The sequence below is a fragment of the Rissa tridactyla genome, chromosome 2 (assembly GCF_028500815.1).
Source record: "Rissa tridactyla isolate bRisTri1 chromosome 2, bRisTri1.patW.cur.20221130, whole genome shotgun sequence".
In the NCBI taxonomy this organism is placed as follows: domain Eukaryota; kingdom Metazoa; phylum Chordata; class Aves; order Charadriiformes; family Laridae; genus Rissa; species Rissa tridactyla.
Window position 1 is genome coordinate 64,667,610 of NC_071467.1, and position 144,179 is coordinate 64,811,788.

The 144,179-nt window shown below is 43.3% G+C and overlaps 1 protein-coding gene across 3 annotated transcripts; it reads right to left on the minus strand.

The window, feature by feature from the left end:
* Positions 1 to 19,578: 19,578 nt before the first annotated feature.
* On the minus strand, positions 19,579 to 102,897 carry ZNF516 (zinc finger protein 516). Of its 3 annotated transcripts, XM_054190648.1 has the most exons (7): positions 102,391 to 102,897; positions 83,691 to 83,861; positions 77,774 to 79,804; positions 34,695 to 36,173; positions 29,603 to 29,707; positions 28,628 to 28,695; positions 21,803 to 22,006 (listed from the first exon to the last, which is right to left on the minus strand). In XM_054190648.1, exons 3-7 carry the CDS (start codon positions 79,677 to 79,679, stop codon positions 21,947 to 21,949), a joined length of 3,618 nt encoding a protein of 1,205 aa, XP_054046623.1. In that variant the 5' UTR covers positions 79,680 to 79,804; positions 83,691 to 83,861; positions 102,391 to 102,897; the 3' UTR covers positions 21,803 to 21,946. The 3 variants fall into 3 exon arrangements, with proteins under 3 accessions (XP_054046622.1, XP_054046623.1, XP_054046624.1); XM_054190647.1 differs by lacking the exon at positions 28,628 to 28,695 and having other exon boundaries at positions 19,579 to 22,006; XM_054190649.1 differs by lacking the exons at positions 21,803 to 22,006; positions 28,628 to 28,695 and adding an exon at positions 28,704 to 29,219.
* Positions 102,898 to 144,179: the final 41,282 nt, after the last annotated feature.

The following is a 144,179-nucleotide window of genomic DNA, read 5'->3' on the forward strand; positions in this document are numbered from 1 at the left end:
CCCTTTTGCTTTCCCGTTATTATACCCATCACGGTCTGGAGGACGGGGAGGTGGGGATAGGAGAAGGGAGAGCAGCAGATGTTTCCAAACCTCCCGGCCAAGCTGTCTGGAAGAGGTTTCACATCTGGGAGGGAAACCATTCACATATGAACTGCAGTAGTTACTTAATCCCTATACGCACAGAAAAATTGGAGAAAACCTTAAAGGTTGGGGCAGTTCTATTTGTTCCTATTGAAAGCCCCTGTTTTGGCAACCCAACACCGAGCCTAGGCTGAGATGGACCCTTTCCTTCTTACCTTGCCCCTCTCTCCACTCCCTCACACCCCCAATTTAAACTGGAAACCAGTCAAATGTTTTTCTTAGGCCTGCAAGTCTAATTCTTTGTAGGTTTGGGTTAGTGTTTTTTTCAACTGAAAATGCCTAGTTATGTATAACATATGGATTTTATAAAGGTAGCTATGTATTAAAGGTAAAACAGAAAAAGAAAGAAGTTTATTATTTTACACAGTGGAGTGGACACCCTATATGGCTAATTCTTGAGCTAAATGAGTTTTCCAAGAAAATGTTTAGTCTTTCGTTGAACAATTATTTTAAATACTTTGCCACCAAGCAAGTAAGGCGGTGTAAGTTTTATGAACATATTTTTTTTTTCCTTTCACGGAAACATTTGCTTGACTGATCCCTTATAGTTCCAGAAACAAATACGAGAGTGCATTTGCTTAAAATAACAAAACCACACACAATACTTAACTCATTAGGATGATTTAGCGGTGGTTCAGTATTTCTTTTGGCTGAGTGCTCTGGATGAAATCCCATGTATACAGCCTTGTATTTTACACCAATACTTTTACTTCAGGTTATACAGTAATCTCTGTCAGACGCCGTGCCCCATGTACAGTATAAAAAGATATCTGCTTGCGGAATGTCTCTGTCTAAAGGACATGTGCAAAATAGATTTTTAAAATTAAACTTGTTTAATGCATTACGCTTTATGGGTGCTAGAGCAGAGAATTAACTGAGATAGTAAACCCATACTCCCCACCGCTTAAAAGATAAACACAGTCGCTGAGCAAAGGATATATTCGCAACTATGAGGAAAAAACTCTCCTCAGTTCTAGAAAAACTATCTTAGACTGTCCTCTTTCCTCTTCGTGTCTAACACGCGTAGAAATAAAATCTGTTAAACTGTAAATTTAATTAAAAGAAACCTCATAAAATATATTAGCGCAATCTCTATGAGTACTCCTCTGTACCAAACTTTTATTGGCTTCCCTTTTTATGTGCCAAAATAATCCTTTGTGAAATTTCTCCTTAAATATCTTTAATTTATATCTCTCTGGCTGGTGACACTCACTCTTAACATCCCTGCGGTACGGAGGCAGTTGACAGCAGCCTAAGTGTTGTGTATCCAGTGTTGTGGCACAAGGTTTTCCAGCTCAGACTCGCCAAATGCCACGCTGTGACCCCATACTGCCTGCTACCTGCGACCATTTAGGTACCAAAATGTTACTTTGCCTGAGGAAGGGTGACAGAATCCCACCCTAAAGAGGTGCGTGTATTTACAGGTCCCATTCTGCCATCCTTCTGCAGACACGTTTCCTACTGGTTTAATTAGAGCTGCAGGCGAGCTTCTAATTTTTACGGTCATACTTTATCATCCTCTGATTACTAGCCATTAGTCTTCATCTTTCTCTAGGTTTTGGGTGGGGTTTTTTTTTGCTATTTTAAAAAATAAAAATTAAAAAGCGGCCAGGAATGAGATATATGTTGAAAATCAATTTATCCTTTCGTCAAAGTAATCGCTAGCTGGGGATGATAATTTCTTTCTTCGGAGCAGAGACAGAACTATTGTCTTGGCCTTCTAAATTGGTACGCCATACCCCATGCTGCCTGCGAGTATCAGTATGGAGCCATGCACAGTAGATGCTGAATATACTATATAACGGAGGTGTCCCTGTCTAACAAAAACTAACTCCTTTTCTTTTCTTTTTTTTTTTTTTTTAATGGAAGAGAAATAATGAGACAACCGCACAGCATTTTAGTCCACATTTCTCTATTTCCTTCCCATAAAAGGTCTCAAAGAAATGCAAAGCACCATTGAAGAGTTCAAAGACATACCTCAGAATGTGACTGCACATTCAAGGCACACTGACATATTCAAGACTGGATAGCTCTATTGGAGGGGGGAAAAAAAAAGAAAGAAAGAGAGACAGAGAGAGAGAGAAAAGAAAGAAAAAGGCTCAGCATACAAAATACAATACACAATATCTAGTTCTACTGTGTGAAACTCACTGCATTCATTTTGCTCACTGAGCAAACTAGGTCCCAAAGTAGAACACATACAATAAATCTAGCCATTTTTTCCATAGGAGCTGATTTCTAGAGAAGCTAAAAATTACTTGGTGTAAATGATGCAGAGGCTGATGCAGCTGAATTTATAAATCGGGTTGAAAAGTTTGACATGCTGAATTAGATTATACCGTATAATGCATCACTAAGTAATTGATATGTACATTACGTGCAAAGAAAGCCCCGCTAACTCAAGTGTAACTTTTTTTTTTTTTTCATTATTGTGCAACTTGGCCATCAGCTCATTGTCATTTGAACAAATTTTCAAAAGGAGATTTAGTCCTTTATAAACTGAATAAAAATACAATTTTGTTACATTCTTGTATTCTAAAAATAAAATTCAGGATAAAGATATTTTAAAAGTAGAAAAGTAGAAATGCATCAGAGCATTTAAAGCCCTTTTGGGGGGCTTTTTTTTCATTTTTAGGGAAGTTTTCCCTACGTTTGTTCAAGAAATGTAACAAGTCCAGATGAAAGATGTGCAATACCAGCACCAACTGGAGAGGTGATGGGCGGGGCTGGGGGGGGAATGGAAGGAAATGGGGAATATACGATTTTCTCAGTTAAAAGCAAACAATGTAACACAGCATTCACAGGGAGGCTCTGGGAGCACAATAGAAATTAAAAAAATATCTTACCAGAAAGAAATCTGAGTTTTATGCTAGCTGTTCAGTGTCTTTCCAGTCTTCTACTGATGATCTGCATTTATTTCAAAGAGATGAGAGCATTTCCCTCTGCAATTACGAGCATATCTGCCCTGATCCAATGCTGATTACAGCACAGGGTCTTAAATCTCTGTAATCTGTCTGAAATGTTATTAAATATTAGATTTCAGTGTGATTTGTTTTCTTATCATTTTACTTGTAACTTTACTGCCATTCACCGCCAAGAGACCTTGAACTGGAGGCTGCGGCTTTAATCTCAATTTGTTATACTAAAATGCAAAATTAAAGAAAAATGAAGAAAGTTGAATATTACCGAGGAATGTGATTGATAACATTGTGTCATTTTTGAGTTTTAATATTATAAACTGAATTTTATGATACTGTACCCTAATAGTGACATATTTAACATTTTAAGACTGGATATAATAATTTTATGGGACAAAATGGGTATTGTTAGAAGATTATACAGTAGTACTTTGTCAAATCCTTGTATATTAAATACCAAAACACTATGATAAAGTAATGGTAAGAAAGAGTCTCACTTCTTCTCAGAGAAGAAAGTCCATCCTTACGTCTCATCTCTGGTTGGAGACACCTCCTGGAGGTCCCTGGTCGGTGAGAAGCGCAGCGTGCAGCACGTGCCACCGCACCTCTCTGCTTGGGGTCATGGACAGCCGGCATTTATAACGTACTGGCAGTTTTAATTTGCAAACGTGAAATAGGGACATTTTTATATCCCGACAACTTCTGCTTTGCTTCCAGGCAATTCCAGTTCGGTAGATGCCCGAAGGACGTATACCAAAGGGAACAGGCACGAGCATGCTTTCAAACAGCACAGGAGCAGCCAGGAATGGATCACTTTTTGTTTTTCCCACTATGACTGACCACCTCCCAAAAAAGAGATCCCCTCTTCCACATCACCAGCCAGGCTCAGACTTCCTTACATCCACGTCCCTCTAAAGTGTTTCTGGCGCACTGCTGATACTGATGCTCGTTGATTTGCATCACGTTTTCCCCCCAGTATTCTCTTTCCCTCTCTTCCATCTATCTCCCGGCCCATCCTTATACTGCGGAGAACTCAGGATACAAAGGAATAAAACACATGCGGAAATACAAATCTGTGTTCAGAGCGAGCTACCTCACTGGAGCGTGGTAGGACACCATCAACGATTATAGCGTTGGTACACATCTGTCGTGGTAAAGGATGGTGACCTCCTCGACTGAGAAGGGGGATTCATTCCCTGCTGTCAGGAGTCTGAAACTCAGACAATGTTCAAACCCAAAATAAAACCAAAGAAAAACAATATATTCATAGCAATATTAGTCATTATGGCTGCAGTGTGCACTATACCAATGGCAGTAACTCAGGAGATGAGATATAATTGTATGTGCAGGGTACAGATGTACGAAGAGGGAGGACAGCACAGGACTGGCAGCCATGGAAATCTGCAGATCGGGATATGAACTGAGCAATTCCATTGTGCTTTGTCTGCCTGTGTTGCTATTCACCATCACCCAAGCAATGTTCCTCCTTAACAGTCTATCCTTAAAGTGCATATAATAAAATGAGGCCACTGAGACTTGTACAGGGCTGGCTCTCTCCGCTGATTTTAATTCACTAAGTAGAAATGCTGCACAAGGTCAGTTTATGTGGAAAAATACATATGAGCACTCGTTGACCCTCCTTTCAGGAGGAAATGATGTGATTTTAAATTGGGTTTTCTGTATAGGTGAGTAGGGTCCCACAATGAGAAAGATGTCTATAGAAAAGAATGGCGACTGAGATTTTTATACGTACATATATAAAGGGTTTGAATAGCGATGTCACGTTTTTGTTATTTATATAGGTCTCTTTGGGGATCTATAAAGATTGTGGATTCACAAAAATTAAACATTTCAGAGCTGTCAAATGACAAGTGTCAAATAAACGAGGTCTGGGGGAGTTTTCAAGTCCATTCTACCTGGGGAGGAAAGAAAGAAAGAAAGACAAAAAAAAAGGCTTATACTTGGAATATCCCTAAATATGAAAAGACAATCCAGCTACATTTGATGCTGGCGAAGGGCTTAATGTTAGAGTTGACTGCTCTAGAAAGTTCTGTCCAACAAGCGCTGGTGCCCCTGATGTAGCACCCCAAGCATGATACGTTATTGCTTAAATTTGTCATCTCTTACGGGTGAGATTTAGGGACAGAGGTCTTTCCCTAAATCCTCCCCACCAGATGCAGGTCAACAAAGGTCTTACTAGCTGGTGTATTTTCCTGGCTTCCTTTCACATTCACATCCCAGATGAGTATCCCAACACCTCTGCTGTCTTTCTCCCGCTCCCTCCCTGTTTTTTGTGCACGTACACACAAAGTGAAACACTCTTCGTTTTGGTCTGTTAGAGATATGGATATTTTTTTAATTGGATTTTTTAATTCTAGATTATCCCAGGATGGGAAAACTTTAAAGTAAAATTTAGGGAAACTAAGGGATGCCTATCTATAGCAAGAGAAATAAACTAGAGATTATTTCCTCTATTGTATTCAGTTTAAACCTACTAGAAACCTTTGCAGATACTAAGGACAAACTTCATCCCAAACAGATTCCAAACAGATTCTCCCTCCATCCATGGACAGTCTGGGAAAGAAAGGTCACAATTGCCTTCCAAGGGGAAGACGATCACAAAATAAATTCTGAGATGTTAGTTTCAAAGAAACATCAATTGCCGGGCCCGCAACATTTTCCCAGGGCACAGTACCGAATAGAAACATTTATTTAAACATGCCAGCTTTGTTCAAAGTGAAAGAGAATTCCCTTAAAAATACTTTCAAAACAGAAATGAACAGCAATTCCCCTCAAAAAAAAAAAACCCCAAACAAAACCAAAATCAAAACCAGCTCACATCTGTAGAATGAGAAATACAACCTGTTTGATCACACTGAAAAAGTATGCGCACGTTTCGCAGCACAAAGCAAGGAAGTGAAGCTGGCTAATTTTCTCCAAGTTCTGCCTTTTTTCTTCTCGGAAAACAAAGACAAAAATAAAAACTAAAAAAAAAACCAAATTAAAAAAACCCCAAACAAACCAACCCAAAAATAGGGTGTGAAAACGTGAAGGGAAAAGGCAACACTAGCTTGGGAGAAAACCCTCCCTAATTCCACTTTCGAAGATGTCAGCAAACATGAAAAGCTGCGGCAGCAGCGGGACGAAACGTTACCAGTATTGGGAGCCACACACTTTACAGCAGGCTGGGGTCCCCGGGGAGCCGTGACGCCTAACGAGGAGCAGCCGGCGCCACCACGGAGGTTTTACTGCCCAGGGTGCGGGGGTGGGGGGGGCAGAGCGGGCGCTGGAAGGGGCCGGGGGTGGCAGCGGGCTGGATTTTGCCCATCTCGGCGTAAGGGCGCTGGAGCGAAAGGAAGAGGACTCCGTGTACTTGCACACGGTGGGGTGCTGTTCTAAAAATGATTCTTCCCGACACATGATGGCTGTGACTTGGCTCGCTGCTCTATCAGAATTAAAAAAAAAAACAAAACCAAAAAACAAACCCCATCCATCCAAAACCGGTCTTCTAGAAAAATTCTGGTTACATTTCAACCTGGAGGCACAGAAGCCCAGACACCCAAGAGGTCCATCCCAGAGCTGTGGCACCCCCAGCAATAATCAACGGGAACATTTTTATATCATGGCACAATAGAGTCCTGGTGTTTGGACTTGTCAAAACAAACAAACCGTATTCAGTGAAATCCGTGGCACAAAAGAGCTAAACAAATTACGGGGTAGAGGCAAACGTGGCCACACCATCAGCATTCAAGACCTGAAGAAAAGAGTGGAAACTTTCAGGGTCTGAATGCAGGAGTGGAAAAGCTAATTGAGCACAAATGAAAGGATCCATTACGGCTGAAAGAATAAGTGAGAGTACAGGCAGGACAATACTCTCATTTATGATTCAAATATCCACGGATAGTGGAGTACAGCTCTAAATACAATTTACAGCCTTGATTACAAATGACTATGTGCATCAACTTGGAAGGAATGCGAAGACTGTGAGCGAGAGAAAGAGCCTGCCTTGTCGGAAAGGAAGGAGAAGGGGATAAGTGAAGGCAGAGCTGGGCTGGACACTCAGAAGCAATGGGAATGTGCAGAATTATGAAATAGCGCTTTTAAAAACCTGAAGATGAACTGATCAGTGAGCAAGAAGGCTCACATTTAAAATAACCGAATTGCCCAGTGATAAGATTATAAAGGGAGATTTATGCTAGATAATCAGGGCGAGATCGGGGGGGAGGGAGTATCATTCTGTCCCTGTGTCTTCCAAAAGCAAAATGTAAAAATATGAATGTGGTAAAAATAATAAGTACTGAAAATGAAGAGCAAGGACAGGCTCCTAATTTTATGGAAAGCAGCAGCAGCTTTTTTCCTCAGCTTACAGGAGACCCAAAAGTGGTCTGAAACCAGCCGAGTTATAAACTACTTTCCACCCAGAAGCTAACTGCGTCCTCACTGCTCTTTTTTTTTTATTTTTTATTTTTAAGCAGTGTTATGTTTTATGGCCCGAACGTTTCTTCCGTTAAATTGACGATTAAATTTTCCAAGAGTTTGAAAATTCTAAAAATCTTAGGAAAACTGTAACACAATTCGGGCTGTGTAGCAAGAAAATTAGCACCAGCCTCTCATGGCTGGAGCCTGGCACCTAAGACAGTGCACCCACCCTGAGGTTGCCCGGGCTGTACGTTCTCGTGTTTTCTATTCCACATCTATTCCTAGCTCCGGAGGACATTGTGTACCACAGCAGCTAGCAATAGTCAGGAAAAAACCATCAACCCTCCACAGGTCACAATTTCCTAATTTTCCCAGAGCCTGCCTGAAACCAGAAACTCACCAAAAAGCAACTGGTGGGAGCTACACCTCAGCAACAAGGGGATGGCCACAACCAGAAGCAAACAGATGGGTGAAGCTGTGACCTTCACACCTGCGGGACATCAGTACCTGAGAACTCAGCCCTGCTACGCTCCTTACTGGTCTTGGCTACACAGTGAGGGTAAGGATGCTTTTACCTCTTTCCCTAGGTGGCCCCAAGACGTTGTTTCTTCCAAGTGGAAATCGCTGACTCAAAGTGATCTGTGCATCCATGACTGTCAGGCTTAATCACTGGCAGGGCACCATATGCTCGGGAGTGAAACTCAAATTTAAAAAGCCTCCATGGCTAGTGCAGCATGCAGCAGTCCCTTGACTGAATAAAATCAAGGAGCTGTACATACATCCCTGCAATATCCCAACCGGCTCCCACCAAACTCTCTTCAGAATGGGTTTCCAAAATTTGCAGGTAGCGAGAACGATCAGACATCGGGAATTACCTCTCCTCTCGTAACCCAGAGCTGCAGTCTTCATTATTATGTGCATGGGCATCTGTAACTGTGTAACGAGGAGGTAGAAAATGAGAGGCTTCTAATTCAAGGCGATGGAGCCCACATCTATAAGCCCAAAAAGTAACTACACAAAGGACAAAAGCGAAGTCACCTCTGTTTTCCTCATCATAACCATTCATTGCAGAGCGCAATAATGCTGGGGCAAGTGTGTGTATTTTTACTTCTTTTGTAAGGGTTCAGCTGGCACCTCTTTTAAGCAAGGCAGTTAGCGTGAGTAGCCAAACATAGTACCATTTCCCTACAATTATTCATTTTTTAAGGACATTGTTTTTGAAACGAAAAGAGAATGAAACTATACGGCATGTGCTCCCAGCCTCAGATTGGGTGTGGAAGAAAATAATGGCCACACACTGCTATACAATTAGGTCTGTCTTGGAAAGGAATTATACTGATGTTTTTCTAAGCAATGCCAGGTGGTTTATTCACCAAATAATGAGACACTAAATGGATCTAAAGATTCTTGGCAACTGGTAAATGCTTACCTTGGACTCCCTATTCCTCTCTTCAAGAAATGGTTTGCTTTTCCCAAGAGTTTTCTTAAGCAGCTCCTCAGCTGTGATTAAAAGCAAATAACAGTGGACTGAAGGTTGGTTAACTTACTTACACTTGTTTAATGATACAGCTCAGGGAACTGTGAGTGCACATCAGATGTCTCTCATTGATTAAGTAAACAGCATCAGCCATTGGAAGACCTTGTTTTTAAAGTCCATAATTCTCTTTAAAAAAACCCAAACCAAACCTGTTGTAGTTAACTTTTCCCTACTTGATCTCTGCCCAAAACCCTATTTAAAAAAAAAAAAAATAATAATTTTAGCTACGCTGTAAGGAAGAGCCACAAAAACATGCAATCATTTTAAACTGTGCTGCAGGAGGAGGGCAGACAACCTCAGCAGCGGAGCAGTTCTGGGAGCAGGAGGTGGCCATGCGTGCGCCTGCGGGCAGCGCTGCAGTGAGGACTGGTGGTGGCCATAGACCAGCACAGAGCACTGAGGGAGCTGGGCTCCTACCTGCCTCCAAAGCTGAGCAAGAAAGGGAAAGGCCATAACTCAACAGGCTTACGGCAGCCTCCCTGCTCCATGTCGACTGTGAAGTGAATCTGCTCCATGTGGGTAAGAAGGACTTGAGTGGACCCAGCTCCAACGTCTGCCCAAGCCCAAGCACCACTCGTGGTGGGGCAGCCAAAGGCCTTGAAGCCGACGTTGCAGAAACTCTCAGCGTTATCCCGTGCCCCTGAGTTCAGAGAAGCACCAGCTGAATCATCCCATTGATCACCGGGAAACACGATGTTTCAACGGCAGCTCTGTCCCCCCACACATCCATCCACCCCGTCTTCAAGGACTGGAAAGCAAGCGCTGTAGCTCCAAACAAAACTGACATGGGGATGATGCACCTCCTGTCTATATGCAAAGCAACATATTGAATAAACCTGTGGCTGCTGAGGTCAGGCTTAAGTGTGGGCTTCTCTGTTTCTCCCACCGCTGTGGATGAGTACCCTGCACAGGCAGGGGTGGACGAGGCCTCATGGGCTGGGGTGGACACCAATGTCAGGAGAAGCACCAGCACCTGGCAGGTAACGGTGGCTGGACATCACTCAGGGGAAAGACTTTGCAGAAATGCACCACTTCATAACTACCAGCAGATAGAAAAATTGATTAGCTGGCAGATTTTGCTTCCCCTTCTCTTTGTCAATTCAGGAAGCAAAGCACATTATAAAAAAATTAAGAATTTTTTAAAAATTCTGTGAATAATTCTTTGCTTATTTTTTCTCCTGGAAATATTTGGTATTTACAATCAGTATGGCTTTGGCCATGTCCGTCCAAAGATTACTTCCATTTCAAGAGACGACTACTCACAGCCAGCAATTCAAAATCTCATTTATGTGAATACAAATTGATATATCTATGTAAAATCCTACATCTCGAGTACATCTACTTAAGAGTCATTTTCTAGAATATTCCACAAAACTCTAAACATACTGAACATTGCAAGGCTTCTCAAGAAGAACTAATTACAATGCCCAAATTAATATTCAAAGGAAAACTTGAAGCAATAGCTCTGCTCTCATTTAAATATGTGACTACTGTCTTTGTAATGTGCAAAGCATTATAACCATTTATATATGTTCCAAGTGATATATTACCGAGTTGAACCTAGTTTCCCCTTCTTTTGTTCTGGGTTCGTAACCTTGCTGTATTATCTTCCATAACTCTATAGCTCACTAATGCATAATTCAAGCCTCTCTTATTGACAAAAGGCGGCAGAAAGAAAGAATATTTCAATGCCACTTTCCCACGTAGATAGTATTGCTTTCACTTCAACTGGTATCATTTCCATACTAAAGCCAAATCTTTTAAAGTATATTAAGTATCATTTTCATTGCTTCCTCGCAATTGATTCACTGGAACAACTACACCTGTTTACCTCCATCTTCTGAGAATACTTTATTGCAAGTTTTTTGTTGTTTTTTTTTTCTTTTTTTGAAAAAGATGTGCTTCTTGCCAAAAGAAGAAACTTCAGTTAAAGCATTACGAGCTAATGTATGACATCAGCTTCACACTAATCTCTTGATTTAACTAGAGCTTGGCTTTAGGACTGGTGTCACAGTTGCCCCAAATGGGTGTAGGGAGCAGGACCATTTTGCGATCATCCTGTAATCCCTGTTCTAACCCCTTCCCTCCATAACATAACTAAGCAAATAATAGGCATGTATCAAGTTTCTGTGCATCAATGACTGGAGGTCAAATTTGTCGTCACAGTCAGCCATGCAACTATGCAAAAACCCCACTGATGTTTAGCATAGAATCATAGAATCTTCATGGTTGGAAAGGACCTTTGAGATCATCGAGTCCAACCATACACACACAAAAAACCCCCTACAATCTCTGTCACTAGAGCATGCCCTGAAGTGCCACATCTAGACGTTTCTTAAACACCTCTAGGGATGGTGACGCAACCACCTCCCTGGGCAGGCTGTTCCAGTGCCTGACCACTCTTTCAGGAAAGTTATTCTTCCTAATATCTAATCTAGACATCCCCTGCTGCAGCTTCAGACCATTTCCTCTGGTCCTGTCATTATTCACAGAATCATGGAATCTTCAGAGTTGGAAGGGACCTCTAGAGATCATCTAGTCCAACTCCCCTGCTAGAGCAGGATTGCCTAGAGCACATCCCTCAGGGCTGCATCCAGGCGGGTCTTGAAAATCTCCAGAGTGGGGGACTCCACAGCCTCCCTGGGCAGCCTGTTCCAGTGCTCTGTCACCCTCACCGTAAAGAAGTTTTTCCGTGTATTTGAACGGAACTTCCTATGTTCTAGCTTGTGCCCATTGCCCCTTGTCCTGTCACTGGGAACCATTGAAAAGAGCCTGGCTCCGTCCTCCTTAAACCCACCCTTTAGATACTTGTAAACATTAATCAGGTCCCCCCTCAACCTTCTCTTCTCCAGGCTAAAGAGTCCCAGCTCTTTCAGCCTTTCCTCATAAGGGAGGTGCTCCAGTCCCATAATCATCTTGGTTGCCCTATGCTGGACTCGCTCCAGTAGTTCCCTGTCCCTCTTGAACTGGGGAGCCCAAAACTGGACACAGTACTCCAGTTGTGGCCTCACCAGTGCAGAGTAGAGGGGGAGAATGACCTCCCTCGACCTACTGGCCACAGTCTTCCCTATGCAGCCCAGGATGCCGTTGGCCTTCTTGGCGACAAGGGCACACTGCTGGCTCATGGATAATTTGCTGTCTACTACGACCCCCAGGTCCTTCTCCTCAGAGCTGCTTCCCAGCATGTCCGCCCCTAACCTATACTGGTGTTTGGCATTCTTCCTTCCCAGGTGCAGGACCCTACACTTGCTTTTGTTGAACCTCATTTGGTTCTTCTCTGCCCAGCTCTCCAGCCTGTCCAGGTCACGCTGGATGGCAGCACGGCCCTCTGGAGTGTCGGCCACCCCTCCCAGCTTGGTGTCATCAGCAAACTTGCTGAGGATACACTCTTTCCCCTCATCTAGGTCATTTCACCTGGGAGAAGAGGCCAACACCCACCTCTCTACAACCTCCTTTCAGGTAGTTGTAGAGGGCAATGAGGTGTCCCCTCAGCCTCCTCTTCTCCAAGCTAAACGTGCCCAGCGCCCTCAGCCTCTCCTCGTATGACCTGGTCTCCAGACCCCTCACCAGCCTGGTAGCTCTCCTCTGGACATGGTCCAACTGCTTCAAATACATGCAGGTGGGGAGGAGAAGATAGCTTGCCCTTTTTCCATGTTGGCGAAGGATGGAGAGAACTCCAAAGGCCTTCAGTCTCTTCTCAGAAACAGCTTGCATCCTTCCAACGGTACAAAAGTGACACCGACTCAGGGACAGACAGAATAGTTAACAACAATTAAGGGCTCTATAGAAACAGTGAAGTATCAAACTTTCCACATCATTACCTGAGCAGGTTAAGACTGTCAAGTTCTTGTGCCTCCACAGACCCTCGCAGCTCAACGCCCTCCTGTTAGAGCATCTTTTGGAAGCATAAAAAAGGACACAACATCTTTCTTTACAGATGGCTGTAGGGCAGTGAGGAGCTACTCTTCCTTTGTACCAGCCCAGTGGAGAGATTGTCACCACGTCCTTCACGCGGTCCCTGCTGTCTGTGGCTCAGCACGCCATACCATGCAAGGAGCTGTGCAGGCTGAAGCTCCTCCATAGCCGTCCTACATGCCTGTGCATTTACCTGAGCTGTGAAATCCTGCTCTCTCGCATCTGACTTGCCCCGGTAGGCAGCCTGGGCTCAGTCTGAAGCCAGACTGCCTACACATCCCACCTGCCCTTGTGGCAAGCAATGTCCACCACCCAGCCAGCATTATTTGCTTCGTATCTTCGTTGCAGTAAGAGCAGAAGTTCAGGGCGGATTGACCGAAACCAAGAGTGCCAGGGCCCACCCCCATGGCAGGTAATGCCTTTAGAGCACTGCCCGTGTCCCCTGGGGACTGCACCTCGCTTCTCAAAGCAGCAACTGGTTTGCCTCACAGGCAGCTTAAAGGCATTCAAGCAGGTAAGTGAGGTGGGCAGAGGGTGAATTTGCCTGGCAGCCCAGCTCAGGGTCACTTCTGCATGGCAACCCTCGTGCAGCTTCCGCATCAGGAAATGTCTCTTGCCATACGGTGCCCAGCACAGACAGACACCTACCTAAGAGGCCCTTTATATAATAAAGGAAACTGTAATCTTACAAAGAAAAATATTCTGCCACAGGCAGTATGACAAATGATCAGAGGAGGCCCTACAAGGCACCTGTGCTCCCCGGAGTCACATTTACCAAACCAGCCTCAGTAATAACGTGGCCAAGTCAACATCTAGCTAGGTTTACAGCTCTGGTGCTCCTTCCCATGCCACCTCAGCGCTCACTTGTTTCTTGCAAGTTCAAATTCCTGAAGCACCGTAATTCTGGCTACAGTCAAAATAATTTCTCTAAACTTAGGAGCTCGTTTTTCTTTTTCTAAAAACTCTCAAAGACTCATTTGCTGCAAAAAAACCTCAGAAAATACAACTTGAGAAGCGAAATTCAGGTGGGTTTAATGGTGCCTCCAGCTGTGCCTCATTTTAAAGTCACTGTTTATTTAACAGAACCAATGCAAAGGAGAACTAACTCAGTTATCAAACAATTTAATGTAATGCTCTGAAAAAGTAGCAGCTTAGGACAGCAACACTGCTGCTGCTTGGACTATTCCCCTTCTACTTGCCTCACCTTAAAAACCATGTCATTCCTCACATCGTGTGCTGTCGGAGGAGGCAAAATGAAAATAACTTCAGTAACTTTGTGGGGAATTCCTTAGATGTTTCCGACCCTGAAAGCGCTAAAACTTCCAGGGGCAGTGTAGGAAATGGAGCAGCCCGTAAACAGTGCGCTGTGAAGTAATCATCAGCCTCTCCAGCAGCAACTGAAAAGCCTATGTCATTTTTGACACTTGCTCACTACCTCTCCTTCCCCCTACCCTCAACACTGTAAATGGCAAATTGCTTTCTCAAACACCACGTACAACACTGAGCAAAGAACCAGATCTACAAAATCATCCACCAGATTACCTTCAGCAATAACGAACGGTGGATTCACTGGCATTTTGCTTGGATTTAACCCTAGCGCTGTGCTCAACCTAGCTCAGGAAGTTCCCACAGGCTTCTCGCAGGTCACTTCTGCCCATAAACGACCCCTGGCCAAATGCTAGGGAGCCCTTACTTGCCAAGGGTGAGCACAGAGTTGCGGCGAGCCTTTCCAGAAGCGACCACTTGGAGTCTCAGTTGCTCATCACACACAGGGTCCTCCAGTGTGGCCTGGAACATCTCCCCAGCTAAAAAAGCTCAGGGATGCTGGCTTCTGGACTGCTCCCACCGCATGGTTGGTGCAAAACAAAAACCTCAAAATACAGCTGTGCCAAAACAGAGACACCCTCCTCGATGGCAGGGCTCAGACCAGTCGTGATTTCCATCATAGCTCTCTCCTGGTGGATGTGGCTCATGAGACATGAGCGAGCAGAGCTTCCCCCTGCTCCCAGGTTGTGAGCTGGGGAAGCGAGCGGCTTGGGGAGGGGAGCCCAAGGAAGAGCCATGCACATGTGTCACTGCCAGGGACACGTCCCCCCTCACCACCCCAAGGCCAGTGACAGTTGTCAGCCTTGCCTTCTCAAGGCAGGGATGGTCGGCAACCAGAGACCGAGCACTTGAGCAAATTTCTACACAATTCCACCTTCTAGTTGACAAATGTCCACAAATCCACTAGTGCAACGAGCCCCTAGAGCCTGCCAGTAGACCTAACTTTCCTACAGATATAAAATGTGCTTAATATTGCATCTGCACGAGGCTTCCTCCAGACTCTCTCTCTAACATTCCAGTCCAGGGATGCTCTCTACTCTGTCAATATTTGAAAAGAAAAACTAGGGAAAAAACAATCGTTCCCATATACACAGCTGGCTTTTGTGTGTTACTGGGAGCACAGTCACACAACAACTGATTTGTCATTTGACAGGATAGATGGGAGGAAACCCCAGCAGAAGGGACAGGACTATCTGCAAGCCCCTGACGTGGACTTATAGCTGACAGAAACTCTTCCCAGCTGCCTGTTCCCACCACTGCTCTGGAGATGTCACTTCCTCCATGGTGCGAGTAACCCCCTGCATCTGTGCTTTCTGAGGGAGAAGGAGAGGAACACATAAAGACGAAAAGTTTGGTAAAGCAGTAGCCAGCAAACCGGTTACCATTTAAGTCCATGGTCCTCCGTGGGTGAGCTGACCACAGTGACCTCCCACCACTGGCTCCCATCTGGAAGAACAGACCCAGTGTCCCTGCAGCATCAGCATGACTTCAGTGAAAACAAGAAATTGTTCAGTTCGTGACCTGCCTTCGCCAAGGGAGATCCCTAGCAGAAGCGTGTTTATTGAAGCACCACTCCAGCGCTCTGCATCAAGCTGTAGGTCTCAGAAACCACTAGTGGCTCGTTAATTGTCCCAGGCGAGGTACAATGCTGCCCTGTCCCAGAAAAGTAAGCTGAATTCTGGGAGTAAGGACTGGAGGGCTGGCGTCCCATTTATTTTATGTCACATCAGAACAATGAATATTTAGAAGATAAATATATCATTTTTCCCTAGAAAAATCTTCTAAGACTGCTGTGGTACTTGGGTTGATGACGATGAAATATGATGTGCGGAGATTTTCACTTACAGAAAGGGAACGTGAGTACCTCACACTTTCTAAACTCTTGACAAGTAACTCACCTTTGTAGGTAACACTGATGACATAGGAACAAACAGATCAAGCCATCTGTACCAACCTTATACGAACCACAACTTAAATTTGAGATACAAAGGAATTCACAAAGGAGAGAGCCAAGTGTCTCAAGCCATTTTAATATTGGACGTTTTTTCTTAACAGCTTTGAGCATCCCCAGCTCTTTTATTCAACACACTATGAGGCATCTTAAAATATTCTGTATTAGAGAATGCTATCTGAACGTACCCTCTAGCATCCTCAAAGGATTGCTTCAGTTCAGCATCTGCTTAAAACACTATGCCTTCTTGCCTGCCTTGTTGGTTGTTTTTTTTCCCCCTCCTGCTTGGGGCTAATCAGAGTCCGCTTGTTTCTTGAAAAGAGCAATACGCTTTTCAAACCCCCTTGGGTATTGGAGAGACCCTTCAGTCCAGTCTCAACTACTCGTAATTATAGTCCTAACTCTGGTTCATCCATCAGTCAACAGTAAAGATCCAAAAAGGCGTTCCCTTATTTTCTGTCAGAACATCATTCAGGCTTATGCCACAAAAGAACATTTTTGCAGAATAAGATGATTCACCGAGCTTAAATTATGTGCTTATTTTCTGAAGTTTCTAATCCGTCTCCCCAGAAGCTGCCGGCCTATCCCTCCTCCCTTTCATCTGAATGGAAGCCCTTTGCAAAGGGCACGGACTTCGTACCTCTTCTGGTTGGTTTCAGAGTTTCGGCTCCACCTCCATATCCTTCTGATCTCTCACACTGTTGTCTTTGCCCTTTTTGGCAACTTTTTAGCTCTTTGGTGATTCTCATCTAAACCTCTTGCTCTACTCCTGACTTCTCCTTGGTCCTGTCCTCAGTTTGGCCTTTCTGAGACACTGCCTTATGTCTACTTACTTGAATTTCAGAGGGTCAAAACTTAGCCCCTTACCGATCTTTCACGTGCTTTCTCCATCTCTTTTTCTTATGGCCCTATGGGCAACATCCAGCTCATTCAAGCCCATAGAGCTGGGTCATGTTGATGCTCTTGACCCCTTTACCCAAAGCCACAACAAAACAATCCCCTGTTCTGTGCCTGCTTCCTACTCCCAACACAACATCCTTTTCTCTCTCACTAGCAAGCGCCCCCCATTTTGACTAGTAAAAGGTGACCAGTTTGGAAATACCAAACATATATGGATTTATTTTTTTTTCCCACCTACAGTTTGCCCTTTGTCCACCAGCCTCAAATGGAGGGAAACTTTTTCTGGGGTTTAGGGTTGGTTTTGTTAGGTTTTTTCTTTCTCCTAAAAGCAGCACTGATGAACCTGAAGAAAAAAAAATAGGCATAAATAAATTTTTAACAGCTACTGTCTATCTTGAGACAGCTACGAATGTCAACACATGGTTCTAGTCCCTCTCAAAGACGCCAGGATACACGCAGCCCCACAGAAAGCAGTTCATAGTGGAGTAGGTCTATGCTTTCACTGATCTTCAAGTGTTTTACACACCTAGCTGCTCCAGAAGCAATCATTTCATCATTTATAATGAAAAGCTAAAGCATAAGAAAGTTTTATATATGAGAATATACTCCATTTTATTTGAGTTACTCTCTAAATATTGGGATCAAGCAGGCACTCCTTACCTACAAGCTCCCAGGGAATGCACACGAGCTTTGCCTCCAAATATTGGACTTCTCTGAAGCATGGGGCTGTCAAACACAGCAAGAGAGAAAGGAGAGAGCGCGAGGGAAGAGGACTCTCTGCAATTCAGTGCTTTGCACAGAAATGCTGGCTTAAAAATCCTGGCTTGCACGGGGAGCAGGAAATTTGACTTGACATAAAATGCAACCTCTCCTACTTTCAACCCAACGCATTTTTATGTAGCAAGAACCTAATGAAGACGTTACCTCTTGCTTTGTTCCAGGTCTTCTTGCGACAGGTTGGTTTTTCAAGGTGAAATCCCCAAATGTGTCCATGAATTCTAGGCACTCTTGCTGGAGCTGCTGAGATATGCCTTCAGCAGGCCAGCACGGGAATACCACAAGGAAGGAGAACAAAACCAAACATGGGCCTGGTCAGAAACACAACCCTTTGAGCATGAAAACGCGGAAAACGGGGATGCACTCCCACTAGAATGACACAATTTTGTAAAATGGCTCAAAATGTCACGCACGGTCTGATGCGGCGAGCACGACAAACCTACGCATGCCCTCCACGACACGCAGCACCCCAAGGCACGACGAGGTGGCAACATGTTTACGGGGATTACCATGAAATGCACACGGTATCAACACCTGGACATCACTCCAGTGATGTATTTTTATCTGACGGCTAGTTAATAGCAGAAAACTTTTTTGCACCAACAAGAGGATGCTATTTTCCAAAGGATAATTTTCTTAACTAGTTGGTTTCATACAGGCAGAGTCTTCCATAGGATGAGGGCAGCAATTTATGCTAAGGCTTTTCGACTTTAAGTGGTTTTGAAATATAAAACTAAAAACTGTTTTGGCTTTTCAATTTGCTTTCCATTTTGCAGTATGTACCCATTCACTTGTAGCATTTCTGACAGAAGGAATTCCAAGCATGCAAACAGCATGATGGCCACGTAGTAGCTGATGAGCTCCGTGGAGTAAGTGTTCTCCAAGTTCGCCTTTTCGGTCAGTGCACAACATTGAGGGTACAAAAATACTGTGGAGAGGAAGGTGGTCTTTCACTTCAGCTAGAATAAAAAAGGTCTTCTGCACTTTAGCTACAGTAAACCACACGAAAACCAGAGAGAGGGAGAGAGAAAGAGAGAGAGAGAGAGGGGGAGAGAGATGGCAGATACACTGAGAATCTGCAGCGTAGATAATCAAACCCTTTATTGTCTAAGTTACATTAGACTTGCAACACCATAAAAACCTGTAAGAAGAAGAAACAGTAGATTGGTAGAGGTAGTAGAAAGTCCCTGTAACAGTCATAAAAGGGCTTTACAGGAGCGTGTCATGCCAAAAAAAGTTATCACGTTGCTTAAAAGAGCTGATCAAAGCCCATTGACTAAATAAATAAGGAACACAACTCATTTTAAATACTATGGCCTAACTAAAATAACAAATCAATACAATACAATGATAAAGAAGAAAAAAAGAAATTGTGGGATTTGCCTCTGAAAACAGATGGTCTTTAAGGTTGGTTTTCCCCCACCCACTCTTATTTCTTGTTTAATTAAGTGAAAATCTCATTTCTGTGCTATACACAGCATATAATTATTTAAACTGATTTCCCCTACTGTTGTTCTTCATGGAGCTAAATTATGATTGTAAACTTTGCTGATTAGTACCCTGGTAATGGCAGTGACAGCACTAGCTTCTCTGTCAGAGATTCTGGAAGAAAAGCTCCAGAAAAAAAAGCTTTTGGCTCTAAATATTAACTCAGATTTTCTAGATCAGCTTGCAAACAAATGCAATTTAAAAAAAAAAAAAAAAAAAGGGGGGAGAAATTACAAATGTAGACTACACTTTTGTGCCATTTTGGGTACAGAAGAGTTTTTAATAACTAAAACACAAACAAATAGGCTAAGCAACTAGCTTTTGTGCATTCCTGAACTGCATTACTTTCACTCATGGAAAATATGACTCAGAAAAGCAACAAAACAGAAGCACAACAACAACAAAAAAGAACACAAAAAACCAACCCAAACAAAACAAACTGAGAAAGCTAGTGCAAACCCAAAATGATAATCATTAAGCAACACAGCAAAATATTTCATTTTTTGTTTTTTTTCTCTTTTTTTTTGGTGTACAATGGAATGTGTCTATGCGACCTCCCTCAAAAATAACTTCACAGAACAGTTAATTACAGTCACTTATAAGTATTTGCACAGACATTCCTAACTACACCGAGACTTACAGAGAATTCTGGTATACATCTGGTGTAATAGCATAAGGAAAAACTAGTTTAAAAAAAATACATAAGAAAGTTAATTTGCATTGTTGCAAGTGTTGCGAAGTAACAAAAACTGTCAAGTAATTTAAAACAAGTAACAAGTAGTATCCAGAACCAATTGCTGACTAGATTTTTTTTTTAAAAAAAGCAACCCCCCGCCCGCCAAAACTGTTAGAACAGAAAGATCACGCTTTTTTTCTGATTTTTTTTTTTAAACAAATCTTTGTGTCAGAAGCCCATTTCTACAAAAACAGCACTATTCCGTTATTGTATTAAGTAAACTGTTGCTCTCACCTGTATTAAAGGTTAGCATAATTTCTGTACATGTAAAATTATTGCTTTGTTGAAAAATATATTTAGCATGCTAGGGTTTTCTTTTTAATCCATTTCCTGCCTTTACAAAATGTTACAATTTAAAAAAAACTAGTAAAGCTTTTGCAAAAATTTTCACAGAACATTTTCTTTCAAGGCAGCAGTAACTTTTGATAATGCATAAAATTATATGTGCAAAATCTGAAACTCTCAGAAATATTACCATCACACATAGTGTCACAGCAATAAGAAAAGAAAATATTTATATCTGTGGAATACATTTTTAATTGCTTACACCGCACGGTTTAACAACCTGTTATGTGCCACAACCCCACCTTGAAAACTTGCAGTTAAAGAGTTACTGTAGAAGAGGTATATAAAGCTTTTTTTTTTTTTGCCTTTTTTTTTTTTTCCTAACACCACCAGTGATCACCAAGTACAAGACATGACACATTTATATGAACATTAACCTGCCACCACAAAAGAAGTTCCTCGTCTTTCCGAAACGTCATCGGGCCCAGGAAAGGAGAAGTGAACCCGCCGAACCAAACGCAGGAGCAGAGAGTACTGTATGGGCCCAAGGGCTGCCTCAACTTGTTCAGTGACACCTTTTCTCTTCTAAACATACAGATCAGCGGCGTTAGAGAGCTGAGCGTTTTGTTTTGTTTTATTAATTTTTTTTTCTTAACATGAAGACTTCCTTTGTGACCAGGTCGAAGAAAGTAGCCCTGTTACAAAAAAAGGTCCTGAGAGTAAAACACAGAAGCCTGGTGTTTTTTTTTTTTTTTTCTTAGTGTTCGACTAGCTTTTCTTTTCCAAAGCAGAGTAGAAGCTTTTCTCTGGAAGTGTTTCAATTTCCATATTCACATACTATTAATGGTGCGCAGTCAAGAGCAAGAGCACTAGAAATGCAAGTGGTCCCCAAACTGTAATGAAACAAACTATTGCAGAATGACGGTCTTTCTCTTTAGTCCCTTTAATCCTTCATCAAGCATTGCTTTCTCAGCACCGAATGCCACCTTTTCCCCGCACCCCCCCTTCTTCCTCTCTCTGTTTTGTTTTGTTTTTTTTTTTCTAATTTGCTTTTCAGCATGACAGGCAGTGGCAGTTTCATTAATTAATACTTCTCCAGCCCTCGAATCCACTGCTGTTTTTCAAATGTATCAAATAGTCATTGTGAGCATCAGGGAGGTTTTTGTTACAGTGCTTAACTTCTTCATGCTGTCCAAATCACATAAAGTTTAATTTTTCCAGTGTCTCAAACTTCTCTTGATTAATATAGATGCCTTGTGCTGCCACAGTGCTTGCCAACTCCACTGTTTATTATAAAGGAAATAAGGAACCATGGGACTGATTAGTACGTCAATTTATATATATCTTGTGTAGCATCTTCATTTATTTTAAAATGATTAACAGCGCAGAGGCACCCCCCTCCTCGCAGAGCGCTGGTTTCAGTCCTGCGCAGCGGCTGCGGGCGAGGCGATGGCTGGCAGGGAGGCTGCTCGGTAGCCGCCGGGGCACGGGGGGCCGCCGGCACTGCCCGTCGGGGTGGGGGCCGCTGGCCCAGGGGCTCCTCTGCCGGGGCTCTAGGTTCCCTTCCGGAGAGGCAGCGTGTGGGCGACCTCTGCACCTCCGTGGTCTCTCCCCTGCAAGAAGGACGAGACAGAGAAAAGCTCATTCTCGCCTCTGCTCCCACGCGCAACCCTCCAGCAAGCCCCTGCTGGCGTTCGTTACCCTTTATTAGCATCACCTACGTTCATTTTGGCCCCCCACATCGGAAGTTTTTTGGGTTTATTTTTCATCACCTCCAGCAAGACAAAGCGTGTCAGGCCCATACAAAGTCCCTGACGGACTAGAAGAGCAAGTAATAGCGTCTGATGGGGCAGTTCAGAGAAGGCTGAGAACAAGGAGGGGAAGAAGAGGCCTCCAAAAAGCAGAATTTTGAGATAGCCCAGACAGATTCATAACTAGACCAGTGTTTTAAAAAGGCTGAAGTTTGAGGTCACAAAAGCAGCTAAAAGAAGAAAAACTGAATTCTTGCGCAGGTCTGTCAAGTACTAAGGCGGCTTTTTTTCCGCCCTTGTCATCTTCCTTTTATTTTTTTTTAGCCAATTTTCATGAATAATTACCATGTTGAAAAAAATAGCAGGGATATTCTAAAATCAAGTGAAATTAAAGATAACATCATGAATAAGCGGGAGCCTGCAGCTCCCAAGAAAAGCTTTAAAATGACATTTAGAACATCACTGTCGGAACAATGCAGTTTACAATCCTGATCCTAAAACAACATGGCAAGATTAATCTTACATAAATGCATTATCCTTAAGCTAAAGTCTTGATGAAGTGAAACAGACCATTTTAAATTAATGCAACATAAAATACAGCACCCATGTAAAATCCAAGCAAGTTTCAAGCTGTGCCTATGGCAGCCCTCGAAATAGCTAAAGAAAGCCCAGCTCTGGTTGACATAATGTATTAAGTGCATCTCTTTTGTTAATAGATTTAGAAAATTCCTAATTAAACCTGGCCTGAGATTCATGACATTTACCAGTCAAAGTTTGGTTTAAGTCGGAAAGATTTGCAACAAAATTAAAGAAAAAAAAAGCTGCTGTACAGACGGCAGTATATTTGAAATGTAGGAAACAGTAACTGAATGAGAGATGTGATAAAACTTCCTTAGTTGGATGCTGAATTTCCTGCAGTAAACCAAGAAAGATGCTTTACATTTTTGCGCGGCTGCATCATGCCTGAGAGACAGAGCCACAATTCCAGGAGGAGGCATTCATCATTAAAACGTCTCGTATCGAACCGGCTCTACGTACACGGGGGAACGCAGCAGGGTTTCGCCAAGCCGGGAAAAGGGAGGGAGGGATGGAGAGAGGGAGGGAGGGAGGGGAAGGGGATGGTAGGCGCCTCGGCCCAGTTTCCCTGGGTAAGAATTGAAAAAAGGGGTGTCATTTGGGGTGCTTTTTTGGGATGGGCAGCCTGGGGGGTGCTGGGCGGCAGAGGGGTGCCCCGCAGGTCCAGGTACCATCCACCCACAGACCATGAAAAAGGGTAATCCATCCTCCTCCCACCTGGCAGGGAGGCGCAGAGGGATCAGGGCCAGTGGGTGGGTGGACGCCACGGCAGTGCTCCCAGTTTCACCAGGCAACAGCACCTGAGCTTCACGCGTGCCAAAACGCACCCAATGGCTCACCCGCTTGTACTCACACCAGCCCGAGGGGGTAGTCAGATTTTGCACCAGCTGACACACAGCCGGACTGAATTCTTCCCGATGCAAAACGTTTACCAGTTTAAAAAGTAGGCTTTCTTTCCTTCCGGCATTTTGAAGGGGAAAACCAGATCTTTTCTTAAGTGAAACCTATAGCTTCCATGCCAAAAGCTGCTTTCATACCAACTTCTAGTGCTTTTCACCAGTTAATAGGAAAAAAATCAGTTTGTGTGCATGTTAAGATACTGGAGACAGATTATCGCGTGACATATTGAAATAAATTGCAATGATCTGTTTGGAGCACAGATACCGCTCCAGTTTGCTGGCAAGGGGGAAGTGTTGGGACAAGAACTACAGCTGCTAATCCTGTCTATAACGCTCAGAAACTAACGGACATACAGTACATGCATATTACTCAGATGCCGGTACAGCAGCTTCCATGATTCCTTGATTGTTTGCATTATAATCTCCATATGTATGAACGAGACAAATTAGGTTGCCATTTATTTGTTCATTATCTATTATTTTGATTAATGGAATTCTTGTTCTCAGAATAACTATTTAAAAATAACATTTGCAATAATGAGGACTGAACTATTAATCATGGTCTTTAGCAGAAACTCTGCAAGGAACTGGGGCAAGACATTTCGTATGAACAAATGTCATAAATAGGACTTCTAACAGACAGCGCTAAAATTTCAAATGCAAATAAAGCCCAACCAAACCCAACTAAACTCAGAAACCAATGGTTTAAGTAACTTTTAAATATGTTCTTATTTTTTTGCTATTCCCCTTCTCTCCAAAGTTGCTTTAGGACAAGCAGGGCTGTAGTGGTGCTGGACTATAAAAACATTAGAGGTAACAGATGCCCCCAGCCCTTCTCCCAAACTCCCTTACGATATATGTGTGTGTGTTTATATATATATATTAAAAAAATAACATATATTTATTTATTAAAAAAATATATATATAGTGTTTTCTTGATGGTTCTTTCCAATCTGTCTATCAGCCAAATTCTGACTATTCGCATTTATGCTATCTCAAGTATTGAACACTGCAAGAAATAGTATTTTAAAATACTAACAGTGGAGAAAATTAAGGCTTACGACTCCTTAATGAAGGTGGTTTATCCCTGTCACACAGGACCCACTGCACACCTCTCTCTTCAGTGAATGAGGCCCAAGAGTGGTGGTGCCCACAACTCTTTCCCAGAAAAGGACCATCACTGCCTTCTGGCATGGGGAAAGCTTCAGCCAGACATAGCCATAATACCAACACTTTGCTTTTTTTTCTGGGCTGTAGATTTTAATTGATTTTCTGTGAGTAAAAGGGTATTTTTCCGGAGAGGGAAAAGGTTGGAGTTCTGGGGGTTTTGCTTGCTTCACTCGCACGAAAGGCAGAGAACTTGGTGTCTCTGGCTCCAGCACTGCAAATCTGCTTCACATATTCTCAATTAGACAGAACTATTCCTCGTTGCTAACCAGTAAATCATGCCTTCTGAACACCCAATAACTTGTCCCTTAACATTTTTAGAGCATACTGTAGCACCGACAGAGGATAAACTATATTCCTAAAGCGGGCCAAGTTTTTATATGTTTTTAAAAACGCAGCAGCAGCAGAAGTTAAACGCAAGGCATGTGTATTAGAAATTGCTACACCACTGCTGTCACCCTTTTGCAAAAGGAGGCTAGAGACTGAACTCCTGTGCCACTGAATGCACTTGGGAATTCTGGCTGCAACGCTGCAGCGCCAGGCAGTGTCTCTGAAATGTCCGCATGCTTTAGGAGAGCTTTGCTTTGAGAGCTGCAGCGGCTTCAAGATATGCGCGGTCGCAGGGACCCTTCCGAAGGGGAGCCAGTTTTTGTCTTACCATGTATAAGCAACTGGAGCTTAGGCGAATTCATGCCTACTAAATCAGGTCTTTGGATGCTGCTTAGTGTATTCCAAATTAAGATACATATTCATTGTGGATAAGCAAGCTTAATTATGGATATATTGGGATATTTAGCATTTATAAAAATATTCAGAATATTCATTACATTTAATATGGCAGCATTTCAAGAGAATCTACATGACTTTGCACAGATTGTATTGACTTGGGGTATGTAATGAGCGTTTTTTGTCCTTTAGACAAAGAAGAACAGGAAATATTCCAGAGTTCATGGTAAATTCATTTGATGTAAAAATGTCCTCCTCTGGTTTTTTCAAAGCAGTCAGGTAAAAGTAAGAAACCACAGTAAATAATGTTATGAAGGAAATGAACATCTTATTTCCTACATTTTGTTTATATTTCATTGGTGCTGATAACAAAGTATGAAATACAGCCCAGTGCTAATATTATCAAAACTGGGTGTGTATGGTCGTCTTTACACACCCCTATAGGTGGCCTGCTTTTCAGTGATGCTGAACACCTGCATCTCCTGCCGGTGATTCACCACCATAAAGCAGGTTTCCTATTTAGACACCTAAATATAGATTTAGCTGGCTCATTTTTAAAAAGCGTGGCTGTAGACCCTATTTTTAACATTCGGAATTAGAATTACTCCGTGAGAAAACTGCTACATAATGTATCACTGTTGTAAGCTACTATGCTGGGGGATTTTAAAAGCCCTACCTAACATTCTTTCATAAAGGAAGCCTTCAGAGATGATCGTCTGGTTGACTACTGAAGGGAGTGGGGGAACTGTGAAATACTACTGTTAATATTTTTACTCTTTAGCAGACTACTCAGGGGAAGATATTTTACCTGTGAGGAGGAAACATTATGTAAAGTGAATCCTTTCCACTTAACATTAAAAAAACCACCTTTCATTCTCAAGCTACCGTACGTGGCAACTATTGTTTCTTGCTTGGAGCATGTGCATGGCACTTCTGTAACTTGAACTGACTTTACACCATAAACTCTCATGAATAGATCTGTCCCCAATTAAGAAACGAAATGAAGACACGGAGTGACAATGTTTAAAGTGGGAAATCATAATGTTACCAGAATGCTGCAGGCATCGTTCTCAGTGCAAGCTTGTTTCTGCGCTTCTAAAGGCCCCTACAGCTGCAGGTAGAAATGAGCATGTTCCCTCTCTAACGCCCAGGGACTGTGCAGGTGGAGGAGTCTTCTGGGGGAGTGCAAAGCCTGCTCACGATGAGAACAAGCAAAACGGCAGACAACTGAATAATCCTTACCGACACAGACGCTGACAAACTGAGACAAAGGCTGATACTGAGAAGCAAACAAGACAAAAGAAAGGGAACTATCTGCTGGAGAAGTGATCATACCGCAGCTTCTGTGGAAGAAATACTGACTGGCAAGAGATGAAGCGATTCATGAAGCTAACCCCTACCCAGTAGTATTCTGCGGCATTGAGAGATGTTGTAATTTAATCAAATACTTTGAAGACAGATTGACACGGACTGAGACTGCAAGAGCAAACTACATTTGCCGTGGAAGAAGTTAGTCAATAAATTCTGGCATAGCAGTAGTTTACAAAGACAAGATTATGAGTAAATTTATTGTGCAGTAATATAACCCAAATTACAAAACGAGTCCAGATGTGGACTGAGCTGCCACATCTCTTTTTTGACAGATACAACCATTCCATAGTTTTTTGGAAAGGTATTTCCAACTGTAACCTTACATTGGCTTTTAGAGGAAAAAAGCCCAGATGCCTTCAGAATTTGATCTCAGCCACACATGAGGTAAAACCATGAGCATGAAAGATGAAAGAGCATTCTAAAGATGCTTCGGTTTACCAAATCTACATTACTAAACCAAGGAGAACCGAAGACTAGTTGAGCTAGTTTGCAGAGCTGCAGTGTTTCACTCTGTCACATATTTCTACTGAGAGGTATGTCCTTGCACAATTTTATTAGATAAGCATCACAAGGAGAACACTTTCATCTAGTTTTCCAACTATAGCACAACTTTGCTGCTACTGTCCCATGAAAGCAAAGCAAACGTTGCCCGCAACAACTACTGAAGTGCTTTGTCATCTTGAAAACTTTATGAGGTGAGTTATTGGCTGCTCCTATGGCCTGACAGCAACTCAGATACTCCTGTGGCAGTGGCTGGGTTCCCCGCATAGCCTTTGGGCCAGAAAGATGCAAGTGCAACAGAGAAGTTGCTAAGAGTCTCCATGAAGGCTGCAGCACGTGAACTATACAACGTGGTCGTGCCCAGAAAGCATGCTTACCGAGCAAGTAGAAACCAACTCATAAACTTCAGGAAGGCAGAACTAGCATGGAGATGCATTCTCTAAGCATGGTGAAACCACCTGCAATTGTTTAGCAGGAGACAGGAAAAGTGCTGTAGCCAAAATTAAACTAAAAACATGGATGAAAAGAAAAGTGAGCGATGCTGGAAGCAGCTTCACAATGAAAGAAAACCGTCCACGAGAAGGCATGCCCTGAAACCCAGCTGCCACGCTGGAATATGGAGTGGGAAGGTCCAGGTGATGATACTGGTCTCCAAAGACGTAAGATACATGAAACAAATTCAGTTTAATGGTTTTCTATATAACAGCTTTGTCATGTATAATTCAGAGCACTGAGAAGTGTTAGCTAAGATGGGAAACTCTGTATACTAGAAACAGGAAAGCACACTGCCACACAGAGTCCAGAGAAACGGGAGGATGAGAGCCTTTCAAAGGCCAGATACGGGATATCAGGGTACAAATACTCTTCAGAAAAATACAGCCTAAGCATTAATTGTAGTGGTGCAGCAGAAAATTTGTTAGTCGTAAAATCAAATTATTTCCAGGAATTCTTTATGTACTATCTCACTATTACATATCACTGTGCATTACAGAGTTAGCTATCCCACCCAGTCCCCAAATACATGTTTACTTTAACACTAGCTACCTGCTCTACAATTAACTGAGTCTCTATATAATAGACTTCGATAAAACGCTTAAAAAATTTAAGAGGTAAAAATCAAGCAACACCGTTATTATTTATACATGTTATAAAACAGTCAGCGCTTTAGTGATGAGTATCACTGTGCCACTTTTTCCCAGCTACCACATTAAAAACCAAACATCCAATTAATTGTAAAACATACTTGTTTTGGGGCATCTGCGGAGGTGGTGTGAACTTCAGTACCTCGGAGTCCATTAGACTCAAATACCACTGTGGGAACAAGGGGGCTTGTTAACAGATGAACATTCAAGCTTCGTTAGTGTGTGTACATTATTTGAGACCATTACAGATTAACCACGTTCAAAAAAAGACACCAGCTACTAGCCTGTGGCCGGAAAATACCAATTTACCGTAACACTTACTGTAAGAGAGTGTGCTAATGGCAGCCTAGGGCCACTGCCCTTTTTAATTCAGACTTCGGCGCTGAAGAAAGCAATCACTGACAACATTAATTATCAGTGTATGTGTAAAGGGACCCTCTTCTTGCATTACTTACCATTTGGCCTCTGTCATTTTGCATCAGACTGGCTTATGTATGCATCATTCACACTTTTCAAGAGGAACCCGCTAGTCTTACTGTCTCATGCAATGCTCAGGAGGTCTCTCGACACCGGTGGCTTTAGCCTCCTACAGCTTCAACCGCAGACCACGAGAGGTTAAAAATGGCTGGTAGGGATTTCCCATTTTAGGGCTGACCGGTCTGCGGAAAAATCTCGTTTCCCGCAAAAATGTTCCTGTCAACAGCAATGATGAGGCAAAACAAAGCCTTATGTTGTGCTGAAAGGGGTACTTTGATTTCAATTTGTGCTGGTGGCAACAGAATTCATTAGCATATTCATTTCTGAGTACCCTACTCTCTAATTAAAATAAAACATTTGCAAACAGACTCATCTTAAATGCATTGCAATTTTATGGAGTTCGGGCGGGGATCAGGTAAGCAATATCCGGAGAACAAGAGCAATAGTCATAAAAATAAAAAACCTGTCTATTAGATTTAGGTACTGGAATTACTTAGGTTATCATGGTATGTGCAGTGTAATTCTTGGCATTTTGTTAGCCGGATCCAAAAGCAGGCAAGCGGGAAAGGGAACAAGCAAGAGCGAGTGTGAAAAGGTACCTGTGTGGGACCTTTGATGAGTCCTGAGGTGACTGGGTTGGGTAAAGCATTTTCCACATTCTCTGCAGACGCAGTCTCCTTGGCGTGTTTGTGTCCTGAGCATCCCTGTAGTCGGGAGGGAGGGAGGAAGGGAGGGAGGAGGGGTTGAGGGGGAGAGGAGAGAGGAAAGTTGAGAAGAAAACATTATGCCAGAAGAAAACATCATTAGTATGTCTAATGTGTCATTATGTGAGGCTACCTTCAGGCCCTGGATGACAACTGTCAGCCTTCATCTAGGCACTGGCTGACAGGCCAGGCACACACAGGACTGCAAGAATGCATAAATTACATTGAATTAAAAAATGCTCCCCATGATGTGCCCGCACCAGGACTGGCATGTCAGGTGTGCGCTTTTCAGAGCAGCTGGATCCACTTCTCAGCCATCACCCAGCTTTGTCAAGCAGTACATCAGGCAAATCAAAGTGACTCCAGCGTGGCGGAGACAAGTCACATGGATAATAGGAAGTGAGTAGGACCAGAGCCCGACTGTCCCCCCCGGGCGGCAATACCTCAGAGACAAATGCAGAGCGAGCGGAGCCATCACAGACTGATCAAACCTTTCGCCCCTGCCTACCTGCCTGCCGGTGCTGCTTTGACCCCGGACCTCTGAGGCACAGACGAAAGACATCTGTGAATGAAAGTGTCATTCCGGACATTTTGAGCTGGTAGCAGCACAGCAGCCTTCCCCCAGCCCTGGGTAAACATGTTTTCTAGGCCATTAGCATTTGTGGGAAACCGCTCAAACCTCTCCTTTTTCTCCAAAGGTCAGTTTACAGCATCTGACTTAAAGGGCTGGTCTTTGTCTTTTTGCTGCTGATCAAAAAAGACACATTTGACTTTTATTGGGCTTTTTTATTATTTAAAAAAATACATTTGAACATCATTTTTTCTATTTTGGTAAAACACCCTCAGAAGGAAAGAGCTGATGTTTCCATTTGCCACTGGAATACTTTGGCTTTTAAAGAAATTCTCGGGGTTGTCAGCGGAAGTGAAGTTTCAGCTTTTCCTTCATTCCCCCCCGCCCCGTTACAGCATTTAAAAAGAATAAAATTCTGAACAAAAGAAGTGGCAACAAAAAAAACCAACCCACAATTGAAAAAAAATCAACTGCAGGATGCCAGAGCACTCACCCAAAATACAGATGCTGTATCTGAAAACGAATGGAAAAGACGACAGGCTGCCATTTACCCTGCCAGTATGGCACCAAGTGTCCTGCAATGTTTTTACCATAGCATATAGTGAAAAGAAATGTCTCGCTGGCAAAAAAAAAAAAAAAAAAAAAAAAAAACACACACAAAAAACCAAACAAAAACAAAACAAACCCCAACACCTCACAAAATTGTTTTCTCTTTTTATAATAGCACCTCCTGCAGATGGCAGCACAGCCTGTGTAATGTAGCTGAACACACACTCCCAACAACTAAGTTCCCCGCAGTCAAATACAAGATCATGATTTAGGGGCAAATCCAGATCACGTATACCCACACACGCACACCAAAGGGGAAAAAAAAAAAAATGACATAAATTTCAACGAGAGCTTCACTGTACTATAAGGTGACAGATTTGCCTTGTAAGGCAGTCAAGATTAAAGCAGATTTTCTAGTCTGTTACTAGAGTTTTCCCCTTACTGGCCAAAACTACAGCTGCTACAAAAGCGAAGCTGTGTGAAGTGTGTTGAGGGACCAGACATGGCCTTTGCCGGATCGCTGTGCTGGCCGCTGGACAGGCAGGGACAGGCAGTGCAGGGCTCTGGTACCAGCAGAGCAGCTCTCGGGAACCTCAGGAGACCTGGGTTCCTCAGGTGGTTTTCTGCCACCTCTGGGAAGACATTTAATCTCTCTGTACCCCAAGTGTCCCTCTGCCAAAGGTGAATATGCTCGTCTCAGCAGCCATTATGGGCCTGATCCGACAGCCTTCATGGAAGCGCTGCTCCCACTTGAGTCGTGCATGAGGGCAGGTCAAGGATACTGTTGTAAGCCCGTGTAACCTGTACAAACGCCAAAGGTGAGCGTGTTAGGACTTTCATCTAACCCCACCCTGGCACTCACTTTATTAAAAAGCACTCACTTATTTAAAAAGCAGGTGGAAAAAATGGATTGTTTCCAGGTATATTTGCCATTGTTGCATTTCCTAAGGAGCGCCATAAGGCTTTTGATAGTTCAGAGCTTTGAGGGATGGGCATCACCGCTGCAAGGCAATACCCCTATGAGTCATCACTCAGATTATCCTATATGTGAACAAAAGAGGGTAGATGACTACAGGTGTTAGCAAATTAAGGTAAACGAACGTCACCATCTGAATGGGAGCTCCTGCGAAACCGATGCTCAAAGCTGGTCTCAAAGGAGCCCCACAGAAAGAGTGCATCTGCTGCCATAACCCATCCTTTCCTAAGATGGTGATTCATGTAAATATCATGAATAAAATAAATAACTACTATTAAATATAACAATAAGATTCTCTCTACAAGCGTCTGGGAAGCTGGGCAACGTGAAACAAACCTAGCCTAAGCACAGCAAACTTTGGGTTTGCAGCTGTATCACAACAGCACGTACAACTCTTTTTTCCAAGGACACACTGGAATAAACACAAATGTAAAAGAAAGGATCCCAGAAATAAATCCAGCCATTTTAAAGGAAGTTGAACACCGCACTACCACACACTAAATATTCTAGTGTGATCTAAGATGAGGTCGTATACCAAACACCCAAGTCAAGTCTATCGTGAACAATCAACTGGGGGGGGGGGGGGGGTGGGGGGGAAGTGACAAACAGTATACCTAAGTGGGATTTCTGGTTGTCCTTTATGTCATGATTGCCATATTAAGACTAAACTGTATGATGCATACTGACTCAGAGGGCTCAGTCTAGGGCCATGTGTTATTTCAGACAAGGTTCATTTACCCTCCTCTATTTGCAGTTGGTAGGATCTCGTTCCTTTTGCCTGCAGCAGCTTTTTATTTTAGTGCTATGAAAAACAGCCATCATGCCAATTGGTCTGGAGAACCATCAACAACCTGGAAGTTGTATATAAAATGAAGACAAGCTACATAAAAAAAGAGGTTTCAAATTCTGAAAACTTGATTGCTATAAAACACTTGGAATGAAAGAAGAGATTTCAAAGCAGAGATAGGCACTAAATAACTTTCAGTTAAAGTGTCTCTGGAAATCACTGCCCAGCAAAAACATTTTGGCAATAAAATCCCTCTTTTAAAAAGCAGGTAAATAGTGACCTCCTTGGAAACCCTGTCCCTGCTTTACTTTGCCCCAGCGGTCCTCATGGGTTTTCTGGTGCCTGCATTCACTAAGCCAGCTTCTAGTTCCTCGCTTAGAAACACGGCTTAACATGGCTAGGACTTCACTGGATCAGTAAGACTTCTCTGAGCAGGCTGACACAATGTAGTATTAAATAAGATCAAGGAGGGAACCCATGTGAAGGTACCCCAAGCTGATGGTGGAACAATTAACCGGTATTTAGAGCAGGAAGTGGGCAGGGAAAAACTTCAAGCATTCCTAGGCACTGGGATGGCAAAAGCAAAGTGGGCTGGACTACAACAGGAACACTGACTCTGCAGTTTTAGAAACTGAGCATGTCCTCCACTGCTTCCTTAACGAAAACCAGGAGCCTGATGTTAGTTGCAATCATCACACAGCCTCTAGCCACCTGCGAAACAATCTACTCAACAGTAACAAGTAACAGCTGGCCCCTACGCAGCATTACTTTTTAAATGATTGAGCAAACCCGACAATGGAGTGGTTGAAAGGTGCACCTCTTGGACCATTTCGGATAGATTTTGCCCTCCTGTCTTCTTCTCCAAAAGGCCTTCCATCAAGACCTGACCAAACACTACGGCTCCTTCCATGCCTCCCAGCTGCCAGAGTGGTCAACTTGCACGCACGTTCTGGGCACTAGACCATAGCTGTCCTTAAAATACCAGCGTCCAAATGTCCTGGGTTTCATCACACTTGCAAAACGGGGTTAGAAGCTCCATTTTGCACATGCTTTTGACAAAAGAGAACAATGTCAGGTGAGGACACCAGAACACTGGTCTGGAATGCATGCTCTTTCTATGTGGAGTTCAGCTCTTGCACAACTTCTACAAAGAGAAGCAGCATATAAAAAAAAAAGGGAAGTTTTACAAATGGTGAGAGCTGGGACTATGGCTCCCATTCTCCCCCCCCATACACACACACACCCATCTCAAGAGTAATAAATCAGTGTGATTTTCAGTTTCCACCAAGACAAACTAATTCTGGCAGATCATCAAACAGTACGGTTTCAAATGCAAATACATAGGTTTCTCTCTCTTCCCCCCCCCCCTTTCTTTTTACATGGCAGTTGACTGGCAAGAGACAGAAGGAGAGCTCTGATACTTTTTTAGTCCCTGAACTTTTAAACTGGCTATTTGCACAACTGCCTTTCCTGCTTAGGTGAATTAGCAGCCACGTATTCGGCCCTACCTCTTTTTAATTATAAACATACAAACAGATCAAAAGAATCATTTGAAAAATAGGATAGCAGTCTTTGATACGGACAAGGAAGATCTTAAGACTTTTGTCAAGAAAGACAAAGGACACTGACAAGTGATTATCTCTCTCTATTGTTGGAAGACTTGTTTGCAGAAAAAATTGAACAAAACCTCCAAAATAACATCACAGATAAGCCCCAGAGGATGTTTATTTTGCCCGAAGCAAAAAGATGATGATGTGTGCCAGCACCAGCATATCAGGGGGATCTTCGTGTGACAGCACATCTGTGTAACTTGAGCCTGCTGGAAGGGAGGGGACAAAGGAACAGTAATACTCCAGGTGGAACCAGATACATTTAACCTGCGACAGAGATGTCACACAGTGCAAGAGGGGGAGATCTGTAACGTTAGAGATTGGCAAACAAACCTATTCAAGCCTATCCAGAAATGATAAAAAAAATGAACTTGTAATCCCAACCGTTAAAGGGAGAGAAGGAAGAAACTATGAAACAGCATGTCATGGCTCCAAATGCAGCAGGAACAAGCAAGCCATGTCCACAGCTAAGGAAGGGCTTGTGAAAATCTTACCTGTGTGGTCCAGGACGGGGCTGTTGGCACCACAGGTTTGGTACAATGAAGCAAGGTCCTTTGGAATGTATGTTTTAAAAATATTTAAAACGTCCAAACGTTTCTCATGCCCATCCGATCCCAGATCCTGTTTGCTGGAGTGTAAAGCCGGAGAAACTACCGTGGGGCTAGGCTGGGGCTGCAGCAGTGGACTTGCTCGTGCTACCGCTGTGCAGTTTGCCAATGTCCTCATCTCATTCCCAGCCTTCACGTGAGACTCCCTCTGAGGCACCGATGGCTCTTCGTGTTTAGTGTACTGCTCGCTTTTACACAGAGGATGATACTGTGGCGGTGGGTTGAATTTGGCCTTCATGGAGTCAGACACACAGTGCTTACCTGGAGGGGCAAAACTAGTACTTCCTTGGGGAACCATGTACTTTTCCACTTGCTTACTGTTGGTGGGCTGTGTGCTAGGCCTGGATATGACCGTCTGAGTAGGCGTTACACTTCTGCTATAGGCTCCCATTTGCATAAATTTGGAATTTGCTTCATATTTACTTTTTTGTTGTGCTGTTATGCTGTATTGCTCCTGGGAATGGTTTAACTTGGGCTGCCTGTACCCCTCTAGACCTGATAAGCGTGGACCACAGTGTCCAAAGGCATGACCGTCCTTTGACTGATGCGTACTCCCGGATTTCCCAGTCGTCCCAACAGAAAGAGAGTTGCTTTTGGACCCTGGCAATGCACTTGGCACTTGAGTGCGCGTAAATCTGGCAACGGGCAAAGGCTGGCATTCCTTACCGCCAAGAACAGGAGGGGGGCCAGTACGCCCACTCCTCGCCAGAAAGACCAGGTTGTTTTTAATACTCTTGAATCCATTCTGTTGAACCCAAGGGGGGACCATCGAGTTACAGCTGATTTTGTGCAAAATTCTTTTGTGCATCCACAGGACTTCAGGGTAGTAGGTCTTGTGACTGCAGAAAGGACACGGGTAGACAATTAAAGCAGCCTGCAAGGACGTATTCAGATTTTTATTGCATGAATTATCCCTTGTTGATTTTTCACTCAAATCGAGTGGAGCTACCTCTTGAGCTTCAGCACCTTTTTCTATCAGAGGATGCTCCCTGTTTAAGTCTAGCAAATTTTCTCTTGTGTGACTAGCCTGCAGTTCAAGTGACGTTTTCAAGTCCATAACCATGTTTGAAGATGTCTGGCCCACACCCGGATCAAAGCTAGCAATGCGACTGGAGCAAGGAAGCCCTTGGCTGTGGTGAAATGCTGGCATCTTGATGTCTGCAGAACATTTTACATCTTGGTATTTCGAAAAGGGCTGCTTGATGACACTCTCCAGGGCTGACACCAGGGCAGGAATCTCGGGTTTAGATTCCCTGGCCTCGTTTTCTCTGGTGTTGCGGCTTCCCAGCTTCGGGTGTTCATCCAACTGAGATGTTACCATCGGGGTTTCCTCTTCAGAAAAGTTGCAACGGTATGGCTTTTCATCTGAATGGGACAAACAAAAAACCATCATTGTCATTTTATGCAGAAAGGAGCCCGAAAGGTAGAGCAAAACTCAAGACTAGAGCAAAATAGCAGGAGAAAAAGCAAACTTTGGTATTAGTATTGTAATGACATGCTACAGACTAAATGTACTGTATAAGCAAGAAAATCTTGAAATAAGACAAAACAGTTCATTTTACTTTTAAAGATGATGGCAAAGTCTGGATAAACTCTCCAATGCCGCATGTTCATGACATTTTGAAGAAAGAACAATTCAATAATATACCCATGTTAAAATTCTGGGACTGTGAGAAAAATAAACAAATATGCAACCATTTAATGCTTTAACAAAAGCAAAGATAACGGAGCCAGATAAGACTGACCTACTTAAAGGTCTGTCAGTGCTTCCATTACAAGCCCCTATTTTCAAAGGGTTTATAACTCAGCAACAAAAATTGGCTCCACACAGAAATCAAGCATATAAGCAGGTACCGCATATAGAACAAACTGCTCGCTTAAGAGGGACTTTTGCAGTGGCCAAGTATAAAAGATGAGTTACGGAGGATGTAAATTTTGAATTTTCCACCCCTTAGTTTAAAGCTGATACTTCTTTTTTTCAACATACTTCCGTGTTTGAGTCAAACTGTAGGAAAATTTTATGACCGCTTGATCCACTGAGATAAGGAATTCAACATTTTTAGCCATTTAGATTACAGAATTCAAACCAGACTTTCGATTCTCCCACATTTTCTTCTTCACATCTCGGCTCTCCAGAGTAAATTTATCTACATAACACATGTCCTGGAAAGGGACCATACTGGGCAGTAATTAAAGCCATTTAGGGGGAAAGAGAAGAGTAGCATTTGTTTTGCTGGGAGCACAGCTACCTCTGCCCGCTCTCCCGATGCCGATCTCTCCAAGCCATTGAAGCAGCCATTGAATCCCTCCAAATCAGTTCACAAATCAATTCCACAGAGATTTTCACCACAGCAGTAATGCCTACTGCACTGAATCCATTTAACATGTAACTGAATTGAATCATCTGACAAACTTTCAGTTTCAATTAACATGTAGTTAATGAGCCACTGCCAGGCAAGTGTAAGGAGACCATGCTCCATCTAAAATGTCACCAGCCCAAAGTGATCACTGCATCCGTAGGAGGGGTGAAAACGGCAAAGGAGTGAACTGCTCTAGAGCTGCATATCCTCTCGCATCAACTCACAAAAGCCAGTGCTTCAGAAAATCAAGCGCTGTTGGTTAGTGCAGCGCAATGCCACGGGCATTATTCTGCATGGCGCAATGGAAGAAGCATGTCTTCAGCTGGAGTTTCACTGCAAATAAAGTCTACTTAGCCTCATCTTCAATTCAAGCAAAAAAATTCTTAACGTTTTGTTTAATTCAAGGTAATTAGGTTAAAAATAACCCACAGATTTGCAGCCTTGCAGGGCTGAGTGCTCACTCTGCCAATATTGTCTTCCTTTTAAATTCCCTAAGTGTGTAAATTCGGGGGGGGGGGGGGGGAAACGACACCACAATCCAGAAACTTGTTTTTCCTGTGTTGCAGGGGGGCAAGGCTTTGGGAAAGCACATGCCCAGCACTACTAGCCAAATTTACAGTTTAAAACAAAGACACTGCATGCAGAGGTGAAATCTGACACTGCACATCTGTGCTATTTTCAAAGCACATCTGTCAAAGCCCAAAATATTTGTGCTCTTAAATAAGACTTTAAGGCTTCTCTTTACGATCAGAAGGAGTGGCTCCTTTGATCATCGTAGTAAACAATAAAGCAAAGCAAAACCAAACCATTCAATTGTAGCAGTACTCAGCAGAGACTGAACCGACCTACTGGCTACGCTGAGCAGAGCAGGCAGAGGAGGGAGGTGGGGGACCACCACTAGCCCAGCTCCAGCTGGGGCTTGGAGGCTCCAGCTGCTCCTTGGTCCACCTGGGCAGCCGCGATGAAGGGGCAAATCGGCAGATGCCCAGAGTCCCGGGTTGCTCTGAGTACCTCAGACACTCCGTGATGCTTTCTGACTTGGTCAAAATATATGTACTGTGCTGTTTCAGCAGAGAGGACAAAGCCGAACAGGTGGAATGGGTTAGGTCTGGGCTTGGTCTCGAGGTCTGTGCTTGGGGAAGGGGGGAGGAGGAAGAGGCAGAGAGACAGACCACAGGGATAAAGCCTGGGACTGCACATCTAGAGGTGGCTACAGTCCTTTTAGCCCTATTGCTTTAATGCAGCCTCCAAAGAAAAAGGAATTTTCCAGGTGGAAAATGTAGCACGGAGTAGAAAAACGATGAAGGCATTTCTAAGGCGTATCTAGGGCTGCAGTTGCCACAATGCTAAAGGGATACGCTGTCAGTACAATATATAAAAATTTGTAAGGTTATTACAAAACAGAGCTTCTAACATCTCTTCGTAGTGTCTTGCTAGATTCAATTCCTCTGATGTCTCACACAAACAGTACTGAACATACCAGGAATAATTGTAAACGCTTAGATCAGGAGCCTCAATAGCAATATTTGTGTTAATTGCTCAAGCTAGGCTTCTAGAAAAACAAAACAAAACAAAACCACACCCCTACCCCCTTCCCCAAGATTTGGACAAACACGCTCTTCACCTGCAGGCCAACTCAAACTTCTTCACCAGCACAAAGCACAGCATAAGCTTTTCCCTAGCTCCATCCTGCTCTCCACCAGGGACCCGACACTCCACATACATCAACACCCAGGCTGAAATGTGCCATCCTTCCCGTCATGGGTGGTGGTCCAGGATGGGCGGCTGCAAGCAGGTAGCAGAAGCCAGGGGGAAAGAGGAGACACAGACAAGAGAAAGAAGAGATGGTATGCAACCCAATAATATAGGCAGAGCCTTTTTACAAAAATAGATTTAATTTATTTCTGCCTGCTCCCAGCCGCTTGCCCCAGCTGAAAAGGGGTACTAACAAACCTTTTAAATCACTGGTATAAAATATTGCTCTAACCAGCGCAGTGCAGGCATTACTGTCACCAGAAACTTTCAAGATTTTATTATGGCCAGGTCAAAGCAAAAAGCCATGAATGGGATGCCTTTTGCATGATCTCCAGGGACTATAACTCACATTTCCCTATTGCAAGAGTTCTTGTCTAAACATGCTCTCACTTTTTATCCTACAGTCCCTCTCATGGACCCAAGTTTGTCTCAATTCCTTTGTTTCTTACCCAAAACGGCCATTTACCTGTTGCATGTAAGAGTGATAAAGGTCCTTTTACCACATCCCTGAAACGTTACAGTTTTTCTGTGCCATGGATACCCAGCCAACAGCTGAAGCAGACCTATTTTACAAGATGGCCAGCTAGGAGGTGGCTGCTGATGCCATCTCGTGCCTTCAGTTTGACCATAGCTTCAAATACCGATGGCATCGCAGACCACAGGAGAGCAAAGCAGTGCAGCACTGAACACTTCAGTATACGGGAAGCCATGTCCCAGAAACACAGGAACATTCAGGGATTCAACCAATTCTTCAGAAACATAACTAATTGCCATCACTTAGTTACATATCTAACACAGGCAGATAAAAGTGACTCCCCTTCTCCCCACAGACACGTGCACCTCTTCTCCTTCTCCCCCTCACATGCATAAACTCCACTTGTTTTCTCCCCAGCTCTGTTTCTCCACAAAACCGAATTTCAGAACGGGCAGCACAGCTGTTTTAATTCATGAGGCTTCCTATAAAGTAAACCAGGCTACAAGCCCGAGGACAATGAAACCGTGATTTCTATTCAGAAGAGCAGAACAGGCTAGAAATTGGCCCCTTTTCTGGCTAGCATTACAGCACTAGGAGTCGAAGGAAAAGGAGCAGATGTGATGTGTTTGACTTTTAGTAAACATTTGATAGTGATTTGCACTTTGAGATGAGTGCTATGGCTCGATTTGAAAACTGACTGCAAATAAATCACGATAAAAGCAAAGGATAACATTGGAAGAAGGTGCAATATTGCAAAGACCTGTATTAGGTCCTGTTTCACTTGGTATTTTCTTTAATGATCCAGAAGAGACTCTAGACAGCATGCTAACTTAAATCTCCAGGAAATATCGCATTTGGAGAAGCTGCAAAAATAACGGGGACAAGGAAATAATGCACAGGGACTTAGAGGGAATAGAAATGCAGTCTGAAAATAATCAAATAAGATACATTTGGGGAAAAAAGCAGGCTAAGACAAGTGAAGGGAAACGATCCAAAAAAATCCATGCAGTGGGAGGGCAAAATCTGGGAAGCAGTGATGTTGAAAATAACAGATGTTACAATAGAGGTCAAGTAAAATATGAATGTACTCGGTAAGGTTCTTGAGCTTAGCTTTCACAAATATAAGTATGCATTACAAAAAAAAACAAACAACAAACTAAAACTACCACTCTGAAGAATATACTTACATGATGGCCATGCTGGTCGCATTTATATATATATATATATAAAAAAAAATAAATATAAAAATATATATATATTAAAAAAACCCAAAAAATATATATATATACACACCATTAGGTATATATATACACACACCAAAAAAACAGTAATGGGCACTATGTAAAGCCCACGCTAAGAACAATACAATGGGACATGGCAGGGGGAAGAAGGCAGAAAAGCAAGTTTGCAGCAGATAATTGAGGTCTTTTATCCTGTGAAAGAAGGTCCAACAAAAATACTCGATGCCCCCGGAATATCTGTGCAGATCTGCAAATACAGACAAGTCAGAAGGAGTTCTGCAACAGAAAAGTAACCAACCAGAAAACAAAGATGATGAGTTAAGTGTCCCTCACATGGCTGAGGGAAGATGGGAGGGTGACAGGCCAGTGCCTGCAGCCTCCCCAGGAGTGCCAGGCTCTAAAAGAGGGAATTATGTCATTCTGAGCACTGGAGTCTATCACAACAATCAGATATAACTGCACGCAGGAAAACTCACCATGAACAGGAAAAAACCCAACCCCAATTACGTGTATTTGCAGCTTGCAGAATGAATGCCAAGGGAACTGGTAGAACACCGCTTGGAGACTGTAAAACCTATATGGACAAAACATGGATTATCAACGCATGATAAAAATCCATCCTTTTCACAAGGAGGCAGAAAGCCTGACTTACTCTTTGGTCTACCAGCACAACAAACCAAAACCCCTCAATAAGCCAATATCCACGCACTACAACTGCATTGTAGACATATGGCAAAACCACCCTTCCTTTCATACTAATTCCCTATGTGGTTAGCTAAGGAAAAGACTCCTTGAGCATTCAACGGTGAGCCCACGGACCCTTCTTGGCAGATAGGGTTTATCATCTGAGTGCGGGTCGGGCTGTTCAAAGAGAGCCGGTATCTGTTTTGCAGAGGATGATTTGTCTTACACCATCCATGCCCCCTGTTCTAGCTGCTTGCATCTCTATTTCTTGTAGTCCACAAGCTATCCACCACCCCCTCTGCTTTCTGCTCTGGCTGCGTCACTCAGCAGATGCCAAACGTGGTGGCAAAGCGGGCTTGAAGTGAGAGACACCTCCTACAAACCCTCTTAGCTTTTCTTACAGCACAAGGCCACGTGCTGCAATGACAGTGGGAAGAAAAAGTTACGGTGTTTTGATACGAGATCCAGCTTCTCACCTGCAAAGTTCATCTTGCTTTACATGTTATTAGATGTTTTCAGACGGAGCTACACCAGCTCGACAATAATTCAGAAAAAGAAATGACCAAGGATCAGATTGGAGGACTCGGTACTGCAGGATGGGGCAGGACAGCAGGTAAGAGGGTGATGCTGAAGGGTAGAAAGCACACGATCAACTAATACCCCTGCTTCCTCTCGGACTAATTTTAGAACTGACAATGTTTTTGGCTGAGGTTTGATGTTTTTAACAGGGCAGAAATCCAAAGCAGCTCCTGAGATTGAGATGCTGGCTGATACAGATGGTTTATCAGTCCGCCAGCTCAACCCATCCTGCAGAGGTTTCACTTTGGCTATACAAGGGGGGACGGGGACTAACACCGTCCTGCGCCACAGCCCGGGAGTGCACAGAAAACAAGTCCCAGGCCCCCCAAAAAGTCCTACCTTCATCTGGTCCCAAGAGAGATGTTTCTGCTTTATACCGCACTGCTTTTCTGTATTATTTTTCAACAATTTTTTTTTTTCCTATCATTTTCATGGCTAGCTGCTGGGGAGTTACCTTTTCACTTCCACACCATCAGCTGTACATTTCTAACACCACCATACTTTCATCTTTAGCAAATAAAGGCAGATCATGGCTTTACCAATCAGAAATAGCAGCCCTTTGGTATAGCTTGCATTCATGGTCTCCTCCTCCTTTTCTAAACCTAAGAGATCCTAAAGTGATTTCTTACTGACTTTTTAATCTCACAGCCAACAATTTCAGGGCAAGGCTGCATGATGGCAGCCGTCAACTTGCAACCAAATACTTTTTGGGAAAGGATGTTGACTACGGAAAAGCATCGTCTCACAAGGAGAGAGAGGAGAACTGCAGTTTTGTATCCCTGGGTTTGGGGAGTGGGGCCAGGGAGGGGAAATTATTATCCAACCAAAGCAACATTAGGGTTTTTATGAACCTTAAGAGTAACAAAATTTAGCTTTTTTCTTGTACTTTTCTTCTCGAACAGTAATACCACCATGCCATGGTGGCATGATGCCATGATGACTAAATGACTAATGCTTGGAGCCCTAAATTCAACTTCTATTATGACCACGCTATTTTTCAGCTGTTTTTCTTGCACATTTGTGCAAGAAAATTCCTGGAACTAGAACATACAGATTTATTCCAAAGTCCTGTTTGCTTCATTTCACTAACTTTACCCTCCACAATTTCTAGCTTTACCCGCAAGTTCCTTTTCCCCCTTGCTGTGAAACGCTTAAAACACCGTACCTCCATGCCCCGAGCGTGCAAATAGCTGAAGGGCCCTGTTATATTATTCACCTGCTTCCCTCTGCAGAACTGGGGGACACTGCAGGGGATGAAAGCAGGACAGGGCCAGCCGAGCACACCGCTCCTAACACTCCCCAGTCTCCATTTGACTAATCTCTCTGGCATTGTCCGGGAGGACACCTGCTGCTTGTGAAAACAAAACCCACTGAGCTCTTACAATCTGGGCAGCAAAAAACATGAATAGGCAACCATCAAACTAATTCAATAAAGTTTGTTCAGTTCTGGACTGCACATGTTGAGGGTTTTGAATTATTTTAGATTATTGTTATCTTATATAATGCATAATTTTGAATTTTGGAAAGAATCTGAAAGGTCACTGAAGTGATCGGGGAAAAAAACACAAAAATTTTAGTTGATTAAATTTGAAACTTAACCTTTTAAGATGAGTGAAATCTGAGTCTGAGAACAGTTACGGTACAGCACACAAAAGACCCCTTTCTACAAGGTATTCCCTAGCTCAGTAAAATTACAAATTCCTTTGCACAGCAGAAATGCTTTAGAGTTATGTCACACTTCAAGGAACACTTTTTTTTTTAAAAAAAAAAAAAAAAAAAAGCCTGAAACCATCCCCCATCCACACAGCCACAGATGCAAATGCCAGCAGGGTTGTTGGAATTTCAAGCACAATCTGTGAGTAGGCACCAATGAAGTAACTGAGGAAATAGGTGGCAAAGGGTATCAGGTCCAAAATCTGTTGGGCTGAAGTCTGAAATGCATGTTGTTAGGTACCAGAGGCATGATGAAAAACAAGCCCGAAGTTCACAGTAACCTTTATCTTTCCAGCTACTTGTATGTAACTTTTCCTTAAAGAGTATTTGGCTTTGTTGTTATCTAGGGTACCGATGCTACAAGCCTCCTAACGGCCAACTGGCTGCAAGAGCAGCTCCATGTGCAAATTACTCCACCTTGTTCTCACATAGTATCTTTTCCATCACCCTCAGCTTCGCACAGGTGCGCATCAAGTGCAAAAAGCTTTGTGCTGAAGCCCAAACGCAAACTCTCTTCTAGCACCAAGTGCTTTGGGGACCTGCCTCCCAGATATCAGCCCTTCCAGAGTCAACACAGACTTTATGTGAAGGTGAGGGAAGGAAAGCATCCACAGCAGAGCACGCAATGAAGTGAAAGTGCACGTGTGGGTAAAATGGCTGCTGCTGGCAGTGTGCCACGGACACGACATTTCCAGTGTTCATCACATCTCTCTGTACCTCCTTTTTTTTTTGACACGTCATTGTATACATGGTGCATAGGAATTCTGGGTAGCAGCAGAGCTAACGATGACTTCCCTATCCTTTCACCTCTGTATTTCTCACACAGGCCCATGAGGGTAATCTCCGCCCAGCAGCAGGGGAAAAGCCCCACAAAATAATGTGTGCTTATCTGCAGGCAAAACTGTAGCTCCTGTTATCAGAGTATATCCAGGAGCCCATTTCACCCTTTATCCACACTACCTTGACCCCATGGTAGTTAAGACTTCAGTGGGGCTTTTGCCGGTTGAGAAGAAAGCTTGTTCTATAAATAAAGAGCTGAGGGGAGGTGATACCAGTCTGTCCATCCTCACGCAGCGAGGCTGCAACTAATACATCCAATCCCCGTGCTGTTGCCGCATCCTGCTCGCATCCCCAGCACAGCCCCTTTCTGGGACCGGGGACCGGACTTCCCAGTCATGCCCCACAGCCCTCCTTTGCCCTGTGAGCTTCAAGAGCATCCCGACGTCTTCCCATCTCATGAAGGGCTGCTCCAGCTACAGTCGGGCAAAGCACGGTGCCGAGAAACCGAAGTGAGTTGTGCACCTTACGCATGGCTTTTGCAACTCTGTCCTCACCTCACAAAACTTCAAACCTGCTTTTCTTCCTCTAGGATATGCAACGCCAAAGTGCCCAGGTGGGTGCAGAGGAAAGGGTCCATCAATCCCACTCGCAGACCAAGCCGGAGCAAAGGTACTACATCGGCTTAAAAATTACAGGCACCTTCACAGTCCCACATCACCGTCTGGATCCTGGAAGGTGGTGAGGGAATGGCAAGTACTTACCTATAAATTACAGGTAAAACAGAGGGAGAGATGAATACGTACACAGGACCAACACAAAAACACTTGCAGGGATTGCTTGCCAAGATGAAAACTGTACAATTTGGCATTGCTTTAAATGTTGCTGCTCGTAATATACTTAAAGAAAATTATGGGATATAAAACCCCTGGAATGCTCTGCAAAATTAGGAAGTGATTAGGCCAGATGATACCAATTTGACTCTAGCACAGCTTTGTCGTAATTCCAGAGTTAATAGAATTACTGTATGAACTGGTCCAAAACCTAAGCAGAATACTTTCAGTGTGCTCTGTAGCTGCTAGGCATTTCTGTGCGTGTGGCCCTGCCTGCTAAGTTTGGTGCAGGTAGCAGGAGGGAAAAGAAAGGGCATATGACCATTAACACAGCAGGACACATAATTAAATTTGAGAGGGTCGGATTTGAGCAGGGGGTGTTGTGTTTTTTGGGTTTGGGGGTTTTTTTAGCTTTTTTAGTTTAAGGCATAGAAAGAGAAGGGCAATTGGTTTTGATGCATCAAAACTACTTGCAGAGGAGATGGAAAATTATGATTCAATTTTTATTTATTTTTTTTTTAAGCAAGTGGCAGCCTGCCTGTAGAGCCGCTCAAAACATAGACCTAAACAATTGTAAATCTTCCTGGAGATTTTCCCTTTCGTTCCTACAGTCAGACTTGCCCCAATGTCTGCTCCAGAGCATCGTCTTTACCACCACCTGTTCCTCTTCCTTCAAGTACTTTAAGGAGAAAGGCTTTCCAGGCCAGGACTGTGGACTGGCAGCCACCCCATACAGCTTAACATTCCTCAGCAAATATTTCATTTCTCCTATCGTTTGTTAAGCGTGGGTAGCGTATTGCCATACATCATAAAGCCCTTTACTAGAGCTGCTCAGCCTAAAAACAGAGGGTACAGCTGCGCTGTAGGCTACGGTTCTGCAGAAATACCTAAACTACAGCCAGCAAGCCCAGTGTGATAACAGAGGTAGCACAGCTACGGAAATAAGGAACTCTGTATGACCTAATTTACCTTGTTTCTCCTGCCGACGGCCACACTACTATGGCTGGTGGCTCCGTTCACAGACTTAAGGCAGTCAAGAATCTCTAGTCTGCATGTCAGTCAGTGGCACATCACAGCAAAGTGAACTTAGATTATAATTTTAAAAGCATTACGAGCATTTGAAGATTCTCTAGTTGTACCGTACTTGGGTAAAAAAAAAAATCAGTTTCCTTGCGCTAACTTTCTTTTCAGGCTTTCAGAAAAAAGATGAGTTTGGAAAGAGAATGGAAGAAAGCAGGGCTAGAACAAGGAAAAGAAGCAAGTCAGATCAAATCCAAGACATAAACTGGACAGACTGAACTATCATCACTGGAAACTGGATGCCCTCGATGAGGGTGAGGTTGCTGGATTATAACTATCACCATTACGTGGTGCCACAAGGATGCTGCAGGACAGATGAGGGGCTGAGCCCAGCAGGGTGTGGGATGTGTAGAGTTTCCTTGAGGTGCAGGAAGGCTCTAAGCTATTGACAGATCAAAAGTTGATTTGAACAGCTCTGCTCCGGATGGACTGAAGGGAACCAAAGCTACCAGGGAGCATGTGGCCGCAGCCACGAGGGCAGCTTTTGGCCACTTGGCCAAGGTCACTATCTTCTCAGCACCAACTGCAGCTCAACTGCACCAAATGCACTGTACACGTGCCACACAACCTGCAGCCCCGAGACAAAGGCCTCAAGAGAAGATGCTCGAGGTCCCACTGGCCAGACCCAGCTCCCCTCCACCCAGCCTCCAGCTCACCATGGCTGGCGTTTGCTCCTGTTGACCGCACAGGGCAGCAGCATTTGCAGGTTGGCTAATTGCTAGGTAAGTAGCCTTTCCGTTCCCCTTCCCTTTCTTTCCAGTGTCCTCCCTTGCTCCTTTGTGTAGGAACAGAGGAAACAGTAACAATAACTATGGGAGGCACTTCCAGCAAAGTAAATGGCCTTTCAGATCTGGCTTGAAACAACTCTTGTGACAGCCTTACGTAGATCACTAAAGACACCAGCCATTTACTGGCAACTTCCATAATCCCCTTGAAGAGCTAATAGACAAAGCAGGCTGGAACCTACCGCCACCAGCACGGCAGCAGAAAGGGCAGCTGCCTGCGGGTGACCTGCGCTTTAAAAGGGATTTGGAGTTTTAGCATTTTTGCTGACACTTTTCCTTTTATACCGAGAGGTAAATTTGAGAGCTCACGAGAGCACCAAAGTTCTGAGCTCACTTAAATTCTCACTTTTTAAAGTCTTACTAATCTGGAAAATAAGTAAGGAAAACAGTAATTTCTAACAAGTCATTTAAAAGATGTAAGAAATCCCAGCATCTATTCATCTCTGGTGTGTAGGCTTCCCATTTCAAAAAAGAAGCAGCCTTCTGTTTGGGAAGGAAGTCAGATGAGAATCACCCCACGGTGCATGATGTGGCTCAGGAAGGTCAGGAGACATGAGGATGTCTCAAAGATATATTGAAAAAAGAAGAACTATCTCTAAATGTATTTTAATGAATCTTTCAAATAATAGAAACATTGTTATGCTAAAGGAGGATGGGCGGGGAATCAAATCCATTTGAAAAATAGCAATAGCAACACATCACTTTCAAAATAAGCTTCATAGAAAATGAAAGAGTAATCCTGTGCCTGTGAGTCATGATTATTTATATCACACACTCATTTTAATAAGTACAGAGCTGTGTTAAAATGCTAAAGCATTATTAAATACTGAAACTAACTATTGCATACAGTGCATAGGAAGCTTCCCAACTTTTCCAATTAGCATCAAGGCTTTAAGCTTTAAACGCAGCAGAAGCAAAAGAAATGCTGAAAAACACTGCCACAGGCTGGCTTAATTTGGAATTTCTCCTTTTCAAAAGGATTTGAAAAAAACCCAACACACAGACACCCAGAAAGGCTAGAAACTACTACAGATTTTTTTCCTTTCCCCAGCCCTTGTTCTGTTACGTACGTTACAAGAAAGTAGGAAAGTGTGTTTAAGGGCACTTTTACAAACTTGTTTTGATAGAAAAGAGCTTCTACACATGTATCTGCAGCAGCCTGCAAACACCATTTTGGGCAAGAAGCTTGGTTAACCTCATTGCCATCTTTCGTCTCCATACTGAGAGCAAGGCCATAGAAAACAGCATGAAAAATCCCTGCGCCTGCCGCGGCATTAACAAAGGGTAGATTTTAAAATGCTGATGATCGGCTATGTACACGAGGTGTCCTTAAACAGAAAAATGCCTGCCACTTCAGTGTAAGCTCTTCTCAGATGTGCAAACCCAGTAGGATGGAGCAACACCCCGCTGGGAGCAAGGAACAAGCTCCATTGGTTCTTGGGCGAGGGCTGTAGTCTGGTGTATTTTTGCAAGAAGCAGTACTGACACCTCTCCTCCTGAGGAGCTCAAGTGTTAATTATTCCCCTGCGTTCAGGTCTTACGGGGACCTGATTTTTTTGGAAACTCAGGAAGGCCATCTGCTTTCCCAGCAGCGCACGACGGGTCTGGTCAGAGCAATTCCAGCAGGGTTAAACAACGCACTGGGGAGGGACAAGGGGAACTAAGGTAACTAAACCACCTCCCCACCCTACCGCCAGAGCTGTGCATCAGTTGCAGGGTCTGTTGTTATGCACATAAAACTCCTCTGAAAAAAAAATTATGAAGGATTAAGTTACCAATAAAGGCAGAGCTCCTCAGATCACCTACATCACTTATTTGCCATTTATCCACACCCTACTGTTACAAGAGGCAGGACACCCCCCCATCCTAAGCACAGTTGTCTCTTTAAGACTGCTTCCAGACAGAAATAAAACTTGCCTAAGGAAGAATAGGCTTAAGATATTAATCTGGTTAATTCAAATTCTTAAATAGCAAGAAATCATACAGAAAAACAGCTGTTTGCCCAGATATTTCCAAAAAGAAAGAGGTAAACAATTGCATGGCATGTGTGTGTCCCCAATAGCATCACACAAAGAAGTACTTATCACCACAACTACTCTGGCAAAGATACAGAGTAGGCCAATGTCAGGAAAATAAAGCATTTTGAAAATCCTCCTCAAAGTCAGAGTCATTTTAAATCTATTCACTAAGATGTATTTAATCCGTGACTTAGTCCACCTGCACACCTGACTACACACAAGGTCCAGGTGATAACTAGTCTTTACGGCACAGACATTGCATCAACCCGATTTCAGTCTTAGTCGTTTCATCAAAAGAAAGAGATAGCTTCCCATGTGACTCAAAGCAGTTATGAGAGAGGTTACGTAGCTAATGGAGTTACCTATCCCCATCAATTAAGTAATACACTCTCAGCACTACCACGCTGTACTTCACCTTGGCACCTACATCTGCATACAGCTAACGCTCCCAGTTGAAATCCCACCCTATGAATTCATCATCGCGTGCAGCGCATTTGACTTCTCCCTGACACAAACGCACCACGGTAGCTCCTGCGTCCCAAAGAGCACGCCTAAATCAGATTTTTTTTACACTACGCTGCCTACAAGAAAACTCTTGGCATTTCCACTGCGATTAGAGGGGCTGCTGTTTTCCCTGCGTGCCGATGTCAGCCCTTGGCTCAGCAGCAAGCAGGCACCGGGCAGCTGCGGACTGCAGAGCTGGCGAGGAGGAGGAGGAGGCGGCGGCGGCGGCGGAAGGGGAGGGAGGACGACTCGGCGCCGGCCGCTCCGCCCACGGCCACCAGGTGGCGCCGCCGCCCAGCGGATGAGCCCCCCGCCGCCGCCGCCGCCTGGGGCTGCTGCCGCCGGGGCCGGGGCGGGGGCCGGGGCCTGCAGCCGGTTTCCAAACCCGCCCGCCCCTCGCAAAAGCGCCTCGTTGTCTTCGCGTTTGGGCTAGTGCGGGTGCTTGCCTGGGCGTCCTGCTCCAAAACCCTCCCCACAGCGCAAAAACAACACCCCCAAACAAACCAAACCCTACGCACAGTGCGAAAAATACCCGCCCCCCCCAAACAAACCAAAACCAATCCAAACTCCTCACCAAAAAAAACCAAACCCCACAGGTGACCGTGCTGCCACAGCTGCTGCTCAGGGCCACCAGCCCCAAGCGTGGCTAACCCAGCGCAGGTGGGAACCTCAGCTCCATGCCTATGTACCCCCCTCCAGTCACCACCAGCACCCCAGGCCTCAGCCAGGTCCTCAGCGCTGGGAAACGCTGCCGAGTTGCGGGGTGCGGGGGAATAGGAAATAGGAATTTTCCTATTATTCCATAGGAAAAAAAAAAAAATAAAAATATCAAAAACCAAAACCCAAACCAAAACAAAAAAAACACCGAACAAATAAACAAACCAACCCAAAAGAAGGGCTCACCCTGCAGAAGCATGCCCAGGTGACAGCAGTGCCACACGGGACACCGGTCCCGTTCCTGCCCTGAATATGAGCTGGTTCCACAGACCGTGCCGGTCGAGTCACCTGGTGTACCTGTGAGCGCCCACCACCGCACCTTGGAAGCGCCTCGCCGTGCCGAAAAGAGGAGAACTAGCTATGGGACCAGGAAGGGGCAGCCAGCGTCCCACAGGATCTTCCCATTACACATTTCACCAGCTGTGAATTTGGGACATCTGGTCCCCACGCCGGGGAAGCGCCTGAGCTGCGCTCCGCTGCCATCCATAACTAAAACCACACGCATCGTTAGACCTTTGTATAATGGGGACACAACTGATCTCGTAGGGGACGGAGTGTGTGCTCCATCCTCTCCGACGACAAACGCTTCCCACAGGACCGAGTCCTGCTGACATCGAGAACTCACCCTAGGTCAAAGTGTTTGCAACCACCAAGAAAACAGAGAATAAAAAACTCACAGCTGAAGCTGTGTCTGGGTCAGTGTAATTAGAGAAATGGCAGGAACAGAGACAAGTACAGTATTTTGATGGGCTTTTCTACATGATGTGCTATATTATACCTTTTTCTAAAACCAAAAGTCCCTTGAAATAAATAGACCCCAATAGGCTCATATAGGTTACTTTACAGGAAGCACCGTGTTTGCAGATGGTAGAAAAGCATCCATTTTAGGGGAAACAAAACCTCCAACACAGGGGTTTTGACTTTCGTTCACTGCTCCTGCTATGTAGAAGACCTCCATCAAAACAGGCCGGAGTCTGGGCAGTCAGCAGCAGGATGAGGTCATGCCAATCTCTGTCTTTTCCCAGAGTCATTCTTGGTGCATGGTAATCAGTTAGCCCACGTGCATCTCCCTGCAGGAACGGATCGCTTGAACTTTCCCAGCGCAGCCACTGGGGAAAACACAGAATTGTGGGAAAAGAAAATACAAAGACCTCACAAATGCAAAAACCTTTGCCTGCCGAGTGCTAATTGAGAGAACATTCTTGCAGATTAAAAAAGTGCTGCAGGAGTGGAAGAAGTTTCACTTACACACAAAACTAACCGGAAAGTACACCAACGAGCAGTAACGCGCACAAGAGGGCAGGCATCTATGGAGATGGCATCCAACGTTTGCAACCAAGTCAGTTTTAAACCACTCCGGACTGCTAGCTTGTGGTCAGAGAGGACAAGCTAAGATGCTGCAGCAACACATTACTAAATTTAAAATATTTGGAGAGGCCATGTGAATAAAAAACTTCAGATTTTTCCAAACGTAGTGAGGAAAATAAAAAAGTATGTATTTCTGTTCTGAATTCAACTTCAAGCCTCAGACCTGGAGTAGGATAAATGGAGACAACTCCTTATTCTCAGCAAAAAAAAAAATAATCAAGGATCTAGGGGGAAGAGCCTCTGAAACAAAGGCCTAGGTTTGTTAAAGCAATAAAGGATTTCGGGTACTCCTATTTTTTAGCATTAAAACATACTTCATAAGCTTTCCTTCATAGGGCACAGCTTTCATTTCATTATGTTCTGAAAAACGTGGAAATGCTGTCACTAGGCACCCAAGTGCACTTGGTACTTTGATTGGCATCTATTTTCCATTTCAGCCTATCGAGGAATGAGAGCAAACCACCGACTCTTCGCAGACACTACACTTCTCCATTAGATTCTTTGGGAATTGAGAGCAACAGCAGCAAATTCAGAACAGGCGGTTTTATCAAAGTATAACAAAAAGTGTCTCTTTCAAGCTAAATTCTCAAAAAACTGCCTGGTTTAAAGATTTAGGTTTAATTCACGTAATAATTCTTCCATTACTACAGAATGAAAGTTCCTCCAAAAAGTCAGAGCATAAATGAGCACAGAGCTCACCAGGGACTTTCCAAGGCTCTGTCTTAATTTCGTATATTTGTTGATGAAACACTGGCTTTCCCAAGCTCACTGTCAACAGTTTCCCTCCCCTCCCCCCTTTTTTATTTTAAAGGGAGCCTTTAAAGTTTTCTTTTGTCTATAATTAAGAAATTGTACGCTGTGAGGTACCTCTTTTCATCTTGTTTGGGATCTGCAAGCAGGCTTCCCATGAGAAGGGAATCCTTTGCATTGTTTCTAGATTTCAGCGGTCTGTGTTTCAGGTCACAGGTGTGAAAGCCACCTTTCTACTGCAGCATGCAGAAATCGGCAGCAAGCGCCTTCCACCAACTAGGAAGCTGAGTCAACTTTTCAATCTCCACCGAGTTCCCACAAAAGGACTTTACCCTAACACTTTTCTCCTTGTTTGAATCTTCCTGTCTATCCTTCTGTATTATCTAGCCCAGGGAACAGCTCATTACACCTACCTTTGCCCCAGTCAAAACCATAATGATGCCTTCTGGAGCTCTTTCCCCAACACCCTTCCAGTACCTTGAGAACACATCCTTCTTACTACTCACCAATAATCTTTCTCTGTCCTTTTGTCTTGCTTCATTCTCTGCTTCACGAGAGAGGAAAAAAAAAAAAAAAAAAAAAAAGTATCTCAGAGGGTGGATGGTTTTGTAGTTAAAGTCATCCAAAGACATTCCAAGTTACAGTTTTAGGTTTTACCACATACTTTAGTCCCATAGACAACCATGAGAAAGTTGTTCAATCCCTCTGAGATTAAAGTTGTCTACCCTCTGGAAGAGGAGCACTGTTACTCGGAAGTGAGAGCGTCTTTTAGCTCCAACTAACTGAGAAGTTCTGTCTTCTACTCGACCCAACTCTCCACGTAAAAGTCTCTGGCTTAAGTTCACTTGTAGTTCCTTGACCACCTGCTCTGGCCAGGACAGGGAACTTAATCAACCGGTGCAACACCAGTTTTTGAAGACGTAACGCACTGAGAACAGCCATACTGATCCTAACTCCTCATCATACCCAGTCTTCATCATTTACTATCTCTGCATATTTAGATCAGAGTTTGCAGCCCGGTTATTCCTTCTTTCCACTCAAGTTAACTAGTTGCAGTGAAGCTCTAGAGTCATTATGTAGGGCAAAAAAAGTCCCAGTCATTAAAAAAAAAATTTAAAATAAACAAGGAGCGTTTTACATTCTCTCTGCCTTCTCCTTCCCCCAACATCTCTGAACACCACTCTTCAGTTTTTCTCAACTTTTATACTTTCAATGCATTATATTTGTGCTTACGGAAAGTCAAAAAACTTCCTTTAGGCAGTTACTCTTGCCCAAGAAATTCATGCTCCCTCAACCTAAACATAAAATTCAGACTCCAACTAAACTACCAGGAATTTCATATGGCTGAATATCACTGGCACTTGCATTGTACTAGATGGTTTTTTGCTGCTTAATGTCAGACTTCAAAGAGAAGTTGAGTTTTACCCTGGAAATCTTCTCAACAGAAACAACTTAAAACATTTAAGACTGCAGAGTACTTTTAATATTGTGGCAAAATACAATCTTTGTTTTCAAACAAATCAGAAGTGCAAGTACCATAGCAGCTCTTCTAAAACACTCTTCATTCTGTATACCTAAAAAATGCATTATTACTTCAGTGTTGTATTCCTGTATTTACTTTAAAATGGAGCTGAATTTTTTATGCATACCCTATTTTGGTTCAAAACTGATCCACTACTACTGGTAGCAAACCTAAACTGTAATGTTAAAACACAAAACTCAATTTTTAATAGAAATTGTTTCTAAGTAACCTAATTATCCAGGTTACTATCTGAGTCATCTTGTTACTAGGCTGAAAAAAAAAACCACAAAAAACAAAGCAATACTTTGTCTAACAACATTACTGGATCACAAGAAATTAACTATTTTCTGTGGAAAGAAGTGATTTAAACACCATAATATCATCCTGCTACGAAAAGTACTTTCAAAATATGCATATTTGGATCTTAGACTCATTTTAAGTAGCTTTCATTCATTTTTTCTAGCCTTCATTTTAAAATTAAGTATGAGAAATTTAAAGTATCGGCATAAGATCAGTTAAAGTTGCTCCCAAATTCTAGGCTGACGGGTTTTGTAATCCAAGTCGAAAGGTGCTAGAAGGGGTTGTGAAGAGTGCCTCTATCCTTATGCCAATCTTCTCAACCCCAAATCCTTGCTGATTCAGTTTTCTCCATCCTGCAGATTCTCTCTGCAAGTGATGGCTGCACCCTCAAAATGGAGATCCACCACTGAACAAGTCTCACCTCTCTTTGAGACACCCTCAGAGGAGGTTTTCCATTCCCCCAATGTCAGAAATGCACTATCAACAGCCCCTTTTACTGTGATTGTCTCATTGAGGGTGGGTGCCAACCTACCTCTTCTACCAAGCTCCTTCCTGCATCTAAGAGGATCTAAGAAATCCCTTATTTGGTGTGGCCTGTCCTCTAAGACATGAAGACGCAGGGTGATAATGGGTCAATACAGTCTAAAGACAGATCAGCCTGCCCTAACAGCTTAATAGCTTGTTACAGGGAGCTGTAGCACTTAATAAGGCAAAGAACAACAACTCAGCTCCTGTAAGGTGCTCCTCCCAACTGCTGGGAGTGGCTCTACCCAGCTTGGCCAAAAAATAAATGAAAAAAAAAACCAAACAAAACAAAACAGAAAGAAAGAGAGACATGTACAACTTGTGTTCATCATCATTTTACAACTCATCACTAGGTCAGTCTCAGAGCTGATGAAAATATCTGCATGCCCCAGATGCAGAGCCCATGTTTACCAGGTGATGTTGGCCAGAGATGGAAAGGATAAATCACCTCTGCCTACTCACTCCCTGAACTGGTACCAGGATGGGCTCTCCAGCAAATTGCTGGAAATGGATGCCATCTCCACATCTCCTGATCAGCAGTTTAAAGGGAAAGCAGGAAAGCTGTCAAACTGGCAGCTCTTCCCCTTTCCCTTGATGAACTCCAGCACCAGAGCATCAGCCTGGCAGACGGTTCCAGATCTTCACCCAGTCTTAGCCTACATGTCTATCAAGCACTGCCAAGGAAGAGCCCTAACACCACACTGCAGCCTCAGGATACACGGTTTGGAAAAATGCAGAGGCTCGATCTTCTTAATTAGTTAATTCCCCAGAAGGAGTTCATTCCACGAACATCTGCTCTTCCAGGGAATGTCAAGTTTGGTTGGAAGAAGCAAAACCAGTACCAAATCCACAGGACTAACATTTTCAAATAAAACTTGCGTGACAGTTACAATAAGGGCCTTTTTCTTTAAGCGACCTTGTCACAGCCCATCAGTTTAAGACCCTAGAGAAGGGCCCACCTCTTCCATCTGAGGTTGCTAAATCGGCACTCTTGATGCATGCCATTTTCAGATTTGAAAAATCTGCAGGTTTATATTTTGCAGGGAAAAAGTGATAAAGGCCAGGCTATTGCAGGCATATTTTAAAAAAAAATTAGAAAAAAAAAAAAGAGAGAAGAAAAGAAAAATGCTAGTACTGCTAGATCACCACAGAGGTTGGGTTCCAACTTCTTTCTGTATTAAAAATTATGATGATATTTTGGACCTGATAGGAAATAACCGAAATTGCCACAGTGCTCCCCCTGTGAGCAAAACGAGTCAGGAATAGAAATGTATGAGCCACCACCCCAAGTGCTCCAATGGTACTTTGAGGCACATCAGACTCTGCTGAGCAGTGAAGCGTCCCTGAAGCACTATAACTTCAGTTAGAACTTGTAATTCAGAAATCTCCCAGTGACCCCATTATCAGCGTAGCATAGAGAAAACAGAGCTGGTCGCGGTATATGAAGGCAACGACTATTCAGGGAGCCTTAATCAGAAGGAATTTAACTGAACAAACAGCCGTGCCTCCCAGAGAAGGGCTGAGTACTTTTGAAAACTGAAAGTACCTGACCATATGCTTTAGAACAATAAGATAAAATTATTACACTAAACTCCTTTAATTAATGCATGCGATAGAAGCTGTGATTTTTAAACCCCAATCTCCCTGTCATTTCAGTTTTTAAGAAATAGTAAGAAGCACCCATCTGCTCAAGCTGCCACACGAGGCCCAAAGTTCTGTTCTCACACCAGTTTTGCGCCGGATGTCTCAATAAATTACTGCTTATTTACATCAGCCAAAACGGAGAAGAAAGCTGCTGATTTCCTAGGTTTGCCCTCCTGCAAAATGGCCAAAATACATTTTGCTGTTACACACACCATTTTTCCCCCCTAAAAGCAGGGGCTTGTTCCCCCCTCCCCCAAAAGAAAACTCATAGGGCAGTTTGAAAACCCTGACAGATGTTTAATTACAGAGGCACGAGCAGGCATTATTTTGAGAAGGTCAAACACAGAACGACTGTAGCCGACGACCAAATGGCTAAAGTATCCGCTGTACCACTAGCGAAGCAAAACTTTGCTAATTCACATTTTGCTAATTCAAACACCTAATAATTCACATGCAAGCAAAAAGCTGCTGGTAGTGCAACACGTCTGAATAACCATTTAATGGCAGGAATCTGTGGTGCGATCTCATATTACTAGGGGTGTATTACAAAATACAGCAAATGGCAGTCAGCGCTATGTTATGAAATACCAAACCAAACTTACTCTCAACATCTAAGAACAAAGTACCTTTTGTAATGCAGGTTTCTACCCCCCCACACTTATTAATTCATGAAGTTCATTCATTTAAATAGGTCCTTTAGTCACTGATGTAAATGAACAGGGATCTACAGTACGTCTGTGGGCTGCGAGGCAGGGAGAGAATAGAGATGGCACTGCCTTCTCCGCTGTTATTTCCAGCTGTTTCTTAGAAATTTCTCACTGATTCCCTGGAAGTTCTCACACTATGTTCCGATTAAAAAAAAAAACAACAAAAAAACCCAAACCTTTCTTCTATTCAGAAAGTTAGAAAATCCAATTTTGACATATTAAAAAAACAAAACAAACAAAACCTAAAGAGACAGACACCTGGACCTGTGACTAAAATTTCTTGGATGTCCCTCTGAATGGAGCGGGACCTGCCCCTTCTTCGCTGAGGCAAATTCAGTAGTAATTAGTCTTCATCCTTTATCCACCCTCACAGCTGAGAGCAAGGCAGACACGCTTTGCCGTGCTGTTGAATTGTGTACTGAGCATGCACCAACACGAAATATTGTCTTAACAGATTTAAGCATGCCTCAAAGCACATTGTTCTGACAGCGCCTGGGTCTCCGTCATCACTCTCGTAACTATCAATGATTCTGGTTAATTTTACAATCACAAGAGGTACAAGCCTCCATCTGGTTAGTCTACATATTATTGCAGAATTGGAATCACACTGATCAACAAAATATGTTGCCCACTAACGCTCTGTTAAGGTGGACTGGGGAGTGGAGAACAGCCCTACTTTCAGCTACACTAAAGATCCACTGCCAATGCAAGGGAGCAGAGCACGAGGACTGACATTCCCTGGGGACAGGAGCCTGGCACTCCAGGGCCGCCAGGGGAGACAGGGCAGCTGGATCGCGATTCAGGTGTGCCAGCCGGACAGCTTGGTAACCGAACACATCGGGTTCCGTCTCCCAAACGCCTGCAGCATGTATGGTCAAAGTCTTCCACAGCTCCTTCCCTGGAATGAAGCTGAAGGGAAGACATTTCCTGGTTTAATGAAGCTTGTGACTGAAGCTACCTTGTGAGCACAGGTGTCAGTCTTTCCAAACACTTTTTATTCCCTGCTTGCGCAAACACCAAGTACAACAGCACCCTCGCCCACAGCAGAGTAGTGGCGTAGCTGTTACTGCAAGCAAGCCACCACCGTCCCCGTCACCAGGAAGCCCTGCCTCGCACATCTGATGGAGAGCAGCTGTGGTGTCACTGCGAGGATCCTCACGCCACAAGTCCCAAGGCTACATCTGTGCCAGGAGCCAAAACCAGACACCCACAGGACTGTCAGCATGGATGCAGATAACCCAAAAAGGCTGCTATTTGTGTTGTTACAGCCAAAATACCCTTCCTCTACGCAAAACCCAGTTAAAAGTGCCACTTGGCTGACATTGCTGCATCTGTGCTAGGGTTCCCTTCCACCAGCCTTATACCAATCAGGGGGTGACATCGCCGTAACACAGATAATTCTGCTGGCAGAGCCTGCAGCCCAGAGTGCATCTAGGTCTCCTGCGAAAGGGATGTTTCTTGCTTATCTTCCAATTGTAGGTTACTTTTGGGTATTGTCATGGACTAGGACACCCCGCCATCCCCTTCTGTCTTCCAGTACCGGGGCCAGTGTTGATTTCTCCGAAGTCTGGTTGAATTTTATTCTTATCTTCTAAATATGTCCTTCATGTGAACTCCTAAGCAGCATGTTTACATGCAGAACTAAATCTCTGCAGATCTGTACCTACAGCACTTTCGCAAACAAATTAGCAAAAACCCCAAATACTGTGCTTGTAAGCAACGTACTCTGTAAGCAGAACAAATGCAAAATTAAAGAGCCGTTTCTAATTTTGGACTTCAGAAAACGCTTCTCCATTAGGACACTGAGTAAACAATTTAGATGCTCTTTAACTTCAGCTTATTCTGTAAAGCTAAATTTGCAGCTGAGGCTCTACACAATACAGTATATATAATATATGGACCATACAATGCAACTTCCTTATGCATACAGGTAGAAAGCTAAACACCTCAACCCTCGTACTGTTTCAATCTGTTTCTTTGTATTTACCTACCACACAAACAGAATCAGGCCATGAGCAAAGGGCAAGCATCCTTTCTTTTCTCTGCTTTTGCTAAAGAACTCCCCATAGCTCTACTCGCCTCTACTCAACATCAGCCACAGCACAGAATCTCCTAACCACGTTTTATTTCATTCACCTAATGTTATTCTAAATACGTACAAGAAGCCTGTTAACAATCCCGCTGAAGTCACTGATGATATAACTATTAACCTTAAAGGAAGGAGAACTGGTCCAAAGAATATAAATAGATAACAAGCAGTAAATTCGGAGCCTCTCCCAGCTCTGGGCAGCTGGGGTTTTTAAAAACCCAGTCGCTCCATGGCATAAGCAAGGAAAAAGAGGTTACAGAACTCAGCAACAGGAATTAATAAAAACGACCAAAGGTCATCTGTAGTCTATCAATCACTATATCGTTTACAGTTCATATTACAGCAGAAAGGTATGAATGTTGTCAGTGTTGAACACTGGCTACTCTGAGATCTATCATGAATAATTGATAGAGGTTATCCATTTGAGTCCCAGCCTATTATTCAAAACTCTAAACCTGCCGTTCACCAACAGCAAAGAGCACTCCAGATGAAGGATGGAGGGGCACTATAGGGAACTATTTTCAATGATGCACGCAGTGATGACAGAATGCAGATTATCTGAAAACAAAAGCTGAATTTTTCTGAGACCCAAGGCGCTATCTTTTGTGAAACCGCAAAACAGCATTTCACGTCTCCTATTTTGCACAATTTACTGCCCGAATAAAATACACCACCTAAATCTGAACTTGAGGTTTCAATCTTAAATCTCTTAAAAGCTTAGTTGTTTGAGCTGAAGACTGAGAAGTGCGTTTGCCTCACATTCCTTTACATACTCTGCATTGAGCATCTAGTATGCGTCTTCCTGATAAGGCGACTTTGACCTACAATCAAAGAATAAAGAGTCTCACCGTTATGGACCAAGGTTTGGATGTTACTTCTAAAATAAATAAATAATAAACCAGGAAGAGCTATATTTACAAACTACACTGGACACCTGAGGAACTAAGACTTGCAACACGACCTACACTGCATCAATCCTGACACAGCCGTTACCCAAGTAGCCTACTCCACCGATGGCATTAATTCCAATGGTAGCAAATGCCAGCACAGCTTTGAAACATGGAGCAAGGTTAATACACCAAATAAGAACCTGTTAACTACTAACAGTCCTACTAACTACTGCCCTGTAAGACCGGGAAATTTATCTACAGTTCACCATGACTGACCTGAAGAATCACCATCTCGGACTCTGTAAATCCGCACTGCAGGGTGCAAAACAGATCATAATTTCGTATTAGATTTAAGAAGGTCAAGCTCACTGAGACTCCTTTGTATGGTTTATAATGTCAGAATAATCCTTTACTACAATGACAGCCTGAGACATTGAATGGGATTGTCTAAGAACAGCAGCCCCACTGTTTACTCTCCACAGCAGCAGCTCATCAGCGGCATTCGAACAAGCCACAATACAGCATGTCCTTTGACGAGCAACACCTGAAACACCTTCCTTATCTTCACACATCCCAGGACACAACAGAGATGTAACATTTTTTTTTCCATTAAATACGAGAGGTAGGCAGTCAAAAGAAAGATTTCTCTGCCAATTTAGGGACATCAGAGACTGTTTTTAATTCCCTTTGCTGAAACACAAGGCTCTGTCTAGACACCAGCCTTAAGGCACTCTCTTTGCATATAAGGCAGGCCGGGGTGTACTAGAAGTGTAAGGATTGTCAAAAAACCTGTTTGGGCTTTGGCAAATTAGTACTATATATTCTGTAGAGAGCACAATTGTTAGGCTTGTGTCTGACAGAAGCAAAAAATGCTACAGTCTTTTTGACAAACTCAAACTTTCCTTGCCAAAAGCCATCCTCTCTGTAGCTCAGCCTGTCAGGAAACTGGCCTGGAGAAGGCTTTGTTCAAATCTCCACTTTTACCTACCAGGAGATAAGTTTTGTTTATTTTGACTGAGTTTTGGAGCCTGCATACTTTGGTCTTGTAGAGTCCAAGATCAGTAATACAGGTTTTGTATTCGACTTCTTAAAACTTCCCACTCATCATTTCCACCAACCCCTGTGGTGCCACTTTTTGACCAGAAATTAATTAACATCCTGCCTGAAACAAAACGGCAGCACCCCTTGTCTCGCACTTCATGTAAATAGCAAAACCCAGTCCCACTCCCATCTTCACTTCAAAAGTATTTTTCTCACACCAAGCTCTCGTGCAACGGCTTGCATGTAGCGGTCAGGCTGTAGACACACATGTACAGTTGATGGTTGCTTTTGATGGGGTGGATTCTCAGCTATTCCACTCCTGAGAGTTACAGATACAGACTTCAAGCAAGTGGATGAACCCAGTTTGAAACATCATTTTGGCAAAAGGATAACTGAAGAGACTGAACAGCTTTTACTAAGAAATTTACAGCTGAATTGGCTGAGCCCCTGGTATGGTGGCAGAGTGGGGAGAAGGAAAGACAGAGAGGGAAAAAGGTTATTTGTACACAAATAATTTATCACTAACTTAACTCTGTTGCTTCCACGTAATCCCTCAGCTAGTTACAAAGTCAAAAGGCCCATACAATATTTGTCGTGGATAGGCAAATACAAACAGCAACATTTAGTAAATCAATTATGAAGATTAGCTTTGCCTTACAACATCTGAGCAAAATACAAGATCTAAAGCTCAAATGAACTTCATAACGTAGAAAAAAAACTAATTGCACTTTAAAGAAAGCCTAGTAAAATTACTGCACAATCAGAAGGCAGTCATTTATTAATATGTGATGATCGTATATTTCTGTTCTTTTTAGTTTGGCTTAGATCTGAAATATGAGCCTTATATGGAAAGAAGCTTTGATGACAGTCATTTATTTGGGAAAGCTTTTCCAGCCTTTTTGTTTTGCACAACTGATGTGAATGTTTAAAGCTTTTAAAGAATTTCGTATCATTCTAGGTATTAATAAAGAGATGTTGTCTTTTCCATGTTTTATATTTTTATTAAGCTTTTAGTGAAAATGCAGCTGCTGACTTATAAGCGATTCAAAAATAATATATATAGAAGCAGGCAGCCATTTTCACAATCTGGCAAGTAACACATTTCCATAAATAACAAAGAATACAGGGTCATGGCATCAGCTGTTCAGAAATTTTAAGAAGTCACAACGCCTCTAATTTTGCAGTAACTATTTGCCGGATTGTTTTTATTTCTGGCTTGAAACTGAACTTAGAAATGCTTTCCCTGAACTTCAAACATTATGCTCCCAACAGACTGGCTGTCTCTCTGCTGTTTTCTCACTCGACTTCCACCTATCTGTGTCCACGCTGTCCCACAAGCTGGGTTTGCAAAGCTTTGTGAACATCTGAATCTGCTTCTCATGCACTTGTATGCACACATTGCACACACGCCTTCGGTTATTTGTTCACATACATGGTCAGCTGCCCTGCTACCTGGCTCTGAAGGCACAGAACATTAATTGCATTGTACAGCAGCTTTAGATAATTAGACACAGCTTTATGTTTGAAAATAGTAACACACAGTGGGAAATCCTGCTGGATGATTTTGGTCAGAAACACTTTCGTAGTTCTCAGATATACCATTATCTAGTCCTCAACTCTCTGTTCTCATCCTTGACGAAAGTTTTCTTTTACTTTTCGCCTGGGGACTTTGCCAAGCATTCCACTTAAAAATGATTTTGTGACATTGGCACTCGTCGTCTTTTCTAATAGAAAAAAATCATGCAGATAATTCTGTGAAAATGCAAGCTGCTTCCTTAAAAGAACCAAGGAAAATGAAAAAAATATAACAGTATTTTTAACCAACAGAGCTGATGGCCATGAAGGGGTTGTTAATTTTTTCTTTTAACTGACATGTGAAATAATGCATTTCACATATTTCTTCCCCCCCCCCCCAAAAAAAAAGCTGAGTTTTTTTCCAGAGAGAGACAGCAAGCTCCACTTCTGGGAAAAACAAACAAACAAAAAAACCCAAACCCGACAGTAAAATTGTCTCAGATCTGCTCAATTAATCTTCTTCCACAAACAAAAGTTACAAGCCATGTCAGCTTAGAAACCGATTTTGACAATCTCATTACCTCACAATTCAGGTGACTAAAAAAAATTCCATGTTACATTTGTCCCTAAAAGTTATGAGACTTTTCTTGTTATTTCTCATCAGAAAATATAAACAAGTCCAGCCTCAGACATCTTGAAAGAATGGTTTGTTTTGTTTTGTTGTATTGGAGGGGGTGTTCAAAAATAAAGGGGGAAAGGATTATACTGGCGATTGTGAAAGCATGAAAAGTTAACGGGCACAAAGGCATGCATAGAAATAAATACTGCAAAATAAAAATAAACATGTTTATCCAATCTGACTGTATATCTGGCATCCCAGAACCAGAGTACAGTATTAGTTTTAAGAGTGTAATCAAGTGATTTCTTCATTGGTTTCAGGAAACAGAAGACTATGAGAAGAGCTCCGATAACACACGTTAACCCCAGAAATTAGAGCAGAGAATATCCCTTTAATTTTTATTCATGTGTTAAGATTTTTTTTTCTTCCTTTTTTCTAACTGCCACTAACTGTATTTCTGGTCTTCTGCTTCAAGTGAACACCAAGTTACTAGGGGATTTCCTAAGTGGGATTACCCATGTTTCTTCAGTTCCTGCTAGCTGCTTACGGTTGCACCTGTGACAATTTAACTGAGCTGGCTGTCAACAACCAGCAACCAAACGTGAAGAAATAGCAGAGAGATTTAAGCTCTCTCAGAAGCAAAGCGCTTGGATGAAATGTAACCTCAGGGTAGGGTTTCTTCTTTTGGCTGAAATTGGTGAGGGCTTCTAATTCCTAAAAAAGAACAGAAAATCTAAGCTGCCCTAAAAATTTCCACGTTTTTGTCGGAAGTCTTGTTTTTCCATTCAGCTTTTGTTGAAGTACAGTCGCAGTGCAGAATGTAATTAACCCCTGAGTAGGGGAAGAACGGGAAAATGGTTTCCTTCTCTTCTCAGGAAAAGCCTTTTAGGGTGGGGGGTGGGGGTCAAAACAGAACCGTACTGCAGTTTAAAGTAAAGAGAGGAGTAATTAAGCTTTCATACAACATCTGTATAACATTTGCACATGCACTCACTTCCAGGGAAGAGACAGACATGAAAACTAATGGAGAACATCCCGACTCTCCAAATGCAGGAAGAATGCTGTAGCCTTCCCAGCTGTGCTCTTGGGACTGTAAAACAAGAAATTGGCAAAGAAGCCTATTTTCTCCCGTATTGCTTTTACTGTTGTTTTTGGCCAGGTAGTGTTACAAAGTTCTTAAACTGCTCCATGTACTACGAGATACTTACGTACACCAAGACTACTGGAAAACAACAGCTACAGAATAAGCCTCATCATCTTCTGGATGTTATGCACAGTAATTGGTTCCAGGGTCAACACTGTGATGCCACAACAAAGGGCTATAGCTTAAGGGTAAAAAATAAATAGCAGGAGTCGATGGAAGTTCTGTTACTATATAAATGCCCCCAAAACAAAAGAAAGGCAGAAATTAAAATATTCCATATAAGCAAAACTGATTAGGAATCCAACGTGCAATCTTAGCTCTCAACAAGCTGTTAATTTAATTAAAAGAAAGAAACATAGCGAGTACTTTCAAGTATCTGTAACGAGAAAACAACACATTAAGATTTTGAAGCCCGGTTGACAAACACAGTGCTTGCCAATGGTGTCAATTTACTTGTATGAAAATACAGGCAAAGAAAGGTGGCTGGAATTACGGTATTATTCATAAAATACCCATTACTAGGGTATAAGCATCTTTGTTCAAAACACCATGTATGATTGCTCCACTGAATCTAAACATCTGGGGCAAGTTATGTATCTGGCTTTAGTGCCTTTGAAATGACATGCTACGTTTAAGCCAAGAGGTCCAGCCACACCAGTTTTAACAGTCATGTTTTCAAAGTCCAGCACTTTATCATTTTGAATCTTCCCATTCAATGACACTTTTGATAAAAATATATTTATTCCCTTTCTCTGCACACCAGGAAAGTGAAATAGATGTAGAAGAACTGCAAATATCTTCTTTCAAAGTGTTTTTCCAAACGTAACAATTATCTCCCAACACTCAAGCACTCAGATGAAAAGGTACAAAGGAATATAGTCAACTTTGTGATTTACCAGGTGAAACACTGAGACACACAACGTGTCAAAACGGAATCCCTCATTTGTACTCTTTGCTGTTATCACTTCTCCTTCCCTCTTCAGTTTCTGCTGTTCTCGGGACCTGAAAGAAACTTTTACCTGTTTTTCTTTCACCTGCTCTGCCGCCATGCACAGCTTCAAGCACTGGGACTGCTGTTGCAGGGTTGTGGCAGAGGAACCATGTAACCTCCTGCCCCGATGCACTCCCACACCCGAACATGGACAGGATGAAGCTCAAACACGGCGCCTCCTTCCTCGGTGCTCCACTTTCTCTCCACGTGCACTCCGCGGTCACTCATTTCCTTCCTTTAAACAACACTGGCTTTCCGAGCGCCAACCGTGCCTGCACGGGCTGGCTCCCTGCAGCATGCCAACCTCCCTGGCACGTGCTGCGCCAGGCCTCGGCCGTCCTTGTGGCCCTTCTCCCGTTAGTAAGCTAACGCAGTGTCACCGCTTACATAAACATAACACGCTTACCTTCAGCTTATTTCCTTATGCCATTGATTCAGCTTTTTTCCAAGGCTGCTCCTAAGGCTCCCACTTGCTACCATTCCTACATAAACCGCCTATGGTTTGCAGCTGACAAAAGCCTGAATCCAGACAGACCCCTTCAAAACAAACGCTTCTTCCCACTTATCTTTGAGTCATAACCAGCTGGATCTGTCACAACAAGCTGGATCAAAGGGGAATGCCCCCAGCCAGGTCCCATCCACCACCCCCAGCTCTCGGCAGCGCCAGCCCCAGTGCCTGGCTCTCCTGCAGCACCGCTGACACACGTCAGGAAATGGCACTTTGTCTCACTCTAAATTCAGACCCTCACCAAAAGAAACTTAGACTGGTTATCTTACAACGTACACGCTGTGTGATACTTTCAATACCATGCATCAGACCAAGAGTATTCATGTCCGAGAACAAATTCACAGCTAGGGCATTTATTGCAGAAGAGCACATTTCTGGCTCGCGCTTTTGCATGCCCTCCGTTCCCCACTATGACAGGGGTCTCTGGAGGGCTGTCAGCATCTGAGCTCTGCTTCGAAGCACCACTGAGCTTCCAGGAGAAGCTGTTTACATCATTTGGATGCATCTCTAATAGTAACACATCAGTCCTTTCTCATTTACACATATACTTATCTGTACTTGTTACATACACTCACACACTTTCTGAATTCTTGCCTTGCCTTTCTCAAACATTTTTCAGCTTGACGGAGTTTTTAATTACATTACGTCTTTGGCCCATTCCAGCCTTCACCTCCCTAGGTATCGTGTTTCTTTCCTTTTGGCTTCTGAAGGCCTCAAAGAAAGTTGCGAAACTGGAATTTGAGTAAATACTGTATGAAGAGTACTCTCCATGATGCCTTGGTTGAGCGAACTCAGTATTTCAATTCACTGAATACATCCTAGTAATTATTTTTTTTTAAATCTTGTTGTAATATAACTGACCAAGAAAGGTCAGTATAACAGAAAATTTCACCAGCACATAAAAATTTCATTATGCATTAATAACATCTCATTTTCATTATGAGCCTTAATAATAGGCACTTGCATGCTGATAACACCAGAGAGAAAAAACCCTAACAACTTCACTCGCAAAAAAAAAGTGATTATGTTTGAATTATAACTAATACATCATGCCTGTGAGTATAAACTGATGGAAAAAAAACACCACTCCGTATTTCCACACAAGTAACAGCATTGAGGCTTCCTTGTCAAACATATTTAGCACTACAGTAGCAAGCAAGTGATCCCCACTTACACACACCCATTTTGTTGTCCCCGAACAATACACGTAAAGATTAATTTTTTCCTGTTACAACTTTATTTGCCATTCTGTGTTTGACTATTTTTGTTAAGGCTTCTCCAGGCTTCAACAGTACTTAAGGTTAAGATGTTTCTGGGAAATTGCTGTGCGTGTGGATACAGGCATGTGTAAGGACAAGAAACTTCTGCAAAGCATTATAAGGGGGTTTAAGATTAACGTGTTCCATGTGCTGTGTAAGCTGTACTTCCTGAATTCTCTGTTAAGGGAAGAGAAGGATCTATTTGCTTCGTTATCTTGTAAAAAAAGGCTTTACTACCTACTGAATAAACGCTAAATCCCAGACAACTGAACACACCTTTGGTTCACTGGTGCTGCACACCCAGTAAAACATGCAAAAGGCAAAGCTCACATGCAGCATCTGCTCCACTACCTTGGGGTACAGCGGGGATGGGAAGAAAAGTCCTTTACATCCCTTTATCATCCCGACTTACTGCACTCAGTCTTTCACCATCATGACACTGGCGTGCAACCTCTATTGTTAAAACACACTGAAAATGTTTCAGGGAAGGGAGGAGAAAGGAAAAAAAAAAGTGAGGTTCACATTTCCAAAAGAACTCATATATTTCCCTTGTGGTTGTGCTTCTCTCCCCCCCACCCCACCCCAAATATTTAGTTTTTGCTGACAGCAGCTTGCCTCAAATGCTATTTAAGCAGTAAGACATCACAAGACATATGCTATCCTGAGATAACACACACCTCTGAAGTGCTGTTAGGTGTAGCTGATGCCTTCAACTGCCTGATGAATTTGTTATCTCAAAGAAACACAAGGTTTGGGAGTGTCTCACATTACAAACTAACCCCAAATTTACGCTTAAAAAAATAAAATAAATCAGTGATTTTGTATCCTTTCAGAAAAAAAAAAGAAAAAAAGAAAAGAGAGATCTGACTCAAAGTAACTACCCTTAACTTCCAGCTCCCAAAAAAGACTAGAATTGCAGCTGTTATATGACAAAAAAAAAAAATAATTTTAATGGCTATTTATTTTTCTGTTACTTGAAGTAACATCTGAGATTTGAGATTACCAATCTGGAAAACAAAGTTCTGAAAAGTAGGAGAGCAAATCTCCCTCCATGGGTCCTGTACGAGGAGGAGTATCTCATGCTCTAAATCCATGTTAAGTAAGCACTCATATCCAAGTTACAATAAGCAACAATTGAGAGAGTACTTTTGCCTTTCACACAGACACTTTCTCAATAGCGATTCTGCACTTTAAAAGGACAAAGTGTTGGATTTTTGCCCTTAGCATCACTAAAGCGTAACCGAATCCATTAACAGAGTATCCACAAAAGACAATTCTGAGACTTGCTCCTCCCCTATGTCTTATCCCGTGTAAAGTCTGTATGCTACAGTACATTTCAGGATACGCAATTTACACTGGCATCGATTACAGAAAAGAAAGGATTTCTCTATTCTTCTCTAACCTCAAGGCATTAGGTGCCAAGTGGTTCAACAAAGCAGTTAACAATGATTCCAACCTGACTGCTCATATGCTTAAAATCAAGCCAGCAGTTATGAGTTTTGCTGGATCAGGGCCAAAGCGCTCAGTAATTTGCCAGTTCAAACCCATGCTGTCTATAAACAAGGAAAACAAATTCACCATGAAAGTAAGTTGCCTACACATTTACAAATCCATTCCAGGCACTGAAAATAATGTCTAGATAGTGGTCACAAAATATGGCACAGTAGCAGTCACACACCAAGTGCAACAAGTATCCAAAAGTCTCATTCCATGACTAGGGCATTGAAAATTATGATGAAAACCTCAAAGTTTTCCTCCACAGTTTCCGTAAAATTCACTATATGCTTTTCATCTCCCCAAAAATCCAGGTTTGCTGCTGATAAACCTTGTAGGCATCAAGAGAAAACTGAGAATAAAAAGAAGTTATTGATGCTCTCACAGTAAAGTGTTCCCTTGACTGCAGCTAACTTGCTCTTGACTTTCACCAGTATGACTGGTACCACAGTCAGGCCCATTCAAGTTAAAGCAATCCAGTGCTTGAATGAGACTACCAGGTTAAAAAGTAATAAAGGGAAGTCAAGTGACCCAGTAAAACTTGTATTTGTAAAATGCACCTGCAGAAAACAAATTATCTACCACATTAGGCCAAACCGCCCATTACTTTTATACCTTGTGCAGCCCTGGGACTCAAACAGGTTTCAGTTCCCACAGAATTTAGCCCACCATATCCACTGAAAGCATCTACCTCAAACTTAACCTGTTAACAGAGAAAACCCGACTCTCGGTTTAAGATGGATGAAGGCTAAACTGTGAACCATAAAGTTAAGAGCAGCTGCTGAAATATCTGGAAATCAGATTAAAAACACAATTGCACTTTTCAAACACAAAAACACATTGCAATTTTCATTGCCTGAATTTTGTTTTACTGGGGGGGGAGGGGGGAGTCCTTACTGATCAGAAACTGCTAGAAAATAAAAGCACTACACAATGCAATCTTATGACTATAAATGTCACAAAGCAGTATTTCACATGCTATAGCTTGATGCAATAGAAACATCCAGTGCTACGAAATACCAGATTTGCTAAACTGGCTTTTACAAGGCAGCAAGGACAGGGTAGGCATCAAGAAGTGAGGATTTTGAGAAACTGAGTTACCGTGCAGCTGGATTCCCAAGTGCATGTTCCTATATGCATTTGTTTATAATACTTGCTGAAGAAAAGCTAAAAGCCTACGATGAAAACTGGAAGCCCTGTGCAACTGACATGAAGAGGTATTTTTGAGTGCACAAACTGAAAGCAAGATGGCTAATAGCTTTCCACACCCTTGGAAATATTTTTTTAAAATGCTACTGTTTGGTGAACATGGGACGGTAATTGGCAATTTTGGAAGGACTAAACGTAGACATAAGCAATCCTTAGAAGCAGTTCTTGTGACAACATTTCCAAAAGCTGCGGAAGAAGTAAGAAGAACTAATCTTGCTTTGGGTATCCTACATAAGCTTCAGGGCAAGGTTTATCCTATTATCACCTACCTTTAAGAAACCACATTCATTTCCTTGCTTTCTAGCAGATAAAATAAAGGCTGCCTAAACCTCCCTCTCCTTTAGCATCTTGGTACAAATTTTCTTCCAAGCCGAGCTATGCTTTGGTCGCTCATATCACAGATCTACAGCTACAATAAACTGCCTAAACAATACTTCTGTCTAAGAGTGTCTCTTGTAATTGTATATGGCAATCTGCAAAAAAGCAGCACTAACAAATAAAGCTAAATACAGGAGAAGTATCTATGACATGCCATATCAAAATACCCTGCACGAAACTCTTGGGTACTGAAATGTTTAAGACCCTCACTGAAACGTTTGCAAGGAATAAAAGCTGTGCAACAGTTGGATTAATAACTTCAAAATGCTGCAGAAATTCTCTCTGAGCAACAACAAAGGCAATCTCTGTCATGAGAAATCATTCATCTACTGAAGTATCTCAAGCTCAGCCAGCAAGCCTTAGTTCTGACTTGAGCTGACTGTGTGTTATCTGTTCCCTATCACCCTGCCCCATTGGGAGAGGAACTTGAATTACTGTTTAACACTCTTGCTGGCCACCCACATTACATGAGGCTGAGTAAAACAGGACCTAGTAACGCAGAGCATGGTAATCAGGAACATAGTGGAAATTACTCAAGATGCCTACAGGGCAATCGTTAAAACATTGCTTAGTTGGTATGATGTCAGGGTAATGTATAGCATTAAAGGGTACAGATTGCATTATCCCAAAGCATTGCTGCCCTGTTCCAGTCAAACGCTTTTTGCATGAGCTTCTTGAAGCACAGCTCCCTACATCGGCCTAAATTAAAGGGCCAAGCAACTTCACATGTGTGAGGTACACATCCCAAGGAGGTTTTAACCACACCTCTAGATATTCTATGGCTCTTCTATCTTCCTCTCCCCTCAATGAAATCACTCAAAAAAAATCCCCTTCAGTAATTCTGGCTGCCAGAATTTTTGTTATCCATTTCCTTGGCATGATCAGCATAATTTCTATTTTGTTCTGTTCTCTCAGTTGTTCTTCCCATTCATATTAACCCACAGTTAAAAATAAATGAAAGCAAAAAGCTATTGCTGATGGCAGCACCACAGGAATATACTCACACGCAGGAGATATCCTCTGCGGTTCTGAGGAGCGTACAAGAGTCCAAAGGGGAGGGAAGACGTAATAAAGTGCTGTTGTGAAGATATACATAGGCCTGCACTGGTCAAAAATGATGCTCCAACCTGCAATGTTTTGCAGGGAAACTTCAGATTGTGAGAAAGCAACACACTGCATGTGGCTTTGCTAACACGCATCAGGATTGAACTATGTGCGTTACAGCAAGGTGGATATAAAAGATAAATTTTTGAATGGTATTATTAGGTTCAAAATAGGTAATTGATCTAGTCCTGATCTACTGAATTTCCTTTAAGGAACAGTTATAACTTTGTGAAGTACCAAACAACGCCCGATGGATCTTACTTCTGCAAGCACAGGGTCCTTGCCTCTGCCCAACTTCCCCTATGATTTGAATCATCAACTTGCTGTATTTGAAAGTCCAGGCATTAATCCCACTGGCATTAACAACCAAAACAATTAATTGGGGTTGAAAAGTCAAGGGGGTTTTATATTCCAACAACCACGCCTCAGCAATGCCAGAATTAACCGGTGAAGTGTGTAATCACAGTGCAACATTTTTATCTTTGTGGTAAGGATCTAACAGAAGTCTGCAAGACACTGTTCTTCCTTGAAACTACCTCACTTCTTGGAAGCCTGGGGCAGCAGTTACCAATAGTCCAGCACTGAGGCATTCTCTGATTTGTTGTATGCTTATTCTGCAAAATAAATATGCTAAATAACTTCAACATACTTAAGACTGTACATACAAAACAAGATCTTCATTTGGTGTAAAATGTCCCAACACCACTGTCATCAGTGGCATTATACTGTGAGACTTACAGTAATTGAGAGTCTGGCGTGAGAAGTATCTGAAGTGTAAATATTTGATTAAGACATATAGTAAAAATGTTTAATTTTTAGTGGAGAGGAACACACAGAGAAACATTTTCTCACATAAGCAGAACAATGAAGTCCTGGTACTGGATACTGGCAGCTGTGTTTCACGTACACACTTCGACAACAGAAAACATTTACCAGGACTTTCTCTCCTCTTTGGAGTTACTATACATTTTTATGTTTCTATTTTCACTTCCTTAGCTATTTTTTTCTTACTGTTCCTCTCCTCCCACAAATTACAGCCTCGCCATTTTACTGGAAAATTAAAGCAACTCTGGGCAATTTTTACTTTTGATTTATTTTAAATCGAAAGCCTATGAAATTAGGTACTTTTTGTTAAGGTTCCAGGTCTTGGATTTATCATAATTTATATCTGAGCAACGCAAAGTCCAAATTCATAAATCTCTCGTACTCTTCTTCTTTCAGGAAACGTACTAATGAATGCCATTATATTTCTATTCAAGCATTCCAATTTACAGATAGGATTTTTTTAGAACATATATGGCCTGGAATAAATGGTACGTGTGACATCCCCCAGTTTGTATAACCTGTAAGCAATTCACAGGCAGCTGTCTCTTCTCCTTCAATTTACTAGTAAAGATACGAAATCAGTGTCTGGCCATGGATTTCTAAGAGTTTTTAAAATGCAACATAGAGCTCCAAAATCAGGCACTACTCCTCGTAATTTCTGGGTTGTTTGGGGGTTTTTTGGTGTTTTTTTTTGTTTGGTTGGTTTTTTTGATCAAGCTAAAATCAAGGAAGGCACTGAAAGTTCAGACTTTTTAGCAGATTGATAAAAACAAGTCGGTGGGTCCCTTGGCAAGTGTGGACAAGGCGAGCTCCTGCTGCTGTCTCCCATTTGTGTGACTGCTCCAGACCTTCTGGTTTTCACATGGAAATCCTCTTGGAGTCACCCACCTCCCAGTGCGGGGCATCACGTGCCCCAAGGGCTCCAGTGCAAGACACCCAGCACCCTGGCACTGCCTCGGAGGGTTTGAATCCCAACACCGTTCCACACCTCTTTTCAGCCTCTCCTCCTCTTCGAAACCTCATCGCGTGGCCCAGCTCCCTCCACCGAGGTCTCCTCACCCAGGACTGACCCTCCATCTCCTCTCTGCCTCCCTCCGTCCATCCCCCTTTCTCTGCTCCCTGCACCCTACTCCCTTCTCTTGTTCTCTTGTCTCTCCCCTTCACGGAGCTCAGCTTTGTCTGAGCAACTCCCACCATTCCTGAAAGAAGCCAAACGAGGCCGAGCACCACTATTTTGTATTCATTGCTTTTTTATATTCTGTGCTGTCCAGCAACTCGTGTCCGCCTCACCTCGTCAGGCTACGAGCTCCCTGGGCCCAAAGCTGTGTTCATACAGGGCCTAGTGCAACAGTCCTCGCTCGCAAATCAGCCCTTCCCTGCATTAGCCAGCGTAATAAAAACAGCATGTGTTGAGAAAGAGTGAATCAGTCCCTCCTTAAAGCATTTCAAAAATCCAGAGGAGTGTGACAGAAGGAAAAAAAGGAAGAGAAAGGGAGAGAAGGGGCAGCAGAGAAAGGAAACAAAATGGAGGAGATGGCTTTCTCTCTATGGTGCAACACCCTCTCCTTTCCCTGCCGCCCTTCCCTGACAAGGTCAGGCTAGAATAAGCAGCACTCCTCTCCTTTATTTCTACATAACAATTCTTTTTTTCTTTTTTTTTTCCTCCCCCCCATCCCTCGATTATTTTTAACATTAACTTCCTGCCTAATCTGGCGCTTACATGCAAAAAAGCGGCACCACCTTTATGGCACTCCCTGACCGACTGGAGTGTCACGGGCCCGTGCTCTTACTACACCTGTGCCGAGCGCCAAGCGGTATTTAAATCGTTTTCACTTTTCTTCATCTTCGCACCTGCCAGCAGCAGTCACAGCCCCAAAAATTATATTCCCTTCTTCTTTTCAGGACTGAAATAGTTCGTAGTGCTTAATGTAACAAAGGGTAACACCCTCACTGCGAAACACGCCGTGACAATGAGGGGGCCCACGTCGAGCCTTAAAAATACTAACCACTGAATGCACACAGGATGGATTATTTCTTTGGAATACCTAAAACTACATTTCAGTTGAGAAGCTGAAAGATTTAAAAAAATTGAGTAGTCTCCCTTTCACTTTTATTAACATATGCGTAATTCCCCTCTACTCTCTCAGTCATAACTCTGGGGTGTTTTTTTTTCTTTTCAGTTAAAAATGAAAATCACCAAAAAAAAAAAAGCCTCAGGTTGAGGAAGTTCTAAGCAGCAACTCACAAGTGGTTCAAACAGCTTTGGACGCAGCTTGGCGGAAATTCAGGTACAGTTTGCTAGTGGCTTGAATGTCAAATAAAAACAGAGACTCATCTGGCGCAGGAAGACCTCGAAAATATTTAAAGGCCACTCTTAACAGAGCAAATGTGCTCTGAGCCACCTTTTCCCACATGGCTGTCACATGAAGCATACATACATCATGCATGTATATTTGTACGACAGGTAGCATGCGATACACCACCTATGTGACTCTAGAAAACTAATTCTTACCCTCCTTCCAACAGGATGGAAAGCATTTTGTAACCAGCTAGCTTACCCCCTGGCAGCTGATAAACTGGGTTTGCAAACACTAGCCCGGTGTCTGAGAAATCACGATGTTACTCTGTGTACACAGCAGAGACAAATTACCCACGTGTTAAGAGCAAGGAAGTGCTTACCCTGGAGGCTCTCAGTGCCATTTCACGTGCAAGGTGCAATTCTTACTCTTCTCCCAGTAAGCCCTATTGGTACATCCCCAGCCCAAGTCACCCTCAGCCCCAACATCTGTCAACCCTAAGTGGCTGCGGAGGGCACTGCCAGCTTCCCTGCTGCAAGACACTGTATGTCAACAGGACTACTCAGATTATTAAGAATTAAACACACAAAGAAGCACTTTCAGCTGAGTCGAGGCCGCAACATTCAATAGTTGGCAGTCTCAAGGCCCCTTTTCTGACCCAAGATATGAGAGTAACGTGTCAAAGGGGGTAAAAAAAGTAAAGATATGAAAGTTAAAAAAAAAAAAAAAACAGGAAAAAATACAGATATTATATAACCTTATGAGTAGCACAAGATTTTCCTGACCACAGCCTGAGTAAAAATAATACTGTAGAAGGCATGTCAGAAACAGGAACCGAGAGCCCTGCTCGCCTGGCCTCCGCTGGGGAGGGATGCTGTTTGTGGGGCTGTAGCCCGGCTCTCAATGGAAAAGCTTCACTGGCAAGAATAACTACAAAAAGCCACAGTGGAGGACAGCTAACCACAGCACTTCTAGGACAAAACGTGCTTCAAGGCCACACACCAGAACACCTGATTTTAGCAGGAGCATATGTGAGGGCGGAAAAAACAAGACACACCACCAAAACCCAACCTTCTGTTGAATCCAAAAAACCTTTGTCACTTATAAAAAATGTTCACTTCATTGACACAGTGATTTCATTTAAATAAACTCTATTAAGAAGCAAGGGTAACATTTCTCTTGGTCATAAGATTAAAATGTTTCTTATTAGCCAATTAACTGGTTGATCAGCTCTGCAGCTGTGACATTAGCAAATATAAAATGCAAAAACCACCCTCCCATTCCATCAACACAAACACATCCCTTTTCCAAGATGCACCTTTGTTTAGACCCATCAGTTTGCTGCTTCTTTACAGTTAAAGAAGATAAAGACCAATTTGGCACCCAAAGAAATGAGTTTCCAGGTGTTGGCTAGTGACATTGGTTAAGCCAGTCACCTTAATTCCCGGGAGAGAAACCACTGTGTGACTTTAACTCTCATCTTTCACTCCCGCAACAAGGGCTCAGAGCTTTAGTTGACGCAAGAGATGAGATGGCTCCTCTTGTTAAAAATAAAGTGCTTAATGCAGAGAGTGCATAAGAACAGTTTTCCTATTTGAAGATCATGTGCAAAAGTGTTTCGGTGTTTTCAGGCCGTCTCCAGAGAGATGATTTTCCATCACAGCAGCTTCCATAAGGGCACTGTACATTACACCAGTAAAACATGGCAGCCCCATATAACTCCAGACAAAGCTGCAGTTTTATCATCGCATCTTATGTGACCTGCACCAAGGTGTTTCAGGAGGCAGCTGTTGGATTTTCACACAAAGTATGTATGCTCCCATAAGGAACTTTGTTCAAGTGTACAAAATCCAACAGCAGATTTGAAAGCCAAATTTTGAGTCTTTTAAATGGGCAAGTAATCATAGCGAAAATAAATTTAAGTCAGCTTGTCACTAGGACTGTTTGGAGTTGTGGTTTATGGAAAGGGCAAGAAAGCATAAAAAAAAGTGGAGTTCTTGGTTTAATTTACATTTCTGTTCTAGCATGCACCCAATTTGTCCATCGGGGACTTGATCCAAGTTGCAGCAAAATCAAGTTTAGGACCGTTCTTGTAAATTTAAGGACAAACAGATGGGTTTAATTTCTTACAATTTCAATCCTTTGGAGCTCTCTTCCTTCTACGCTTTACGTTTTGAAAGTTATATTGCCAAGCAGTGTTGGCCCCAATTTTAGCTGTCCTAAAACCATGAGACTTTCACGAAAAAAGCTTAATGACAAAAAAAAAAAATAAAATACTACATCCACCACTGCTTCAAAACTTTATGGAAAACATGTAACTGTTCATACACAATTCTGGAAAATGTTGCTTTGCTGCTGCAGGGTGTCTGTAGCCAAGAGAAAGCGCAACATTATATAAAATCCTGAAAAAACCCAGCTAATTGAATAAACCCACTCTTCCACAATGGTGCAGATTACTTCATCCGCGATGGTCTTGAAAATGAGTTTAACTCTACAGATAACTATGTTCTTCACAACAAAAGGAATTAAAAGAGAGGAAAACGTTATTGTTCGCCAAATAGAAAACAAACAAAACAGCAGCGCGAGGCTAGTAAGGAAAGAATGTCTAATCTCACGTTTCTAAGAGGGTATTATAAACTAAGAATGGTGAGCAACAAAAATAAAATATATTAAAAAAAAGAAGATACAAAAGTGCTTAATGGTGTTCTTTTAAATATTTACGTTGCTGCTATTTGGAGAATAATTTGTTCCATTTAGTAGTGTTGGGCTCAAAGGACCGCTTTAATCCAGAGAGATTAATTATAGCCTTTGGAGCTATAAACACAATTTGGGAAGCGAAGCAGAGAAGAGGAGAGAGACGCCTCTCACTCACAAGTTTAGGCGCTTCGGGGCTACACCACACAGGCCCTCGCTACACCTGCACGCTACAGGCAGAACAGTGCACGGAACACCCATAAATCAGGGAAAACCAGCCCCCGAGATGCCCAGGGAAGACACTCCCCTACCCTACAGCATCAATATAGGCAACTCGGATACTTCTTGGGTGTCCTTCACTGAAATACAGGTTCACCTGCACCTTATGAAGACGTCCTTTGATCTCGCTTTTATAACCTGTGTCAGAAACGGGGAGATGCCGCACCAAGACACTGCCTTTAAACCTCTTACGTGCTTTCAAACACCCCTCCCTGTGATCACCGCTGTGTCCCACACGAGGGGACAGTGGAACCAGCAACAGCGAGCAGGAGAAGGCTGGGAGCCATCTTACCTAGCGAGGGGTCGGCTGCTCCCTCCTCTGAGCTCTCCTCGGCCCCCTCCTCCCCCAGGCCGGAGGTGGCTGAGTCCTCCGGGGCAGACGCCGAGCCGGGGGTGCTGGGCCCGCTGACAGACCCCGAGTCCCCTTCCTCACTGCTGGAGCCATAGCGGTCGGGCTGGGCGGCCGTCCCACCCTCGCCGCAGCTTCTCCGCTCCTTGCGGTGCACCCGGGAGTGCAGCACCATTTGGTGGTAGGTGCGGAAGATCTTCCCGCACTCGAAGCACTCGGTGGACTTGTTCTGGGCGGCCCGCCGGCTCTGCCGCGAGGCAGGGCGGTAGTCCAGGTCCCCCTGGGCGAGCGGGCAGCTCTCCCCCGGCAGGGCGCCACTGGTTTTCTCTGGGCGCCCGCTGGTGCAGCTCTTCTTCTTGGGGTTGCTGGAAGAGCTGGGCAAGTCCTGGTCTCGCTTGCGCTTCTCCTGGTTGACGAGGATATACTCTCTCTTATCCTTGTCGTAAGTCACGTCCGCATCCGCCAGGGTCTCGTCCCATCCCACATACTTCACATACTCGGAGGGCTCTACTACTTTTCCTTTGGTGGCCAGCTGCCAAGCTTGGTAGCTACTGACAGGATCCAGCTCGGCTACTCTTTTCCCAGGCTGTCCTCTTGTAACTCTATCCAGCCCTACAGATGGCCTTAGATTGAGACACTGCAAGAAAAACTGTTTCGTTACTGAGGAGCTCAGGCTCCCGTCAGTTAAGCCCTCGGCTTTATCCCCGGCGCTGCCCCGCTGCGCCCGGTAGTGAACAGCATTATGCGCTTTCAGGCTCTCCATATTTGTAAACAGATTTCCACACTTGGTGCAAACTTCATACAGAGACAGGCCCGTGACAATTGTCTCCTCCTGTATCACATCATTGATAGTGGCTATGAGCTCCAAATCATTTTTTGGTTTGTTTTTGCTCCCTGTCTTGGGGCCATGCGACTTCATGTGGTTTTTAAGAAACCAGGGCTCTTTGAACCTCCTGCCACAGATGTGGCAGCCGTGATCAAATGACCCCCTGTGCTTTTTCATGTGAGCTTTCAGGAACCAGGTTTGACTAAAGGCCTGGCCACAGACTTCGCAGGGAAACTCACCCGCGCTCAACTCGCTCTTGCAGTTCTCAGTGTAGGCCTCCCCGTTTGGGACCTGAGCTGTTATATGGTCCTTCTCTACGTGGTTTAACAGCGTCTCCTCCCTCAGGGTCATGTAACTACACAATCTGCACTTGAATGGTTTGTGGACCTGGTGCAGGTGCTGCTCCAGGTCCTTCTTCCTTTCAAACTTGTTTTTGCAGAAGGTGCACTGGTAAGAGGTCAGCTTGCCATCCTCCTCGGCTGGCGCCGTCTCCATGACCTCCTTCTTGCTGCTTCTCAACAAGATCTTGCTGCTATCTACCTGAGCGGTACCGTTCAAGATCTTGTTGCAGGCAGAGGTGCTTTTAGTGGGGCTGGTGCATCCACCCAGGCCCTCTGAAACTCCCATCTCCCCCAGCTGCGCCTCTCCCATCTCCGCCTCGTGCCCCTGACTTAAAGTGCCTGTTCTGTGACTACGGATGTGGATCTTCAGGTTGCCCTTTTGGGAAGCTCTGTGATCACAGTAAGGGCATTTGTAGGGCTTCTCGCCCGTGTGCTTCCTCATGTGCTGCGACAAGGAGCTCTGAAAAGGGAAACTTTTACCGCAGATGCAGCAGCTGTGGCACATGGTCTTGTCAGCATCCATGTCACTCTTGCTTAGCCTGCCTGGGCTGGAGGATCTCCGTAACTCCATTTCTGCCTCTCTGCTACGATCCATCTGTATTACTGCAACATTGGGTGAGCGGGGCAGGAGGACAGAAGCATGTCCGGCAGCGAAGGAGGGCTGGACCGTGTTTTCAATCATACGGGTCTGCAGAGAGATGTTTTATTGCTTCATTCTCAGGGTAACGTTTCTCCTTTCAGCTGCTCGAGAGAGTCCGAAGCACCAATTTATTTCCGTGTGCTCTGTAAGCGGATGGCATAGATCACCTGAAACAAGAACAAAAATCACACAGATGTACAGAAATTGTGTAAGCAGACTCTTAAACATATTTAAACCTATTCATATTTTTCATTCAACAGCTTCCATCACCCGCCCCGCATTCAGTAGCGTACCATACTACAATTTATTGCACCAAAAAGCAGCAGCTTCTCCTTTTGCGGATATTCTAGGCTTCAAGGGCAAGCATTCAAAGCGTCGTTAATAAGCAAGTAAAATAATAACAAAAAAAAGAGCATTCATTTCCACACACAGACATCACAGTGTCTTTAAAAAAGTGCAAACTTTAAAAATATTTTTTATTTCAAAACCAAGCAGAAGTGGCTAAATATACACCTTAAATGAGGAAAACATTTCTTGAGGGAGTTACTACACTTTAAATCTGTGGCTTTACCATCATGTGTAATTTCATGTAAAACACTTACTTGCCAAAGATAAAAGGCTTTCCTAGAGACTTTAGCAAGTATCACATTCCTGCTGGCAACTGCATTACTTTGTGGCTCAGACAGCTCTGCTGTGCTTGATGTGGCATGCACAGAGCAGGCGCAGAGACTGAGAATGCTCAGTACTGTGATTAGACAGAAAACAAGAGTCCAGACCTTGACAAAGCATTCAGGAAAACTAAAAGTTATTTCCTGATTGACAATGAAGAGGAAAAAAACAAACCTCTAATTGTAGTATTTAGTCTCAATCCCACAAAGTAAACTGATAATGTGCATAGGTATCAAATGATCTTAAAAGTGAGTGATTTATGTCAACAGGACATACAGGAAACCACAGCACCACCCTCCTGAATGAAACAGAATCATAACCATAAACAAACAAACAAAACAAGAAACAACTTTGATTAACAAAACAGATTAATGAAAGTTTAAAAACTTGTGTGTCTTGGCATGATTCAATGCAAGGGTCAGTACCTGCCTCAGCAACACAAGACACAACGCATCAGCAATTCGCTACCTTGTACGCTGCAAAAACCAATGGTTAAGATCTCCATAGACTGTTTGTTTTCCAATTACCACACTGTAAAACAAAAATCTTCCCCCGTTCCTACCCTCATTAAGTACTACAAACACCACATGACTATGACCAAAGAATACTGCATTCTCTAGTAAACAGAACCAATCTACTACTACATTAAGAAAACAACAGCTTCTTAGAACGTAGCTAAAAATATGCAGAGCAATAACAAGAGTATATATTCACAAATCCATCGCTTGACATCTGTGATTCAATAAATAAAGAGCTGCAGATGTGTAGTTGCAAATTTTAAGGTTTCTCATTGTCTTCACCTCTGTGTCTTTTTCATATATATATATATAAATAAACAGTCTAACCACATCACCAGCATGAGCCTAACAAAAAGCAGGGTAAAACTGATGCAATGCTCACCTCAGTTACACAGTATAGAATAACTTTATTATGTTTAAATTAATCTAGCCCTCTTATATGCTACAAGACCACTCATTTCTGGGGTTGAATTTCTGCATATCTAGTACCCGTTCAGCATGTTAAGAGCCATCAACATCAACTACGCAAACCACCTTTTCCTCAGAGACCTGACAGTAATATCTAAGGGATGTGTTACAAATGCAGTTTCATTTCTTGAATGAAGCATTTTTATGTTACGACTAATTTATTATGACTGGGGAAAAAAAAAAAATAAATCACATCAGATCACAAATTCAGAAGTCCCTATGAGCAGGAAGGTTACAAACAAGAGTACCTAAATTGATCTCTGAAATTAGCCATTTAAAACCAAACTGAGGGGCAGCCTCAGAAGCAGCGATCTATAAACGATGGCAGTCACTGGAAGTTGTGGCTGTACCAGAAGGTACGAACACGCCAAACAGCAAATACAAATGCAGTTTACACTGCATATTGACGGATGAAACAATTCAGAGTAACATCTTATTTATTTGACCTGTAATTTAAATCTCCCAAGTGACAACCCATATTGTCTTATAATCAAGGACACAACCTAAAACTCATTAAATCATAAAAAGAAACATCAAGGTAACTTCTTGCATTTAGCACAACAGTATACTTGAACAAGCATCAGCTTTTTCCAAAAATGTTCTGCATCATTGTAGAAAGATAGATAGCAAGCTTTGGGGACAGATTTTTCAAGGTATTTTACACAGTGTTTCCCACGTTATGCATTTTCCACAGTTTACACCAGTGAGAACACTGCTTATTGGTAGGCTGACATTTAGACTAATGGTGCTTTTTTTTTTTTTTTTTTTTTTTAAAATGTGAATGTAGGTCCCATTTTAACTCAACTTTCTACAGTGTTTCCTGTCTGAAAGTTCAAAAGAGCTTTAAGAGCCAAACTTAGACAAGAATGCTGCATGCAGCAGTTCAGGCACATATAAATCCAAAGCTTCAGAGTCCCCTTGTTTACTCGGGCACAGCTTCCCTGTGTTTAGTCTTGACATATTTCCCTTTAATTATTTATAGCATTTTCATTAATGAAACTTAGTTATGAAAATGAGGATATGAAGAAAGCATTACTTATAAGAGGGATATTAGCCACTTGCAGGAGATCCCCCTTAGCCCTGTATTAAATTAGGCCTGAGGGGGACACAAGTCAGAGTTTAAAAATTACCAAATTAATTTATTAGTCTAAAATACTTAATGGAAGTGTTATCGTCTTCACCATAATATTCTGAGAAAGTTTTTTCATCTTTATTACTTTAGCTTGGCCAATGCACTGCATTTTATAACTTTAAAAGTTAAAATAAAGTATTCCTAGATATGAATTATTTGAATTCATGCTCATTTAGGAATGACAAAATTTCAAGTCTGATCTTCCACAGAAAGAAATTCCAGGGGGAGGAAGGGTTTTCACCCAATCTGAGTTCGCTGTACATAGTGTGTGGAGGTCTCCCTTAGGCTTTAGTAAATTGACTGACACAAACATATAAGAACTACTTACAACTCCCTCCTCACATCATTTGAGTGCCACTTAAAAGTAATTCTTTTAGAGGGGCTCTTTGCAGAACAGCAAAGCCAGCGTTCACCAGAAAGAAGCAGCAAAAACAAAATAAAAATTACAACTTTGAAAAAAGCTTCAATTCGGAAGACTGAACATACAAACTGAGGAAAACAACACTTGAAAAGAATCCTACCAATAGAAGGTAACATTTTGGCTTAATAATTTCCACCTTAGTATCAATTATTAAACAATTATTTCAATATAAAAAATGGCACAAGGGATGGAAGACGTCAACCAGTAAATCAAACCACACTGATTACCCTTCGGCTGTCAGTAAAATTTTGCCATAGCTATTTTTGTTTATTTCTGACTGTGATGATAAAAATATTTGTATTTTGAAATAATTACAAACTTGAAAGTATTCTGAAATAATTCTCTTTCAGCACACAGTGCACATGGCCACCTCCAGCTACCCTAGGGCTGTTAAAAAAATGTTTCAACTCTAACTAATTTCAGGTGGTAATCAGTAACCTTTCGTCCCTTTGGTCCAAGTTCAGCCTGCAGTTCCTTAGCACAGGCTTGTCACACAGAATTCACAGCAGAGTCACATCCAGCCTGCAGATTTCGCCCAGACTGTCACAGCACGGAGATCCCCACTAGCACAGAGGCAAGCCGTAAGGAAATGCAAGTGAATGTGAAGTGTAAAGGAATACGCAATCTTTAAAAACATTTTGTGTGTTTTAACGGCATTGCAGCCTATGCTAGATGCCACACAATTATTTTTTTTTTTGAGGGGAGTTTGATATTCTGTTGTAAGGGGCATATGAACCAGCTTAGCTTCTTTTTGTGGAACGAGGGATCAGTGGTTCACGTAAGACGCCACTGGCCAGTGTCACAAAGGCATTTTCATCCCCTTTAAAATACACCGAGGCGCTTACCGTCACTGTTTACATGCAGGTTTGGTATGTGAAGCAAGGTGGAATAGAAACATGTATGAAGGCCCAAGAACAGGAGGGGTGGTGCACTGGGAAATGCCTTTGCTCAGCCAATCGTTTTAGTTATAAGCCTTGTTCCTGCACCCATTGCTCACAGAGAGTCTTTGCCTTGACCTGCACGGGAAAAAATACAAATAACCTTATTTTATTCACCCCCTGAGGGGAAAACAAGCTTTCCCCCAAGTTTAAACTAAGCATTTGTCAGAATCATAGAATATTTCAAGTTGGAAGGGACTCATAAGGATCACCAAGTCCAACTCCCTGCTCCTCACAGGACCACCGAAAACTAACCAACAGCACCGTCCAGATGCTCCTTGACCTCTGACAGGTTTGATGCTATGACCGCTTCCCTGGGGAGCCTGTTCTAGTGACTGACCACCCTCCCAGTGGAGAGGCAATCAACTCCGTTTCAAACATGTAGGCATCAAAACTTCTCTGCTTTTCAAAACAAACTCTGACGGAGTTCTTGGCTTGAGAGAAAATGCACTTGGCCAAAGTGACCTGCTCTCACCACGGAGCCCCAGCTCCTTTCTCAGCATCAGCCACTGTTTCCCCACTGAGGCCATGGTAGCCCATCCCTGCTGGAGCCACAGCAGGTAAAGCAGTGTGCAGCTGCATCATCCCCACAACTTCTGCAAGACCCTCACACAGTCTTGAGCTGAAGCATGGGCAAAAGTACAGGGGAACAGCACTTTAAATAAAACAGGAGCACTCTGAAATACCTGTTACTCCTTCATGCCACTGGCATGTTCTGAAAGAGCACCAGGTATGCTCTGAGGACTCCCCATAGGGCCAGAGAGACCCTCTTAAGACCTTTTTGCACCTCTTGGAAAACAATTAATGAAAAAAAAAAAAGAAAAAGAAAATAAACAACACAAGAAAAGTGGAAAATAGAATGCCAGGGATGCCACACTGAAAAAGTAATTGCAAATTAACTTCTTACATATAAATACCCAGTGCAGTGTAGGAAGCGAGAAAAACATAGAAGAAAATTATTCCTGTTCCAACATACAGAAAACTATACATTCTTTTTTTAGTTTCTCTTCAGTTAAACCTTCAATTAAAAATCATATTGCATGGGCTATAGTAGCAAGAAGGGCAAACTCTTCAATAGGTAATAAACAAGAATATACAATTTGGGAAGCTACTAGATTTATTCAAATAGCACAGTGTGTATTTTAAAACAAACTGCTTTCAGTTTGGGCATGAGTATTTCAAGTCCCATCTGAAAGATCAATGCACTGGAGAAATATTGCTCTTCTAATCTCCAAGAGGTTTGAATATACACTGCAATCACTCCACCATGCTCCTCTTCCAAGAGCAACAATAACTTTAAAAAAAAAAGAGCAAAAACAAAATTCCCATACCACACTGTGAGGTGTGATCTTGGGGAAAAAATGTATTACTGGAATTCCTTCTAGATGATGAAATGATGGACATAGCACATAAACATCTAGATGAATTTGAGAAAGTTGTATCTTTCAAAGAGCAGCAACCTGGAGAGCTGATCTCTCCTCATTTGAGAAGGCTCAGGTTGCCCCAAAGCCAAGCAGACTTCGCTGTTCACAGTAAAGAGGCCAGGAGAGAGCGAAGTGCAGGAAAAGAGTTGACGAAAGGCAGAGAACATTCTACAACTGCCTTTGTACTCGCCAAACCGCAGAGAACTTTCTCCCCAAGCTGCAGAGACACCCTGCTCTGCACACACCAGCCTCACTCTACCTGCACACCTTCCACCTCATTTTGAAGGGACGTGGCTTCTTCTGGACACCCGCATCCCATGGGGGACATCAGGCCGACACTTCGATTAAAGGCTCAATCCTGCCATCCTCATTTAGGCAGCAGTCCTACCAAAATGCCTGTTATGGACCACGTCACTCGCCTATAGACCCTTTACTGCCTTGAGCTGACAACATCCTTTAAACTGCACCAGAGGGTAGATGAGCAAGCGTTATCTTTAAATAGCACGCCCGTACTTGAATTTCCAGGAAATCCCGGCATTCTGCAACTTATAGACCAAACTTGCCATTAGATAAAGGTCTGAATTGATTTTCTGAGAGTAATCCAAACTAACCCAGTAAAAAGCTATCCAAAAAACCTGAGCCAGTTGTAGAAGACTGTCAAATTTTCAAATGTATTCAGTTATTAAAAGCAGCGATTTTGACAACAGACCTCCTGAAGTTTGTTTAAGCCTGCCAAAACTGACAGGAGACTGGAAAGGAAAAACAAAAAGCTCCTGGAAAAACAAACAAGGAATTTCTATTAGTCTATTTCCGCTTAGGCTTTATAAAATCCTTCAGCAGCATTTTGCAATATTTTTTTTGTTTAATTATTTTAAACCAGCCTTCCCCTGCAGCTGGGGAAAGCTCTTCCCATTTGAAAAGTTTGCTGTCTGAACCCTGAGATATTATTTGAGCTTCTCCAAATACACGGTGTGTTTTTGTATCTTCCTCCTTCCATGAGATAGTGACGTTTTGCAGCAGGCTTCAGAGCGGCAGCCAGGCCTGTGGAAGCAAGAGTCAGGCCTTTTCTCAAGGGATGCCACACCCTTAGCGGGGGTAAAAATACACCGAAATAAAGACAAAAACACTAATGCTGAAAAAGCTGGAGGTGATCTCTCTCAAAACAAAGTCAGCAAAACGTCCAGAACCCAGATTTTTTTGTGGCTCCTCAAGAAGCAGTTCAGGAACAGGGGGGCGGGAGTTTGCTTTTGTGCTGTTACAGGGTATGTTGAGAAACACAGAGCTGTCACCCACTCAGTACATATTTTGTGTTTTAGCATACTGTGCGTGTTTGTCTTCTGGGAGACAAAGAAATGTACTTTATTAGTTACACTGTAGTATTCTCAGCAATGAATTGAAATATATCATTAACATCCAGGACAAGCTTTATCTTGCTACCAAAACAAAGGGACTATTATTTGAACAAATTGAGGGGGAAAATCCCATAATGACAATGAAGAGTTCCTCTCCCTAAAAACTGCAATGCACAAGAGCAACAATTACAGGCTTATATTCTACAGACTGGGGTTGCGAATGGCTGCATGAAGCGATGCATTCACTGTTGGGAGAGTAAGTACCATTGATGACAAGGCCTTGGGGCTTCTGCTGTTCGCAGACCAATCAATAATCCATTATGAACAAACTACATTTCCCCTCTAATATGAAGAAATGAATAAAAGGGAACCAGTATCACTAGTACTTCCATGGAAAAAAACAACAATGCAGAAACCACAAAATGCCACCGTCACAAGACTTAAACTAGTGGGGATGTCTAACACTGACAGAACTCCCACAATAACCCTTTCTTTTACAGCAGTTGTTGGAGACTGCTATATTATAGTCCAAAATAAAAAAAAAAAAAAAATTTAAAAAAAAGCTTATTTTAAAGGCAAGATTCTTTCAAGGCTACTTATTCTGGCTACAGGACAAAACAAGCAACAATAATCTTTCAAGGCAAGGAGGAGAAAATGAACTAACTTCATCCAAATATCTACCAGTTTCCTTCCAACTATTTTCTAACGCAATGTAAGTAAGAACTTCTAATTAGAAATAACCGTCCAAATGTGACTGGTCAACCATAACAAGACTTTATTGCAGCAGCTGTGTTGCCATCCAGACACGAGGCCCTGAAACTGTTGTTCTTCCATTGTCACTGTCACATGCTACAATACAATCAAGAGAGGATCCATTTAAATAGCAAAACCATTGCAAACCTCAGCATCCTCTGTCCAGTTCCTACCTAGGCCTCTCAACACAGCACCGTAAAGGCAGAAGAGGAGAAAAGGTCTCCTGAAAAACGACAGATAAAGTATTTAAATTAAAAAAAGCAAAAAAAAAAGAAAAAGAAAAAGATGTTACTGATTTTTTGATGGGTAACAGCAAATTAGATCCAAAGGAAACACTGAGACCAATATTATTAATGCATAAGGCAGTCTTATGTCCTTTTTCTGAAATATAAAGGCTAGTAGTTAAAGTTGACCTCGCAGGGTGGGGGGCTGGGGGAATGAATACACAATGTGATTATTGATCAGCCCTAGAAAAGCCAAGAACTGCACTAATGCAGATGCGATTTTTTTTTTCCTAAGGTCATTAATGATATATGTTGGAAAGCCAAAAGCTCTTATTTTGACATGCCGTAATAGCATCACTAGTTCTGAATATAAGCATCATCTTAGGTTCAAAAAAAAAAAAAAATCTTAAAAAAAAAAACAAATAAAAAAGCCCTCCATTTTGCTTCAATGTAACAATGTTGTTTTCTGATTTGGCCACACCCACCAAATGAGTTACTTCAGCCTCTTAGTTCTCTCAAGCACTAAAAATCAAAAAAAAAGTTGAAGAAACATAAACAATTCTGATAGTATCAAACCAAAAAATAAGTTACAAACACAAGCAAAGTCACCTCCGTACTGTATATTACCTCCTTATTCAAATCGATGGCATTGATGCTGTCTATTCATGCATGGCTGTGGAGATGCACGTATACATGGGCAGCACAGGATTTTCCCAGCATCCAACAGTGCTTTCATATTTAATGATCTTGCTTTGCAGTGGAAATCCTAACAATTTACACAGAGTTGTAACATGGCCATTTTAAATCCTCAGTGTGGGGGCTGATTTCAAGCGGTATGGGCAGGGTATTTTCCTGCCAATATGCCCTGTTATGTGCTCGGTTTGTATCTTAAAATGGGGGGGGGGGGGGGATGCATCTTTTTATGACAAAGAAATACTTACTTTTATAATTTTTGCATTATCTGCAGAATAACAGGGACTGGATCGTCAGCTGGCAGAGAATGTGGGAGTGCAGTACATCGCACACGTATACATCCACCCAGCCACCCCTTCTCGCTGCCTCTTTCATCTGCCCCATCAAGGCAGGCTGCACACAAACCACATCCTCAGCTGCCGTAAGTGCACACAGTGCCACGAGATCAGTTTGTATCAAACGAGAAGCTACACCGCTAGCTAAAACTGGAATGCCTTTGTGCTGTGTAAATCAAGACCTGAATGCAAGAAAAACATCAGCATAATTAAAAGTAAATATTTTGAAGCGTTGACTTCCTAGCCCAGCAAAAATTACACGAAGCAACCTTGTCCTAAGTGCCCAAATTCCTGCCTGTCACAATTAACAATTAAACCAAGGAGGAACAAACTTCAGTGCTTCAGTACATACATACAGCGCTGTAATGACTTGCCCACAGCAGACCTCAAATGCAAAAAGCTGTGTTTAATACCAAGCAAATTTACTAGCTACAGCTATGTGATCAGCAGGTCAATGGAAGGTACGTTGCTAAGAAATAAGCTGCGAGGAGAATTAAGAAATTCAAGGTAATAACTTTATTTCTCTTATACCTAATACATCCTACTGCTCCAATTGCTACAATAAAATCATTACCTTATAAATAAAAGTGTTGCCAAGCGTTAACCTGTTAACAGATTTAGAATTACAGCACTGTTGTTTGATTAACTATTAAAGCCTTACCATAATAAAAAAACATTTCTGAAGTAACACCAGCAAGTTTTTGCTTACTTTTCCCTACCACCACAGCATTATAAAGAAATCATGAAACACTGAAACAAGCTTTTGGGCTATCCTTCCTTATCTCTTTTCAAAATGACATTTTTAAGAGAGTAAAAAGATTACATTTCAAAAAAAAAGTGGAAAAAAAAAAAAAGGAAAAAGAGACAGAGGGAGAGAGAAAGGGCAGAGGGGAAAGGGAGAGGAACTGTGCCCTGAAATACAAGGAGAGATAATCATACGCAATAAGCCTTAAAAGCATTCTGTTAAAGATTACCTTCTGAGGTAGCACTGTTTAGCACTGAGAAGCAACACAAAACTCACAAAACCAAAACTTCATTTTCAGTTGTTGGGTTACTTTTATATCTATATATATATCTATGTGTGAATGTATATATATATATAAAAAGTATTTCACTCTAAGCTCTTGCAAAGCACAAAACATGGATGAGCTCTATTTTAGGAAGCTTTCTTAAACGTTTAAGAACTTAAGCGGGTAATTAAGACTTTCAACCACAGTTTTTCCATTCTCCGCAACATTTCTGAATGTCAAGCACGCAGACTATGCCCAGGCCAGACCCCAGACGCTCTGCACTTCAGGGATCCCACATCAGCCCCGCTGAAGTTCGCTTTGCTTCAGGACTCGCCGTGCTGCTTAGACTGCGCACGGCTTTAGCTCGGTGACACCAGCCCCAAACCAGCAGAAGACAGTGCTGGAGGCCAATCTACAGATAGCCAGTGTCTCAGAAATACCTTCATTTCACCTTCTTTTGCTAAGCTACACAGTACCCCTGAAGATCACTTCATCCACAAACTTAACTTGTGATGATGAATAACAAGACAGGCAACTGCTAGTAGCTTAAAAGAGGAATCACAAGTTTCTAAGTTCACCAGCAGTTTTAAAGATGTCTGCTGTTGCTTCATTACTCCGTTAATTCATTTTGGGGTTTTCTGTAGTTCTCATCATTAAAAGCTACTTCCATTAAATATGTGATAAACCCAACTTCGCAATATACTGAACCTTGTGCTGACCCATCACTGTCAGCACAGGAAAGGCAACAGGTATAGCCAGTACAACAAAAGTGACGTTACCATAAAGCACGAGTTGACTTACACAGTAGGGTAACTATTTTTCTCCTCATTTATTTACTTTTTTGAACACAAAGGGAAGAAAGCAACAGTCCTGTGCACCAAATGAATGTGAAGCACAGGATGACTTTTTCTGGATTTCAAAGCTGCCAGCCAAGAGAAGAGAAACCAGACCCAAAATCAAATCTTTCAGCTGTCTGCTGGTCCAGCTTGTTTTGGTATGAAGTGCTACGATAGTCTGAACTATCTCTGTGGAACATCACTGCAATGTATCATCCAAAGAGACAAACAGATTCCATCCGCTGCTTATAAATACAGACTTCAAGGCACATTTTACCAACCTTGTTAACTTTGCTCTCATTATTGCACAATGTAAGGCATGCTTCAGATTTTGGCAGGTCAGGACATTGTGGATATCACAAGATAAACCCTGACAACTCTGTTCAGAACTACACTTTCCTTACATAAGCAGGTACGTGTATTTCCCCTCCCCTTGCCACGTGACTTTGAAGCTTTGGGCCAATCCCTTACCTACAGCATACATGTCATTTCCCCAGAAATGCAGAGACAGACAAGTATTTACCCAACCGCAGAAAATTTTTCTATGGAAAAGAAGGGCCTGGATGGACATCCATCCCCAAAACTGTTCCTGAGCTTATTGCTGGCCTTCTCTGGTCAGCTTTAGCTGCAGCAACGGGAACAGGAAGGTAGAGCTAAGAGCAGAAAAAGGCAAAGGAACAAAAAAAACACTCCCCCACTTTAAGAACTCCTGTATAACCTCAGCACACAAATGCTGAGCAACTACTTAAAACCAGAACAAAAAACTCCTGAAACTATCACTCACAGGACAGCAAGCTAACAAGCCTGCAGGGAAGAAAGGTCTGCTGCACAGGCTGTTGCGGGTTTGCTTATTTTTCCATGCACTACAACTTGCAAGACAGATCTATCAACTGCTGAGACAAACACGAATTACACACACCAAGAACCTAAATCTGTATGCATCACCCGATACTGTAGTTAGACTTCATTTCTCCTCTCAAAGAAATGAGTCTGTGTACCGCATATACATACCAACACCCACCTCTCACATGCTCTCCGTGACAGAGAAGCCAAAACACTGTCATTACTATATACGTGTCACTTCATCTCCCGCCATAATGCACGTCCCTGTCCACCCCACTCGCTCCCCTCACCACTCCTGAGGCACTGACCTCCTTAACTCCGCTCTCCTACCCGGCTCCAACCCGCTTCCGTCATCCACCATGCCTGCAAGCCCCAGCTATCCCGGCACACCGCCTGCCTGTCAGATCCCTTCTGGATCACCTGCAGGCAGCTGCCAGGCGTTCAGTCCCTCTCCCCGGCCATCGCTATCCCGCAGATGCAGTTGAAAGGCCACTTCTTTTCCCCACTCCTCCCTTTCCGTCTGCTCACTCTTCAGCGTTGACTTTCTCAGTTCTTCCCAATGCTTCTGCGTCTTCCAGAAGCACCTTCGCCTCCTCCTCTCTCCCAAACCTGTTTGGGCTCTTCATGACTAATTCTTCCATTTGGGCTCTCCCTCACTTGCACGGCTTTGGTCCCTGCTCACTGGCTCCCTGTTTGCCAGGACATTTCAGCACGAGCTTAAGCGGTTCCTCCTTGCCCCTTCCGTCCTCCTCCCCAGAAGACGCCCATTCTTCAGGCTTTTCTATCTTCAAAGTCATCTGCCAAGCCATTAAGTTCACAATTTGCTTGCCTCTGGTCTATTCAAGCCACTCCACTGGTAACAGCATAGTGCTCTCCCAAAAATCAAAGGACGCCAACACCCAGGTCAAATGTCTTGCATGTTAGGTTCGAGTGCCATTCTTCTCCTTCAAGGACCTCCACAGTTCCACCCTACTCTCTTCTGTGTGGGCAGTGACTCACTCTCCCTAATGCATCTTTTGTATCATTTCCCACTTACGACCTTGTCTTTCGAAACTGCATTTAGAATTGGGTTTTCTCTTTTTCTTTTTTAATTCATTCTTAAAAGCATATTTTCCATAAAGACTCAAAATGATTTTCCAAAATGAAACACATCACTTGGTTTTGTTGGGGTTTTTGTTCCCCCCCGAATGCATAATATGTATAGCACATATTGCTATGTTCTAATTGGTATTTATATTCCTCAAGGCAGGGACTTAAGATCTTTTATATACTTTTATACAGTGCCAAATGTTCCGACTTCAAATAATTTCTAAATGTGAATTATCATTATAAAGTCAAGCTTCACCTTTTCAAAGAGTCAAAGTCCCTCTTTTCATCAGAGGCACAGCCAGAAGTTGAGAGACAGAGATTCTTTCCCGTGAGCCCCAAAAGTAAACTAATCCTCTCTTCTGCCTACCCAGAGTTCATCTCTTAGTCAACCAAAAGGACCATCAGAGAGTAAGGAAATGAACAAAGCATAAATCACTTGTCACTAACCTCTGATCTCTTCGTTTTTCTGAAACGTAGGTTTCCAGCCAATTTTATCCATTCGCAGGATATTAACAACAACAAGAAGCATAACAACAAAAAAGTTTCAAGTGCCACATACCACCAAAGGAAACACTTCTCTCCATTTCTTCAGTTCACAAGCAACTGGAAAAGAGTGGCCTATGCAGAACATCAAATTAAAGTATGAGATCCCTATCGGTGAGTCTCACTTAAGTGAGGGATTCTTCTTTCAGGGGTTACTCTTTTTTCTGCACCTGGGACTACAGGTCTGATATAGAAGCTTTGCAAACTCGCTTTCCTCCAGCGTGGGCACGCTGCTTTATATCACACATTTTACTGTTCTGCAAATACAAATATACTCCTCTAATCTTCCCGGCGATGCTGAAGCGAACAGATTTTCCACCAGAGAAGCACAACGTAACTGTGACTCTTAAACTCCCAGAGCAGAATTTGAGCCACACTGCTAAGTCCTGAAACCTGTTACACAACAAATAAGCATGGATTATGGCGTGGCTGGTTCATTATGGGATGTTTGGTGATGCTATTCCTAATACACAAACGTCGTTTGTCTTAGCCACACACGTAAAGACCATTCTCCTATTTTTCATTACGCATCTTTTTTAATCACTGTCACTTTTCTGTGCTCACCCATTTATTACTCACCTGCTCCCTATTTAATATACTTTTACACCATTAAGAGTGGTAAATAATCATTATGTAACATTGCATTGCACTTGCTCTGTGTATAAACGACTGCTCGCACTACAGTTACTTGATACTTCCTACTATCAAAACAAACCATTTATAACTATGTATTATCTTTAGTACTCCACGGCTACTCCACTTGCAGCGCCAAACACAGAGTGTACAAATAAAAAGCAGCAATCTACACTGAGGAGGGGTTTATTTCAGTAGAAATATCAAGCAAAACTAATCAAAAATGCCTGACTAAAAGCACATTTTTAGGCAGGTGTAATCTAATTTTTGCAGGTTTACAATAGTCAGCTATGATGTTTGCTAGTACTTTAGATGATTTTGGATTATTTTTTTTTTAAACAGGTTTAGATAAGCACACCTGTATTTACTTCCTTAGGCAATGGTACGTTTATCAAAGTCACTGCTTATATCTGAAGAGAAGATTTCCTTGCAAGAAAAAAACCTGCTATATAGAAAAAAACAAACAAACAAAAAAAAGAGTCCCAGCCTCACAACTTGACTAAACCAGAAAAAACACATTCTTGAAGAAAAAGCATACATAGCATTACTACCACTGTGTATGGGGTCACAAGTATAGCACCTTATCATGTATTTCCTAAGCGTAAGGCAACTTTTTTCATAAAACCCACGTATCAGGCTTGCAATCAAGACAACTCCTTTCAGCATCACAACACTTAAAATACAGCTTTACTACTAAATGCTAAATATCATTCCTCATTCTATCGCACTTCTCTACCGACAGGCTTTCAAGTACCTCCTGAACTTCCCATGTGTGATTAATTAACAAATAAAGTCAAGGTGTTACTTAAAAACACTATCCAAAACCAGGAATGGTTAAAACTTGCACAGAAAGCCCAATAAAAATGATGATTATAGCACTGTCAACTCAGAGCACTAAACCTCATGGGTCAAGCACTCAAATACCGTGAGATACCCAAAGACTCAGGAGCGGTTTTTGAACGTAACCTAGCTGTGGATTCTTTCATTTGCCTCTTGAGCTTTCCCAGTACACTCAGTCATGTCTCAAGCTTCTTCCAACCACCATGAGGCTGAGGAACTTTCTGTTTTTAGAGGCTTCCATCTTTTGTTTTGCAAGCACCGTACTGGAGAAAAAGGGGCTTCAGGAAATGATCCCCATCTTTTCCACTGACAAAATCGTAAGAAGTGGGAAGACCATAACTGAAGTAAACAGATGTGGTATGCCATTCCTTTCCTCCACTGCTTCACCCATAAAACACTCCTCAGAAGGCTACAGCAGCTCACCTATAAACATCTAACGCATGGGGACAGAATAATCCCTCTATGTACTCATTCGGTGGACGGTGAGATGCACAGGGCATGCGTAGCCTCTGCTTACTGCATGGGATTTACATGTAATATAAACATTAGGCAAAAGAAAACGAACTATTTCATTTGATTTGGAAAAAAAAATATTTGATTTAGATATATAACATTTGAGATCTCGGTTCATAAATATTTTCCTTAATGCTTTTTACTAGGCTTAACAAAATTAAGAACGCTAAAAATAAAATACAGTGTTTAAAACCATCTTCATTTGATGAGCCTGTATAACCATGAAAAAATCAAGGTACCCGCTGACAGACACCCACTGCCATATTCTCCATGGCCCCAGATACTTCTCCTGCAGGACACAAGTCCTTTGTTAGATCTGCCAGGTGCCTCGTGGTGCAAATGCAGCACAAACACGGCAAAACCTTGAAAGGTACTAAAAATACCTTGACCTTCTGCCAGAACGTTTCTAGGAAGCCATAACCCTGAATATAAGTAGAATAGATGGTGATTATACTACTGTCAGACAAGACAGCTCTGAGGGAGCAGACAAACCCCAGTGTGTCTCACTGGGTCTGTCATTTGCAAAACTGGTTTGTCTTGGGTACAGCTAAAGGCAGCTGCAGCATCTGCTAACACCAAAACCAGTAAGAGGAAAGGATTGGGTGGTTTCGACTCAAACTATCAGGTATCCTGTAAAAAAGAAGTCAGCAAGCCAACCCTGTGAGACACACCAATAATCCTGGAAAACAAAGGTCTGGGTTAGCATCTATTTCACTGTCTTATTCTCTAGCATATTACCACCTTCAAACTTGTGAAGGCAACATTCCTCTATATGCTGCAGACCACAAACCAAAGGTACAAAAGGTGGTCTCATGCTGCAACCTAGATGCCTCCTCGTGCTGCCTTCTAGATGACTGGACCAACCAGGGCTGGTCCAGCCTCTGAAGCAGTGTTTGGCCACCATGGGGCAACATGGGACCTCTTGCACAAGGCAACTGCTCTTTGGGAACACCATTACAGCAGTTTTATCTCGCTCTCCCATTCCACAAGCACCTCTCATCTCAGGGCTAGCACAGAGATGGCCAGCTCACACAAGGTTCAGGCACGCTCAAGGCTTTTTTGGTTACAAACTGTGAGTCAAATTCTAACCCGAGTCAGATGGGTGCCTATCCTGATTTACCACACTGATTTGAGTGGAGTCACTGCACACTTACACCCACATGAGAAGGGAGACACCAGCCCTTCCGTTTTCATTTTTAAGTGCAAGGCTGACATTTATTTTCCTTATACATTTGGAATTATTTCCTATTGCACTAGACTTCTTTTTAAACCCCACCTAAGCCTACGAGGTGCAGATCAACCGGAAACCAAGGTACCCAAAATTGTAAGAAAGTCCTCAATTCGCTTAGCGCTTCACCACCACCACCAGACTGATTCAAACGAAGTTCAAACTTTGCAAATGGATGAGCTCATGGAAGAAAAGCCCATCCAGGGCTAAGAAACTCAAAAGACACAGACATGACCTCTACCTTAAGAAGTCACTGAGCTGCAAACTGGGAGAGTACCCCGGGAGGAGATACCACCAAAGGCTTGTCCCACTTCTCACGCTCCTTTCCCCAAGCACCTGCCGACCCAAGCACTATCAGAGGGAGGATACTGGAGCACACGAGCCTTCAGCCTGACCCAATTCAGAACCTCTTATGTCCCCCATGACTATTAATAACAACTCTCAAGCCATCTGTTGCTCCAGAAGAAAAGGCTGAAGGCCTCCCCGCATCCAGATCTTACAGCCCAGCCACCTCCAGTTGAAGGGTGGGGAGACGCTTTTGCGTGACCGCAGAATTCCAGACCAAGCCTTATCTTTCACGACGAGTTGCAAAACCACCAGCGCCGCAGCCTCCCAAGTGCGCAGCCAGCATCTCCGGCAGAGCGGTGGGAACACGCCTCACCGAAGTAAAGCTGCCTCCCTTCCCTGCCTTTTTATGAACATATGCGAGAGGTCAACGGTCTCCAGAAAAGCTGACAATGCAACTTTCAAGCTGGGAAGGCAAATAGCGCTGGTTCCCTGGGACATAAAAAAAATAAAAATAAAAAAAGCTCTAAAAACATACATGTCTCCTCCCACGCTGCTACCTGCTCTGCTTCTGTGTCACAACGTCCCACAGCACAGGCTGTCGGGAACACGGACACCTTCCTTACCGCAAACCACCGTGGCTGCCTACAAGGAGCTTCAGAGGCATCCTCCTCGTGGCTTCATCCAATGGACTCCAGCGAAAAACTCAAGCCAAGTGTCTTGCACCCAAAGGGGAAGAACAGAAATCAAGGAAAACACACGCGTAATTAATCGCAGGGATCTTGTTTTCTTAAGCAATGACATTTTAAAAGATGTTGTAAACTTTAAAGGTCTTTTGTACCTGAACACCATGAGATTTCTTGAGTGAATGACGAAGAGAGGACATTATCAGTGTATTTACACACACACACACAAGCCTTCCCAGCTTTCACTGTACAACCAACAGTTTCTGTTTGAAACAGTGCAACTCATCTATAGAGATTTTGTGGCTAACAAGCATTTGATTTCACTTTCCAGCAACAATACAGCCGTCATATTACAAATACCATCAAATGAAATGTTAATTATTTTCCAAGAGTCACTTGGTAGCTGTTAACGAAGGCATACTGTTAGGGAAATCCTGCCAAAAGAAAGTAATGACCAGATGTGTATCAGTGCAGCAAGGTCTAATTTAACCAAATAACAACTTTAAATCATTAAAAAGAGTCAGACCCATCTATTATCAACATTCATCCCAAAAATCATTTTAAAGTATTTCTCCTAACCCAGAATCTCTATCAGCCCTCAAAAAAGTAGTTTAGAAACCAGGAAAAATACGTAAGTATCTGAATAAGAGAAAGAGCAATAATTTTAAAGGCTTTCCCATTTAAATCTCAAATTGTTTTCAGTAACTTCTATTAACCTCACTTTACAGCTTTTTCAGAGTTCATAATGCTACCTGCAACCCAAACCAAAACAAACTGCAGAGATGTCAGAAAGTTAGAGATGTGCGCTTTAATCCCTCTAGTTAGGAGTGTTTGTCATCTGCATTAACATTGTAAATGAAAACACCCCATGCAAATTCGGGAAGCTGCTGGCAGTAGTTGGTACCCTTTGCCGTCTCATCTGTGCGGCAGCAGCTAATTATGGCGGGGAGCTGAGCCCATCCGGGGCTGTTGTCGGGCTGCGAGATACCACCTTCTAACTACTTGTATCGCAAGAACAGCCAGTTCTAGTCCGGCTTAGTTTTAACTGCACAGTGGGGGGGCTTTGAGGAAAGACTCAGCGTTTCATACTGATATTATTTGACCGGTATTTATCACAACGCTGAAGTGAACTGCGTTTCCGTATACATTAAATAACTGGAAAGTGCAACCGACTGAACAAACAGCTTGTAATCACCTTACACTTCCTTATATGGGATTTGCAACCCAAAAATATTTAAACTACTCTGATAGTCCTTTGACATAAGCATACTAGACTCCAAGGCATAAAACCACAACATATCTTCAGCACAGTGCAGAAATACCAAATTTAAAAGCCATTTCATTTGTAAATGCTTCTCTATTAGAAGAATGCTTATTGCTTCACTGGTTCATATTCCCATGTCTCCAGCCTATTGAGCAAATAAGTGAAACAACATCTATGCATTTTATAATTCAGTTATCTCCACGTTATTGTTCTTGTTCTCTACTGGCGAAAGCCCTAAAGGAAGAAACGCAGCTGCCGAGCACTGAAGGCACTCCTCATTTAAAGTACCTTACAGAACAAAGGAGGAAGCCAAAAGTTGGTCTCATCCATTCAGCACAATAAAGTCTTTCCAGGGAGAGTCCCCACAATGATCAAATACCAACCATCAAACGTGCACAAAATCAACACAGTTCTTCACCCATCAATTCTAGCACCCACAGGAAAATTTCCTGGGAGCACTACGATTCTTTTTATTTATAATTATTTGAATCTCTTCTCTAAAGAAAAGTAATCAACACTGGAAAACTACATGCAAGGTTTTAATTATTCTCTTAGTGCCTTGCCATGAAGTTTGTTCTAACATTTTTTCAGCTGGCCAAGAAAAGCAAACACGTGTCAAGGTCAGAGAGAAATAGCTGGGTTTTGCTTCATCTGAATTCCAGTTCTGGGCAACAAAAAATCCAGCAATTTAAACAGGAAACTGGCTTGATAGCCCTGAATTCATCTCTTCTATGAATGGAGAAGCAACATGCAGCAAGCCTGCCTGCTTCTGCTTGTTTCATCATTGAAAGGAAAAAAAAAAAACCAAACCCAACACATTTTAAAAAAAGCATCCCATTTGGTCTTGCTGGGTAAGATCTAGAAGCAGTGGCCTGTTTAATAAAGCTATTCTTCAATGAAGCACATGAGATGTAAATTGCAGAGTGAAGTAGTGTGTTACTTTCCTAATACTAGAGTGTTTGTTCCTAATATGAACTGGAGTCTCTCGTATAAAAAAAATCCTGAAGATAATCAAGCGCAAGTGTCGCCAGGTCACCACTCATTCTCACACAAGCTACGGCAGTTTCAGCGACATCACAAGCACTCTGTGGCTTTACTCTGGCTGACCTAGAGCTTAACTGCTATGCTATTTTTTTTTTTTAAAGTCAATTTTATTGGAATAAAAAGCAATTTTACGATGAACATTGTTTGTATTTGGTACCAAGATAACAGAGTACGCATGAGGACATTTCCTTCAAATCTGAGCCACTACAGCAATGATTCACAGGGGGGAAAAGAACCACTTTTTCTAAAACCAACGCCATCACTTCATCATAAGAACAGCCTGAAGAGATGAGACCAATGCCCCAACTTCAGAAGGCACAATGTAATTCAGAAGTAGGCAACAGCATCCTTGGTTGAAAAGGATGAAACTCGACTTCATGCTTTGAGTAGCCCTTGTGCCATAAGCTGTATGTAATAACCTCTCCATTAGTTAGCTTGAGCTGTAACGTTTTACTCTGATATAGCTTGGTATAGCGAGTTCCACAGACGAAATGCCTTTAAGAGGTCAGGTCACTGTTGTACCCAGCCACATGAAGACGTCTCTTTTCACTCAAGCACCGCTCCAACTCCACAAACTGTTACAGGCAATATCGGTTTTGAATACAAGTTTAATGTAGACTATTGGTAAAATAACCTGAGCCTAAAGCAACCTTTCCTCAAAGCCTACATTTAACTGGAAAGAGATGTTAAGCCAGTTTTACAACACAGTAAGTGTTATATACTTGCATGTGCGCAGATGTGCGGTATAGACAGACAAAGAGAGAGGTGTAAGCTGAAATTCTGAAAGTAGCTGAAGAGACTCAGGCATGTCATTTTGGAGGTTCCTTCGAAAACTTCAGCTGTGCTTTTTGCAAGTCTCCTCATTTGCTTTTTTGTATAAGGGTTAATCAGATAATTTAGTCTTAAGTACTCAAGAATGCAAACCCAGAAAGGAAAAAAAAAAAAAAAAAAAAAAAAATCTCTTGCACAGAGGAGGAAAGGGGGGGTGGGAAGAAAAAAGAGAGAGGGAGGTTACAGAGTGAGTTTTTGAAGGAAGTACTTTTTGATCTACCCTTTAGCGCATGGGGGTTCAGTATGCTTTAACTGCTACTTTGAAAATGCCCTATTTTGTCTGCAGAGCAAGCCAAAAAGTGTCTGAAACCATTAAACTTACAGGTATTACCCAGAACAGCTATCTAAAAGGACACATAGTGAATTCTGTTTAAAATTTAATAACAAGAAGTATTTTGTATTGTCTGAGGAAATCTATGATGTTCTGAGTCTCAGAGCTTCTCCGTGCTGTACAGCACTATTAAAGGATATATTCATAAGCTACCAGTTTTAAATACATTTTCCTAAAAGATACAGTCTTAGCATTTCCACATGTTGTTGTGCACTGGCTGAACAGAAATACCTGAATCACATAATTTATAATGTCCTAAAGTGGCCTGCATTAGAGAAAGCCTCATCCGTCTCCTCGTTCCACATAAAACCATTAAACTGCCCCAGATTGTAAAGTCAGCATTTCATAATTATAACTCTAAATTAAGGCTTTTGTGTTGTTATTCTCCAGGAAAACTTGCACCTACATTTTACAATGAGGAGAAAACTATCAAAATACATCTTACTAAAGGTTTATGAATGAATCCATTGTATCATGGACGAAACACGCAAAAAGCCTAAATCCGTTCTATTTCCACATTACTTTTTTCTCCTTCTACAGGAACAAAAGTTGACCTAAAGTGATTTTCCTTTCTGAAACCAAATGCAGAGGCTGGGCTGGGCTGTAAATACAGACTTTTCAGGCATCTTTAAAGGGAAAAAAAAAAAAGAAGTTATTAAGCACGGAACAAAAAGAAACTTAAGTCATTAACTGAAACTTTACACAAGCCCCAATTCTGCAAACACTTACGCAACTGAGTAACTTCACACACATAAATCATCTGATTAAGTCCAGTGGGGCTACTCGTATTTTCAAAGCTACCCACACCTATTAAGTGTGAGTAGAATCACCTCACAGTAGACTTAACAAAATGTGAAATCAAGAGATTTCGGTGGGAAACTTCAAAATTTCTTCCAAAAAGGCAGTACGTTAAACACTTGATTGAATTCTACTCATCTGTTCTAAACAAAAAACCCACAATATTTAGAATTATTTCAAATTAAACCTAAAATTTCCCCAATGACATGCAAATATTTTTCAAAGAGTTAACTGGCTCTGGAGATATTAACTAGGTTACTAATCTAGGCAAACACTTTTCAAGTCTCAGGTATCTCTATAAACCATCATGTTTAAGTGCTTAACAAGGACAGCTTGCTTTTCAAAGTGCTTATTACTGCGATTCCCGTTGACTGCAATGGGATTTCTAAGTACTCAGCTCTTCTGAGTAAGGGAATACTTAATACCGGGACACAGGAGTGCAAATTTAGAAATCTACAATTAGGTCATCCAGATTTTACAGTTTTTGTCCGAGTAGCTCGTTTGTGCATTGTTCTAGAGATGATAAACTGTCACACACACAAAAAAAAAACCCAACCAAAAAAACAAACAACACAAAACCAAACAACAAAAAAAACTAAACCAAAACGCTAGAAATTATGACACAGTAAAACAAAAAGCACACTCCCTTTTACAGAATTGTAGGAGAGGATGCCAACAGAAGACTGGAGCTTTGATCTTCTTTTTAACCATCACTCATACAGCGGCAGAAATATCCTTAACCCTCCAAAATATATTCAGCCAACACTACGAGATGCCAGTGCTTTCTCAACAAGCATTAAATAGAGGATGACTTCACCCGAAAAGTCCTTTAATCCTTCCTGCATTACTTTGCCGTCTAAGCGCATGGCAAAAACCTCCTCGTCGCACCTCTCCCCGTATCTGTGGACGGCATTCTCTACAACTTGGATGCAATAAGCTGCACTTCATTTTCCAAATGTCGACTCAATACTGTTACGTGGGAATCTGGGCTGGCTTCCCCCTCCACACACCCTTGTATGAATGCTTGTAACCATTATTGAATCATTTCTCACCTGCTATCTTGCATAACGTCGGCATTTGCTCTTTCAACTTTTGCCTTTGTGTCTGCTGCACCTCCACCTTCAGAACCTGCCTCCAGACACCTCATTTCGGAGGCATTTAGTCAGAGCAGGGCGGTAAATATCACTTCCTTGAGATGCTCACTTGGTGTGATGTTAAGCAAACAAAAAACAGCACACCAAACATTAAAAAAAAAAGTCACTTCCTGATGCTTTCATTGATTTTCCTTGTCCTCAATTTTAGGGTGTTAGTGAGTCAGCTCCCAAATGAAACTGATGCTGGAAAGCTGTCAGGGAACTGTGTCTATCTTGCAAGTTATTAAGTGTTGCAGACGTTTACGTTTTAATTTAGAAAAATTATCTGTTGCCAATACTTCAAACCCTCTCAATCGCCGATCTCCTACCGTAACACACCCATAACCGTAAGACAGATCAATGCACGTTTGATAATCACCAAACATAAATTGATAAATTGCCCATTTATAGTATTGATCAGCTACTTTTTTTTTTTTTTTTTTTTTTTTTTTTTTACACGTGCAATAGTTCGAGGGAATAACAGGCACTTGGCAGTATCAACACCGCGCTGACAGAAAGAGAAACTGGCTGGCGCTCACGCAACATCATGTCAGTAGATACCACGTCCATCACGCGCTGACAGTTTGGCAGATCAGGCGCTCCCTGCCATCATGTCATAATGACTTCAATTTACTTCTCCGCAGCACCCACGGGCTGCGATTTCATCAGCCATCCAAGTCTCTTCTCTTCAAGAACAAGACTCTCTCTTGCTTTTACATCCTTGACAGCTCCATATATTTCCTTCAAGTTTCCTAGCAGGCATAACCAGAACAGTAAGAAACACGAAGCTGTTACAGCCTCCCTCATCATTTATACAAATAACTGAAGTTTTATTTAGCAACTAAAATTTCACGCTCAAAATTCAAACAGCGGCAAGTTTCGAGTGCTGAAGAACAAACAGAAACAGAAGCAGGAAAGCCGATAAAAGGCACTGGAAGAGTGATTTTTTTTTTTTACAAGCTCAAGGTAGGTAGGGCTGCCTACGCTTCTAACTGAAGACTAAGATGACACTCGTGTTCCACATCCAGAGATGTACTTCCATACAGCGAGAGGAGGCCATAACAGTTGTAATCAAGGATGGGCAGCAGCACAGAGATGAAGCCCGGCAGTCACTCCTCTCCACCTGTGGATGGAGGAGAGCACAGGCAGCTGCAGGCATTCGGGCCCCAATGGAAGCAAACAGGTCCATCGCTGCATGAGGTCACCAAGACATCGTCAGCAATCAGGAGATACTCAGGTGTTTCCTCACAGTTAGTCAGGTGCTGCAACTGGGGCAATTACCACGTCCATCATCAGTTGAAATGAAACTGCCATCTGAGTTTTGGCACAAAAATACAGAAGGGTCCTTCAACTTCACTGCAGCAAGATTTTTAACTAGGCGGGTACCTTCCTTTCCACCTCCCGACGCCCTAAGGTCTCCTCTGCTGGCCAAGATGAGTAGTTAAATATTTTACATGGCCTTGAATCTTGAATAGTACAATTTGAATCTTTTCCTTTAAAACTTAACAAGTGGAACAAAAAGAAGTGCATAAAACCTTTTACTTCTGAAAGAACAGAGAGACGCAGAATTGAGAAATCAAACACAGGCTTCCGTATGCAATTTCTGTTTGCCACAGGAAACATTTTCTTCTTGTAAAGCACGGCAGCTAAACCTACGCTTCTGGTAAAGCAGAGGTAGAAAAACCTACCCACCTGAAAGCGAAGACAAGGGTGAGGAGGCAATCTTTCCACCAGAGGACTTCAAAGCACTCCCCAACTCGAACAAAAACCTCTCAACGCTTCCAGTGGAGGTGAGCCACCACCTCCAGGCCATACCCCTGCCCTCCCCGCAGCGCAAAGGCCGCCATGGGGCCAATGAGACCTCTCCCATGGGGGAGAGGTCTCTACTCCCTCCTCTGCCCTCCACTGCAACAAACGAAGACACCACGCCATGAGGGACAGGGGATCTTTTTTATGGGATTTAGTTGCTCAAGAAGCGTTGGCCTTGAAAGGACAGGTAAGAGACCCACACAGCGTGAGGCACGCCAGCAAGAGGCAGGACTTCCATGTTGTTGGGTCAGCATAAAGCAAACGATGCTTTCATTTCAGTTTGCACCACGGCAATGGTTACAGCCTATGCACAGAGGGGGAAAAAAAACCAAACAGCTTGATCTTCAAGTTTTATTTAAGAAAACCAAACCAACTTCTCATTCACCTAATAGCTTTTAAAAGTGAAGTAATGAGAAACAATCCTAAATAAAAGTTTATATAAGCTACCTAGCATACACCACTACAAGTGATTGCTATATAAATACAGAATAATTACATCTTAATCCCCTGCTTTAAGAGACAGATCTTGCTAATCTGCAGAAGTATGCAAACTCTTTTTGTCATGCTGTAAGACCTCTCCAGATGATTACATCAGTCAGATCAGGGTACTGTACGACCCAGCTCAACCACGCAGAGGCGGGTGACAGGACAGGATGCCTCACTTGGCAGTAACCACAGGGAAGAGTCGCACAGCACAGGGCGACCCAATCTGACTGCACCCTGGTGATTGCATTGAACTTGGCCTCACCACATTTTAGCATACTTGCCAGTTGCTACATCCCAACCAAATCTCTCCCTCCTCACCCAGGCAAAGTTGCACAGGACATCTAGCGTGTTAACGACATCTCTCAGCAGACCTGGTTCTTCACAGGCATCAGTGTCACAACCACAAGAGAAACAGTGCACGTGGATTAAAAAACAAAACAAAAACAAAACCCACATGTCCCTTAATATTGACTCAGCCATTTCATAGCAACCCTTTCTTGAAAGAAGGGATACAGCAGGCTGAGGAACCGACCTGGCCCAGGACCTCTATTAACATCACCTCTCCACTGACAGTCACAGGGCAGTGCCCTCTCCGTGCCCAACTACATATACCATTGTGCTTAGAAAAAGAAAAAAAAAACCAAACCACCCCCACCTCTACTTTTGGCTGGGCAAGAGGGTGTATTTTTTGCTCTGTGAAGATGACTTTGGAGTTTGAACTTTGCTTTCAAAGCCTGAATTTTTTTCTCCTTCCACACAACAGGGAGGATTCCACATCCATAGGTGTCTCCAGACACCGACAACAGGATTTAGTGAATACATCAGTCTTGCTTCTGAGCTTAATATTTGCACGTTCCTACTAGGACCACACAACTAAGTAGATCTGCTTGTCTATGAAAAAGTAGCAAGTTTGGGGTAAAATGGAGGTACCTGAGACTGCAGCAAGCACTTTCTTGAAAATGTTAAAACACCATTTTGGATTAGCCTAAACTTTTTATACTTGCTGATATGATTCCCTTCACCTGGAACTTTCTACAACAAAGATGTCATATTAAAACAAATCACCTCTCCCCAGATAAACCCAATGTTGATACACTATTTCCTAACATTTATACTGTTTTCAGGAGGATGAGTTAGTTACTTTAAGAAGAACAAGTAGTTCTCACTGACTTCTTTGCCTTGGAGTCTTCCAACCACACAGCAGAGAAGAGTCGTCTTTGCAGTGACACCTGCAGTGACTCCCTCTAAGCACATATGCAAGCAGGCAGTGTCAAAACATGCTTCCTAAAGTGATGCCTGAGAGAAGTTTTTGGCCAAAAGACATCCGTATAGGCGCTGCAGCACAAAAACTCGGGGAGAGGAGCAGTGACGTGCTTCCAGGCTCAGCTGCTCCTGCTGTCATGACATGGAGCAATGGGGCAAGCACATCTCCCCTGCGCTATGTCAGCACTGCATTTATGAAATTGTTTTGTTTACCCAAGTTGGCATTTTAGCTTCCCTCAACCTTCTTTCACCTTCTCCTCATTGCTTTTAGAAATATCCACAGGAACAAACACTCCCGGTGCTCCTTCAGCTCCCGACCTTGCACCTGTAGCAGATACACTCTGCCATCCCACAGGTAGCCAGCTGGAAACGTTGGCCAGGACACGAGCCCCTGACCTGCAGCAGCAGCAGGATAATCGCAATCATAGAATGGCTCAGGTTGGAAGGTACCTTAAAGACCATCTAGTCCAACCCCCCTACCATGGGCAGGGACACCTTCCACCAGACCAGGCTGCTCAAAGCCTCATCCACCCTGACCTTGAATACCTCCAGGGATGGGGCATCCACAACTGCCCTGGGCAACCTGGGCTATCGTCTGGGCTGCCCTGAGAGCCCTCTGACTGAGCATAAGTTACAGCTGACTTGGGAAGGGCACTGAGCACCTGAACATCTTAAAGACACAGCCAGTGGGGAGCTGTAAGGATCCAGGCACTTTATAGATCTAAAAACTACATCTGAGCTGAATCTAGCACTCGGGGGCACTGTGGATTTGTGACACTTCCAGGAAGACTCTGAATCCATAAACTAATGGATGGATTATACTGACAAATAAATACAGGGGTTTCATGCCGTAGACAAACTTCCTCCTGCCTTCTAACGTAAATTACCTGGTTTTACACCCTAGTTAGGAACGTTTCAAAGAGAAGCACTGTTTCTTCTCTTGAATAAGCAAAGCAAGTATTTGAGCTCTAAAATTAGGCAATAGTGAATCATTAATTGCCTCTGAAAACTAAACCCCCGGTTGTACACACTGACCCACATGAGCAAATCTTTGCAGCCAGTTCAGTAGGTTTCCAAGTGGCCACCAGCACCTGCCCACATGGATCAGCTTGCCAGACCAACGACGAGTGTTAAATTACAAGCTTTGTACTCGTGGCAAGTATGTTGATTGAATAAATAAATAAATAAAAATCCATTTTATTATTGGCAGCATGGCAACCCCACGCAAAATCTTCAAAACCTATTTAATTTTGAGCTCACTCTAATATTAGTTTAAAAATATCGAATCAATAACATCCTTTAATGTTTAACCAAACGGCTACATTTGCCCCTGGATAAACTCTGCCAACACTGGAAATGAACCAGAGATTAATTTGGTTCAATGAATTTGGCTTTTAACCTAGACAATAAAATTTACTTCTATAAAAGCTCAAATCCCAACTGGTAACGTAAGGATGCCTTAGGGTACACTCTGGTTCTTGCCAACACCACATATCCACCTTTATAGCTTTACAATAAATCTGTGACTTTTGTTTCCACAGGTATAGGCATATACTCTACTTACACGGCAAAAAAATCAACTTGCAAGGGTTAATAATATTATGCTTGCTAATGTATAATCTCAAAACCGTAGAGGACTACAAACAACCTACTTCTGCAAAACTGGAAGTGGGGGAAGGCGGGGGGTGGGAAGAAGAAGAAATAGAAAAAGGAAATCTTTTGCTCTTTACCAAGGTAAGAGAAGCAGAAATACTGGACTACAGAATTCTGAAGTCACTATATTAAATTGCATTCTTACCTTTGGCATTAACGCTATCAGACACTTAATGCTATTCTAGCGAACAAGTACAGGGTTTAACAATACTTAGCTAGGCATCTTCTGTCATATTTGAGAAACTACAGAAAACAATCTGTTTCTGAAGTCATCACCATGACAATAATGCCTTCTTTTTCCCATTACCTAACAAGTCATGTATCATTTTCTCTTAACAACTGACCTGTACTTTAAACAAACACATTCACAGGGCGTGCAGGTGTACGTCCTGTATACACAGAGGACCAACTTGGCCCAATGTGCACCCCTGAAATCTCCACGGCAGCGGGTAGCGATGGCCAAGAGTAAGAGTCAAGGAGAATCCAGCCTGCGATGCCAAGGAGGAGGCAAGGGGGCAGAAGCGCATCACAGCGCTGCCATAAACACAGTGTTCTGCATCATCATGCGCGGCCAGGGAGGCACTTGTACCTACAAGGTTGCAGGTATTCTGTTTGCCTGGTTTTAAACAGATAGCCAGCATCAGTAACAGAAGTGAAACCAACAATTTCACATTTTTTCAAGTCCTGGCCTGGTATTACCAACACCTTTTTTTTTTTGTGTGTGTGTGCCCAGGCACTGCCAAGCTTGGGATGACTGAGTCATAACACCACCCCATGGGGCCAGGCTGGGTAACCAGTGCTAACACTGGCAAACTCTTACTCATGAGAAAGTGCCTCTGAAGTCAGCGAGACTCTGCAGATGAGTAAGAAGTGCTCACTGATGTCAGTAAAGATTATTCAGTGAGGGCGCTGAAGGCTTTATGTTGTAGTAGTGCATGTGTGTGTACATGCACAGGAACAGACATGACTACCTAAAAGCCATGAATTCATCACCGATCTACAAGGAAGGCAGCGTGGCGTAAAGAGAAAAGCAATCTGAAAGCGAGATAAATGACCCCCATGCCATGACCTAAAGGCAGGAATAACCTCAGTGTAGGCTGTACCTACCGAAGCCAGGACGAAACATGACTCGGGGAGCGCAGGGTTGAAGTAAAGTACACAGAAGCACAAGATATACGCCATTAGCATCTCTCCTTCTGCTGGCTCAGGCCCCTGCCGTCCTGCTACGCTTTCTATGCCACAGTGCATAATTAGCACACCAAATGCTAACCTCTAGTCTCACGTATGCTGATGTAAGTTTAAATTAACACGACTGAAGTCAGTGGAGAAACACCAATGAAATGCAGAATAACTGAGCAAAGCTTAGTCTCTGGGGTCAAGCTGATACAAGGTCCTAAAGCGATGGAATTTGTATCATTTTTTGACCAGTGCCTAGAAGAAATTACAAAACCATTTACACGTCCATGGGATATGACACCACTTTGCACTGCTCAGAAAATGCATAAAACATGAGCTTTGTATCCGTCTACATTTACTGTGCCACACCGCTCTTACGCATAAGCTGAATTACTGAAACCAAAAAGTTGCTACTACTGTTTGCAAAAGCAGAAGATCTTTGCAGTGAAGGAAAATTGCATAAACAATACTTTACCCCAGGGGTGAGCACTGTACTCATATGAATACACCCGTGCTATATGACATGCCAAACTTTTTCCTCCTTGGCTGCTCTCATCTCTTGCGTGACTTTCCACTGTCATCTTTTGACTACTACCCTTCTGTTAAAGACACAAGGAGGGCTAACATACCAATGAACCACCCTCATTTTTCCAGGTAGCCGGCAGGTTAATGTCTGGGATGACCCAGGAACGTTGGCATTGACCACATTCCGAGGCACCCATGGTGCCATGTGGAACTGGAGTCCCACGGTGCTGTTTTCCGTCAAGCCTGGGGCAGGACCAGTCCCCACACGGAAACCACCCCAGTTTGGAGGAAAGCTGAAAGCACTTCCACAGCATCAACACACAGGCAGCCATCAGTACCGGGAAGACTGCTGCCAAATTTTTGCCTCGTACTGTGGATACATGTTCAAACGCCAAAGTTGGCTTCCTACCTCTACCCTAGTAAAATGCACGGTAAATTCAATTCTAACAACTTATTATTGTGAAGAGGGCTGTGATAATTAACAGACATTTATTAGCATTTAATTTGACAGTAAATAGGCTTTGAAGAACTTTAATGACCCATTAATGGATCCATACAACCACATGTACACAGAGAAGATGCAATCAAGTCCTGGGACTGATTCTTACTATGTGTTTGTACACATCCTGGAACAACAGCAACAGATCATCATTGCTACTGGGTGCCACCGTATGACACAGCTATAATTATATTGTCCTGATAAATCATAATCTTCTGTAAGCCTAAACCGCTGACTTTGTGTCAGATAAAAACAGATGCCTGCCGTATTGCCACACACCTCCACCTGATCATCACACTGTGGTTTCATTTAGAGGATCACTGTTAGCAAAAGGAACTGATCAAAAGCTTGGAAAAAGGAACTGCTGCATGTCCTCATTTTATCTCCTTTATAACGCTTAAAATGTGAAGTTATCACTTCTTTCTAAGAGACCAGAAACATTATACCTAGCACATTCTTTGTAAAAGTAATCAGAGTTAAGGTCGTAGCCATAAAAGTGATGTCTAGAAAATGTGCTTTCAGGACAGATTCATGAGTATTCACAGAAAAGACGGGGGATGAACAACAGACTTCCCAAGTGCTTCTGTTGGGTTTTTTTGGTTGTTTTTTTTTTTTTTTTTTTTTTTTTTTTTAAATGCCTGATTTTGCTGACATGCATCTTTCACAAACCTAGCTAGTCCTAACAAATTCTATTTATTCACAGCAATTTCTTTGTCTCCTTTTTTAAGGAAGTTTCCTGCCAGTCCTAAAAGCTAATCAGCCTTAGCTGGCTGCCGCCCTCCCAGCCCTGGCACAGGGTGCCAACAGCCCGGTTTCTCGGCATAGCCCCATCCTTCTCACGGGCCCCTTGCAACACTCAGATTGTTCCCGCTCTCATCCTGAAGCCAAACCTGCTCCACTTCATATTCCTCCTCTAAAAAATCTCAGGCTCAACACGTCACATCCACCCACTCATCCCAAGTCTCTGCCACCTTCAGGTTTTGAATTTTGACACCAGCTCAAGTTCAGAAGCGCACAGCAGCCGGGAAATGGGGACTCCAGAGCAAAACGGATCTGGGGGACAAAAGGCAGGAAAAGGGGCTACTATAAACAGTGATTTGTGCAGTGGGAACCAAGTTTTAAGCCCCTTCAAGTAGCTACGCAAAAGAAAAATTCAGTTACTTCACGCACATGCGAACTCATGTGCTTGGCCAACCTCCTCTTCTCCTCCTGCTTAACACCTCCTCTCCATAACCCCCACCACCACCATTATATTTGCACTGTAATTTTTCCCAGGACCCCTGGTGACAGAGCAGGACCGCAGACACTGGGCACCTGGCAAACACCAGGTATCTCCATATCCTGCTCCTACACAGCTCTGCACACTCCCTGTCTCCTTCTTGTGCTGCTGCAGGATGGCAGAGGCCACCCGGCAGGCCGGCGCTGTGGGAAATAAAACAAGTAAGATCTGAGCTGGGCCATGTTGACCCATCCCAGACAGCGACATCCAGCCACTCTGTGCAGGGACATGATGACTGGGGGAGCTCCAGCCACCACCTCAGCCTCACCGCTCGTGAAGAAAAGCACAACCAAGGGGCAACGATTCTTTTACTGCCTTAACGCAGATAACCTCAGACTCCTGCCGTGCTGATTTCCAATGAAACAAAGAACAAAGACACCCACCTACAGAAACCCTGTGTCCCTTAGGTACAGGGGGAAGCTGGTTCTCCACCTTCAACACTCTTCCTGGACATCCACAGCTCCTCCAAACACCCATTTTCTCCCCCCTTATTTCTGTATGGTCTTGTTACATCCTCTTTTCCTTCAAGGCTGCATTCAGCTCCTCATGCCCTGCGTTTTCCTCTCCTCCAGCCTCTGCCGCGGCTGCTGCTCGCACCAGCTCTTCACCGCCTCTGCGGAGACCGGTGCTGATGCCGGCCATGAAGCAGCCGAGAGATCTTTACAGGTCAGCCAGCTCACCTTGGCACAAGCTCCGCTATCCCAAAAGCAAGGTGTAACCTTGGGGGTGGAATTACACAAAGGGTAATCCGGTGTATCTGGCCTTCAATAAACGCCGCAGATCTGCTGTAAGACTCCACAGGAAAACTCCCAAGTTGCACTACTCAAAATCCACTAGACCCAAAGAGCATGGAAGCAAAGTAGGGATAACTGCGTGAAGAGCATTTTTATTGCTCCTCCACAAAATTATTTTTCATATTTTTTTTTTCCATATTCACATACCCCTATACCTACATAGATATTTTCTTTTTAAAGGAGTAATGAGAAAATTCAAACTGAAAACTTCATTTTGCATATTAGAATGAGACACCAGGACTTCAGCCCTTCAAATACTGTTCTCTTCTACAAAGTGTAAAATACACTAAACAAAGCAGAATAAACCAGGTTTGTAAGAACAACAAGAATCTGTTTCATGTCTAGCATCTTCTTAGCTGTCAGACTCGCACTTCTGATCATCTTGTCCTTTTTCTTAAAATGTTGAAGAGAGTTTAGTTTGAGAGAGAGTGCGTGTCCTCTTCCATGGGGACAACAGAGGACAGAGACTTTCTTGAGTGATGGGGCTTTTTTTCCCGGTGCAGGGGAAGCACCAACTGGGAGGGCAGTGTTCCCGACCCTACTGAGCCAGCAGGATGGCCGAAGGGTCCCTACACACTGCAGAGTAACCTGCACTGGTCTGCACAACAACCTGGAAGAGAGAAGACTCGAACCAACTTTAGACAGACTTCTTGATCCTGCCATTGCCCGGGCTGCTCGTCCTTCACCACGTCCATTACACAGTTCCTCCAACATCCCATCCTCTGGGAGCACAAAACTCAGGCACAGAAGAGCCACGTTAAGAGGATAACCATCTGTGTTCCTCCCCAGTGTGGTGATGCTAGCCCTGACCCCTGGACTCCAGTCCCAGCATCTGCAGGAGGCTCAGACGAGCTTTTTGCAAGGAAAGAAGAGGACCTACACTTTAGAAAGGTAAGGAATTAGCCTGATTTCTTATATCTCAAGGACCCCATTTCCTTGCCTTTCCTCAGCCTGCCAGACCAGCCAGTCCCCAGTGGATTCCTCTTCACCTGGTATCTTCCACTCCTCTTTCAAACCAGGTCAGCACTTCTCTTAATTTGTTCTCCCCTTTATTTTCCTGTCAGAGCCGAAGAAGAGAAAACAGTTATGATTCTCTCCACCAATTTTCTCCAGCGCACCACATCTAGCTAAAAAAAGTTGCAGACATCTTCTTCACCTTCTTTCACTTGGCAAGTATTGAAAAGCCAATAAATGTCACCAGGTTATCTCAAGCTGTGCAGCAGGACAAGGTAGCAAAGGGTGTGAAAGCCACAGCGTCACCCAAGCTAGATAGCAGAAGGTAAGAGCAATATCTAAGGGACTCCATCGTGCCTCTCATCTTCTTACGAAGACCCAGAGGGGACGTCCTGGTTTGCAGCCCTATGCCTAGCTCAGAGACAAAGGTGTGACCTGTAATATAGAGGTGGAAGCTGAAAGACTTTGTTAAGCAGAGGTAGACATGAAGACCGTTTCTTTGCAGGTTAGAACAGGACAGGCAGAAGTCATCAGTCCATTGCACAGACTGCACATCATACATGTTATCATGACTAAAAAATGCCCCAGGTTCTGCACGGAAACAGGAGATGTAACACCAGCCAATTCTGCAACAGGCATTTAAAATTGCGTGCTCAGCGGCCTGCGTGAATTTCACAGACTACCTTACTGCTTTTGCTCTGTTTTTCAGACTTTTAACAAGAGCCAAGCCACCCCTTTACAATAGCCAGGCTCCTTAAGACATCCACTTCTGAGCACCAAAATCTGGGGGGAAAAGGCTGCCCACAGTCTAGAAGACACTTTTGAGCTCCAGACACCCTCCTTTTAAACATACAAAACTCTGAAGTGAAATATTAGCATTCCCAGCCTTTTGCACTGCTTACTTTTGTGATACAAATACTTGGCAACCTATAATCCCTAATCAACCTAGAAAATAAATGACTGATAAACCAATCTGCTTGTAACCCCATTAACAGATTCTGGCTTCAGTATCAACAGGGTAATTTGCTGAGACTATTTTTAATCCCGACTGCTAAACCATTAATCCCACAATTTCCCACATAGTATTTCCATACACACACAACCCCCCTCTAAATTTACCCAAGGTTAGCAACAATTTTGCAACTCATTAAAGAGCGGATAAATAAATAACATTTGCAAATATATACCTCCTGGCACCGGAGAACTGAGAGACTCCGATTACTCGGTTGATCCCGTTAAAGCCATTACTTTCTAATTGGAAAGAGTCATTCAGAAGCAAAGCTGTGTGCCTGGCATGTCACTTGACACCTGGTATGTACCGTTCATGATAAGACGAACTCTCCAATATGCTTGCCACAATGAGAAGAAGTGGGTTATTTCATCATGCCACCGACAGTCACGGCTCCCTCTACCAAAATCTGCTCAAATTTAATGGGACCAGAGTTATCAACAGAAATTGTAATGTTTTCTCAAACCGGCATTAAAGCATTCTCCAAGTATCATTATTAATGTCAATATAAATTATGCATTGAAGATCACAGCATTCATTACAGAGGTAAAATTTATTGCGGGGGGTGGGGGGGAGGAAAAAAAAAAAAAAAAGAGACAAACAGAGCAAATCTAATTAAAGTATTTATAGATTTCCTACAGCTTTTCTCAGTAGCAATGAAAACGCTTCTCTAAAATGGTCTTAAAATAAGCATTCACGGAGACATTAAAAACAGTACCAAGGAAGCATTGCGTTAATCAGCTAAAGGTAGAGTTATACACAGGGTGCTGCAGAGGGGCTGACGTGATAATACACGCGACTGGTAGTTTATCCAAGGATGTATCAACGTGCTAGCACCACAATCTGGAAGACAGACCCTTGGTTTCACGTAGGCAGCTACACAGAGGAGGAAAAGCTGTATTTAGTGTTGGAAGGGTGGTGTTTAATGCTCCTTTCAACTTCTATAAATGACAACGTCAGCCATTCCTAATTGGTATACATTAGTATTCAAACACCACGTTGAAATTAGAAGCTTAGCAGCTTTTTCGGTACGCTTACAGGCACTTCACAGGAAAACAACCTCGTTGAAATATTTTTTGTATTCCAAGGTTAAAAGAAAATGACTTTTAAGAGACAGATGGTGAGCAACTGGTACCTCACCGAGGAGTGCCACCGACTTTTGGAAGTTCTCACGCGACGCACCGTATGGGGCAAACTCCTATTGACTGCGCGCCTCGGGATTTCCGAGTATAGCCCCATCTCCTGAAACCCTGAAGATACGCATAGCCAGGATGGCACGGGGGAAGGAAAGCCCAGAAATAAGACTCCCAGGGGCTCCAAATCCAAAGGGAATAACAAGAGACCTAATTTCCCTAACTGCATAGTTGGAGTCAATCCTTAAGCTGCCTGATTCATGGTTTTATCATACTTGTGGCTGCCAATACTGGTAAGCAGCTCACCAATACAGGTGCCTCACAGTCTACCGCAAGGGAAGCCAGAATGCATGCATTAAAATAGACAACTAAGCAACCTCTGTGCAAAGACTGGAGCGGGAGGTGGGGGGGGGGGGGGGGGGGGGGAGTGTAGAAAGTCTTTCCAAGCACATCCTCAACCATCAAAGGAGCAGCTCTAGTTTCAGCCAGCAGAAACCGAAACACCTCGCCCCGCGATCCTTTTACAGCACACTGTGTCACTGGCTATTGTTCATAACTCTTCCCGCAAATCATTTCAACATTCACAGCCCGATTATTTCTTAAGGAAATTATTTCAGAAGGGGGAAAAAAAATAAAATAAAATTGCTTACTCATGAACCTGGTATCATTATAACAATGAGGCAAAACAGTTAAAGACACAGTTACATTGCACAATGCTAAGTGCATCATTTATTGTACTAGATTTCAGAAAAAGAACATTCTGAAACACTAAAATAAATCAGAGCATAAATGTGACTTGTTGTCAGCTCATACAATATGGGTTAAATGCTACCATATGGCGAATGCACACACGTTACCCTTTTAAAAACAAAGAACATGGCTAATTTCTTCCCCAAATCTATTTTTAAACAAACAAACGTGATTCTTCTAAAACGAGGCTACAATTGTAACTAAAACACCTCAGTTTCCACCAGTCCCTCTCTCTCCCTCTTTACTGAGAGCTAATGCCACTTCACTGTTCACCACCTTTTTAAAAAAGACAAGGAAAAATCGCTATGAAGTCAGCTTTATCCCTGTAACAAGCCAACATGAGCATTTCCACGCAGCGTAAAAAACAGTGACAAGCCAACTCACCGTTCTTCCTTTATTCTACCTGCCGGAACAGCAAAGCATGCGCGCGCGCCTCCATGCAATACATTAAAACTCACTGACATACGATCCGATTTTCAGCAAACACTCCCAACAGGACCTGCCCGATAGACAGAGCTCTCCTTTTCACTGCACTCCCCCCCCACACACACCCCAAGTCATGTACAGAAAACACACAGTTTCGGTACACTCCCAACCAAAAAGAAAAAAAAAAAAAAAAAAAAAAAAAAGACCAAAGCCAAGATGTATGAATTACACGCAGGGTAGCTCGAGCGGATACTGCTGGTTTGAAAATTGTCTGTCTAGCCTCTCTGCCGAGTATTTGTTTTTATCATTATACTATAAATGAAACATGCCAGGCATCTAAAAATAGCTACAAATTGTAATTACACACGCTTTGTAGTTTCTGTTTTACTTTGAAAAGAAGATTAAAAGCTAGATCGCTTTAGAAACTGGCCTTAAAGATTTGGGGAGCCACAAAATTATTCTACTTTGCAATTTGGAGTACACGGCTGGAAAACATTTCCTTTGGGACGTAAATACGGGAGCCCCGACACAGAGAGGCAAGCTCCCAAGGCCGCCCAGCGAGATGGCAAGGAAGACAAGGGAGAAGAGCAGACAAAGAAAAAAGTCGTTTCTTTGAGATTCTGAGAGTGCCCTGATTACGGATGTAATACCATAAGCTTTAATTAGGAGCTAAGTGCTGTGTGCTCGATTCGTCCCCACACAGAGTGGCTCTGCTGAAGTCAGGGTGGGTTTACGAGGACGGCGCAACAGCAGCGCCCGGCCTTTGGCTTCTGTTACAGCCCGTAACCAAAGGTGGATTTCATTGAACAAGCGTTAAGCCATGCAACATCCTGCTGATACGAATTAAATTCTTTTCCACAAGCAACGGCTTTTAGCGTCAGGAAGGTCAGCAAAAAATGGATTTTAAGTAGTCATCGGAACGTTACGTGGGTGTGAAACCAGAGTAAAAACCCTCTGTTCCTCCCCAACAGATGACTTAAAGCCGTTCAGATGAGCGTCTTCGTTAACACGTGACTTTGTCACCGTGAACGCGGCCCCTGTCCCCGCAACAGGCAGTATTTGCCATGTCAGCTCACAACTCGGGAGCAGCAAACAAACTGCCTTACAGGGGCCCAGTGCTGCTGCTGCTGCAAAATACCTGCAAGAACTTATTAGGCAACAAATAGTTTGGCAGCAACGGAGGAGATGCAGGTATTGTCCATCTGGGCGCTAATGTAATCCCAGAAGAGAGAGGCTTAATGCCCCGAGTCCGTTTGCATAAGGGCTGTTGCCGTAACGCAGTTTCAGGAACACAAGGAGAAACTGCTAACATGAAGCGTGCAACAACGCTGACGGGCCTCTACAGATAACCCAAGATGTAAACAACATCAAAAAAAAAAAAAAAAGAATAACCGACGTTGAGTAATCATCGCATCAAGAAAAAAAAAAAAAAAAATAATAAAACAGAGCTCATTGGCTTCAAATAGCAAAGCAGGTTCAGCAGATCAAGGGAGCGCACATTTGCTGACTAACAGTTAGGTAATGAAAGTAAACATTCGCAATGAAGTCATCATCCTAATGAAAGCCATGGCGATGTCAACTACCTGGACCATAATCCACTAGCATGCTTTAATGCGGGCTCGCTGACACTGTATTTACCGGAGTCGCTCCTGCTGGAAAAGGAGAGGAAGTCTCATTTGCTTTTAACACAGAAGTGACAACCAAGAAATACGGCTATTTGTTAGGTCTTTCCAACTCCCCAGTTCTGTTCCGATGACGCCCAGAGAGTTACTGTGCAGTTACAGCGGGTAACTGAAAAACAGAATTTTGCCTTCAGTGACTGAGTCACAACAGCTTTATCCTAGCACTGTATAAACATTTGCAGCATGTAAGATGTCTGCTTTCAAAAAGCAATGTTGCTCCAAGGTTCAAATATTTATATTGCAGATATCTAATCGAATAAATGTGACTTTTTTTTTTTTGCTGGGGTTTTGTTTTGCCTTTTTTTTTTTTTGCCATGCAGTGATTGATTATCTGTATTAATCTTATGGCTACAAGAAAAAAAAAGAAAAGAAAGACAAACAAAACACTGAAGTAAGTTTCAGCTGATTAACTGCCAATATTGCTAAGCATTTCAGAATCACATACAGAAACTGTAATTCCACCCAGAGACACCCTCATGCAACTCCCAGTAGTCAATGGGAGTGGCAACGTGCTTATTCGGGGACAGCACTGGGCTCACAAGCAACGAGTCAATTTACAGGACGGTTGTACGTACTCCTACCCAATTGAGGAACACCACACAGCAATGACAAACAGTCCATTTCCCTTTTCTAATGCCCATTCAGGCTTAAAAGGTATGTATATACAAATTCATACTTGTGTCTCAAAAACTTAAACAGGCGTATTTTACTTGTAAAATCTGCAAGCTCGGACAAGCTGCTTCCCGTAAAATGCAATCACTTTGTATTTCAACTGTCTGTTTTGATGACTTTAAGGAACAATATAGTCAAACCTAGCTTTCCAGTTTGAGTGCACATATGCAGACTTCGTCACCGGTCTCACAAAAGCTTACACATTGGCTCATTTTGCATACTGTATGTAATCCCAAAGAAGTCCTGGAAGAACTTGGCATGAATTTAAGTCTTCACAGAAGCATGGTCTTTCAAAGTTGAAAGTTTTGGATCATACTAAATATATATTCCCCCCATTAGGTTGGATCTCACTGTAAAATTTGCCAGTTAACATCACAGCTAACTATACAAGAATTCTGCTGAAGTCACCTGCATGTAAAGACCTCTTAAAAAAAAAGGCAAAAAACCCACCCAGAATAAATAGACATCCTGAAGTTTGCAAGAGTTGGCGACTACACCCTTCATCTGATGATACTCTTCTAGGCTGCACCCTCTAGTACAAGCACCCACTGCAAGGTGCATTTAAAAGAATACTAATTTTTCAGCCAACTGAAGCCAACGTCCCTGCTTCCAAAACAGATCTGTAAAGTGTTAAGACATAAACATCCTCATTCGCTTAAATGAGGGATGGCCACACTTACAGATAGAGATTCAGAACGATGGCACAATCGTTTTCACCCCTTCAATGAGTACTTCCATACTGACACTTGCAATTATTAGATCTTGGTGACAGCATGATACTATGACCAACTATAAAAACATATGATGAACCTAATTTTTAAAGCAAACACATTAGTCACTGTCACCGGAAAACTTTAATCTACAAAAGCTGTGGCTCCATGCCAGCCAGCCATACTGTTACCCAGGTCGCTTGCAAATAATAATAGGTAGCTTTCACCTCAGCGATGTAAACTGTTTTCTCTTCTATGATGCAGTCATAGAAAAGCAGAGAAGCAGTCGTTCACATGCACGGAGGGACAGCGTGCAACTCTCAATGCATATTGTTTTAGTCAGGTACACAATTTAGAAGGTCGTGCTAAGCTCAGACAGGAGCTGTGCTAACTAATACCACTCCCCTCTCTAAGCGTGTTCGGGATACCCCTCTGTCAGATTATTCCTTAAGACAACGTTATTCTCACCAATGTTTAATTTTTCTCTTTTTTTCCCCTTATGTAAGCAATTATATTTGCATATTAAACTAACAGTTGGGGGGGGCTTATAATGCCCTATTGTTCACACAGGCCACATAATACTTATCACTAAGATGTCACTTCAACATCACTCAGCTTTGTAAGAGGTAAAGGCTTGACAACAAGTCCCAGGCACAAATTATCAGCGACGCCTGGAAAATATTCTACACGAGGAGCCAGTGAAGGTGTGCACCGTGCCAGTAACAAAAATCGTTTTACTGTACAGAGCTCACTCAAGAGGGCAGCTGCTCTTGTGAAACTAAAGATGTCTCCTGGAACAAGTGCATCATAACACTAATTACACCACAGGCCCGCACATCTGGCGATGCAACATACCCCATCCCTGGCCCTGCATGCACACACACACACGCTCCCCATCCCGCTTAGAACAACCCCTCTCGGCCCCACATGCACCTGCCCCACATGCACCAACCTGACCCCCAGCATCTACATACACAGGCACCCCCTGGCCCCATCCACGACCCCCCCCGAGGTTGAGGGGGAGATAACGGGGAAGCAGCCCCTCGGGGTCAGCATCCTCCCACCTGGTCCCCCCTCCGCTGGGACAGGAGGGACCTTCATGCACCGTGGGAAAGACACGGTCAAAAAAATAAATAAATCAAGACGTGCATATCCCGCCAAAGAAAACTCTCAGCTATCAACTCACCTGCACGCAGGGAGGGGGGGCGCAGAGGAAGTCTCACAGAAGAGCTTGAAAAACAGACACACACACACCCCCCACAAAAGTAACCCAACTTTGGCCATTCAGGTTCTGCTTGAAATTATGTTTTTCTTCTTTTTTTTTTTTTTTTTTTTTGGGGGGGGGGCGGGGGGGGGGCGGCGGGAGGGAAGGAAGCCAACCGAATACACGGTTGCCAAGTCGAGTTAATGAAAAACCCTTTGGCTGTTAACTCATTTAGTGCAGCGAGCATGAAATAAAGTCGGTGGCACGGGGCCAAAGCGCAGCGGCCCTTTGCCGGGCGGGCTTCTGACACCCACCGACCAGGAGCCGGCCCGGAGCAAACCCCCCCCGCCCCCAATTCTCGAGGGCTGCCATCTTCCCCAAGAAACCCGCGAATCCGCCTCAAAAAAAAAAAAAAAAAAAATACTAAAGAGGAGAAAAACGGGTGTGTGTCCCCGCGGACACCCCGCGGCCGAGGGGGGCGGGGCCTGGGCGAGGGCGGGCCCTGTGGTGGCGGGGGCGTGGCTTCGGGCGGGACCGCCCCCCGGCGGGGCGGGGACCGCCAGCGGGCGGGGGCTCCGCGGCGCGTCCCCCCGTCTGTCCCCGGCCCCCCTCCACCATCACCACCGCCTCCCCCCGCCCAACAAACTTCTCCGGTCTCGCAGGGAAAGAGTTGGGCTCCCCGGGCCGGGAGATGCTGCTGGGGGCGAGTGGGGGGGGGGGGGGGGGAGGAGGAAGAGGAGGAAGAGGAGGAGGAGGAGGAGAGTTGCGCCTCTCCCCAAAAAGGGACTTTGACCTCGCACCGCTCTCCGGCGGACACCGAATTCCATATATTTTTATTGTTACAGGGCCGGCTCCTAACGCACGGCCGGCCCGGCGTCTAATTTATGAACTCATCAGCCTAATTTCATTATTTAATCATGCGCCCAGCAATCGTGTTTCCTTAAGAAAGGACTGACCTATTTTTGGCTGGAGATAAACGATCATGTTAACAGATGTTAATCTTGTAATCTGTTTTTCCTGTAAGCACTTCGCCTACCCGCGTTTCAGACATTAAAAATAAAATACAAAACAAAACAACAAACAAACAAACAAAATCTTTCCCAAACGACTTGACGTCACGATTCAGTTCTTAATGAAAAAAAAAAAAAATCTCGCAATGGTTTCAAAGACATTAAATCTTTTTCACTTTATAAATGCTGATTTGTTCTGCCTCAACTCCCACAGGCTTTTATTTGCATTTCAAATTCCACAGGTTACACCAGTCGCCTTTTCAGAAAATGTAAACCAACAATAAGGCAGCAAATGGGGGGGGGGGAGGGGAACCCTGCATCTGGATTAAATAAAGACCAGAATTAATGTTTAGAAAGTAGTCCGAGAAAAATTATATTTGCGTCTATGTCTATGGTATCTATAGGGGTAACGTAAAGGAGAAGCTGCGGGCGCACACACACAATGCACATTCCCCAGAAGATCCTTGTCTCTGCTGCTGGGAGCTTATTAACCCTCCTAATAAACGGTGCTGACTCCAAACCCACACTTTTCGGCTTAAAACACGGGGTTTGTCTCCGGCAGTTAATTGCAGAGGTTTTGCTGGTTCCAAGGCCGGGGGGGGGAACAACGGGCGGCTGTCATGCCCCGCACGCCTCCCCACACGTACCGCCCGCGTTAACACCCCACCTTCATCGCTCGTACCAAAGTTTACCCATCCAAGAAAAAAAAAAAAAAACACCAAACTTTCCTCAACTTGCCCCGAGTGCTTAATTCGCATTAGGATCGCGACTAGGCGCTATGCTAATTATCACCCAAGATAGTAGCGGGGGGGAGGGAGGGAGGGACGAGGAGGAGGAAAGCTTTTATAGCACGAAATGTCTGGAACTGCATTATTTCTATTCTTCTTTTCGCCCTCTCCTTCCCCCCCCCCCCCCCCCCTTAATCTCCCCCCCTTGTTTTTTTTTACCATATACATTAAACTCCCTGCCTCTCTCCCCCACCTCACCCGCATCAAATGAGCTATTTTCCTCTTCTGGAAATAATCGCAACGGAGACATTGTCTTTTCTCGCTGTCTATATGTGAATAATTGTTTTCTCTGCCCGCCCACCCCCAACTTCCTTTGATAAACTGTGTACTTCTGTAACGGGGATCGCGCAGCCAGCCGCTCCGCACGGAGCCCACAGGGGATAAAAAACAAGGGGGGGGGGGGGGCGGGGGACACACAGCCACACATCGGGCATTCCACGCACACGCTGAATCAATACTATCGGGGAAAAGGGGGGGGGGGGGGGGGGGAGGCGTAAAAAAAAAAAAATAAATTAAAAGAAAAAAACCCCAACCCACTTAATAATTTAAGTGGCTACTCGGGGCTCGGAGACCCATCACCCACCGTCATTAGACGAAGCGTTTTACTTTAAAGTGCGGTCAATTTGCTCTTTGTTTCTTAATGGATTAATATCGCAGTCCGCCCCACGCACACCCACACCGGAGCGCACAAAGCCGAAAGGCTCCCAGAGCCCCCCGATCTCCCCCCAAACACACAACACTTCCCGCCCCCCCCCCCCCCGCCCCCGGCACCACCACTGCAGTAAAACCGACCTTCTCCTTCTCCTCCTCCCGAAACAGCGCAAAGTTACCATTTTGGAGCCGCTCCGGTGACCGGGAGGAGGGGGACAGTCCCCATTCCCGGAGGAGGGGAGGGAGGGAAGTTTTGGGTTTTGGTTCTTTTTTTCCCCCCAGGGGTGCAGCCCACCGACCCCCCCCAGCTCCGCCGCCCCTCACCTCCTCCTCCGCCGGCGGCCAGGCGTGGGGAAGGGCGCACCGCCCCGAAGGCGAAACCCCCTCGCCGCATGCGAGCGGCGACCAGCCGCACATGATCCGCCGACTCGCAGTGGGGCGGGCGGGGGCGGCCCCCGCCGGCCCCCGCCGCGCCCCGCGCCCGCGCACCGCCCCCGCCCGCCGCGCCCGCCCTGCCCCGCCCGCACCGCGCCGCGCCGCCGCCGCCGCCACCGCGCGTCCCCCGCCGGCAGCGGTAGCCTGGGCGGTGCGGAGCCCGCCCGCCCGTCCGGTACGCTATTGTCTCCGCCCGAGCAAAAGTTGGGGCGTGGGGGTGTCGCCGCTACCGGCGGGGGGGGGACACACATAAACCGGGCGCCGTGTTGTGTGCGGGCGCGGAGTCGCTCCTCTGCCCGCCGCCGCCCCGGTTCCCACGTTACCTCGGCGGCGAAAGGTGCGGGCTGGAGTTGCCCCAGATGCATTTCTATTAGAAACTTTTCTTTTTTTTTTTTTTTTTTTTTTTTAGTCGGGGGAGGGGGGCGAATTCCACTGGTAAAATATTTATGGATCTATTGAAATGCGCAAGAAGAAACAACAACATTAAAGTCCTCAATCAAGATCAAAGAGGCGTACTGTTCAACAGCCACGCTGGGGAAGTTGAAAGACCTCCGAACAAATCAATCTGCCATATGGCTTTTTTTTTTTTAACAAAAAAAAAAACACACCACAAACCAACAAAACCCCACCAACCACTCCTATGGCTGAAAAGTTCCAATTCTTGTTTTCCTGCGTGTTTGCGAAGCTCGGTTTAATCACGCCAAATATGTGTGCCATAGGCGAGGGGAGTATGTTTAGTCTATGGCTGGGAAGCCTAATTTAATCTGCTAAAGCTTGGTACTAGACATCAAGGGTGTGCAGGCTTTTTTTTTTTTTTGCCCTTTTTTTTTTTTTTTTTTTGCCCCTCTTTCTTTCTTTGTCTCGTAACGTGCGATGACGTAGAATTGACACGGAGGACTTTTGACGGAGGGTCGGTGTTATCTCGACGCTCCGGAGCCCCCCTCGGCCGCCGCCGCCCCAGTCCGTTCCCTCCCGCCGCCCCGCGTCCGGGCACCCCGGCTCCAAGCCCCCCCCGCCGGGGGGGCTGAACCCCCCCCCCCCCCCAACACCACCCCGGCCCGGTCCGGGCGCACCGGCCCTGTTCCTGCTTCCCTCCATCACTTGGGACGCAAAAAGCTCCGGTATCGCTGGCAAAGAGGAGAAAACAAAACGGGGAGGGGGTAGGAGGCTTTAAATCCTTCCCTTTCCAGTGCTTATTACCAAAAACCCTCGGAATAAAGGAAAGGGGCGGGAGTGGAAGCGGGGCGGGGGGGGGGAGGAGGGGGTTGGCAGCGAACGAGAGGGAAAGTTGGTAATGAAGGATACACGAATCATAAAATGTAAGCTATGTGTGATTAATGATCTGCACTAATTTGAATAGCAGGCGTGTTAAAGGTCATTGACAATTGTTGCTGCTTTCAGCATGAATGCCTGAGTGGGATGTATTTGGGACAATCAAATTTAATTCTAATTCACGGAAGAAAAAAAAATTATCAGACGCGTGTAGCAGCTGGTCAAAATATAAGGAGGACGCGCTTTAAAAAAATGCGTTTTGCCTGTCCTTCAAAGGCAGCTTCATTACATTAAGGTAGTGTTTTTAAATGCCTCGATAGTAAATAATGTATCTGGAATGTCTGGATTTTGTTCCTTATGCATCAGCATCTTTCCTGCACGCTTTTTCAAATGCAGGCCAAATTGCATTCCCAGTTACTCCAGACTCTCAGCGTTTTGTGGGGATTCCAAGTCCACCGATGCCAGATTTACCTGCGAGTGGACCCGAGCAGACGTCACCTCTCTAAGCTTGAGGAATTCACCCCCGGCACACACCTACAACACGAGCCACACCTACAACATGAGAGTGTAGATTCTCTAATCACAGTTTATATAGGAGGTTAGCATTTCTTGACACAAAGAGTAAGAAACCCATTATAAATCAGCATTCCCGGGCGGTATTTAGAACTACAGTATTAAGTTAATAATTTCCATATGGTGAAAATTGACAAGTCAGAGCAGTGAAAGGTGCATGAGACTTCCCAACTCCTCTACGTAAAAAATGTGATTTTTACGACCTACTCCTTTTCTCTCAGAGTCTGTGTAGATTCTCTTCCTTAGACAGTAAAACATGAGAATACACAACACAGTGCTTGCCCTATTACTTGATAGGGTAATGCTTAAAATGCTTAATATTTTCCATATTTGCTTCCATAGGGCCCAGTCTGGCACTCCTTGTTGCCATAAAAAAACCAGGATACTCAGGCTTACGGGGGTGAAAGGACTGGAGAACCCATCTCAAGCTTAGTAAGCAAGGGGTATTCCACTTTAATGGAAAGGCAATTAAAAATTCAGAAGATGCAGAGACTTTAAAAACAATCAAGCGGTATATTAATTTCACGGAAAGTCACTAGCAGAGTTCCTCTGCCCATGTAATTTTAAATAGGAGATTTTCTCACATTTCTTCTGCTGAGTCCAGCACTTCTGGGTTTTAAAAGCAAAACTTGAACAGTGTATGAATTTGTAGACTTAAAGGATAGGCAAAATGTATTTGCATAATATCATTGGTGTCGTTAGAAATTTCAGGTAGAGAAGATATTCTTAATTTTCAAATCATTAGTAAAATACTATTACCACAGGTGATTAATCTGTTTGCAGACACTGTTTACCCGTTTTATCTTTGCCAGAAATCTTCCAGGAGATGTCCTCCCATTTCAAATTCCTTAAATTACAGTATTTTGTATGAGAATGTCAGCGATATTAATGGCTCAATACGTGTTTTGCTATTTATAGACTCGCATGTATAATAATTCTGGCTAATGAAATACTTGGAGCAGGAAAACATTTATTTACTTTTGCTACGGTCTAATAAATTATTTGTTCAGCGTTTGGGACCAGGCTTTCTCAAGTTAAGGAAAATGGCATTTTGATGAAAATCTGTGCAATGACTTGTCTGCATAACTTAGCCTTAGGAATGATTGGTGGAAGTTTAGATAAGAAAAAGTTCCCGAGAAACACCATCGTCGAAGAGCAAGGAAAAGAGGCCGTCTCTCTAAAAGCAGAGCTGAAAGCACGTATAAATACTTCAAGGCAGGCAAAACAAGCCAAGTTGGGACTACGTTTTATGTATATGTGTGTGCGTGCGTGTGTGCGTGTATACGTGTCACATACACAGATATATTCGGTGACGTGTAATCTAGAGGAGTCCGTTGCTTCAGCTTTCGCTGTGTGCTTGCTCAGAGTTACTCAGGTTTTGTGCCGATGGGCGTTTTTCGTTGTTACACGTCTATCTGAAATTTAGAGAACGTACCTAAATAGTGCTAATCCAGGATTAATTTAGGCCCTTGATTTTTTTAAGGAATCTGTTTCTCCATCTCAGGACTTGGACTAGCGTTTTCCTTGGGGTCTCCCGTCGTATCTGTCTCTCAACGACCCTTTCTAAACACAGCCCTCAGCTTTATAGTGAGTTCTCCAGTTCCGCCAATAAACCAATATGTATCTGTTTTAATCTAAACCAGAGATTTTGCTTTCAAAGTGCGCTTGGGTCAGAAAAAAAAAAAAAAAAAAAAAAGAGCACGCAAACGCCTGGCGACAAATAATCTTGTACTTGGTCTTTACGTTCTAAACCAGACTTTTTCTTGGTATGTTTGGAAAGACAAAGACCGTGCGCAGAAGTTAGGAACTGGAAGGCGCGGGCGGCTGTAATACCCATGTACATCTGCAGATCCCTGCACAGAAACATTCCCAATGATGCTTTTTAACAAGAAACTAGCATTTCTGACTCCAATTAAAACAGGCCGTTTTACCGCTGGTGCGCTTTCAGAGTTTATGTGGGTGGCACAAATTTCGCTCCGAAACAAAATGGTTTCAATCAATACTGAGCCTATACTCTTTGATAAAATGCATCGACTTCTCATGTGCACCACGAAAATCCTTCTCTCTTCTTTAATCGTGCCTCGGTGGCTGTGCGGCCTCAGGCTGCTTCCAAAGTTTGTACGATGGGAACGCGCCGCGACCCAGCAGAGTTTTGGACGCCGGGGGTACCCTGCGCCTGCGTGGATGGAGGCCGAGGTCTTGCACCCCACTAATTTAGCAAGGCATGAATCTGGCTTTGAATGGATTCGAAAAGAGTTTTCCGTTCGGAGAGCTGCACGGATTTCAGGATCTGAAGAATCTATTAACATGTAACCACAATAAGCAACTTGGGCATATCTGATGACAAATTGTATGGGGTGTCGGGATGTGGTCATATCCTCTCTACCTTCCACTCATACAAGTTGTCCCCTTGCTATTCATGGAATTGCTTTAATGATAAAAGATGGTCGGTGTTTGTCTCCGTCATCTCATTTATGGCATGTAATGAACTTTTCCTTACGGCAGAAACAATCCAGAGACTTTTCTTGAAAAATCAATGTTTTTAACTCTAATGTCTTTCATATTTGCCCCTACCGTCAACACAGTTGCTAGGGTATAGCCTGATTTCGATTTTTGTGCTTTGATCCTCTCAAACCGACGTTTTTTTTACATGGCGTTTTTCAACGTTGCTTTTACAATGCCACTGAGGAAGAGAGCAGAAATAGTTGTTAATCTTGAGAAGTAAGTACAGCCTCAGCGTACATGGTTATTTTAGCTTCATGCAAAGTGCTGTATACGGTACCAACTTTTCCAGCCCTGGCAGTCAGATTTTCTCACCCATATGTAATTTTATAAACTACATCACGGCTTCACAGCAGGTAGGGAGCCCACAAACCTGTTCTTAATTTCAGCCTGACTGAAAGAATCTCAGCAGCAGCTGGTTTCAGAATAGCTGATACAGACTTCCACAGATGTGGCCCATAATAGGTTCAGAAATAAAGAAGAACTAGGCCACAACGTAGAATTAATTTCAAGGAAGACAAATTCAATAAAGGATGGCACTTTTAAGAGATTTTTTTTTTTTTTTTTCCCCCAAGAGATCTTTGGGAGGGCATATTTCTGTGGCCTGGGTTTTTTCATGCTGTCTACCCGCAGCAATGCCGCAGTATGCGGATTTTCTGGCAGGCTGGACCTGGCTGTGAGCGGGCTGCACTCCCTCGAAGCAAAGAAACGGGCTATTTCTGAGTTTGTTTCACCTCCCCTCCCCCTCGCCCTTCTTATGTTCCTCCAAGCATAACTGATAGTACTGGAGTGCTTGTGCGCTTTTCTAACTGGACCAGACAAAGAGGTACAATAGCTAAAAATGACCTCTGATGAGACGGCGGATGCGCCGCTCGGTAACGACTGGGGAAACTGGTTGCCGGCTCTAAAACGACGCATTGCTTGGTGATGTTTCACCAAAGCTTGAAATAAAGGAATACAGGAAAAAATAGTTACACAAACATTCATTTCTGGAGCTTAGTAAGGGGAAGGCTTTGAATGGTTTCTGTAACATCATGGTAAATGCATCGACGTACTGTCATCTTCTGCTGAGTAAAAAATACCTCAAAAGTAAAAACGGAACAAAACAGTCACTTGTTCTCACTGGCAAAATTTCCCTTGACGTTCTGTGCAGTAGTCTAAGTGTTTGAATAATCTTGGTTTATATGGTCTTTCAGCTCAGGCATGCGAGGAAAAAGGAACTTCAAAAAGAGAATATTTTACCTGACGTGTACTATTTTAAGGCTTCAGTAATTAGAGAACTGCAAAGGTCAAAATAGCCATCAATATCACGAGCAACAGAGTAGAAGTAACACATTTAAGAGGAAGTTAGTTGGTTGGCTGTAACATAATATGCCGTAAGCACCAGGACGGGGATCTGCAATGACAAGCAGCAGAAGAAACAGCAGAAGTTAGCCAGCGTCAGATATTTGTTTTGCCAAAATCACGCGACGACTTGCAAATAAGAACTAGAGATGCTTTCAAGTCTCAAAATCCCAAGATTTTATGACCTCGCTGCAGAGATGCTGCATCCCGTGCTGAAGTCTGTCCGCACAGATCCATTCACAGGCTGGAGAAAAAGTTTGCCAGTGCTTTCTAACCTTTCAGTGAGCCAGACAAAAACTCGGGGTTCAGAAGCTCCCAAACCTTTTTTTTTTTTTTTCTCCACCTTCTGGATCTCATTCGATCGAGAAATGTGTGGCATTAGCCTATTTTTAGCATAATACTGCTCACCTCTTAAAGTCAAAATCATGAAATACTAGATTAGGCTGGGTAGAAAGGGTGTTGCTGTGTATCTGCTGCTCCTAAAACTGTATGTTCCCGCCTGTATTTCTGAACTGGCATAAATTAAAAATGAGTAAAAGTACAATGATTACGTCTGAGGGTGCAGTATTTTGCAACAGTATAAGCCGTAATAAAGATGTACAATTCTGGGGAAAATTATTTTGGGAATGGGAACTCTGCCAGAAACTTCCCACTATTTCTTTCGTTGCTGATAGACCATTTTTTTTCCCTGTACCATTTTATGCCAAATTGGCTACTTTTCTAATTTCCCCATAAATCACGCAAAATTCACGACTCCTTTTTCCACATTTGGACCCACAAATCACCCGAGTGGATTCGTTCCACTGAGGGAAAGAGGCTGAAACAAACACGCAGGATCATTAGCATAAAATTAGCGGCGTAGAATTATGCTAACTTTTAGCAAAAAAATTGCAGAAGGCTTCTCGTTTGCTGCTTCCATTGGGTTTGAAAGACAGAAGCGAGTTAGGGAAGTCGGATCGCTACAGACTTTGCGAGGCATTTGCCTTTTTCCTCTGTTAAACTCCAAAGCTAATAAACCCGGAGCATTCAGTAACAAGTGAGGCACTCATGTCAACAAAGGCCTTACTTAGAGACGGCGAGGTTTTGAGAAACTTCTGTGGCGAGGATTTGAAGATATTTTAGTCATATGCAGTGTACTTTGAACATGCACTTTTGCTTCTCTGTTTCCTGCAGAATAATCCCCTTTGCTTTTCCCCCCCCTGCGTTTTAAAAGGAGCGCAGAAAAGGCCGAGTGTTAAACTACACTATTCAATTGTCCGGTAAGTACACAAATTCTGTTCAAATCAGACCAAACTTTCAAGGGGACAGAAAGGGGTATTTGGATTTCTGTTTTATCCGGGAAACCCTGCTGAACGCCAGTGTGGCAGGGAATATAGCCATATCAGACCAACAAAAGGCTCCTAATGCAGCGAAGACCTCCTCCCCCCTCCTCTCCGAGGAAGCCGGCTGGCATAGCTTTTGCTATCGGAATTGTTTGCAGAATAACCAAACCAAAGCAGCTCCCTACGCGGGCGCCTCGTTCGGGAATAAGCAGCACTTTGATTCTAAAACACTTATCTCGCTTCCTAAAGAGACGGACGGGCTATTTGGGAGATATTTCTTCGTTTTGAATTTTCCTGTGGAGCAATACTTCATATGTTTGGGTTTTTTTCCTTCTATTTACATTTTCGTTTGCTTCTCTGACAAAAGCTGCGATGTACTCACTCAATAAAGCAGTTATCGCATATGCCAGCAACTCTTAGATTCCTTCTGCTTTGCAAAAGATTCCCGAGTACTGTTTTTATTGCAAAGGACCCCATTAATATCAATGGTGCAAGCATCCTGTTCGCTCCGAGGGGCTTTATGTAATAAAAGGGTTACACTTAATAAAGTCAAATGCGGTAGATCTGCTCTTCACATCACTTGTACGACAATGTTCTCGTAATACAAGATGTACCACTAGTCATACTTTTATTGCTATGAAGTATGTTGCCATGTAATATCCCACATATTTTTCCCTAAGAACATTTCATGCCAGATCCCTCTATCGTCTAAGGAGTCCAGGATGCTATTTATTTTGTGGGACTTGGTGTAATAAAAATCATACATTGCAAAATAAGTGTGGTAAGAACGCTGCCAAAAATGCTCGCAGAGTGATGCTGTCGGTACTGTCCAAGCCAATGTTTTGTCTCTCCGGAGAAGAAGGATGTGTATGAGTGTATACTGGCAACTCCTTTTGGTGTGCCTGCGTACTCACTAAAGCTAAAGTTTCTGTTTGTTTGTTTGATTGTTTGTTTTACAGAATTAAAGAGAGTTGGGTTCACCATTTGGTGCTTAACTCCCTGAAGGCTCCGCTAGGTAGAACTGACCTAACACACACATCTGTACTTCTGTAGTCCATAGGAGAGACAGCATACAGTGTAAATGGGAAGAAGAGGTCAAGGGGCTGTGAAGAAAGGCCAGGAGCCCCCCGGCAGCGCTCTCTTGCCATGTAACCCCATCCACCATTATGGTGGTCCCAGCGCCAAATCCATGCGAGGTCAGCGACTGGAAGCTGGTGTGAACAGCTGAACATCAACCCGTGCTCCCCCCGCTGCCCTCAGCTGTAGGAACCAGTGTCACGGTTTAACCCCAGCCAGCAACTAGGACCACGCAGCTGCTCGGTCACTCCTCCCGGCCCCCCACCCAGTAGGGTAGGGAGAAGAGGGAGAAAAGGAGGGGAAAGGAAAAAAAAGAGCTGTGGATTGAGGTAAAGACAGTTTAATAGAACAGTAATGGAAGAGGAAAATAACAACAACAATAACAATGGCAATAATAATGATAACAACAACAACAACAGTAGTAGTAATAAAAATAATAATAATAATAAAATGGTAAAAGAATATACAAAATAAAGTGGTGCAACACAAGTCGCTCTCACCACCCCATGATCGGTTGCCCATCCCAAGCTGTGATTGTGGATTCCCGTCCCCCGGCCAACCCCCATTCGTATACTGAGCATGATGTCTATGGTATGGAATATTTCTTTGGCCAGCTTGTCCTGTCTATGCTCCCTCTCAGCTTCTATGGGAAGCTGAAAAAGTTCTTGACTAATGTAAACATCAATTAGCAACAACTAAACCAATATGTGTTATCAACATTATTCTCACACTAAATCCAAAACACAGCAGCTACTAGGAAGAAAATTAGCTCTATCCCAGCTGAAACCAGGACAACCGGAGATGGGCGGCTGGTGAGTTCTCAGCCAGGAGGTGGGGAATTGGTCTACCACAGGATCTGGGACAAAATTGGCTGGTTTTGCAGACCCCTACCACCGCCCCGCTCCTGAAACCTGCTCTGTTCCCACCTCTGCCTCTTGGAGGAGACAACATGGCAGAGCATTAACAGTTCCTCAGCACACTCCTAATTCCTGTGTGGCCCCTTCCAACTGAATGAAAGTGCGCACAAGTGCTTCTGCACGGAGTATGTAACCACATTAGCTTTACTTTCAAGAGATTTCTGCTCGGCATCCACACCACTCTGCTGTAGGGCAGGCGTAGTAGCCATAATCTGGTTATAAAAAAAAGTGCCGGTGAATGGGATATTTGCATGAATGACCTCATTTTTCACTTGCTCACTAGAACATTTTTAAAAGGAAGTATTTGCTTGGTTGGTAGCCAAGTGTTTTCTCCTTGACTACCAAATGTGTTTAGTCCATATTAAGGGTAAAATTCTCTCCAAGGTTCACTGGTGATTTCCAGACCCTGTAAGATTTGCACGCAAGAGACTGACAGCAACATTCTTATTTAATCATTTCCCACCATATTTAAAAAAAAAATGTGGTTTTCCAGATCCTCCTGACTTCCAAATGTAAAGTGGAAAATGTCCAAAAAAGGCATTACTTCATCTAAAGCAGTTTATTTAGCACGCATACAATTCTACTGTCCTCCTGCTTTATCAAAAGCAAGGGGATGTGTGACTAGTTTATATAACCTAAAGTTTCTGCTTATCTGGACCCGCGTAAGTGCATTCAGCAGCTTCCTCAGATGTACAGTTAATCGGAAATTCCGTGAGTTTTACACTTAAACTTAATCAGAGATATGAATGGAAGAATGTAACCATCAAAGCTATTGCAGAGTCCTCCACTCCCTGACCTTTGGGCCTATAAACCCATGAATGAGTTACATTCATCCACATACTAGGGCATTTTTTTCGTCTTTAATGCAAAACGGGTTTAGAACTCCCAACTATTAATCTAAGTTGAATTTCACTCAAGCTGCTCACGAGTAAATACTCAGTCTTTACCAAGGGTTTGTAAGACTTGCGCTCTTTTCACCCTGCGCAGCTTGGGTCCTGGCGCAGGGGCAGGCCCGGTCAAAGAGCCCAATGCTGAGCAGATGAAGGAGGAGTGAGGAAGGACCGTGACACACGGCAAAGCTCAGGTGCCTGGTCTCGATCCCAGGTGATTAGTGGCTGGCTGTGGCTGCATCCATGCCTACCTGCCTGCAGTAGGGCCATGCACCACATTCCCCTCTCCCCCGGCATCGCCTGCAGCCCGCTGCAGCACGGGATGCAGGAATAGAGCATCTCTCCCCAGCTCGCAAGGCGCCATGCTGGGTCTGACACCTGTTGCAGCCACATGTACTGGGGTTGGGGGGGACACTCCACTCATTTAATGAATAAGCCAGTTTTCCTCTCTGAGCCTCATTTTTTGTAGCTGCAAAATGGGTCAGTATTTTTAGAGAGCTGCGCTTGCTACTGCCATAATGAAATTCTCTAAGACCTTTACTGACACTGGCAAAGGAAGCCGTGGCACAAGTCATGCATGGTACCCATGCTTAGAATTGTGTTTTTGGCTTTTTTACCTAACAGCATGTTGCAAGGGTTATGTCCATTCAGCAATCACTGCCGAAGCACTTTTGCACCTTCCTTGAGTCGGCTGTGCAAGCAGAGAGAGGCTGTCGCACAGCTAAAAGAGAATAAGTATAGTTTGTATAGAACACAAAGGCCGTCCCAAAGACAAGCCAGAGAAAAAAAACCCCAGCGTCTAGTGGCAATCCAGCATGGGCTTTCTATTAGTACTGCAGGGTGGTAGATCAGGAAAGCGTAAGATGAGAAGTGCCCACTAAGATAAAGACCTCTGAGATAAAAATAGCCCCATCAATACAAACTGAATAGGAACCAAAAGATTCAATGGACCGATTGAATTATACTTAGCGGCTTTTTCAGTGAAAAGTTAAACTTTTGTTTGTGTTCGGATTTGGGAAGTGAATAAACAGTGCCTGAAAGTAAAGTGTGTGTGTGGGGGGGAGATATTCCTCGGCCCTGATTGATAGAATTTAATTTTGTTGTTTAAAAAAAAAAAGTGTACCATCCAGACACACCTGTGTGCCAAGTTTCGACCTGACGCAATTTGATACAGGTGAGCTATTACACCCCAAAGACCAGGCTAACAATGGAAACAGTGACAGACTGTTAACAGTAGTAAAGGGTAGGGGCTGCCATTCTAATAGCAAGTCATACGTTTTTCACGGCGTAGTGGGACAGCCGATAAACCCTGAACCTGCCTGCTGGCTGCCTTTAATTTGCCTGTAGTTTTGTTCAGGCAGCTCGACTCTAGGAGTGACCTTGTATTTACTCATTAATTCTGCCAGTCACTTCATCGGGAATTAGAGCAGTAGAGCAACTAGAGTATTTTTAATATCAAGAGCATTTTGCCTCGTTTCTTCATTGTCTTTTGTAATTTAAATATCCTGTTGTGTAAGCCTAAAGGCAGGAAGTGAGCTATACAAACCCTTACAATAACAGTATTAGGTTGCAGATAAGCCCATGTGCTCAGTGGTGTTGGGTATTTTTTTTTTTCCCGGGGTAATATAAGTTTTGCAAATGCTAGAAGAGATTATGTTTTCTCTTAGGAACGCCTTTAAAATCTTTTCAAAATAAGCTTTGTCTGTTACGCACAAAAAAATACTCTCCCGATAACAAGAAATGACTTTGGCCCCTAATGCCAGGCTTTAATTATTTAGCTTCACGCTGTATTTGTGTTTCTGTGCCGTGAAACCCAAACCCCTTCAGCAGGCAGAGACGGGGTGGTGGGGTAGGTGCCTACCTGTCCTCTCTTTCATTCTTTTCCCTCCAACTCAGCGCTGTTTTAATGCAAATCAAACCCTTGGTGCGTACATAGCTAGCACAGATATCCTTACACTTCACGCACCCGGCAGGCAGCTTTTCCTGCTGAGGCTGCTGCTCAACGGGATCGTTTCCTCTCCTGGTGATTACGCTTGGCTCTCTGCAATAAAAGACAACAAGAACTTTACAGGTGATAAGCACAAGCCTTTTTTTTTTTTTTTTATATATATATATATATACCTAGATTTATGTTCTTAAGGAATAAAGTTCTGCTAATGGTAATATTTAGGTTTTCTCAAATGAATCAAATCATTTTTCCAAGCCAGACACACAACTAGCGTTTCAAACCGTAAGCAATCCATGCAACCTAGCAGTGCTGCATTTAACAGAAGGAGGACATGATTTCTGAATCTATTCTCCTTTAATAAGATTATAATCCTGACTGTCCTGTTCTTACTGAAGTCAGAGGTAGCGTTGCTGCGGAGCGGCTCACGAGCAGTAGGCTTGTGTGCTTGTATAACTGATCCCAAAATACACACGGTGACTATCTATAGGTGATAATCTTGAACGTGGCAAAACGTTTGATCTTCACGTATATTTGCACAAGTACATTTGCACCCACATGGCACATACACGTTTGTATCACGTGCACGGCATTATGTGTGTCGTGGTTTAACCCCAGCCGGCAACTAAGCACCACGTAGCCACTCTCTTACTCCTCTCTGAGTGGGATGGGGGAGAGAATTAGAAGGATAAAAGTGAGAAAACTTGTGGGTTGAAATAAAGACAGTTTAATAAGTAAAGCAAAAGCCGCACTCACAAGCAAAGGAATTCATTCCCTGCTTCCCATGGGCAGGCAGGTGTTCAGCCATCTCCAGGAAAGCAGGGCTCCATCAGGCATAATGGTTGCTTGGGAGGACAAAGTGCCATAACTCCGAATATCCCACCCTTCCTTCTTCTTCCCCCAGCTTCATATGCTAAGCATGATGTCACATGGCATGGAATATCCCTCTGGTCAGTTGGGGTCAGCTCTCCCGGCTGTGTCCCCTCTCAACTTCTTGTGCACCCCCAGCCCGCTCGCTGGTGGGGTGGTGTAAGGAGCAGAAGAGGCCTTGACTCTGTGTAAGCACTACTCAGTGATAACCAAAACATCCCTGTTTTATCAACAGTTTCCAGCACGAATCCAAAACACAGCCCCGTAATAGCTGCTATGGAGAAAATTAACTCTACCCCAGCCCAAACCAGCACAATGTGTAATGAGATTATTACATTTGTTTATACCCACAGTGTGAAAAGGGAAAATTGCCTGACACTTTGCCGTTAAAGCCAGTCCTCACAGACAGCTAAATTTTACCAGAGTTTAGCCGTTTCTGCTGTCATTTGCATTCAGTGTCTGATTCAGGCTCAAATTCTAACGAAAATTTCAGACAAAATCTTTCAGCTATTTGTGAGAGTAAGGTTAACAGAAACCAGGTTGATTCCCCCATCTTGAAACCTTCTAGATCTTCTCTGGGAATTGTTCTAGCACCTCCACAATTTGAAGCCAGAGTCTGAAAAATCTGAAGAGGCTTCCTGTACTAGGGCTTTGCCTTTTGCTATTCTCGTTATACATTTGGCTGTGCCGTAAGTCTGTGAAAAATCACAGGTTGCACATGCTCCATCACTACCTCTTCAATTGGAGTCGCTAAATTCTAAGAAGATTCTGCTGTAACTGAGGACGCTCAGGTTTCTCACAGCTGGTAGCGCCGACTGAACCACATATGCCACGTCCTCAGTTATAGACTAGTGTCCTCACTATTCCATGCTCGAATATATTATTCTAGGATAGATTACAGGGGCAAAGCCAAAATTTCACTATACTAAGAACTCGGAGCAGTAAGGTTGGGATGAGTTCCAACAGCAACTGCTAAGAGGGAGGTGAATTAATTTATGTTCGTGAAGCATTCAAATATTGCAGAACTGGTCACCACAGAAAATCTCATGAGGAATTTAATTATACCTTTTTGAGAGAAACGTTTGAATAGCATATGGTAAATAAGGCATGGGATAACAAACTGCTTGGAAGGTAACAAAATATGGAATTGCTGCTAAGTCCTGAAACTTAAATGACGCTTTGCAATAAAGTCAGTATGCGGCCATGCAATTAAATATGATACCAAAAAGCACACATATAAGGGGCTGAGTGAACAGACATCCTCAATGTTGGCACTTTCTATATTATTTAGTCTACACAGCTTAAGAATATAAAGAACCTAGTTCCTTTAATGCGTGTTTATACATTCACACATGCACATGCCTATAGACAGCTTTCCTCCAGTTCAAAATAATCAAATATTGGTGGACCGTGCAGTGGTGAATATGACAATATAAAAAAGGCAGGAACAACTAACGCAAAGTTATCAGAAACAATGATTTACTAGACATTATGGTCATAGAGCTTTCAGCTATCCCCTCTAGCATATTAAAATCTGGTGAAAACCAGTGAAGTACGAAGTGAAGGCTTTCTGGGGTTTCCATTCATGTCTCATCCAGCTCTAAACAGAAGAAACAGGGGGAACTGCCTTCAATAAACTTCTCTTTGTCTTCACCTCTTCCAGCTGCAGTAAGCGAGGAGCTCCATTTTCAGCTATGGAAATGAACCGTGATTTCATTTTTATGAGCTCTTATTTCAGTAGCCTACTTTGAATAATAAACAACTTTCAGAACGCAGAAGACGACGTATAATTTTTAAGGCACATCCTGTTTCGAGGACTCCCGGATATAAACTACTTAAGAGAAAGAAATTGTAGAAATAAAAGCGAGATAACAGCTATGAAATAGTTCCCAGTACAGTGAGGTTGCTGGTCTTTTTGCACTCCTGCCCTTGTAATTATATATGTTGGGCCTGATTCCCTGACTTCATTTGAGACCCCTTGGGGGAAAACGGACGTAACATACTGGAGAATCATGTTCTATTCCTAACATTTATTTTTTTTTGTGGGGGCCAGCCTAGTGCGGTGCTTAAAAGCCTCACAGGAACCGCATCGAGCTCGCGTGATTTCTTTTGGCTTGCTGAAAGGTGCACCGTGGTACTGCTTGTGCAGCGGTGTTTCCTGGTAGCCCATTTAAGCAGGTTTTAGTGTTAACTTCAACTTCTTAACAAGCTTACGTACAGCATCACGTTTGACTTGGTTTTGCCAATGTCTGGAACTTTTCATGTGGAATTAGCAGATCTCAGTCTTCGAGCCTAATGAACTCGGATAAAACTCAGCAGGATGTCCTGTTAGAAACTAATTTTTTTGTACAAAGACAGCTCTTTGGTCCTCTTTTCTTGCATTGCGCTTGTGGACTTGTCTGAGAGGCTCGTAAGCTATCAGCTCGCTTATTGATCTGCTCTAGAGTCACTTGAAAACATAATTTTGAAAGCAGCATTTCAGCACCTCTCCTTGTTTGATCTCTTTGCTGTGGCGAACTGTGGCACGGTTTCCCAAGCACTAGGCTGAAAATCAATGGGTTGGGGTTTTTTTTTGGTTAATAATACATATTTTTTCAAATCTTTACATCTGCCTAATTGCATTTAAAATGCCTCTCTATATGTTACATTTTCTGCTTTATTAAAATCTGTCCTAGGATTCACATCCCTCCGCTTTAATTTAGCTACAAATTGATTCTTAAAGTATCACATTTAATAGCCTTCGGGGTTTGATGCGCAAACTATTCTGACGTCTATTCATAGGCCTTTATAATGGGACCCTCTCCGGTTTATCCCTTGAACTGTCAGGCTCTCTGGGAAATAATAGCTCCTGACAGTTGTAGAGTTAAAATATAGGATTAATGATCAGCTTTTAATGTGCAAATGGGGTATTCAGCTTTCCTCTTACCCATCTTATTTAATGCAAATTCACTGTTGAAACAGGTAGCATGAGCTGCCTCTCTCACTAAACATAGATTAATCTATCAGGGTAAATTCCTGAATCAAAATAGAAATTTAGATACACACCACAGAGTAAATACAGAACACTACATTTGTGCTGACTTATAACCAAGTATTTTCTCCCCTGCCAAGACCATCACTTATTTTTAAGGTTTCAAAAACCTCACTTCCACACAAAAATAAAAATAGCTGTGCATCACAGCAACCAATTTATCCAGCAGGAAGGAGTCTGCCCTCCTCTATTAAATACAGCTGTAGAAAGCCCCACGGACTTTGATTTAATTGTTTCCAATAGGCCAAAACAATCTGCTACCTGCACTTAGTAAAAAGTAAAAAAAGGAGAAAGAAAAGGATTTCTACAGTGAAGCATGGAGCAGTTCACATGTTTTCATTAGGAGATTAATAACATGTTTGCAATACTGGGCCTTAAGAATTGAATTGTATGGTAATTTTCGACTGCGGCTTCCTATTAAAAAGCTGCCTACGTATACAAGATTAGACTATTTGTTTAGAAAATGTTATATCCTCGTGTAATTGGAAAATGCATTTTAAACTATGGTGTAATAAGAAGCATTTGTCCATTACGTTCTGCAGTGATAGGCAGCGCTGTGTCCGGGGAGCGGAGCACAGGGAAGAGACGCTGGATTAAGGTGACATTTAGAGAACCTCGCACCTTTCTTAGAGTATCTGGAAGAAAAAGGATTTGAAGGTAAATTAAATGAAAGTCAAAACATACAGCATTAGAATCAACGCTGGTTCAGAAAAATCTTTGATACTTAAGCCAGTCACACACCTGCCCATGCATCTCTAATAAACACTAGCTTTCCCAGGAACATGAAACAGAAAGGTGTCCCTCAAAATGCAAGACTTAATCCTTGCAGTGCTCGAGTGCCTTAAGCTGCCGATGAACTGAAGAGTGAAGTCTGTGGTCTGCAATTGTCCCTTTGAAAGGAGTAACGTCAGAGCAGGCGGCTCTGAAGAGGAAGAAGAGCAAGAAGAATATATATGTGACTTTGTGTCTTCTCTTATTATTGCTTGTATCTTTGCAAACATGCTTTAACACACTAACACAGAAGAATACAATTAACATTATTTGGGAAACCTGGTTCCAACAGCTTCTAAATGGCCTCCAGGGATTTCTTTTGTTGTTTTGATAACAGCGTCAATTTACTTGGATACCCCCCCATTCCCCGCTTCTAAGAATGCAAAGCAATCTATCATTAATGGCTCTTGAGAAACATAAGCTAAATTTAAATTAACCTCACAGACATTGTTTATAACATCCTCAGCTATTCTGTTCCTAATTTTCCACTGCCTTCTACCTTGTATTCACAGCTGTGCAAAGCAAGTCAAAGCAGCAGCCAGCGTTCTGCAGACGTGCTGCCTTCGCGTTGCTTTGGTGTAAATTAGGGACAGTTCAGCAGAGAATCGGTGGTTGCGGACGTGTTGGTGAATATATATGTATAATAACCGTAGCAGGCAGCGGGTCACCAAATGGGCTAAAGCTGTGATCTGGCACTCAATGGGCCGGAGGATGCTTTAGCTGCCCTGTGCAGTTTCCGGCCCTCGACAGCAACTCGTTCCTCCCGGGTCCCTCCTGCAGTATGGTCCTGGTTGTGCAGTAGGCTGGATGGCGGATCTGAATCCCCAGGGAAGAAAAACCACCCAGAAATGATAAAATAGGCAAATAAATAGGAAATATAAGACTAAATGGCGACTTTCCCAGGGGTTCAGCTTCTTTGCCCATTTCACCGCATGGCGGGACAAACCAATACAAGGCCAAGGACCACATGAAGCGGTGGCAAGGGGAGAGGAGGTTGCTGTCAGCCTTCCTGAAAAGTTGTCCGTCAAATTATGCCAGGAGAAACCAGAGTGTTGTAAATTCTGGCCAGGGACCTGCCTTCCCTGGGAGGCAGGGAGGTAACGGTAGGGCTACGCTCGAACTCCAGCCTTCTCATGTCTTGATGCCGCTACGTCTTCCAGGCTTCCTTGGACAGAGGGGGAGCGATGTTTTCCCGACACAAGGTATTGTTTGTGCTGCAAGACGTACGCAGGGAGGCGGTTTGTACTCAGGCTTGGAGCTTTAATTTTCAACATCCCGCTGGTTTTGGTTTACACTGGCTCCAGAAGCCCTTCAGCTTGCAAAATGGTTGTCACGCTCAGTGGAAGTTAAACCCACAGGTTCTAAATTATTTGGCTGTTTTCTGTATTTTGAGAGAATTTTCTCCGGAGATATAATTTCAGATAGAGAGATGGTTTTTTTTAAGACTTTCTGCAAAAGCCTTTCAGAATTCACTTAAATGAAAAAAAAAAAAAAAGAAAAATTAGACCTTGCATTTATCAATTTTCGTCAATAAAACTTTAAGTCCCTCGTGGTTGGTTTGATTTCCCAGCGATAGGCAGTAAACCTTAATATTTCCTTTCCAACTTGTTTGCTGGGAATTTAAAAATACGGATCACAAAAAGTGCAGCTCACAACAAGACAAAAACGTTTTTACTAATCCAGTGAGCAGAGATTAACTGATCTTAGAATTCCACTAATGAAGGGGAAAATCACTGAAAACCAGGAACTGCAATGTATGTCAGAGGGCCAGTTTGGGGACTGGGGTGGGGAAAGGGGGGCTCCAAGGAAGGAGGAGCTGCTGACGGCTCTGGACACTTATTCATTTGAAGTATCCCAGAGAACAGATCCAGCAAAGAGGAATCACGACCCTCTCCCAGCCACCCCCGTAATTCATCAGCGCACCAAATTCCGAAAAAGTGTCTATGAATCCAAGGACGCTTTGTATTTCACTGCGTCCTCAACGCAGTTGTTGTGGCTAGCGTTTGGGGAAAAATAGGGATGGGCCTTTGATTTTGGGCCGCCTGCCTGGTAGCACAGGCAGCAGCACAGACTAACGTGAGCACTGCATCCCAGCCAGCCATGGGTTTGAAATCCCCACCTGTCCCCCGCCTTTTTTCCCCAGATCTTGCTTTTGCTGTAGCAGGAAAAAAAAAAAGACCATATCACATACCCACCTGGTTCAATGAAGCATTTCTTTTTAACCCCAGCTGTTAGCCTAAAATGAAGTCAGCATTGAAAACGCTTAGAAAACTAGTATCTAAACTTCTGTGGTGCAGGGGGAGGATTCTCACCGCTGCCCTGATTTCACGTGGCTAAGTGGCCATGATTGAAGGGAAAGGTCTCTCCTAGCTCACAGATTCGTCCTGCGGCCATTCAGTCGCCCAGCTTTTGTTTTGTTTTGTTTTGGTTTGTTTGTATTTTCTGACCTTGCATAACTTTAAAATGGCCATGCATAATTTTTTGGACAGTTTCCATTTGGGGCAGAAACCCTTCTTGACAGGTTCAGCAAAGGCTGCAATTTAATAGACGCATTTCAAATTCTCTCAAACCAGGGTTCGAAGTGCTCAGACACCAGTTTCAGCAACATGTCAGAGGATGTGCAAGCATGTGTTATTTATGCTTGTCTGCGGTTTTACTGCTGGTTTATGTGCTTTTTGGATACAAACATGGGGTCAGATGCAATCCCAGTCAGTGCTACCTTATGATGAGATAAACACCCGAAGGGGACATCTGAGGTGGGAAATACGTTGGTAGAGGAATTTGCCCCAACCGAAACCAGCCGTAACCCATCTGCGGATGAGGGGGGGACCTCCTGGGGATGGCAGCAGCCCCCGATGTTGGTTCTGGCCAGCCGGAGGAGTTACAGGACGTGCTGACCCAGCACGTCCCCCACAGTCTCTGTTAACGGTCATAAACTAAAGCAAACGCCTGCACTCGCGCCAGTGGAAAGCCTGGAGGGGGGAGGAGGTTCCCGGTGGGAACTTTATCTCTTTAGGGAGTGCATCCCACTGTGGTGCAGGGGGGGGCTTGGTAATGCAGGGGGGGAGGTTGGGTGACGGGTGCTGCCCGCTCCCGCCCCCCTGCATGTGGCTCGCAGGCTAATGAAAGCCTGTTTGCTGCTCTAGCTGACAGCTAAAATATAACATAAAGGCAAGCGTGTATAAAAGTGATGACAAACAATAGCAGAGGGGAAAACAAATGTAATAAAATCAGATGGGACAGTTCACAGGGCAACTGGACATTTACGTTGTCCCAGGAAAGTGCAGTCCTGTGGAACTGAAGGGAGCTGATTGGCTTGTGTTCTCGCTTTTCCTAAAAACTCACGGCAAAACACCAGCAACCTACAGGGAGACTGGGAAACAAACAAACAGACAAACACACAAACCCCTCCGAGGCTTCTCTCTCTCCCCATCCCCTCTCCTGTTAGGTTTTTAAAACAGGGGAAAGGGGCAAAGGGGCAAAAGAGCAATCCTTGTAATTGCCAGCCAGTAAATCTAACTTCAATCCCCAGTGAAACAATGGGACAACTAGTTAAGGGGGAGGAGGTGGACAGAAAATAATGGGGTCATGAGCAATTAGAAGGTTTGGCCAAATCCGACCTTTGTTTTAATGTAATTTCAAATCAGCAGAATTATATCTGGGTTAAATTTAACTGCCTAGTTTTTTGAATTTTCTTAAAAAGAAATAATGCCAAAGGAACTCAGTTCATCTGGTGGAATCAAAAGATGTAGTGGGAAAAATATGTTTTCATCCTGCTTGCAACAGCTGTTAAACTTCAGCATGCAAAATCCTATAGGAGAAAAAAAATCTCCTTTCTTAAAATTCTAGTGTCCCTCTCTGTTCATCTAAACTGTGAAAAAGCTCATAACAAAATCCCTGTTCCTCAAAAGCCTCCAACCTCCTCAACCCCAAGTAGGGGAAAACCAGGCTTGGCATTTTTGATATTACCAAGGCTAAAAGAGATCGTTTAGTTTCCCTCTCGCCTCTGCTCCCCCCCAGCTTTATAAATCAACACATTTTCCGGATGCATTTACACTCTGTGTGTGTGTGCATGCGTAGTTATAAAAGAAAGGGTCACAAATCCCATTATTTAAAAGAATTTTACATAATATTTTAAACATATTTTTACATCCTATTTTAAAATTATCCCGGACTAAACATTGCAATGCAGAAACTGCTCCTCTTGCTATTACGCAGCCCCTGGCAGGATATCCAGGGAGCAGTTTCAAGACAGTTCAAACTGATTGAGCTACTGAGGGTCCTCC

What these genes read in the sequence shown, in the direction of transcription:
- ZNF516 (XM_054190647.1), bottom strand. Translation starts at nt 79,679, where the DNA reads ATGATTGAAAACACGGTCCAGCCCTCCTTCGCTGCCGGACATGCTTCT. An exon ending in AGCAGCCGACCCCTCGCTAG is followed by an intron (nt 36,174 to 77,773) that starts GTAAGATGGCTC and finishes TGTCCCATTCAG; the next exon opens with ATGAAAAGCCATACCGTTGC. An exon ending in CCCCGTCCTGGACCACACAG is followed by an intron (nt 29,708 to 34,694) that starts GTAAGATTTTCA and finishes TCCCGACTACAG; the next exon opens with GGATGCTCAGGACACAAACA.